At 45.1% G+C, this 142445-nt stretch overlaps 7 protein-coding genes across 15 annotated transcripts; 3 read left to right on the top strand and 4 right to left on the bottom strand.

Moving 5' to 3' along the window:
- The first annotated feature begins 7135 nt into the window (after window positions 1-7135).
- cpeb2 (cytoplasmic polyadenylation element binding protein 2) lies at window positions 7136-25198 on the top strand. Its single transcript, XM_061684327.1, is given in 11 exon segments — window positions 7136-7837; window positions 9156-9272; window positions 9274-9405; window positions 13588-13678; window positions 15852-15902; window positions 16472-16495; window positions 17528-17692; window positions 21466-21674; window positions 22166-22280; window positions 22358-22539; window positions 22752-25198. Coding segments are annotated over 11 exon segments (1695 nt in total). The 5' UTR covers window positions 7136-7456; the 3' UTR covers window positions 22980-25198.
- A 4363-nt stretch (window positions 25199-29561) lies between these two features.
- On the top strand, window positions 29562-35942 carry LOC133406239 (complement C1q tumor necrosis factor-related protein 7). Of its 3 annotated transcripts, none has more exons than XM_061683700.1 (3): window positions 29562-29662; window positions 31886-32110; window positions 34825-35942. In XM_061683700.1, the coding sequence occupies exons 1-3, from the start codon at window positions 29656-29658 to the stop codon at window positions 35451-35453; spliced, it is 861 nt and encodes a 286-aa protein (XP_061539684.1). In that variant the 5' UTR covers window positions 29562-29655; the 3' UTR covers window positions 35454-35942. The 3 variants fall into 3 exon arrangements, with proteins under 3 accessions (XP_061539684.1, XP_061539686.1, XP_061539685.1); XM_061683702.1 differs by having other exon boundaries at window positions 29649-29729; XM_061683701.1 differs by lacking the exon at window positions 29562-29662 and adding an exon at window positions 31469-31584.
- A 1932-nt stretch (window positions 35943-37874) lies between these two features.
- On the top strand, window positions 37875-64650 carry cc2d2a (coiled-coil and C2 domain containing 2A). 7 transcript variants are annotated; one of them, XM_061684800.1, is made up of 40 exons: window positions 37875-38086; window positions 38249-38333; window positions 39649-39702; window positions 39783-39890; window positions 40209-40329; window positions 40992-41068; window positions 41145-41237; window positions 41305-41388; window positions 42281-42454; window positions 42725-42884; window positions 43623-43759; window positions 43856-43987; window positions 44861-45070; window positions 45272-45378; window positions 45460-45600; window positions 46584-46740; window positions 47234-47493; window positions 48325-48502; window positions 49620-49773; window positions 50466-50613; window positions 51755-51878; window positions 51960-52163; window positions 53408-53500; window positions 54053-54144; window positions 55490-55504; window positions 56781-56948; window positions 58101-58158; window positions 58237-58346; window positions 58736-58832; window positions 58911-59009; window positions 60280-60456; window positions 60895-60909; window positions 60985-61179; window positions 61343-61432; window positions 62556-62669; window positions 62818-62952; window positions 63746-63868; window positions 63931-63989; window positions 64038-64251; window positions 64362-64650. In XM_061684800.1, the coding sequence occupies exons 1-40, from the start codon at window positions 38043-38045 to the stop codon at window positions 64557-64559; spliced, it is 5004 nt and encodes a 1667-aa protein (XP_061540784.1). In that variant the 5' UTR covers window positions 37875-38042; the 3' UTR covers window positions 64560-64650. The 7 variants fall into 7 exon arrangements, with proteins under 7 accessions (XP_061540784.1, XP_061540786.1, XP_061540787.1 ...); XM_061684802.1 differs by having other exon boundaries at window positions 64056-64251; XM_061684803.1 differs by having other exon boundaries at window positions 39810-39890.
- Window positions 64651-65167: 517 nt separating this feature from the next.
- On the bottom strand, window positions 65168-76481 carry fbxl5 (F-box and leucine-rich repeat protein 5). The gene is made up of 11 exons (XM_061684807.1): window positions 76324-76481; window positions 74977-75192; window positions 73876-73971; window positions 73608-73803; window positions 72873-73058; window positions 72478-72603; window positions 72110-72264; window positions 69712-69794; window positions 68189-68734; window positions 66709-66857; window positions 65168-65664 (listed from the first exon to the last, which is right to left on the bottom strand). Exons 1-11 carry the CDS (start codon window positions 76474-76476, stop codon window positions 65588-65590), a joined length of 1983 nt encoding a protein of 660 aa, XP_061540791.1. The 5' UTR covers window positions 76477-76481; the 3' UTR covers window positions 65168-65587.
- A 3018-nt stretch (window positions 76482-79499) lies between these two features.
- LOC133406471 (divergent protein kinase domain 1A-like) lies at window positions 79500-84632 on the bottom strand. The gene is made up of 5 exons (XM_061684121.1): window positions 84534-84632; window positions 81573-81707; window positions 81385-81492; window positions 81014-81193; window positions 79500-80303 (listed from the first exon to the last, which is right to left on the bottom strand). The coding sequence occupies exons 1-5, from the start codon at window positions 84630-84632 to the stop codon at window positions 79500-79502; spliced, it is 1326 nt and encodes a 441-aa protein (XP_061540105.1).
- Window positions 84633-89061: 4429 nt separating this feature from the next.
- On the bottom strand, window positions 89062-103004 carry dsg2.1 (desmoglein 2, tandem duplicate 1). The gene is made up of 14 exons (XM_061683011.1): window positions 102430-103004; window positions 98553-98675; window positions 98236-98394; window positions 97468-97609; window positions 97230-97390; window positions 96542-96676; window positions 96126-96311; window positions 95170-95588; window positions 93304-93446; window positions 92900-93121; window positions 92577-92819; window positions 92078-92208; window positions 91756-92007; window positions 89062-91510 (listed from the first exon to the last, which is right to left on the bottom strand). Exons 1-14 carry the CDS (start codon window positions 102460-102462, stop codon window positions 90365-90367), a joined length of 3495 nt encoding a protein of 1164 aa, XP_061538995.1. The 5' UTR covers window positions 102463-103004; the 3' UTR covers window positions 89062-90364.
- Window positions 103005-103085: 81 nt separating this feature from the next.
- Window positions 103086-117263, bottom strand: LOC133405926 (desmoglein-2.1-like). Its single transcript, XM_061683012.1, is given in 16 exon segments — window positions 103086-107167; window positions 107169-107501; window positions 108705-108944; window positions 109029-109159; window positions 109805-110050; window positions 110131-110352; window positions 111167-111309; window positions 111568-111836; window positions 111924-112109; window positions 112934-113068; window positions 113177-113337; window positions 114368-114509; window positions 114990-115145; window positions 115363-115488; window positions 116352-116429; window positions 116752-117263. Coding segments are annotated over 15 exon segments (3105 nt in total). The 5' UTR covers window positions 116394-116429; window positions 116752-117263; the 3' UTR covers window positions 103086-106594.
- Between the last annotated feature and the right edge of the window lie 25182 nt (window positions 117264-142445).

Here is a 142445-nt window from a genome sequence, read left to right on the forward strand (position 1 = left end):
AAATGTGTACGTTTCACAAGAACGTGTAGCTTTGCCACAATGCTTGTTTTGTTCGATTTTGCTTGAGCAGAACACGGGTGTAATTCTCAATTCATGTGGCGCAAGAGAGCTTTTTACTGACATTTCACAGAAAATGAAATTGGAATACAACTGTAATATCATGACATAACTATCAATCATCATTTTTACTTGAATAAAATTGCAATATCGCAAGTACAAATCGGCTACTACAAGCAATATATCAGTTAATTTTATGGGCACAAGCAATTGAGCACCCCAAATTCCGCCCGGCAACAAGTGCCGAAGGATCTTAGCAATTCTGTTTTATTGTTGTTGTTTTTTATGATTGTTGATGTATTTTTTTTTTTTTTTTGTCCTCCTTAGTCTGCGCCACTTCCCACTTTGTCCACCTTGTCGATCATTCCCCAGGAAGACAAAAAGCAACACGGGTGAGTCAATATTTGTGCTGCGATAAGAGTGAATAGATGCTTTGAATGGCGGCCAGCGTGGATTTATGGGATGCCGCCGTTTCCTGCTTTCGGTGCACACTCCACTGTATGCACACGCATTCCTCTAATCGCATTTTGACGCTTCGGATTAGAAATATGTCATTAACGAGCTATGTATGCAATCAACGAGACCCGCCCAAGAGAATCACAATTTGTGCAATAGTGACATCTAGCGTCTGTCGTGGGAATGACAGTGTTTTGGCAACAAAAAAGTCATTTTCACAGTTCACATTTCGAAGTGAAACTAACTTCAGAGGCTGAATTTTCCGAAAATCCAAGAACTCCTGGAAATGGCCATTTAAAACACATGGGCTGACTCCCTGTGTCTTTTCAGATAGAGCGTCTTGAAACTTTTTTTTGTTTTTGTTTTTTGTGGGCCTACTCAAGATAGACCTGTCAACCAAATTGAATGGTCCTAAGTGACACTGAAGCGAGGGGTTGAATTTTCAAGACAATTCCAAGAACTCCCGGATAAGGCCCAAATGACTCTAAAATGGCCGCCTCAAACTGAAACAAAAGACTTCCTGTGTGTTTTCGGGCATGGCTTCTTGAGACTTTTTGGGGTTCGACTCACGATAGACACGTCCGCCAAATGTCACTACGCCAAGTGGAACTAACTTCGGGGGCTGAGTTTTGCAAAACTTGAAAGGACAACAATTTCAACAATTGAGTATGGAAAAGCCCTGAAAGTGAATGACTTCCAGAGGGGCCTCGACCCCCCCCCCCCCCCCCCCCCCCCCACCCCCCCCCCCCCCCCTCCCCACCCTCACAAAGTGGCCCCCAGGAGAACAAAAGCCTTTCCTGGCCGTTTGTGTTTGTGCCGTCCGTGTGGTCGGCGTGCGCTGACAGGCGGACAGACGGGCTGTTTGTGGAAGGCCAGGTGGGCAAACAGCACAACACGGGAGTGGAAACGAGGCGGCGGCGGGGACGTCGCCGTCCTCCGGCGCCGATTACCGTCAGCCCCCCCCCCCCCCCCCCCCCCCCCCCCCCCCGGTCGTTCTTCGTCTTCAACACGAGCGCGTCCTTCACATCACTTCATGTCTAAGTTTTGGTCGACTTTTGTTCTTTATTTTACTTTTGTCCAAGTTCATTGTCACTTTTTGTCAGTTGTTTTTGCCCATTTTCTTGCAATATTAAACGTCAACTTTCAATTTAATTATTTTATTTTCTGGTCACTTTTATTTGTTCTTGTCTGATTTTCTGCCTGTGTCAAAAAAAACTCTTGACATATTGTCATTTTTGCCTGCTTTTTTTTTTTTTTTTTTTTTTTTTAAATGTCAGTCTTGAGTTTTGTTTTTATTTTTTTGTCAGACTTGTTTTTGTCATTTTTTGGGTCCGATTATTTTTTTTCCAAGTTGAATCATATCATCGTCGGTTTTTTGGCAGCTTTTATCCGTCTTTTTTCTTCTCTACGTCTTGCAAGTGAAGGTACCACTGTAACCGTACAGAACAATTTGCGACGATGTGATTCGCTTTTCGATCCTTTCGTGCTATTCGCGTATTATCCGTTGAAAATAGCCTGTTTCTGTTAGCTGGTTACGCTAGCGCGAGGCCGTAGTGAGCCCCACATGGCCCGGGGGCCGCAGGTTTCCCACCCTGGCGCTCGGAAAACATCAGAGCATCTTTTGGCTGCCGACGAGACAAAAAAGCCCGAAAGGCTCAATTGAAAGCAGACGTGGAGTGGACACGAGCGAGCTTTTCCTGACATTATCCAATAAGAGGGCAGCGAAACGGGACGTTAGCCTCAAAGGGAAGGCGGGGGTCGGGGGTCGGGGGGGGTGGGCACATGTAAACAAAAGGCCAAAGTTTACATTGACAATGGCGCGAGCCTTCTGGAGTCCTTTTAGTGAAACGTTGGCGTGGAATGTGCACAGTAAACACAGACGACGCGAGGAAGAGGAAGATGAAGAAGAGGAGGAGACGCTCTCGTGCCTCCTCGCGGGAGATTGCAGACGAGGGGAAAAGTTCCACCTCACTCCCGACCTTCACACCACGCTGACGTCGGGACGTTCCCGGCTTTCCGTCTGTTTGGTTAGCGATGTTTGATCGTCGCGTATCAGCGTTTCATCGTGAGCGATAACACACGTTATTATTTGCGACTGACGTGTGCGTACTTTACCGCGTAATGACATCACGATATCGATATTTGATGGTGCATCGGTACTTTAGTGTAAGGACGATACGTCACGATGTCAATATTTGATGCTAATGTGTTAGTACTTTAGGGTGAGAGATAAAGACACTTCAGAATATCGATATTTCATGCACGTGCATCAGTACTTTTGAGTGTCACTGATAAATAGTCAAATCACAATATCGATATTTCATGCCGATGTATTGATACTGTGCCATAAGAGAAATAATGACGTGATACCGATTGTGATATCAATATTTGCAGCTGCTTCGGTGATACTTTGACAGAATATTGCTGATTTAATGTTTAGGGTTTCTTCCATTTCTTAATCAGCCTTAAGTCAACCAGCCAGTAAGTAGGTAAACACTGCCCCCCACCTGGCCGAATGTGCAACTACACCAGAAAAAACCCAAATATCTATATATTCGCACCTTCACTACTCACAACCCTCCGCTGGGTGGCAGCAATGTGACGATTTTACAGTGATCGTGATTTCTTGAATGAAGAAACTGGAGGGATGCTGCACTATATCGTGGAAACAGAAAATATCCACATACACCTCACTGATCAACTTTTGATTATGATTATTATTACTATTATTTGAATATATTTGGCAAGCAATATCATCAAGTCATTTGACAGAGTTAAGTCGGGTGCACTGTTTACCAAACTAATATTGGTGCCAGATGCTTTTGAGGATAAAAATCAGTATGTGTAACCCACTTTAGACGTTAAAAATCAGCATGTGTGTACACCACTTTAGGGGTCAAAAATCAGTTTTATGTACCCCACTTTAAATGTGACAAATTAGTACATTTATCCCGCTTTAGATGTTACAAATGAGTATTCCTTGTACCCACTTTAGATGTCAAACGTTAGTACAGGTGTACCCCGCTTTCGGAGTTCAAAATTTGTATTTGTGTACCTTGCGTTAGATGTTAAAAAATAGTATCCGTGTCGCCACTTTGAGGGTTAGAAATGGGTAAGTGTATCCCCGTCTTTCGGGGTTAAAAATCGGTAGCCGTGTTGGCCACTCGAGATGTTGAAAATTATTACTTGTACCTCGTTTTAGCAGTTAGAGAATATTCAATGAGGCATGTTGACGGCCAAGAGGTAGAAGCACGTACAAGTGCACCTGCTGGCGCCACAATCGGCATCTGGAGACCAAGCTAGGGGAGATTTCCTCTGTTGTTACTACACATGGGAAACCCCTTTTCGGTATTTATTCCATTACTAGTGCCACTTTTGGTTCACTAGTACGACCTTAAGATGACTATCAAGGGTGTTGAATAACTATTCAAGTCAACATTTGATTCAACAGCCTCGCCCCCCTTTGCACGCCAATGCTAGTTGGACAACATTGAAACACTAGTAGAATGTCACAAGGTGTTACTAGTGAGGCTAAACTGTGCACTAGTTAATAACTGTTTGCTCCTATAGCACTACTACTGACATAATACAATTCTCTAGGTAACATCTAGTCCGACTAGTCGTCTGCAAATGTCAACAAGTGCACATTTCTGCCTGTACTTGTGCTAAGTTGAGTGAAGGGCTACTAGTTTCAAATGCTAAAATATCAAATTTGCTCCAAATCATAGGTGTGTACCATCTCCTCATCGTCATTTCATAGCTTGTCTCCACGAATGGTTTGGTTTGGTCACGTGCACAAAAGTGACCTTTGAACAACAAAAAGTTTGATGCCGCTCGCTGGAGAGTGGCTGTTTTTTTTTTGTCTTGTTTTTTTTAGAATAGCAACTTTTTTCAAAACGGGTCAGGTGGTTTTTGGGATGCTATTTAAATGCAAGAGTACACAACGCGCACTTCCATCCCTGACCTCTAAAAATCCCGCAAGGTGCGTTAAGCCCAGTGTAGACGAGTACCGGGACTGCGATGGGCGTTTTTCACGGGACATTGTAATTTGCATATGTGAGGCCACGTGATTGATGTCGTCTTCTACGTGGGGAGCCTCACCCCACCAAATCACTCGTGTCGAGCGGTCCAAAACTGGTTCCTGTGTTCCCAGACGGGATTACAGGTACAAGGACCGCGCCCGATGCTGGAGTCCTCACGCCAAACGGGATGAAGTGATCAATGGCGCCGCACAATGAGCCCAGCAGAGTCATCAAGCACGCCTAAAGAAATGCAGATGACCTGTTGCCGTGGCGACCCAACCAGAGACAACAAGCTTCACAAACGCGGCGACACGTGGTACGCTTCAGCGAGGCCAGGTGCTCGCCGGTGGCGAACAGCTTCGGGTGATAAGAAGCGTTGACGTTTTCTTTACTTGCAACACGTCACGCGGCACTAAATTAGGGCCGGTGCGGGTCCGTGGGACATTTGCCGCCGGGGCCGCCCCCAAACGAGTTGGACTTCGCAGCTCTCATTTGCTCCGCGATCTTGCTTGCAGCTCAAATCGACTTTCCCCGTTGAAGTGAATGGAAGTGCCGTTAATCCGTTCCAGCCTCCCAAAAAAAAAAAAAAAAAAAAACCCACAATATTTTTGTAACGTGATTTCTTTTTTTTTTTTCCAAGAAAAATAGCACTGTACAGTGTAGTACTGCAACATGAAGCGCGCAAGCTTCGAAGAATTCGCACAACAATGTTGCCATTTTGTTATCAAAACCCATATTGTAGATGGTGGGCAGTAAAAATATCATTTTTACTTTTGTACTTATGTACATTTCAGAATCTGCAATTGAACTTAAGTACAGATTGTGAGTACTTTTGCAACCTCACCGTGTAATATCACCGCTGCACCTGTTAGGAGAATATGGGAATTTTGTCCATCGTTTTTGGAAGCGCTGCGTCATATTCGGTGCGTGGCGGGGGCAGCTGGAAATGTCTCCACTCCGCCCACCCCCCCCCCCCCCCCCCCCATCCACACACACAGGATGACCCCCACCCAACCCTCAGCAGCTGGCAGCCTGCCCCATTTAACCCTCCTCCAGAACCGGCCAATCATTGGTGCACCAAACGGCCCCGCCCTCTCTCACTGGTGGAACTGTCCCATCTGCAACCCTCTGGTGCGAATTTTTAGGGAAGGATAGCTGGAGGGTGGGGGGCGGGGGATTCCTCTTAGGCCCCAAAACAGCTTGAGGTGCAGCGCGAAGAGCAGACATGTTACAGCGGACAGTCCGAACCCGTCCCTGACGTACGAGATCCGTCTGTTTATCTCGAGACGTGCGGTTATTCGTGCGGAGAGAGAAAAACAGTGGGCAGAGGACGTACCCGTGGGGTGTCCCGGTGCCGCTATATGCCATATGTCCAAATTCCATCTACGGAAAGGGTCCAGTCGAGCGCATGTCGTGAATTGTTGCACAGAGACCGTCGTGAGAGCGCCTGGTGGCGCAGTAGCCACGTCGACGAACGCGTAATGTGAAAATCGCAACCTGGTAAACGCTGGAAGTGTCCTCCGACAACATCGCGACATTCCGCAAACCGCCACAGAACGCACAAACGGCAACACACTCATTCGCATCTGCAGCAATTACAGTTAAGGACGAACTCTTTTCAATTGTAGGCATGCTAACTTTCCAAAATAGGGCTTCAAGCCCAGTGTGTTAGGGTCTTAAAGGAGGTTTGAGGTTTCGAATTTGGGTTTCAATTTAAGAATGGGATTTGAAAGTAGGGTTTTTTGGTTTTAGGTTTTAAGTTAGGGCTTCTCGCCTGGTTGAGGTATTCAAAATAGGGTTTCAAGACAGGGTTATGGTTTCAAGCCTGGCTTTGGAGGTTGTACTTAAGATTTCAACTGTGGTTTTAGGTCTGGGTTATGTTTCTAAACAAGGGTTAAAAATAAGGTTTCGAGGCCAGTGTTCGGTGTTAAAACTCCGGTTTCGAGACAAGCTTAAGGTGTCAAAGTGGGGTTTCCGACTCGAGTCTGGGTTTCAAGTCTGGGTTAGGGTTTTAGACACTTAAGGTTTCAGTGATGGGGTTGCAAGTGTGAGTTTGTGTTGACCTGTGGAGAAGCTAAGAGGGCTGGTAAGACCTCCCTCCCTCCCTACCTCCTTTCCTTTCCTTTCCTTTCCTTTCCTTTCCTTTCCTTTCCTTCCTTCCTTCCGTCCTTCCGTCCTTCCGTACCCGATGTATATTACTTTTATACGGCATTATTTTTAAGGTTAGAGCTGGCAAAAAGGGTGTGGGCCCCACACTGCACTTGCACCAGCGGGGGGGAAATGACGTCAACTCTGCGGCGCTCTTTGCGGGCAGGTCGGCGTGATGCGAGCGTGACGTCGGTTCCGTCTGAGACCTTTAATCCCTTTGCCGCAGCAGCCGAGAAGCGAGGAGGGGGGCGGCCAGCGACGAGCGAACGGCGAGCAAGACCCCCCCCCCCCCCAAACCCCCGGCAACCCTCTCTCCCGTTCAAAAAAAGAAAAAGAAAAAAAAGCGCACTCGGTGTCTGCAAGCTCGCCATATCGACCCAAAGCAAAGCGGGAGCCCGTGCCGGTTCCCCCGCCCTCCTCCCACTCTCCGCCAGACTGCCCCCCCCCCCCGCCCCTCCGCCCCTCCGCACATTGTCATCATTTAAAAGCCAAACGAGGCGGCTCGCTGCTGCAAAACATGCGGGATGAGCCTGCGGGGGTGACACGCACTCCGACGCCGCCGTCCACCGAAGAGGAGCCCGCAGCCCGCAGCAGCTCCGGCCTCCGACCGAGCGCCGCTGCCCGGTGCAGCGGCGAGGCTTCCGTTCGACTCGGGCCGCCCGTGACCTTCAGCTCGGCCGGGAAAGAGTCGGCGGCCTCTTCCTCGCCCTTCGAGCCGGCAGAGGAGGACGCCGCTGCCGCCGACTTCCGTGAATCCGCTCCGCGCCGTCCCAATGGATCCCCCCGTGGCCCACCGCGTCAACAGCGGCAATGACAACATGTTGTCCGGGGGTCTGGGCGCCGCCTTCCCGGAGATGCCGAGCACCGGCGTCGGCGGCAGCGGCGGCTCGTCCTCGCCGTCCCTCCCGGGCTTCGGCACGCCTTGGTCGGTGCAGACGTGCAGCTCGTCGCCCCCTCCCGGCCCCCCGGCTGCACCTGCGCCCTGCAACCCCGCCGCGGACTTCTACGCGGGGATGCCGGCCTCCTCCTGCGTCAGCCCGGCCTTCTTCCAAGGCTTCGGCGGGGCCTTCTCGCCGCAGATCCGCAGGTCGCCCATCAGCCCGCAGATGCTCCACCTGCAGCAGCAGCAGAGGAGCAACTGCAACCAACAGCAGGTAGGCGCCATCGCAGCACAGTGCACCCCCGCGTATTCGCGCTTCTCCATCCGCGGATTCACCTTGTCGTGTCGTGTTTTTTGGGTATTTTTTTATTTTTATTTTTATTTTTTTTTTTTGCTGGGGGATACTTATTTTGTCGCTGGAGCCACTCATGGGCAGTATTTATCGGCAATAGTAATTACGCTTTTTTTTTTTTAACTCAAATCTTCTGAAAATAATTGTTTTTAATGAGTGTCAATTCTTCGCAGATTTTCAATTTTGAATTGTTAATTGTTTTGCTGCCTCCCAGATTTGTAAGCAATTTTTAAATGTTTCTTTTAATCGAGGCAAGGCCTAATTTAGAGTCACGCGCCTCCAGAGTTGTACCACGTTGTGCATTGAGGGATGCAGCATAATTAACAGTTAGAAGAAGAGGCAGAGAAGGTCCCCAACACCGCTGAAACCAAACAGCAGCATCCTGTTCATGGATCCTTCAGGCCTTTCCGTATGTCCAGTTATGACAGACCCGTCCACCCAATTTTGTGTTGGTGTTGAGGTTTCCCAACTTTCCAGGGGACACAAATGCGGACGTTTTGTGAGGTTGTGGCCAAATGCCTGCATATGAGATTGTGTACCTATTGTCTCGTCGTTCATTAACGATATGTGCAAGAACAATCGAACGCAGGGGCAAAATGCGATGCATACATTTATAATGTCATATAATATAATGGCCCTCCCATTGAAACCAGATCGATGACGTGGCCTTGCGTTAAGAGTGAACACGCAATTTCGCATTTGCTGTTTGCGATCATATTAGTAAATCCGGTTCCGATTGTTTTACAGGTGGAGGGAGAGTTTGAGCAGTAAATCGTCGTAACGATTATAAGACAAATTGTGTCCCGACTCGGAGGAGATAAATGATGCTATTATGATTCTCATTATAATTCACCGTCGTATCACTCTATAACAAATTGTACTTACAGTATATAACAGCATAATTACAATATATTTCTGACGTACGTGCAACAGTTTAATCTTCTGGGGTTTTCTTTTTTCTTCTTCTTGCTTAGATTACAGTGGATATTTATTTATTTTTTAAATTCCTACTCAATGCTACTCTGTGAATTTCTTTTTCATGTCTGTTATGAATACAAGTGTATAGAAAGTTGCTGCTGTGGCGTCATTTCACTCAGAGGATGACGAAAGTATCGATCAACAATCTGCGCAAAGGAACGTGATCCAAAGCAGACCGCATCATCGACATCCCATATCCGTCCGCGCAGCTATCCGATTGCGTCCGTTGACCCCTCCGCGTCTTCCCGCCCTTCGCCCGCAGCACGCGATGAAGCCGTCACCCTGGGGCGCTCACCACGGCAACGGCTGGAGCTCGGGAGGCGCGTCCTGGGGCCGGGAGCACCGCAAGGGGGCGGGCGCCTCGTCGCCCCTCAAGAAGGCCTTTCCAGGGCGGCGTCATCGGACCGCCCAAGTTCCCGCGCTCGGCCGCCGCCTCGCCGGGGCCCAAGTCGTGGGCGGAGGACAACGTGTTCCGCGCCGACGGCAACAGCAACGCCGTGGCGTCCCCGCAGGTACGATTTGACCTTTCTCGGGGAAAAGAAGACGAACGGCGACGACGCGAGCAAACATTTGCTGCGCTCCTGTGACAAAATGCCTTCCGCAAGTCACGATGATGAAGATTTGGTTCCGAGTCTATTTCCAGCGCAACCGCTCCGTTTAGCCTTTCCACGCGCACGTTTCGCTGGGCTGACTTCGATTTTTGGGGAAAGGAAAATCTGCCAGCGCAAACCCAAACACGTCTTTGTCAGTGCTAGCACACTCGGCGAAACGTCGATAGACCATGAAATACAATTGGAATTACAGATGCGACAATTTATCAACAACTAATCGACAACGATATTAATAACCGATTCATTGTTTCCCTGAAAATAGGCCAAATCGACAGTGAATATTCTCGGATTTGTGATTTTCTTATTGTCTGATCGCAGACAATAAGAAAATACAATACATGAATAGAATAATCAGAAAAGACAATTTGCAAATAACTTCTTTTGCTTTGGAAAACAATTGTGAACATTCTGCCCTGTTTTACAGACCGAACAGCGACTTATTGTCCTGTTGTCGAATCAAGGGATGCTAATTAAAAAATGTTTTGTATCCGATTCATCAACAGAGTCATCGATTTATTCCAATAATCGTTAGTCGCAGCCCTAATAATAATGCCTGTCGATCAGGATAATTCCGGGTGGCAGAAAAGGGAGTGACTCCTGCTGAGCGGAACTGAAAACGATGACGTACGCTCGATCTTTTGGGGTTTCCGGAGAATCCCCAAAGGTCTTTTGGACCCAAAACATCCAAAAGAATCCATCGGAAACTGCGGGTGAGGAGAATAAATTGAGTGGATGTCGTGAATAGTTTTACGGAGAAGACTGCGTAGCGCAGTGGTGGTTAAACTTTGGCCCGGGGGCTATTTGTGGCCCGAAGTACATTTTGGGGCCGCTGGCCACTCCAGAATTCTTGACTTTTTTGCTTTTACGACATCCTCATTGTTTTGTTTTTTTCCATACTGTCTAAAATGACAATTTATAATGGCTTAGCATATATTTACCTTCGTTTTTAGCGTGTTAAAGTAATTGAAAGGTGAAGAACTTCCATTTTTCCATTTTCAAGATTGGAAACCGCTGGCCCAGTGGAGGAAGTAACCACCTCTCCTCGGGTTCGTGGAAGACATTTTCTCAAACGTTTGCTTGGGTTGTCTCGTAAATGACGTAACATCATCTTTTGTCTTTTCGTCAAGTACGTGTGACGCCACGCCGAAAAGGTTTATTGCAGCTTGAACGTGTAAATGGCCATAAAAGGGCGTGAGTGGTTAGCATTTCACTTAGTCGGTGTGCTCGGGATGATGAGTTTCGGGGGGGGGGGGGGGGGGGGGCGTAAGGTGTCAAAATGCTCTCTCTTTTTTTTTTTCTCTCTCTCACACGAGCAGAGTTAACAACATTGGCAATGAGCACCGGTACAATTTGATGCGAGCCAATACGAGAGCGGCGTGTTTAATGTCTTTCCCGGAAAATCAAATGATGTCATTTCGTGCCGCCGGCTCACACGGGGAGTGACGCGATTGGACGTGGCGCCTGTGTCGTCGTGCGTTCGTGATCATATCTCGCTGGTGATGGCCAACGTTGGATTGCTGTGTTTTTCTCCCAGCGAGAACAAAAGACAGCGAGATGCCGGACGTCTTTTCGAACCTCCATTTTGTATGCTGGATGTTTACAGTACATTCCAACTCAGAGAGCCATATTTTTAGGAATGCATTTTTGTAATAATGTTGAATTCATAATTGTTATGATTGATGTCAAGTCGAGCTGAAAAGGATTCCATTAAAAAAAATGTATACGGTAAATAAAAAAAAAAAATCTCTGATTTTGCGCGCGGGGCAAAGTCGTGTCTGATATTGAAAAAAATCTGGGGGCATTTTGGTGCCGCGTAACTCCATTGAAGTGAATTGAGGAACTTCTTTTATTCAGGCCATCGCCTTGTCTAATAGAAAAAGGTGCTTTGCTGCCATCTTGTGGCAATTACTCAAATGTTTTCACTTTTACAGCAGGGCACAGTTCATATCGTTGTATAAAATAATAATAATAATAATATAATATACGAAAAACGAATATAATAAATGCGTTTTGCATTGGGAGTCCTCAAATTTTCCCTTCATTGTCCGTATTTTTCCAGTGGCCGTACTTTCTTCCTGAATTGTGAAAAGTGAGGAAAGCGTTACTGGTGGACGATAATAATAATAATAATAATAATAACAATAATAGTAATGCGTTCATTGAATTGATTTCCACAACGATTCAGAGGGTTTGTTGCCCGCTGTTCTCATATTTACGAATGAAATACGTTCGACGGCGTACGTTCAACCGGCGTAAGTTTAGACCAGCTTTGTGCCACCAAATTGTGTCCGCGCCAGGCGCAAGTCAAAGGGCACACCCTCGTTGCGCCGGAACGCCCGAGCTGCCAAGTTGACAAACACGTCAGCGAGCCTTGCGCTTGCACGAATTAGGAAACGGCAGTTTTTTGCGAAATGCTCAGTGTGCAAAAATTGAGCTCTGAGAGTTTTGCAAATTTTCTGATTAAAAAACGCGTTAGAAAACAAAAGTTAACGTTTTTTTTTGGGGGGGGGGGAGGGCTGGAACGACTTGGTGAGATTTCCCGTCATGTCATTTGGGAAAGTTGATTTGAGATACCAGCACGGTCAGGCAACGGCTCCGCGTCGTAAATCAAGGTACGACTGCATTTGAAATGATACAGCATATCTATTGTCCTGTGCGGAATGCCGTTGAAGACGAACCTACGGTCAAGCACGCACGGCTGCAAGATCCAACGATTAGTGGTACGGGTGTTCCAGGAACCGGCAGGCTTCGTTTCCATAAACACTGTCACATCGGGAATTGTTCACATTCCAAGACGTTCGCCTTCCTTCCTATCTGCGTAGTGTTTGGCGCTCGCTGACGCGCACTGCCGGGACGGCTCGCCGCCTTGCGCTAAGCTGTTATGAGATCGCATTTAGGCCGAAAGGACGCTCGGGCAAAGAAAAAAAAAATAAAACGTCAGAGGATAATACGCAGGCCCCGCTGTGTTCACTTTCCATTGGATGGCGCCAATAAAAGAGTTCCATTGTTTTCAACCCAAGTGAGCAAAGATGTCAGAAAAAAAGTCAAAGGTTTTCAGCTTGTCCTTCAATGCAGTCAGATTCTGCAGAAAATGTCAAAGCGAGGTTAGCGTCAAATTGGACGCTACTCCTAATGTCTGGCACCGTGTATTTGCAAAAGTCGTTTTTATTTACTCAACTGCAGATGGGGGGGGACGTCGCGGGACGTCGCGGACGTCGCGGGATGCCTTCACTTGTGCCAACTCGTTTTTGCAATTCTATTTAGCAATTCTTGCAGTAGGGATGGGAATTGCTAAGAATGTCGCGATTCCGATTCCATTACCGGCAGATGAACGAGAGGAGTCGCTTCGATCGAAGTCGGCCGCGTTCACTCCCGCAGCGGCGCAGACGTCGGTTTTTTAAAAGCGCCGTCTCGCGCCTGTCTGCCAAAATACCGACGCCTGGTCTAACCCGCCAACGTGCGGATTTACAACGTCTACGCAAATAGAGCCCTCAGTGTTGTAGTAACACTCGTTACCAATAAGCTGCAACCGTGCACCTGTCAGCATTTGAAAAGCCAAGGGGGACTCTGGAAACGGTAAAAGAGTCCAAGTCGGGTACTCTAATAAGGATTTTCTTGGCTCGTGTTAAATTTGACCCGGAACATTCTATGTGCGCACGGACAGTACGTCAGGCTTAAGTGGATGACTAATCGGGTCGCGCCGGCTATTTGAGGGCCGATTCCGTGTCAACGTATAGCATGAGCTCATCGTGATAGCTGGCCGACAGAATGGTCGCGTCGTGAGGTTCGTTACTGTAATCCCGGTTCTGGTTTCCACTCCTGGACTCTCCTGGCTGGCTGGCCCCGTGGATCCGGGGAATCGTGCGTCCAGAGCGCTGGCGAGCATACCTCGCCGACCCCCGAACTCAATAAATACGGAAAGAATGTTAATCCGGCCGAGCCAAATACTGCGCAGGCTTTATTATGATGATTATTATTATTATTATTATTATGAGACTTATTATTACCCGGACAAATTGCGATGACAAAAACGCTTTTCTCATCTTTTCGTTTTGAAATGATATATTTTTTTTGTGCTTCTAGGACCGCTCGAGGATGTACGAGAGTCTCAACATGCATTCGCTGGAGAGCTCTCTGATTGACATCATGCGAGCCGAGCAGGATCCCATGAAAGGTGAGCACTGCCGAACGCTTTCCTTACCGCGTGTGTGTGTGTGTGTGTGTGTGTGTGTGTGCGTGCGTGCGTGCGAGTGTGTAGAATGCGAGGCCTCCTGGAGAAGTTGTGTAGTGTTTCTGCCCCGGGTTTATTCTCCCCCCCCCGCTGAGAGCTTAATTTGCGCGGGCCCCCAGCTGGGTATTTACACCACCACGCGGTTGTGATCCCGTCGCGACTAAACCCGGAAAACCCACAGGACAGCGGAGGGAACGTTGCCAGTGAACTGTACAGTGAGCCGCCACACATTCGCGCTTCGGCATTCATTAAAATCACCTTTTTGGGGGGAGCGTATGCTCTGTTATTGGCTAACGAACCTATTTCATAAGTTATACAGTTTGTGTATAGGGCTAGTGTGTTTGTTAGTATGCTCGCTAACACTATAGATGCGCCTCATGTGAAGGTGATTTGTTAGCAGTGTTGGGGAGTAACTAGTTACATGTAACGACATGATGTAATTTCATTACGAAATGTAATATTACTGGGAGAAAATGTGAAATTAAATTACAGTTGCTTTTGGAAATTTCCATGATTAGAATTTGAGTGTGTATATATATATATATATATATATATATATTGCTGAATAAGCAGTGATGAATCACCAATAAGCGTTTTGGGGGGTTGTTTCCCCACCCAAAAAGTAAGAACAAAATGAAAAAGAAAAAAAAATATTGAAAAAAAAAAACAAAACACGGTCCGGTGAGTCCGCAGGTGCTCAACCGTGAGTGTGCGGGCGTCCACTGTGACGGTATTTTCATTCGTTCCAATGGGGAAAGATGATTTGAGAGTGTTATCATTTTTTACAGCGTGAGCACGGCCCAAATTAAACTCATATCTCAAGGCACCTGCGTTTGACTTGGGGATATGGCTCATATGTCGTAAAAAAAAATAATAATAATACATTTTAAAAAATTACCGGCTTCAACAATCAAGTTTTTTTTTTTTTGGGTGTAAAAGCAAAAAAAAACTTTCCTTTTCCATGACGCATTGATGAAAGTTTAATCATGTATTTGTTTATTTCAGATGGGCTATGAATACATTTGAAAAAGGTCTTATGTTGAAAACGAAGCGTATGTACTGTAAGGCCGAATGTGAACTCGGCGGCGGGTTCCTTTCCTTCTGGCCCGGCGGTGAGGTCTCGAATTTAGTGGAAAACTGATGTGTGGCCTTCTGAGCTCAGCTGCTGTTCATTAGAGGGACAGTGTCAAATATCCAGCGCACACCTCTGACACTCCGTTGTGTGCTTTCTGGGCTTCTTCGTGCACCCCGATTTTACCTCCCGTCAACGTACATAAGCAATAAGTGACGCTGGTAAAAAAAAAAAAAAAAAAAACGAAACCTAACACTACCGCTTGATGGAAATGATTCATTTGCTCATTCGTCGAGCCTCGCAAAGTTTCATGCATGTGGTTTTTACGTGTAATCCCGCTAAGAAACTAATAGAAACGTATTAAACGGACCATCCCTGGTGGTGGTCATAAAAGCCCCCCTCTGTTGTTCTTGCTGCAGCAGCAGATGGAGAGGACACGGGCTGAGTGCGGCGTGAGGGCTAATGCGTCAGGCTAATTTTAGACGCCGTCGCCCTTTCACACGCTGCGTTTGACAGCCAGCGGCGGGCAGGCCAAGGAGAAGAAGGCGAAGGAGGCTCGGGGGGGGCCGTTGCTATTTTTTGCCGCTCCCGAACATACGAGAGACCGTACATTGACATGGCGCGGGGGGGCAATTTTCAAAATAACGGGTCGTCCCTTGTAAAGCAAAGCGTTTCCCGTCCGGCATTCTCTCGTTGAGAATGTTTTTCCAGCAGCTGTTTGGAACTGTTGAAGCTAAGCTGTCGAGCAGGCCACCCGTGGGGGCCACAGCTTGGCCGGCAATGTTAGACGACTAATTAGTAAAATAAGAGATAATACAACAGCCTTAGCCATAACTTGTTCTTACAAATATAATAATGCTTATGGATAGTAGCTAGTGAAGAAATGAAGCGCTGTGACAAAACGATAGCGTACGCTTATTGACCAGAACAAACGCTGGGGTTAGCTGTGCTAATTTTCAATTGGTCACGAATCGCTGGGTAGCATATGCAGCTAACTTGCGATGTTCCTGCTCAAGGTGACGGAATTTGTGTCTCTTTGGCCAGGCCGTTTTGGATGCCTGAACCCGGCCGCAGACGGGCTCCTCATGCTCAACGGTAATTATGTCTTCACGTCATTGCGGTGTTCACATCCAGCGACACTTACGCGATAATCAAGCAGCGCAAACGGTGCTTTGCAATCTCAATCTGCGCCTCTAAAGGGTTACGAGTGCAGCTAGCTGTCCAGGGTGTTGATTCTCAAATGTGTGGGATGTGGGCTCCCTCTAGTGGTACGCAAAGAATGACTGAATTGGATTAAGCGCTCTTCTTTTTTTTTTCTTTTTTTTTTTTAAATCCAGTACATTACATTTGTTAAGTACTGTTCAATTTTAAGTTCATTTACATTTACAGTCATTAAGAACTGTTTGTATGGTCCAAGTTCCATTTCATTTATGGGCAATACGTTTTCAGTGTATTATTATTGAAGTAGGTGTGTGTGTGTGTGTGTGTGTGTGTCCCTGTACAGTATTTAACCACCGTGCTAATGTTATAATGTCTTACAATAATATTACATTTATTTATTTGGAAAAAGACAACCAATGGTCTCGGGTGTGAAAACGTCGTATGTGCGGTTGATGACTTTTTAGCTCCAAAGACCTGAAACACTTTTCTATATTTGCATGCAGCCAGGAGCTATGGGAGACGTCGAGGTAAACCTTCAACTAATTTATCACCTCTGCCTATTCTGTGGCTTTTTTTTAACCTGCTGTGCTTTTGTTTCTTGCCCAATCTGGATTCAGAGACTCAGCAGCCTGCAATTAACGACTGATTAACGTTCAGTGACGTCACAGAAAATGAATACAGTGTTCCAAGTCGTTAGGCAGGCGCTATTTTTGTTCGTTCTCCGAAACAGTCAATGCAATTTACATAATGCATTTTTTTGATTGATAGATATCCATCCGTCCATTTCCTGAGCCGCTTCTCCTCACTAGGGTCGCGCGGGAGTGCTGGAGTCTATCCCAGCTATCTTTGGGCAGGAGTACACCCAGTACACCCTGAACCGGTTGCCAGCCAATCGCAGGGCACATACAAACAAACAACCATTGGCACCGAAGGGCAATTTAGAGTCGTCAATTAACCTACCATGCATGTTTTTGGGATGTGGGTGGAAACCGGAGTGCCCGGAGAAAAGCCACGCAGGCACGGGGAGAACATGCAAACTCCACACAGGCGGGGCCGGGGATTGAACCCCGGACCTCGGAACTGTGAGGCAGACGCTCTAACCAGTCGGCCGCAGATGGATGGATGGATGGATGGATGGATGGATGGATGGATGAAAAAAGGGGAGATTGGCGCCCCAAATTGGACACTTTTTGGTACTCTTTTGGACAATTGCTCATTTGATTGAATGCTTCAAATCAAAAACAGCTGTGTCAAATGGAAACATTGTAAAATGTAAAATAAAAAAAAAGTCAAAATCATGATTTGGATCGTTTTGCCATCGATGCGCGGTTAAAAAAAATGTCATCTGTGCTGTTGTGTTGTTTTCGTGTTGCTGTTGTGGTCAGTAAAGACGGGCATGCTTGATGTTGTTGGATTGAGCGGGGAGGACGGCTTTGCTCTTTCCAGCTTTCCGTTTCAAATCAGTCGTGGATAATCCTCGCGGGTGCCGAACTAACACGCGACTGCGTTTGACCTTGACGCTTGGTTGGGCCTCACCTGCTCTCAATCTCCTCTTGCAGGGCGCTCTTCTCTTTTCCCCATCGATGACAATCTCTTGGATGACGGCCACGGCAACCCGGGGGTCCCGGGCTCGGCCGGCTGCTTCGCGCATCAGAACGGCGAGCGCGCGGAGCGCTTCTCGCGCAAGGTGTTTGTGGGCGGGCTGCCACCTGACATCGATGAAGGTGAGGATGACGAGCTTTAAACGTGCTTTCAAAGTGTGGTATGCAGGATCCCGCCAGTGGTAGAGTAAATAATCACTACCTACAGTTCAGTTGTATTTAACTTTCAAATTCAATACATTTGCATTTAAACATTAAGAACGGTGTGTTTTAAATATTTATGTAGGTACATTTCTAGTTGACGTTCATGTGCGATTTTTATTGAATCCGTTTTTTGTTCCCGCGAACCCTAGGGTTGAACCTAACCCTAACCACAGTGTGAACTCAATCCTGACCATAGGGTTAACCTGAGCCAGAGATTACATGAGAACTAACAGACTTAGATTCAGTTTCCTAGACTAGGTCAGTGAATAATCAGCCGAGGAACAAACAAGTCAATCTGAGGTATAGTCTGGAAGCTAGGTACATGTACTTACTGTATGTATCTAGCGACTATTAACCAATGGCAAAACTTCTGGTGTTGATAGTTACTGAGCAGGATCATAACAAAAATATGATTAGTGTGTGTGTTGCTTGGTAGACGTGCGTCGGCTGGGGTATTGGTTTGTGTGTTGTTTGGTTAGTGGGTTTGTGTGTGTGTTTCATGAGCGGAACAAAGGACAGGACCCAAAATGGACGACTCCAATTCAAATGGACAGTTTCCATGAACGTTCCTCAGGCCCGTAGCCCTCCCAGTCCATCAGATATTAAAACCCCCTCCCCTGCCGACGAGACGACAACAGCCGTCTCACCGTAAAGACAGGGCCCCCGTCCACGAAACGGGGGCGAGGACGGGGCCTGGAAGGTGGGACCAGAGGGGACTCCCGAGCAGGCTGACGTGAAATGCAGGGTGGACCCGCATCGACCTTGGGAGCCTAAGCTTCATGGTGACAGGGTTGATGACCTTTGTGATGGGGAAGGGCCCAACGAACCTGGGAGCGAGCTTCCGGGACTCCACTCAGAGTGGAATATGTTTGGAGGAGAGCCAAACTCGCTGACCCACTTTGTAGTTCGGGGCCGGTGTCCTCCAATGGTCAGCTGCGGTCTTGTAGGACTGTCCTTGGCGTAGCAGCACTCGGCGCGCTCGCGCCCAGGTCCTCCTGCAGCGTCTCACCAAGGTCAATGCAGATGGAACCGTGGACCCTGGGGCTATGGCAGGAAACAGAGATGGTTGTTAACCATGCACAATGTGAAAAGGCGATAGACCAGTGGATGCACATGGGAGAGAATTGTGAGAGAACTCGACCCAAACCAGCTTCTGAGTCCAGGATTGTGTCTCCTGTGAAGCGAGACATCGGAGCCCAGTCTCCAGGTCCTGGTTCAGCCTCTCAGTTTGTCCGTGGGTTTCAGGATGAAACCCAGATGACAGACTGACGGTAGCATCTATTCAACTGCAAAACTCTTTCCAAAATCGTGAAACGAATTGGGGGCCCCTATCAGATACCACATTCTTGGGAAAACCATGAAACTTGAATACCTGGTTTATCATCAACTCTGCAGTTTCTTTAGCTGAGGGGAGTTTCGGCAGTGCAGTGAACTGTGCCATCTTAGAGAACCTGTCAAGCACTGTGAGAATGCCGGTATTTCCTTTAGACGCCAGTAATCCTGTCACAAAGCCTACGGAAAGGTCTGACCAAGGACGTTGTGGTATTGGCAGGGGTCGCAACTCCCCAGAAGGACGTTGACGAGAGGGCTTGTTAGCAGCGCACACCTGGCAAGCATTGACGTAAGTGATAACATCCCTTCTCACAAAAGCGCTGTTCGACCACAGATTGCGTTTTGGCAATGCCTGGGTGACATGCAGTCCGGTTAGTGTGAGGCCAGTGGATGACTCTTCCCCTTAAGACCTTAAGACCACATAAAGCCTGTTTTCAGGGCAATCTTCAGGACTGAGAGTGTTATTCCGAGCCTCTTTTACCACAGCTTCAATGGCCCACACAAAAAATGGGGCAAAATGGTTTTAGGGTCGGACAAAGAATTCTCTTCGCAGAAAACACGTGATAAAGAATCTGGCTTACCATTTTTAGAACCAGGTCGGTAGGATAACACGGAATTAAATCTTGTGAAGAATAGAGCCCATCTAGCCTGACTCGCATTTCATCTTTTAGCAGACTTAAGATACTCGAGGTTCTTGTGATCTGTCCATACTAAAAATGGAGTCTGAGCCCCTTCTAGCCAGTGCCTCCCTCCACTCCACCAAAGCCACCTTGACAGCCAGCAGTTCACGGTCACCTATATCATAATGTCTCTCGGCTGGAGTCCGTTTTTTAGAGAGATAAGCACAAGCATGTAACTTGCCGTCCTTGAGACATTTCTGGGAGAGCACTCCTTCTATTCCGGCATCAGACGCATCAACTTCTACCACAAACTGCTGTTTGGGATCTGGCAAAGTGAGGACGGGACCGGAGGTAGTGCTCGATTTTTACTTTCTGTAAAGCTGACTGACAAAGCGGGTCCCGGGGTCTGTGTGGCGAGGTAAGATCATGCAAAGGCGAGGCTATTGAACGGAAATTTCTAATGAACTTTCTGTGGAAATCAGCGAACCCCTCAGAACCTTTATACGTCTTTGCGTGACGTGGGAGTGAGCCGATTGGTCACGGCATCAACTTTGCAAGGGTCCATTTTGATTTCACCCGGAGCCAGCACGAAACCCAGAAAAGAAACGGACGCCTTGTGGAACTCGCATTTCTCAGCCTTGACTTAAAGTTCATTCTGGAGTAACCGCTGCAATACAGAGCGGACATGAATAATGTGAGTCTCCTCATCCGGGGAAAATATCCAAATATCGTCCAAATAGACAAAAACATACACATTCGACAGGTCACGCAAGACATCATTGACAAAGTTTTGGAAAACAGCTGGAGCGTTAGTGAGTCCAAAAGGCATTACCAAATACTCAGAATGTCCCGTGGGTGCGTTGAATGCTGTTTTCCATTCATCCCCGTTCCTTATCCTGACTAGATGATACGCATTTCTTCAGTCCAGTTTGGGGAAAACCTTGGCTCTCAAAGGCGGTGGAGATGAGAGGAAGAGGATACCCTGTTTTTCACAGTTATTTCGTTGAGACCCCGGCAATCGATACAGGGTCGCAGGGTCTTGTCCTTTTTGTCCCCAACGAAAAATCCTGCTCCCGCAGGGGATGAAGACGAGCGAATGACCCCGGCTGCCAGTGATTCTTCCACATACTCCTGAACATTACATGGAGGCTTGAACCAGTTCTGGGCGCAATTGCTGCCCCACGACATAACATCACCAGAGGAGCAGTCAATGTTGGGGTTATGTAATTTCAACCAATCATAATTCATAGCGTCAAAAACATGAAAACTAATGCGTTCCGAGTGAGAATCAGGAAATGTTCATGTGAGTGTTTGGGTGCGGTGAGTGATCTTGCCCATAAAACCGCCGTCTGCAGCATGCGCGTCGCGGCGGTGTCTTACTTGGGTCGGTGACGTGGAAACGAGGAATGCTGGAACGTGACAACAAGGTCCGACGAACTGGCGACCACAAAGAATGAGACACGAGGTTAAATGCACGGGGGAAGACAACAACCAGAACACACACACCCATGACAGTATGTTGGTTGGTTAGTTAGTTTGTTGGGTGGTTATTGGGTGGCTGCGTTGGATTTTGTTTTGGTTTGTGTGTCATTAGTGAGTGTACATCAGCCTGAGTGAACCAAGTAGTAGAATGCCAACATCGACGTACAAACAAGTCCCGTACTTCTGTGAGGGCTTCGGTGTTTACGGTTTGGGCAATACTGACAAAAACACGACCCTTTGTTTGCACTCCTCCTCCAGATGAAATAACCTCCAGCTTCCGCCGCTTCGGTCACCTGGTGGTGGACTGGCCGCACAAAGCCGAGAGCAAGTCCTACTTTCCACCCAAAGGATACGCCTTCCTGCTGTTCCAGGACGAGACGTCCGTGCAGGCCCTGATTGAAGCCTGCATGGAGGAGGACGGGAAGCTCTACCTGTGCGTCTCCAGCCCCACCATCAAGGACAAACCCGTGAGTCCGACAGAATCCACCATTAGTACACCATTAGTCTTCAAGGGCACAGTTCTGGAAATGTTCTCGTAATTTCCACGGCAAGTTATGGTGGGGAATTTGGAAATATTCAAAATTGGAAACTTGAAAACAGGGGTCATTGAACGGAAATGTATCACATTCAAGTGTAAATAGAAATATGTTGTTACGTCATAAGAAGATATCCATGCAGAATAGAATGACGAATCTGTACGTCGGTGGCAGTAAATGGTTGGACTCTAGTTGACGACCAGCAGTGAGTAAATTAAGAGCCGACTTTCAATTTAGTACATTCCTCGTTCGTTCCTGTTTATTCTGATAAATTTCGATGGGAAGTTTCCATCGTCCCCGCGACCCTAACCAGGATTAGCGGTGTTGAAGGTCAATGAATGAAAGTTTCCATCATTGAGAATTCCCGGACTTTTGCAACCCTAACTATATCAGAGTGATGGAAAGTAGAGTTACCTCTGCAGGTGCAAATCCGCCCGTGGAATCTGAGCGACAGCGACTTTGTGATGGACGGATCTCAGCCCCTGGACCCCCGCAAGACCATCTTTGTGGGAGGCGTCCCTCGTCCCCTGAGAGCGAGTAATGGCCGCTATTTGGTCTTTTCTCCGTCAGGATCTTCGGGATCAATAACTCTGATCGTCTCGCTTCCCGTCTAGTCGAGCTGGCCACGATCATGGACCGCCTCTACGGCGGCGTCTGCTACGCCGGGATCGACACCGACCCGGAGCTCAAGTACCCCAAGGGGGCGGGGCGGGTGGCCTTCTCCAATCAGCAGAGCTACATCGCCGCCATCAGCGCCCGATTTGTGCAGCTGCAGCACGGCGACATCGACAAGCGGGTACGAGGAGTTCACCCTCCCCACGGACGTCTTAGCGTTTATTCGTTTGCGTGCTGTCGGCATTGTGGCGTTCGCAAAATGCTTATTGGCAGTTTATCCCCTTTTATTCAGTCATTTTGGGGGTTTAAGAAAATACTTTCTGTGCGAAAGAGTCTGGTGCCACATTCTTGTTCCACGTCTGATTCGGTGCCCGCGTCGTGCCGCTTCCGCAGGTGGAGGTGAAGCCGTACGTGCTGGACGACCAGCTGTGCGACGAGTGCCAGGGCGCCCGCTGCGGCGGCAAGTTTGCGCCCTTCTTCTGCGCCAACGTCACCTGCCTGCAGTACTATTGCGAGTTCTGCTGGGCCAACATCCACTCGCGCGCCGGCCGCGAGTTCCACAAGCCCCTGGTGAAGGAGGGCGCCGACCGCCCGCGCCAGATCCACTTCCGCTGGAACTAGAAGCTGTCAGTATAACTCACCCACGCTCATAACGCCAAACCAGGGCTGTCCAACCCACGGCCCGGGTGGCATTTGTGGCTCACCGTCCGTTTTTAATCAGCCTGCATCATTTACTTGAATTCGCACCCGACCGGACAGAAAAGCCGTTAATAAAGAAAGATTTTAATAGGCGTAAATGAATCCGCACGCAAACCTTCCTTCTCGGCTGATCGGTTGCTTTTGCACCGAAGCATTACCGCGATCCAGTTTGACTCTTAACGTCCAGATGTATTTCATTTAAGACAATTCCGGACAATTTCAATCTTGAGGCGACATAATGAGCGGCACGGCTCCGAGGCGGAGTTTCACGACACTTCTCGGACGTTTTTCAACACTTTAAATTGGCTGATAATGCATAAAAATAGCAGGCGATGTTGGGACACGTCAATAGTATGTTTGTGAAAAACAATACATTTTGACCATATTTGGATATAAAAGTTTTCCGGCCGGCGGCGGCGATCTATTCAACAATTTATAATTCTTTGGCATATTTTGACCTGCACTGATGGATTGGTTTGAACGTGTTCAAAGTTGAAGGACGTCAAAGTCTCCCTTGCATCCTTCACATTTTCTGTATGCGGCCGTTGGCAGAAGAAGTTTGCACACCCCCTGCACCACACGCATCGCCGATCACTCAAGAAAGCGGCCGGATTTTGTAGCAGCCACGAGCATCGTTTCTTCTCCATCTCACATCTCAGGCTCTTGTTTTTTGTTTTTTTTTGTGGTACTTTCATCTTTTCTTCGAGGAAAACAAGAAATGGTGTTCTATAAAAAAACATTTGGGGGGGAAATTATTGTTTTTGCGTGTTAGACGAAAAGAAGAAGATATGGGAATGTTTGCGCTCGGGCCCGCTGAGGACACGAACCAAAGGTAGCGAACCGTCGCGGGGTGCAGAACTGCCGACGCGCGCTTTTAGGACGCAAGACTACTGACCGTTAACCTCCTTTCGCAAACGAGATCCTGCAAATCTGCAGAATCGGAGTCGTCACGTGAGAATTTATCCGCATTTGCCTTTCGCACAGAGTTGAGATGGGCACGAAATTTCCGGCTCCGCTTGGCCCACCTCCGGTTTCCGCGTCAGTGCCGTTTTTACAAAACAGTGACCAAAAAAAAAAAAAAAAAAAAAAAGGCGAAACAAGTGATTGATGATTTTCCACGGAACGATACCTCAGAATCGGATCACTGCTCACTGTATTCAACATTTATACGCAACAAGCTATCTTAGGAATCCTCGCTGCTATTAAGAAAGTAACATATATACGAGTCATTGTGTAGGACAAATACTTGATGCTTTTTAACCCTCCTGTCATATATATTATAAATCCGATTTTAAAAAAATGTTTGAAGTAGTTTCTGCGAGTTAATAATGAGATAAATAGCTCTGGGGGGGGGGGAATAAGGCCTAAAAAGAATGGTCGTTTTAGGGGTGACCATTTTTTTCTTTTCTGCAAATAAATGCGCCAAACGGCAATATTTGTATTTGGAATTTGGGAGTTATGTTGCCAGTAGTTCGTCGAATCAAACAAAAATGTTGATTTGACACAAATTTTCACAGTGGAACCTCAATTTCCGTGATTAATCCATTCCGGAAAGTCCGACTAAAACTGAATCGTATGAAAGCCAAAGCAATGTTTCCCGTAGGAAATAATGGAAATCAATTAACCTGTTCCAGACACCCAAAAATATATATTTTTTTATAGAGAACTATAGCTTTACGTACAAAATCAGTGTGAAATAAATAGAAACAACTAATGAAGTGGATAAATGAACATTATTTCTGAAATTTTAATTGTTTTTCACCTTCTGTATGAAATCGCCGACACTGAAATTTCGGTTGTATTGCGTAAAAAGGAAGGGTTCGACAGAAGCCGTATTCCAAAGTGCAAGCTTTTATTAACAACTCCAGTCAATAACAAGCCTCCCGGTGTGCTCGACAACACTCGGACAAGTTGGGGCAGCATCGGCGTAACATCCTGTCAAAAGTCAGGCCTTCAAATTAAAAGCACAAACAGTTTCACCACACTTTCTTTGGCCTATTTAGTAGTCAATTTTATGCTTGGCTATGTAATGCGACCGTTAAAAAGGTCGCCGTGCAAAAACTAGGGCAAACTGAGGTTCCACTGCACTACTTATAAATAGCAAAATAAGAGCAAGTGATCATTATTGCGAGGCTTTACTAGTTTTTTTTTTTTTTTTTCCAGAGCTGTGAATAACATTTACTGGACTCTTTTTTTTTTTTTTTTTTAGTTTGCGACACTTTTGGATAAGTCAAGGAACCCTTATTGCTGTTCCTGCACATAACAAATGTAACAAGAGGGTTAAAAAAAAAAAAGAATAAATAACATTTTTAATGCAGTGATGCATTTATGCATGCTTTAGTGTTTATGTGTCCGTTTACGCTGAAAACGCAGTTTGTGTGATGTTCAGTGGTTGTGTGATTTGAGTTGTTTTTTATTCGTCGTTCGTGCGTGGGTGTTTGCGTGTGTGCGTGCGTGTGTGTGTGTGGAGCAGGCGGGATTTACCGTTTCCAAGGTGACGCAGATACAAACGATTCGATTGGACGATCTTTGGGGACAATCTCCCTCTGACGGTACTCTACAAATCCGTATTTGCTGTTGTCATGGTTACACTGTTGCTTGTGTCGACTACTTCCCCTCGCTGGATTTTCCCCGATTACTTTCTTTCTTTTTTTTTAATACAGCTGTATGTATCTTATTCTGCACTAATTTTCGATCTATTTCTTATTGTTCCTACGTGATTCAAGTGCAGATTCTCTTCAAAAGCCTCCTGTTATTTATTTTCCTGCAGATCAATGATTGTGATTTTTTTATTTTTTCATGTGAAGTGTGTGAAGTCTTAAGTTATCCGTGTGCGTGTGAGTAGAGAAGGAATTGAATCATTTCTAATATATTCCTAATGTCATCCCTGAAGTTTGAATACCTGTAACAGTTTCAATGTGTTCTTTTTTTGCTTTTTGAAATATTTGTTGTGTCTGTTTTTGTAAACAAAATGAAAAGAAAAAATCACATTTCACTATTTTTGTAGACGAAAAATTTGATTTTGATTGTATTTTTCTATTTAAATATGATTATTATAAAATGTACTCCCCTCCTGTTACAGTGGCGATGTCCCCGGGTCAAACTGACCCGGGGATGTTTCATGATCTAAACGTTTCAGAAACAGAAAGGGGGGGGGGGGAAAAAAAAAAAATCCCAATTAACATCATTTGTTTTTGTTTTTTTGTTTACATTAAAATGGGTCAATCAATTTGACCCACAAGACAGGACATGCTTGAGAAAACGTACTTGTGAGACTTGCCCGAAATATTGATTGAAACTACAGGTACAAGTATTTTTTGGGTTTGTTTTTTGCGATTATGTTACCGCCAAACTAAACATAAAACAAAGAAAATGACAAATTGTGTATTTAAAACAACCACACAACTTTGCCTTCCGCTAGTCTTAGGCTTACACACAATGCAAAATGCCATAGACGGGCTGACAAATAGCATCCATGGGGCAGTGTTATAATGTTTGAAGTCATGGCTCTTTGAAAACAACACATGTAGATCACAATACTCATATACTCTTCGGCATATATTCTTTATCCTCTGCGAAAAAACAACTCATATTACTTTAGTTCACCGAGGCACTGTAGTTTTGAAAGCCGCCTTCGGTTGTCTTTATTATACTGCCCCTGGTGGCCAGGTTGCACACACCAGAATGGGTCATGAATTAATCCTGATGCACAAACTGTTTCATTCTGTACGTTCTATTTAATTATGTCAATAGTATGTTTTAGAATGTAAATATTCTCGAGCGCTATTTTCCTTATTACAAAAAGTTTTGGGAGGAGGCTGGAACAGACTCATTGCATTTCTATTCATTTCAATCGGGAAACATGAGATTGAAACCATTTTTGTATTGGATTTTTTTTTTTTTTTTTTTTTTTTTTTTTTACACTTCTGTTTAGGTCAATCTTTAAAGTTAGCCGCATTTAGTTTGAAAGAAAAACAAGTAAATTCTTTCCATTGAAGCATGATCAGTGAGCGCAATTGCACTAAATAATGCTTGAAATTGTTACTGAACAATGTTAACTGGGATTTTTTTTTTTTTTTTTTTTTTTTTAGATTCTGGCAGTAATTAACCATGCCCAGGGTCAAATTGACCCGGCAACAGGGGGGGGGTTTCAATTATGTCCAAACTTTTAGTTCCAACACAAATGGATACCGCACACACACACACACACACATCCACATAGTTTTTGATATGATTCTTATTTTCATACACACGTGTGACAGAAGGCAACATGAAGGTTTTGTTCTCTTCTCCTTTGACACTTGAGATTCTCCCGCTGTGAAACTTGAATGATTATTTGATCGAATAACACATTTTGAAAGGCTGACTAACCTCGATTCTGTGTTGTGACGTGCAATACTGTTTCTATTGTTTGTACAAAAAAGTCAGGATTACCGTGTAAAACCTTTTTAAGATGCAGATTTTATTTTTTTCATTGCATATTTTGCAGATTTTTTGATCCACAGTGTCATTTTTTTACTGTCTAATGAGAAAAAAACGAAAAAGGAATAAGACCCCGTTTTTTTCATTGCAACTATTTTTCAATTCAGATCTTTGTACTGATGTAAATGTAAATGTTATTTTGGATAGTGTTTTTGCTAACAAAAGGAGAGACATTTTTTTCATGCATATTTTCACCTCGTTTGGACTTCCATTTTTGATGTCACCCAACAGTAGCAGAATTCTTGGGACTTTTTTTTATATCAACGGAACGACGTGTCATTTTAAGATGCTTTAATTCAGTGAAATATTTCAAATGTTATTGTTGACTTATTTCTCAAATCAGAGCACAGGCTCACAAAAGTGGACTATTACGAGGTATTTGGATGGTAATTATTACTGAATGGTCATTTGATATGAAAAACGACGCTTATTTTTATTTTTTTATTATGGGTTTGTTTTGTATTTCACTGGTGTGTTGATTTACGATTTGTTGTTTTGTTTTACTTGACTTGCTAATTAAAGACCCATTCTGTTGAGACACACTATGGCTTCTTTTCTTTCGGAACCCGCAAAAATGAAAAATGCGTCCGCTTGTTCTTATCGCCGCGAAGGGCGATGCCGGCAAGCCCGACCACCGGCGGCGGAAATCGCTCAGCGTTTTCTCAAGTCCTTCCAGAAGTGAACCTCGGGTTAAAGCTGTTGTAATAGTCCGTGATCAGGGCTTCGACGTTACGTTGGTCCAATGCCGCCTCCCCGAGGTTGTGGGCAACGGAGGCATACGCGTGGGCTAAGTCCAGCCACAGTGCAGCCAGGTTTCCTTGCCCTTCGCGAGCCTCTCGCGTACCTCTGTGTTTCAGGCGCCCTGGCACTCCTGGCATCCCTCCCTTCCGCACAGAGGGGTCAATGTACCGGTTCCTCAGGACGAAGTCGGACAGCCGTTGGGGAAGAATACTGAAAAATATCAGTGGCTTTACTTTTAAGATGAAAACTTCTGCCTTGGTTTTGACGAATACGGCCCTTCATGCCACTGTTGTTTGTTTTTCTGTAAAAGGTTTGAGAACCTCTAGCTGTCTGTTTGATAGTTTTGGTCCACCAGTGTGTGCGGCAACTGGAGGGAACATCATCTGTGCTTTTGTTCTGTTGTTTGTTCTGTCATCTGTTGTTCTTTTTCGCCTTGCGATTGGTTGGCGACCGGTCCAGGTCGGCTGGGACGGACACGGGCCCGGAGAGGACAAGCGCTTCAGAAAAGGGCTCGACGGAAGCCAACTCGGCTAACAAACTCGAGTGTGTGCATTGTTTCACGTTGAGCTCACCTGAGAACCGCGGTCTTAAACCTGCGCCCCGGGGGCCAATTGAGGCCCACCAGATGATATTGTGCGGCCCCCTACTTGACGTCAAAGTTTAGTGTTGGTGCAACGGTGTTTTTTTTGTTTTTGTTTGTTTGTTTTGTTTTGTTTTTCACTTATAAGCTCATGACAGTTTTCGTCAGTGTTTATGGAGCAGTTAGCCAAAGTGGATTAGCAATGTTGTCACTCACCCAGGCCCACTTTCTCATTAGCTGCCGTGAAGAGAAAAAGATCGGTGGAGAGCGCAGCCAACTTCAGGAAAAGTAAGGTTTTTTGTTGTTGTTGTTGAGAACAAGCGCACCTCCACGCGATGCGCAGAGCAAGTTGCGGCGCTCAAGAAATAACAGTATCAGACGTCATCGTTCCTCGTGTAGACATGCTGAGGCGTATGCAAAATACCAGGGAGGTCAGAGAGAGAGGAACGTGACACCAATCTTGTTAATAACAAAGATTGAGAAGATTCGATTCATTGCCCTTTTTTGGACGACCTGAACCCCCTTTTTGGGGAATACACACTCAGCCGGATAAGTTGAGCTGGAGAGCCCTGCTTCCGAACCTCAGCGAGGCACAGAGAAGGGAGTGGATCCCGGCCGAGGGGCGGGCGGGAGGGATGGGATGGAGGCTGGATTCCGTGGAGGGAGTCCATCCAGCTGCTCTCGCCGAGGACGCCGTCAGCGGAAGCGACGCTCGCAGATGTCTGACGGACGCCGAAAGACCAGGATCATGTTAGCGGAATAAGATCGGACGCTCCGCACACGAACGGCTTCCGCATGGGGGGTAAGACCGATTCGCCACTCCTGTCTGGACACGGTGGAGCCGATCATCTACTGGCAATCGTGTGCATGTGCGGGACTTTTTTTGTTTGTTTGTTTGTTTGTTTGTTAGCAGTAATCATGCATGCAAATCTACTTCCATGAGTTCGGATGGTGTTTTTTCCCAATCCGAGCCGTCGTTCGGGCAATGTTTTGCTTTGATTTGCAAGTGAAACAAAACAAAATGGACATAATTGGGTGGAAGCGAACTGAATTCGACTCACTTGGCAACAAGCAGCAGTTTGGCAGATTGTAAACAATTCTTCAAAAAAGTAGCGTTGAGCTGTTTAGTCACACTCCCAGTTGAAGTTTACAGTCAAATTTAACACAAAACAATGAGAATGACACCACTTTTTAAAACAACCACATAACCTTGCCTTAAAGTCTGCTAGCTTAATGCTAACACATAATGGGAAAGCCCATAGGGGGGCTAATGAAGACAGAAAATGCAATAATACTCACAGGTATATATTCTATATTCTTGATCCTATGTGAAGAAAAAGTTAAATTACTGCTGCTCACGGAGGAGTAACTTGGGATTGGCTCCACGTACATTTGCGTGTGTATTGTGCTGCCTCCAGGTGGCCGAGGCGCACACAACACAAGGAGCAGCAAAATGTCCGTTGAAGTGAACCAAGAAATGTGGCATTCTACTTAATCATGCCAATTCTGTGTGTTTCTATACAGTACAATATTGAAGAGTCCTATAATTCTTTTTAAAAAGACATGACCATGGCCAGTGAAGCTGGATGAATTTGATGACCCAAAATATGCATATGTATTTTTTAAATGTACTGCAAAGTTTCTGGACACCGAGGCTGCTCTGGGTCTACGAAAATGGATTTGAGGTTTCCCGGCGCGTGTTTGGTCAAGGAAAATGCGAATAACGCGCTGAATGTTGAAACTTATCTTGAAATGTATGCAACTGTGCTAAGCGTGTTCAAGAGGGAGCTTCAAATATTCCTGAGAACCTTCTGTGTTTCCGTCGCATTGGCACACGTTCCCATAGAAACATGAACCGTTTGGTTTTTTGGAAGGGTCCCAAGGGGATCTGGCTTTCGTGGACGCGCGAGCCACGTGACGAGCAAGAACACATTTGTAGCGCAAAGCCGAGTAAATGTGAAGCATTGAGAACTCCAATTCCACGGAGCCGTCGATGTGCGTGTTTCCGGAGGGACGGCCGCCGACAAATGCTGACATCATCGCGGCTTTGGAGGCGAATGCTCAGGCGGGGTTCGGGTCTGCAAAACCGCACTGACGCCACCGCGAGGGCTCCGGGTCAGGATCCAGTTGTCCGTCCAATGCTCAACCCGTCCGGCGTGCTTTACACTTGGCGCGTTGGATTTACGCCTGCGTGCCTGGCACACATGTTCCCTCCTCCGCCCCTTTGTTGCTGTTGATCCGCTTTCTCACCCGAACGGGCGAAGACCAGGAACATTTTGATCCACGCAGCCTCCGTGCTCTCTCGCTTGCCAGACGGACGGGATCGCAGCCCAACTGTGTTGCAACTCGCACACGATGGGGATGGTTTCCCCGTGAGCAACATTCCCGTTTGGCTTTCGTTCTGTCTGCGCAAGTGCAACCGCATGCCGAGGTTCCCCTGGACAGACAGAGAGAGAGGGAAAACAAGACCAAAAAAAAGAAAAAAACGGCCAAGCGTGATGTCATCTCTCGGGAATGTTTTGGCTCGCAGACAAGACCTTTCGTTTTGAGGTCTCTCTCCCACGCACAAACACACAAAAGCGTGGGGGCGCTTGCAAAGAAGAGAGAGTGAAAATGAGTCGAGCCATAATCTTCTCATTGTGAGAGTCGCGTCTGGCCTCTCCCGAGAGAAACGGGAGAGAGAGAACCCATTCATAAGTCATACTGGATAGAACAGATAAACGGGTAGGTGGGTGGTTAAGCGGGTAGCTACAGTAGCTTGGGTCGGTGAGTAGACAGACGGGAAGATTATTCGATCCCTAAAACGGGTGGCGTCGCACAGCTCTGCCGCCGGAAGCCGGTGCAAAACTAAAGTTCAGAACGTCGGAATGTCCGGTGCAGAGTCAACCGTGCCGTACCGAAGGATGGATGGTTTGCACAAGATGGGCTTGCTGATACAGAGCTTAGTAAACGTTGTGTAGGATGGACAGATGAGTTTAGTCGCTGGTGTAAATTATTTTTGTGTTTTTGTTGTCTGACTGCGCAGATGTGAAGATGTGGGCCTTGATGGGAGCCGTGTGCCTGTGCCACTGCGTCGTCGGACAGCTGCCGAAAGGAGCGCCGCGTCTTCTCTGCAGCGTCCCCGGGGCGCCGGGACCGCCCGGCGAGCCCGGCCCGGCCGGGAGCCCCGGATCGGACGGGAACGCGGGCGCCCCCGGAAGGGATGGCAGAGATGGCAGGTCGGGCGAGGAGGGGCACAAGGGCGACCCAGGTACAATGCGACAGAGCCTATGGTTTCGATTTTAAGCAACTATTGTTGTTAGAAAAGATGGCGCGGCGCCATCCTAAATAATTACTTTTTCATTCATCATGCTTGTTTATGCCTTCGTACTGTTTTTTGTTTTTTTGCGTTTTTTCCTTTTATTGAGGATGTGAGCGCAGCTGTGTTCCACGAAGCATATATTTCACCTCAACACGCAAACGCACGCAGCGAGTCGGGATTTTCTAAAGTTGCTCGGTCGCTGCGTAGTCATCGTGCGAAAAGAGGCGGCTGGACAACAGATCGCTCGGCTCGGCCGTCGAGAGCTGAGCCCTTCCAAATGTCAACGTGGCCACGTTCCGAGGTGACTTCGCGCGTGTCATTGCGTTGGGGAAATGTGTTTCTGTTGTCTTCCTTGAATAGCCAACCGGTGCTGACAGAACACACGTTATGGTAACTTGACTTTTTCATTGCCGGAAGAGTATACAAATTGTTTGGTTTTTCATGGCGACGTAATCCCGCCTCCACACCGAGCTACAAGTTTCAAGGAGCGAGAAAGAACGAAAGAAAGAAAACACACTTTTTTTTTCCCAGTCTTTCCATGTTTGGCACTGAGCATCCTGTATCATTTCCCTGATGGCTGCAGGGAAGAGTCTGTTATTTGGTCTCTTGGCTCTTTATCTGCAGAACTTGGTGTAGGTGTCCTGCATATTAAGACAGGAGGTCAGATTCTGGTGGTCCCCCTTGGTGACATTCCCCGGGTGGTCGTGCTCCCGGTCGGGATTCTCTGCGCCGTGTGGGTTTAGAGGTTCCTGAGCACCCCGAGGGGGAGCTTGAAATCCCTCAGTATCTGAGATGATCAAATCCAGCAATTTTATAATTTCTCGGCCAGAGTGCCGATGTGGAGTGTTCGTGAAAAGTTCAGGGAGACGTTAATGCCGAGGTACCTGAAGCTTTCCGCCCTCCGCACCTGGGCCTCATCTATGCTGGATGGAAGAAAGCTCTGCTGCTTTTTTTCTTGGAGAAGTCCACGATGAGTGAGCTCCTTTGTTTTTGAGATGTTCCACTCAAGGTCGTTCACCCTACGGCGGTTTGCCAGATGGATCATTTCCTCATTGTTTCAGATCAGACCTCCCACAGCTGTGTTGTTGGCAAACCCGACTACGACGTTGGGGTCTGCAGCCTCGCAGTCCCGGGCATAGAAGGACTACAGCAGAGGCATGAGGATACAGCCCTGGGGGGGAGGAAGGAGGAATTGTGGCCGCCCACACGCGCCAATCAGGAAATGAAGGCTCTACCCGCACAGGTGGACAACAAGCCATTCGGGGGCCAGCTTTGAGGGGATAATGGTGTTAAGCGCTGATCTGTAGTCAATGGACAGCAGTTAAGCCGAAGATAGGCCGCCTTCTTGGAGTGGAGTTGTTTGGCTTCGGCTTCGTCTGTGGATCTGGTGGTGCGGTATGCAAACGGTAGTCAGTCTAGGGCATAGGTGTCACAGTCAAAAGACCCGGGGGCGAGACGCGGCCCGCCACATCATTTTAAGTGGCCCGCCAAAGCAAATCATGCTCGTCAAACTTCCGTGATTTTTGCTCAAATCTGTGCCCAAATTCCAAATTGTCCTAATCATAAACAACAATGTTGCCATATTGCCTTTTTTCTGTTACCGAACCCTTCTTCTACAGTAACTTCAACAATACTCGAACAAACTATTATCCTTGTCTTCTGATTTCAAAACTAGTGATCCCTCAATTTGTCGCGTAATGGTCAGAGTAGGATTTGGTGGTGAAACATTTCACTCTTCTAACGGCCCTCTGAGGGAAATCATAACTACAATGCGGCCCGAGACAAAAATGTGTCTGACACTCCTGGTCTCGGCTAAGGGAAGAGGCAACAACATACAGGAAGACTGCGCACGTTACATTCCTCGGTAGGTGCTGCTGTTTTGGTTCGCGAACGGGGTTCAAATGTGCTCATTCATTTTGAGGGAAGTGTTTATTTCCAGCATCTTAAGCGGATGAAACTTCTGTAAGAAACCAGACTTTGCCTCAGTAGGTGCCGATTGCAAACGGGCTCAACAGCTGACTCGGTTTTATTTGTCTTGTTTCGTTACAAAATCGTCCCGTTTGCGCGCAGACTTTTTTGTTATTCCGACTGAACTCATTACGATTGAAGATCTCTGCTCAACTGTTTACACGTGACGTGATCTATTCCCATCTGCCGTTTACATGTGCGACTACATATAATCCGAACTACGTAGCACAGTATTTTTTTTTCGTTTTGTTTATGAAAGCAATTGATTGCAATCCCGTTCCGGTTGGAAGCCGCCAGGTTTTCGAGCGTGTAAACGATGATGCCACCGCGCATCATCGTGCACCAAGATGGAGCATGCGCAGACACAGCGCAGCTTGACCCCATTCCGATTCGTCACGCTTTACATGAAAACGGAAATGTATTTCGGACTGGTTTGGCGAAAGGAATGTTCCTCTCCTGTGTATCTGAATGAAATTCCATTCGCATTGGTCCTGCTTATTCCGATTGAGGTGCTTATGTGGAGCATTTTCATTCGGTTTGGGCTTCTTACCTAGTTGGAACCAGGCTAATGTGTTCCATCGCCAACTAGTGGCCTGGCATGTATATTACAATCATATAACGTCAAGCTGTTTTTACTGCACCATTGTGAAAGTGCCGCCAGTACTGAATGCTAACGTTGGACTGTTGCGTTTCAGGTTTAAAGGGCAGGGTGGGGCCCACGGGTAAGATCGGCGAGCGAGGCGAGCGGGGGCCAACGGGTAAACGAGGCCCCGTGGGGGAGAACGGACACGAAGGCCCGCCGGGCCCGCTCGGCCGCGACGGACAGAAAGGACAAAAGGGCCAACGCGGCGTTCGCGGGACGGCGGGGAAATGCAAATGCGGGAGCCTCACACCCAAGTCGGCCTTCTCCGTGGGCATCACCAACAGCTACCCGACGGAGAACACCCCCATTAAGTTCAACAAGGTCCTCCTCAATGAGGGCGGCCATTACAACCCTCAGACAGGCAAGTTCATCTGCGCGTATCCCGGCATTTATTACTTCTCCTACGACATCACGCTGGCCAACAAACACTTGGCCATCGCTCTGATGCACAACGGACAGCATCGCATCAAAACCTTCGACGCCAACACGGGCAACCACGACGTGGCCTCCGGGTCCACGGTGATGTTCCTCAAGCCCGAAGACGCCGTGTGGCTGGAAATCTTTTACCACGACCAGAACGGTTTATTTGCCGACCCGGGTTGGGCGGACAGCTTGTTCTCAGGCTTCTTGGTCTACGCCGACACCGACTACTTTGACACACTGGCAGACGACTACGCGTAAGGAAAACCGAGAATCAAGCTGAGCTAACGAGCTAATTACCGTGGCTTTGATGGTTTTATCGTGTCTGACAAACAGTTTTTCACTATTACCGTATTTCCTCAGTGGCCGCCCCTCCGTGTATTTCACAAATAAACATCACCCTCAAATTAGCTCACCCATTTGAGCTCCTTTGCCAGCCAAAACAGCAGCGCCTACTGAGGCTCATAAAATGTGTGGAGTCCTGCCGCATGTTGCAAATGGGTTTCCTGGTGAATTTCTCCATAATTGTAGTTATTTATTTATTTTAATTTGAATTCATTATTTTTCACTTGGCATCAATTGACGCCTTCCCCGCCTGCAGTTGAGAAAATCGAAACCCGCAGGCACGATTTGCTCAATTAAAGGATGATGCGAAGGTACGACATCAAATGACCCCCGAGGGAATATTTGGTTTATTATTTGTGAAATGGCCCACTAATAAGTTCAATAAACATTGCTGGGAGGAAAGTAGGAGTTGACGTTTTGATTTTCGTTTGCATATTTTTGATCGGGTTGTGTTGCAGAAAAGAAAGAAAAGAAAAACAGGTAGCAATTTATTTTGTGTAAAACAAAATCATTCAGCAAACATTCAGTTACGTTTTCTAAAGGTAAAATGTAATGATGTAAAAAACAAACAAAAAAAACATTTGAAGATCATGTTAATTTAAGTGGACGTACAGATACTAGTTTGGGGGAAAAGAAAAGACTCAAGTACAAGTAAATTTCTTTACTTTAGTAAAAGGGGAAGAAAATACAGACTCTGAAATGTACTTAAGCACAAAACGAAAACATTATTTTACTTGAAAATGTTAAATAAATCAATGATAGAGACTACAGAGGTTAGATCACAGGTGTCAAACTCAAGGCCCGGGGGCCTGATCCGGCCCACCACATCAGTTTATGTGGCCCGCAAAAGCAACTCAATGCAGGTCAACTTCCACGATTCCTTCTCAAATCTGTACCAAAATTTCAAATTGTCACATGTAATAAATAACAACGATGAGATATGGCAAGCATGATGTTATTACTGAGCCCCTTTTCAGTAATTTGAACAACAGTTGAACCAACTATTATCCTTGAGTTCTGATTTTAAAATGAGTTATCCATCAATGTTTTTGTGTATACCGGTAAAATGATGAGGCGATTCAACATGTATATGATTTCACAGTCATAAAGGGAAACCATCACTGCAATGTGGCCCGTGACAAAAATGAGGTGCACATTCATAACACTGGTCAACGGCAAATTTATTTTCTACGATTATTATTTTTTTAGCTGATTTAGGACAATTTTGAATCCAAATATCACATTGGGTTTGCTCAATCAGTTCAACATGTTGAACTATGGCCACATGTTTGTTTTTCTAAGTTTTTGTTTACATGTACATGTATTTTCACTTTAAATCAGGGGTTCTCAACCTGGGGGCGCACCCCCTGACGGATGTGTGTACAATTATACACTACCAATCAATAAATAATTCTATATAAAAAAAAACTAACATGAAAAAGAGAAGCGCATGTCATTTTCAGATTCAGTGATGCAAAATTGTCCTAAATTTGGTGAAAAAAAACATTGACAATTTACAATTTTTTTTTAATCCATTGTAATCATCAAATTAAAAGTGACACACATTATTACATCTGTTTCCCAAACATATTGGCGTGTATTTGGGAAACAGGAACCTATCCAACATATGTTGGCCATGTACATTGTTTTGGTGCCTTTATAGTTTTCAAATATTGGTGTGTCGCGCGCGCGTGTGTGTGTGTGTGTGTGTGTGTGTGTGTGTGTGTGTGTGTGTGTGTGGGTAATGGTGCGCTTCAGTCGTATTAGTTTATGGGCGGATCTGACACATCCAATATGGCTGACGCATTGACGTATCGGAGCCAACGCTCGGATCACCAAACAAAACAAACAAAAAAAGAAAGACGCACTACAGGATGTTAGAACGCCGTAGTGCATATAAATGCATATACATTAATGAAACTGTACAAATAAAAACACAAAAACAATATTACATCAACAATGTACAGTCCTACATCAATACATTTAATTCGATTGGCAATTATTTCAGTGTGTGGTGAATTTTTCATCTACATCGATACAGGTTGAGCGTAATTTAATAATTACTTAGCCGTCCAGAAAGTTGCTTAAATGCCAATTTCACCAAAACATAAATCTTCTTTGTTTTTGTCACATTCGTGGCTTCTCCCTTTCCATAGGAAAGTAAAATGTGGCGCAGTTGGCGTCGTGTCGTTACTAAGCAGCGGCGGGGGAAAAAAAAAAAAAAAAAAAAAAAAAAGTATTGACACAAGAACCAATAGCAGCGCGTCATTCGGTGACCGCTAGCTCAAACCAGCCAATGTAAGAGCTCCTAGTGCGCAACGTCACATTGTTGTCGAGGAGGATTAGCGAGGCCACTTAAATGTTTGCAGTCTGTGTTGGCTCGAGGATTCCTCGAGTTAAATGATGCATATCCGAATATATAGCACGGGAAACACACGCGTTTCAAACGAGTCAAGTACGCCGACGCATGCGGCTTAGAACCGAGCAAACATTTGCGATGTATTGATGACATTTGAACGTCCCGTCGCCATGGCTTCCCCGAGGACGAGGTAATGGAGAAGAGCTAGCGTCTGTTAGCTTTAGCCGACAACGCCAATTAAGTGCAGCGTTCGCCGCGGAAGGCAACCATTAGCCGCGCGGCTAAGCTAGCGGGTTTTCTTCCCTTTCCCAACCTCCTTTTTGTTGTTTTTGTTGCTGTTGTTGTTTTCCAGCGCCATACGAGAAAAGCTGCAAAGGCAGCGGCGATCCTTGCAAGAAACTCTGGTCAAACTCAAACATGAGGGCGACGACGAGCAGGTAAAGTCGTTGGAAACAAGTCCAGCAGTGTGGCACTGGGAGATCTTTTATGCAAATAAGGGGTGTTGTGATGAACAGCATGGTGCGCAAGTGGATAGCACATAGCACGTCTGCCTCACGGGGAGGAGAGGGTTGAGGGTTCAAATCTCCACAACAGCCTTCCACAGTGTGGAATTTGGTTGCGCTTCGATGCAGATTTGTATCCGTTTTTGTCCATTTACTTTCGCCTGACATTAATTTCTTTTCTTTTTTTGGTCACTTATTTTTGGCAGCGTTTTGTCTGTTTCATTGTCAGATTTTATTTATTTATTTATTTTTAAAATGATTTGTTTTTGTTAGCGCTTTATCCATTTCGGTCATGTTTTTGTCTGTGTTTCATCATGTCAGGTTTCTGCCATTTTCGTGCGTTATTTTTGTGAATGTTTAGTCTTGTTTTCTTCTTTTTTCCCCCATATTTGTCAGACTTTTATCCTTTTCTGTCATGTTTCCATCTTTTGTCAGATTTTTATCATATTGTCTGATTTTTGGCATTTTTTTGTTTGTTTGTTTTGTTTTGTTTTTGTAAGCATTTAATTTTGTGTCGGTTATTTTTATCCTAGTTGTGTCATTTTAAGATTGCCAATGTTCTTGTCGGATTTTCCTCTGACACTCGTTCACTAACATGGAGCCTAAAGAGTTTATTTTACCACTATGTTTTTGTCAAATTTTCTTGTCTTTTTTAAATACATTTTTATACTTTAAAAAAAAAAATTATCCCCTTTTTTTGGGATTGTATTTTTTGTCCGATTTGTCTGTTTTTAGCCCGTTTTTTACGTCAAATATATTTGTCAGGTTTCTTAGTTTTTTGCCGTATGATTGTCAGCTTTTATTGTATGTTCTTGCCATTTTTTTTTTTTTTTTTTTGTCAGCTTTAAATTTTTTATTTTTTTTTGTCAGACCTTTATCTCTTTCATCCAAGTTTTTTTTTCACATTTTTGTCCAAGTTTTGTCAGGCTTATGCTTATTATTATTATAATTATTATTTTGTATTTTTGCCGTATATTAGCATTTTGTCTATTTTCCTGCCAGACTTGTGAGCTTGATTGGTTCAAATTTTTTTTCACAGGTTTTTGCCAAACGTTGATCTGTTCCTGTCATTTTAGCGGCGAGGGTTCACTGTAACTTATAATAAATCATGGCAAAAAACGACCAGAGTAGTTTTACTTTGCTTTGCTTGTATTTTTCGTGACTATCTAGCGCTTGGGTAGCAAGCCCTTAAACGCTCGGGCGCGCTCGACTGAATGGTGCCAAACGTGACTCAACGTGTTCTTTCCAGGCACTGGTCCCGTCCTCCAGACTGAGCGAGGAGTCGCTGCAGACTGCGATGAGGGTGGGCGTACCATTACTGTATTTTAACAACAGCGTCTTCTTTTTTGGCAATAATAACTGTTTTGTTTCGTGTGCTAAAAGCCAGCGCGTAACGTGTTGCCGTCGCAGGAACCGCAAAGCAGCGAGGAAGACCCCGGAGAAACCCTGAAGCGAACCTTAAGGGCACAGAGACGGATGAGAAGGAAAAAGGTGGGGCTTGTTCTCTTTATTTATTTCTTTTTCTTGACCTTTGGTCTGGTTGGTTTGCCCACTTCAACTTGTGGGCCTACATAGTTCCCTAAAATGTCCACTAAAAATCCCTTTTTAGTGATTAGGGAGTAAGGAATGAGTGAACGATTGCGAACGCATTCCTTATTCCCTACTCACTACAATTATCCATGTGACAAGGGTTTTCACCATGAGAAAATCATGCCTCCAAAAACCAAAAAAGCTCCTTCAAATTAGAGTACAACAGCATAACCTAGTTCTCAACAGAGGACTTACTTCCTAATGGTTGTTTTACAATAGCTGCTGGAGCAGACGACTGCCCAGGAGTTCCCCGGTGATGACGTGGAGGAAATCTCCAGCGCTCGGCGCCTGAGTGAAGATGAAGCATCTGCAAAAAGGACCACAGACCCTCCAAGAACAAGTGAGTCCCCCTGTCTCCGGCGCCACAAATTCCTTCAGATGAATTCAGAGAGCTGGGAATAAAAAAAAAAAGAAAAGCTGTGGTGACGGTCTTGAATCTATGAAACTGTCCGTGCCATAATTCATACAGGAACGTTTCTCCCACCATAAATGGGGCACCGCTGTATACAGTGGCGTCTTGAGAAATGAGTTCAAATTCTTCCGGGACGAGGCTCGCAACTTAAAACACTCATATCATCTTTCCCCGTGGAAAGCAATAAAAGTACTTCATTCAAACATTGAGCCATAACATAATGAAGTAGAATGTAAAGAATGACTAAGTTTGTGCATCATTACACTTAATTGGGCAGCGCTTTCTGGTGTGCCTGCCTTGGCCACCAGGGGGCAGTATAATGCAGTCTGACAGACACAAACGCTACTCTCACTGACTCAGTAAAGTGCAATAATATTGGTCATTTAATGCAGAGGATAAAGACTACATGCCTGTCGACGTGTGTCGCTGCACTGTTTGTAATGTTTAAGGCTTTATAACAGCACGGCGACCGATGCTAATCGTTAGCCAATCGGTGGCGCTTTCCTTTCGTAATTTGGGTCACCGGTATCACTTGAGCGGCGCGTCCTGATTTCGCAATGTTCTTTATCGTGGCGGCCTGCCATCCGAAGCCTCGAAGAGTCGCACCTCGCAGCAGTTCGACCGCTTCGTGACGCGACGTTTGGAGGAGAAGCTGAGAGCGGCCAGGGTGAGCGCGGAAGCCATTTTGATCGTGTTCGGGGGAACCGGGAGGGGCTTCATTCTCGCGTTGTGGTGCGTTCCAGTCGCAAGGCGAGAGTCTCCAGCGACAGGAGACGTCGCTAGCTGCCGCCAGTCGGCTGCGGACCCTGCGGGACAGACCGAGGGTCGTCAGAGAGGTGAGCGATGATGTTCCGTGGCGGAAAAAGCCCCTGCGGCTGAACTTCTGCTGCTGCCGCCTTACAGGCGGATTCGGACGGCGATTCCGGCGCTCTGCTCGTCCCTCAGGCCGCCGGCGCCAGGGTGAAGTTCCAGGAGGCCGACAGACGAGTAAGACTCTTGACTGAGTCCTTTTGTGTATGGAGCGGAAATAACGGCGAATGACATCTTTAGATTGCCCGGAGGTGTCAAAATCTATCAAAGTAAAATCAGTTCCAATAATTCTCATGCAAGACAATGCACCAGTCTACCCACGAAAAAAACATAACGGTGTGTTTCTTAATTGGACATCTGGAAATAAATGATTATTTTGCCATCAAAAGCCCTTAGACGGTTTTGTTTTGGTTGTTTTTATAGTTTGAGGTGTCACAAAAGCACAAAACATTCGCGTCAGAGTCACTCTTCCGCTTGACATTTTTATTGTCACAAAAAGCTTGTTTTCTCCGCTTTTTGGTCAGAAACTGGTGTTTTCGGTGAAACCAGCCCAGGTTCTGCTGATTATTAAAGAACGGGAAACGCTACAAACAACTTTTTTTCCTGACGAAAGAGTCGACTCTTTCTTTTGGTAGGTTCGGTGCTTCTATTTGTACAGGACACGATATGCTGTGAGTCTAGCAAGATGATCTAAATATGGAGATCTCTGCTTTGAAAATGGCTCGCAGTCAGCGAGAGTTAACAGGAAGACGTATGCGGTCGGGCAGCAGTGTAGCCCCCAAAAAGCTGCTATGGGTTTAAAGGGGGAGAAAAACATGGCGTTTCTACCATCTTCCCCCTGACCTCAACCCTATTGAGAACTGACCAAACTGCCCCCTTGTATTGTACAAGCTAATAATTATTGACAATTAAAGAATTATTCACCGTAAATCACAAAGACTTTTTAGGACAAGGAAAAAAAAAAAAAAGCAGCATATCGCTAATCATTTGGAACACAACGTACACCGTGTGCGGGATGCGCAGCGGGTGCCTGCGAGCATTCCTTTGTATTCACGGGGTTGTTGAACAGGTGGAAAAGGAGCGTCCAACCACCGAGGAGGCTTACAACTTCTTCACGCTCAACTTTGAGCCAGAGGCGGAGGAGAGGACGAGTCCAAAGCAGAGGAAGTCGGGCGGCGGCCAAGAGGAGGCCCAAGAGCAGGAGGAGGCGGAGGAACACGGCCAGGATCAAAACCAAGACCGCGTAAGACACCGCACTTTGAGAACTTGCCGTTGAAACGGATTTGAGCCTTCTTCTATACCGCTGTTGTTTAAATGTGCCAAGTGGCAGTCAAAAACAATACCCCCTCCCCCCTCCCCCGGGTAATATCTGACAGCGAAACGTTTTTGTCATGCATTTCAGTTTGGGTCAGCGGTAATCACTTGCGTTCTGCCACCCGGAAGTGCCCCGGCGCCGGTTGTTGACGAAAAGCTCTCTGATACCAAAAGCTGTTTGTTGTCTTCCCGCCTTTAGAACGAGGAAGAGCCTCTCATGCAGGACGAGGAAGGCAACGTCTTCGTCATCCAGCAAACGTCCAAGGACTTCCTGGAAGTGAGGAGCGCCGAGTACGTCGGGCTGCGGGAGCTCGCTCTGCGCCACCGCGCGCTCATCTACACGCCGAGCTCCCAGACGGGTGCGTAAAGTTGCTTTGTTTGTTTGTTACAGTCTTCTCCTGTTATGTGGCGCTTTGTCGTTCACGCCGTTTACGAGTTCATGGTTTTCACCAGAGCTACGAACCAATGAGCGGCAATTCAGATTCACTCCCGAGTCCGCTTTGGAAAACAAATCCCGACTCATAATTTTCACTTTCCGATGAAAACGTATCAATGTACGTATTTTATTCTGACAAGAGCTCCAATGCTGGGAAGTGGCATAAGTTCCTTGGTTTATAGCCGCCGCCATTTTGACTTATTGCGCATGCGCGTATGCGCAGTTGTAGCGCTCACGTGGCCACAGAGCCGTACTCTCCCCCGAGACGCCGATCTCCGCGGAAACGAGGCGTCCGATGGCCGTGACTGATGTTCACGGCAGATGAATTGGATAAAGTTGTGCAAGGTTCATTCAACACGTCGTGGCAGATGATTGACGAGAGCTAGCCACCTCCCGCTAACTAGCAGCTAAGCTAACTAGCTGGCTTAGCAGAAGCAGAGTTTGCCAGCCAGCCAGCATGGAGTTACACATTTTACCGCACCGAGACCGTCCACGATGCGACAAGGGATCCTGGTTAACGTAAGACATTTTCAACGAAAAGGAAGTTTTTGGCAACAGTTTTTACTGCTGCTGCTGGGCTTTTGTGGAACGTAACCCCCGCGACAAACGAGGGTTTGCTGTATTGTGAACGAAATCACTGTTTCGCATCCCCGCATTATAGTGCCGACCTCAGCGAAACTGCCCGAGAACGTGACTCCTCGCTATCTGGAAGAGGAGGGTCTTTACGTGGGCGAGCGGCCAGCCGTGACGCCCACCAACGAGAACATTCTGGAGAACCGCATCTTGAAAATGGAGGAGGTGTGACGTTGTCGACGCGGGGTACCACCGTCTTCCTCCGGGGTGTCTTTTTTTTTTTTTTTTTTTGTCTTTTAACTTTTCTGTTATTGCGCTAAGGGAGCCAAGTGGTTCGGCGATGACGGCAGAATCATCGCTTTGCCAGACCCCGTCAAAGAATCCTCCACCAGGCCGCCGCTCTTCCATATGGAGGACGACCTGGACCCCGCCCTGCAAACTGTGTACAGGAAGGTCAGCGGTCACCATACATTTTGCTAAATAGGGTTGCAAACTTTGGGAATTCATCCGAATTTATTGGAATGCTGTCACGCGCTCGCATGTGGGCAATGAGAGCTATCGGTTTTGCGTGGATGTTTGCTTATGACAAAACGAAATGTTTATATTCATGCTGTCGTGTGATACTTCTCCATTAAATTATCCTCGATTCTCACTGAATTCCCATAATTCCCTTGGAATTTTTCAATTTGGGCTATTTCCAGAATTCCCCATCTCAAATTCAACATAAAGATTTACTGGAAATGTTCCACTCCTTGGCAAGCTTAACGCTAGGTGGTGTAGTTTTTTGGTGTATTTGGATTACAGTCAAATTTAGTTTGCAATAGTATGGTATTAATCATTGGTCCTTTTGATCAGGTCTGACGCTTTAGTCATTTTTGAATAAAATGATTTTGTACGGGAAAAAAAAAAACCCCAGATTTTTATAGGGTTTTTTTTTTTTTTTTTTTTTTTAAATGTATTGCACTACATCATGTTACGTTTCAAAGATGTCACATCTGAGTATATTTGATAACTTAAGTGTTCAATATACTACAACAGACCCATTGTAGCGCAGGTGGCAAAAGTACTTTCTGGCCTGTATCGTTTTTAAACGTAAGCAATAGAAAGTAAACGTAGAGCGTAAAAGTAAAAAGACATTGGAAAAATAAATAGTCGAGTTATGTAGAAGATAACGACTGAAAAATTGGACTTAGTGCAGTTCCATAGGATTGGCACTTCTGCATTGTGGTACTGTTTGAGTTTGGCAATGAAGGTCTGTTCAGCAATTGTTAGCTTTTCATGAAAAGGTAATAGAAATTTGGCATCGCCGTTGACCGTCTTCCTCAGCCGCTCAAGTCCGAGCACACGCGTCAGTACATCGCCGGCGCGGCCGACTCCGAAGGAGACTACCAGCTGGACGTGGACGTGTCCGGGCTCATCTTCTCCCATCACCCGCTCTTCAGTCGCGAGCACGTGCTGGCGTCCCGTCTGGCCCAGCTGTACGACCGCTACCTCAGCCGCCAGCGCAACAACCTGGCCGAGCACCTGACGGACAAGGTCCGCCTTTTTACACATGCTGACCTCGGGCAAAATGATACATGCTAGCGGATGACTACCTATGATCGTGATTACCATAAATGTCTTGTTTTTGCTTGACCATTGCAATTGCTCCTGTAATTGTTCGACTCGACGTCGTTGCTATTCATCATTATTAATATTCTGGAAAAAAGAAGAAAATTCCGCACGTGTGTGCTGCAGTTGAACGGGTTGAGGAACGCCATGAGGAACGTGCTGGACATCCACAGCGAGCAGAGCCTCTCCCAGGCCATGCAGCAGAGGATCGTGGAGTACAGCGCGGAGATCAAGTGAGTCGTCTCGGCTTCCCATCGTGTGGCGACGCCGCCGTTCTTGCTCAATTTCCCCACCGCGTCCGGACGCGGCCACAGGAACACGCGACAACTGCGGGACGGCGAGCAGGAGAAGGACAGGATGCTGCTCAAGAACCTGATCAAAGTGTGGAAGGAGCTCAAGACCCTCAGAGAGTTCCAGAAGTTCACCAACACGCCTTACAAGCTCTACCTAAGACGGTTGGTTTTTTTTTTCCCCCCTCCACTCGCTTATGCCTTAACTGGTCAAAACATTAGGTACACCTGCACAATCTTACACAACTACAGACGAATGCAACCACAATAATAAAGTTGTGGACCTTTTTTGATACCACTTAACTTTGATGTTGGGTTTCATGAGACTGTAAAGGTGTACCTAATGAAGTGTCTGGTGAGGTTATAACACACGCGGGTTGATTAATGAATTGATTGCTTTAAATTTTAAAATATGTAGGATATCATCTCTTCTGCTGGCCTTACTTCATTTTGTTGTAATATACTTAGGACATTACTTTTTGAATTTGAAAACCATACCAGAGGATTGATTCTTATGTTGCGAGTCAAATTAACACACAAAACTATACCTTTTTCAGATTTTGCTAGTTTTAGGTATATGTATGACTGTGTTTTTCATCGTCAACAATATAATAATAATAAGTAGCAAAGTCAAAACTCTAATACACGATCATTTACAAAATGTACACATATATATATATATATATACTCAATGTTTTCGACTTGACATTTTTTTACAATGGGTATGTTTGACCCAGGCAGCAACATAACCGGAGGGTTAAGAATGTAAAAGAAAATGTTTTATTTCTTTAAATCCTCATTTAAAAATAATTTTTAAATTAGTAGTTTGGGGTTTCTCATTTATTATATATTGATGTATTTTTAAAATGTTTTGAGAATAGGATACAAAATTGTTAAATTATTAAAATATTGACCCTGAATGTAAGAGGGTCTAAGTTAACCATTTTCTTTATTTGCTGATATACATTAATTCCTATAATATTTCATAAATTCGTATATACACACGCACACACACACACACACACACCTGTCACAGCAATTCAACACACAGATGTGGTCTTTAATGTCTAATTCCCACACCGGGACGGATAAGAAGTTTGTCTTGATAGTTTTGTGCAAATGTGTAACTGTTGCGGCGTGGTCCCCAGGGAAACCGTGGACCGCACGTCGGACGAGCGCGAGTACGAGAAGGACATTTTGTCCGAGTTGTGGGAGCTGGAGGCCGAGGGCGAGGTGGACTACCAGAGGAAGCTGGCCGACTACAAGACCCAGCTGGACGAGTGGAAGGCCTGGTGGAGGAAACAGGTGGCCACACACGTTCACGTTACTCTCTTCGAAAAACCAGCGTCGGGAAGTTAAGGTCGGCAGCGCTTTCTCTGCTGACCTGAACGAGATCCCGGCCTCCGTGGCCTAGTGCTTGCTCACGCGGGGTTCAGTTGGTCTCTTCGGTCAAGTGAAGAAGTAGAGGAGGGGGGAGCAGTAAAACAGGCCAAAATCCAAATGTCAGCGGGTGAAGCGGGGCGAGGGAATGCGGTGCATTTTCGCAGAATTTGAATCGAGGCATTTGCAGATTACCGTGACCTGGTTAACTGGGAACCTAAACGGATATCTGATTTATTTTGCTCTTTTAAATTTTTGTCATGCTGATCGATAAATACGGATTGTGAACTGCTCCAGATGTTGTACATGGCGCGGTTGCGTGCTGTTATGCTATGTTTTCATATCGTGTTGAAGGGTTTTGCAATTGTGATGCACGGCCCGCCTCTGATTAAAACACGTCTTACATTCCTTTCTACAGAAATCCAAGAAGAAGAAGAAGCGAAAGAAGAAGAAAATGCAGGATGAAACAGAAGAAGAAGACCAGGAGGCGAGTGAATCTGAGGGGCCCGCCGAAGAAGGGCCCCCCAAGCCAGAGCCCCCGGAGAAGCTGGACTTTGACGCCGTCGAGCAGCAGGTCCGCGAGAAAGCGTCCAGGATCCGCCGCAGGCCGGGCGAGGCCATCCTGGTCCCGGAGCTGACTGCTTCCGGAAACATCTCGGAGGCGGAGCTCTGTCCCAGGTACGAAGATCGCGATTGTTGTGGTTGTGGGCAAAGAGCTGCTGATTCATTTTTGACTGGGGCAGATTGAGATAAATAGTTTTTTTTAACTGTTCTTCTTTAGACTAGGATATTAGACAAGAATCGTACTGATTTTGAACAAAGGCTGGTATGGTTGCGGTTAAATGAAGTTGGAGATTGATGGTTTATTTTTTTCACCAGCTGCTTTTTTTCAACTGTTCTTCAGACATTGCGATATTTGGTAGCGTGACTTTGTTTATGCACCGGTTGTTTTTCTTTGTTCTTTGCGGGAAAGCGCACTTTTCGCTGTATTTGTGGTCAGGCCAATGTAATAGTAGTGCTTTGGCGCCATCTGGTGGCATCTTGGTGTCAAGGAAATATGTTGACGTGAGTTGAGGAGTTTCCTTTAGACATAAGTAGTGCTTTGCTGCCAGCTTGTGACATCTATAGGCAATTACAAACCTTTCGGGCCGCGTCACTTACTCGCAAATTTTCACTATTTACGGGCAGGCACAGCACGGTTGACGACTGGTTAGCACATGTGCCTCACAGTTCTGAGGTTGCGGGTTCAAACCCGGCCTCGTCTGTGTGGCGTTTGCATGTTCTGCCTGTGCCTGCGTGGGTTTTCTCCGGGTACTCCTACATCCCAAAAAATGCATGCACTCTTTGAATGAGAAACCAAGAACCTTGATATTTTACAGGTATCTGATCCAAATTGGTTGACATAGGTAATGTTTTTTTCTTTTGACTTGATAACTGTGGGGAGTCCCCTCAAGTGTGTAGTTGTAAAGCGTGTAGCCTTCCCCATCTTGTGTTTGTTTCCTCTCCCAGGGCCGAAGTGGCTCGGCGGGAGGACGTTGCCAGACGTTCGGTATTTGTCAACATTCTGTACAACGACAAAGAAGTGTCGCAGACCAACAGGCGCATGCTCACTTCTGACTTCAGAGTGCACTTTGGAGAGATTTTCAACCTGAAGATTGTCAACTGTCCCCGAAGCATTACGTTACAGGTATCATATTTGCTTCATCTGCTTTTCACCATAGCGTCACACGTACTTCCAGGTGGCAAAAGACGGAGCTTTCTCCGATGACTCCACTAGTAAACAAACCATTCTATGTCATTTGACAGAGGCAGAATGAAAAAAACAGGTTAAATGTCTCGAATGATGATTTTACCCAAAGTATTCTGAATGTGTGAAGTGTCAGTCGAAAAGATGTTACGTGAGGTGAATAATTGCTTCCAAGGGAGACAGAACGCTGGCAGTTATTTACATTTCAACAGGTACTGTAGTTTCGCCTGTATAATGTGCATTTTTTTCCCCAACAAATCTTCAAGTCAGTAGTGTGCATTATACATAGGTATAGTAAAGCCGCCAGTAAAATCACGGCGGCTTGCTATGAGAAGATTTCCTAGCGTGCCGAGCGCCAATGCATAATTGTTAAAATGCTGTTTTAAGTCATCCCCTAATACCATAAATAGTTGTAATCATGTGGATGTTAATAGAGCTTATGCATTTTTATCCGCCATTTGCAGCTTTTGTTGTGGTGTTAGCTTTTTTTATTATTATTATTATTATTTAAATTATTATTATTATCTTGCACCAGGAGTGAACGTGTTATCCGGGCACATGACCTCGAGCTTTCACTACATCATGCAAGCCGGCTGACGTGCCAGTGTGGGAGGTGGAAAATACCTCCACAAAGCTGGAGTGTTAAAATAAACCACAAGGGTGCGCCACAGTAATACATACATTACAGTACAACAAACAAACCTTAGTATTAATAATAATACTCATGAGATTTAGTTGGGGGGAAAAAAATTAGGATGGGATCGCCACTAGCATTTATTCATTTATTTCATATAAATATATCAAGGGATTGAAATTCATGGGTGTGCATTATACATCGAAAGAAGGGTTTTTCTGAAATTGTATTTATTTATTTCTATTTTTGTGTCAATTATGCCTTTTGGGCAGCACAACCCCAAACATAAGTTTTGGTCTCCGTTTTCAATTAAAGTCAACGATTGTGCCACCCGGAAGTACCCTGGCGCCCATTGTTTCCAAACATGACGAAAAGGTCTCCTGAGCTTGTTCGCGTCCATGTTTCTGTGTGCGCGCTGCGCAGGTTTTCGAGGAAGTGGGCTCGTCGTGCTCGCTCCTGGCGCAGGTCTACGTGCCCGTGCCGGATTCGTCGGTGTTGGCGGCCAACGCCTCCATCGAGGAGTTTGAGTTCAGCAGCAACCAGAGGGTGATGTTTGACCATGAGGGCGTGGGCAGCGGTCAGTGTCTCGCTTGAGTATTCGCTTCATAATCAAACCGCACACAACATTGACACCGTCACTCGATAGTTGTATTTTAGTGTGGTGGATGCCATCACAATTGTGGTCTCGGGCCACATTGTAGTTATGGTTTCTCACGGAGGGCCATTATGACTGTGAACCCATATCAATGTATAATCGCCTCGTATTATTACATAGACACAACAAATTCATGGTTAAACGACTGAATCAGAAGCCAGTAAAAATGGTATGTTCTTCTGTTATTCAGTTTATTTCAAGAATCATTGCTCACCATTATTGATATTGGTCACTTGCGATATCTAAACGTTATTAAAAGTAAAGACAGTTTGTAATTTTGGTATTTTAGCAAGAACTATTAAGTCAACGCTTATGATTTGCTTGCGCGGACCACATAAAATGATGTGGCAGGCCGTGTCTGGCCCCCGGCCTTGAGTTTCACATTATGCAGTAGATGATCAGTCATATAAAAAAAAAAGGCTATATAATATACATACACTGTATAGCCTGTAAGTGCACTTTATCCGATTTTGCAGTAAAATGTAACAGCCGTTCTTGGTCCAAAGTGCCAAAAATATTTTTGTCATAATCCTGCTAACAAAGCAAGAGCGCGGAAAACAGAACTTTGGCTTCTTCACCGCAAATGATACACTGTAATATGATCAATCACGCAGATGTCCCCCTCTCCTTCGCGGCCGAAGGCAGCGACAACGTGATCCTCCTGACCTCCGGGAAGGTTTCGTGCTGCGTTTGCTGGGGCGTCGGCGAGGACGACGTGCCGCTCGCGCCTCCCGTGTCTCAGCGTCCCGCCGCCCTTCACGGGTAGGAGAGTCTTTGTCACACAATTTTGCTTTCTTGGTTTGCTCCAGTGCTGACTCAGTACAAATACGTGTGTTGGTACACAGTTAAGTCCACAAGTATTTGGACAGTCACTATGCTTTTATGCGCCACCACAATGGATTAGAAATGAAAGATGAAGACCGGCCAAGTCGGTGGTCTGAACGCAACCCAATAGAGTATGCATTGCACTTTCCGAAGGCAGTGCCGCAAATAAGCAGCGAGCGAAGGATTGGAAAGCAATTCATAAACTCACAAATCTGGTGATTTTTATTAAGAAACAAAATGAGCAGATTTTCTTAACTTTTTATTTGAATGTTTTAGATATCAGAAATAAACTCACAAACCTATTTAATTAAAAAAATGAAGCACTTCTTTTAGATTTTACAAATTAAATCATCTCGCAAACTATGGCTTTATTAAAAAATAAAATAAACTCTAAATTGGTTTAGATTTGATCAACACAAAGTCACAATGGTGTGATTTTTGTTTTTTGTTTTTTTGTTTTGTTGTTTTTTGTTTTTTTTTTAATTCAACTTTTTAAAAATTTTATCTTAAAAAATAAATAGACAAAATCTGTTATTTTTATTAAAAATATTTTAGGTTTTTATAAACCGATAAAATAAACACACACACACATGTATATCCATCCATCCATCCATCCATTCTCTCCACCACTTCTCGCCACTCTGGTCACAGGCGTGTTGGCGCCTATCCCAGCTGACTTCGGGCGAGTGGCGGGGTACACCCTGAACTGGTCGCCAGCCAATTTTTATTATAAATATAAAATACATTTATTTTATAAAAATAAATAGCTCACAAAAATCTGATACATTTAATTAAACAGAATTGATAACCAAATAAATACGCCAAACTCACAAAACCTTGTCATTTTATTGAAACAACTTTTTTTTTTTCATTGACAAATTAAATAATTCCCCAAAACTCTGTTGATTTCATAAAAACAAAACTTTTTTTTTTAGATGTTATATGGAAAATAATTAAACTAACCAAATCTTACAATTTTACCCCAAGAAATTCAACCTTACATTTTGCATGTTACTGCATTGTATACAAAAGAAGGCGTTTGATTGATTTGAGTATTGAATGCCTTTTTGCGTTTCAGCCATTTGGACGCCATCTCCCACATCGGGCCGTCTGGCGATATGAAGAAAATCGGCGAGTGGGTCACGCAGTCTCGACTGGACCCCAACGATCCCAAAAACTCCTCCATCATGCAGCTGCTCAAAGTAGGCACCTAAAAAAAAAAAAAAGCGTCCGTCGTCCCGCACGTGTGCAGCGCGACATTAGTTTGTGTGTGTGTGCGTCAGGTGGCCAGCAGCGGCCAGGTGACGGCCCCCGATTACTTCCGCCTGGAGCAGCTGCAGGAGGAGTTCAACTTCGCCAGCGACGACGAGCTGGCGCGGTCCAGGCGCTTCCGCCTGCTGGCGCTCCGGAACCAGGAGGTGCCCGAGTTTCGCAACTACAAGTGCGTGCCCTCCCGCGAGAGGGAGGTCACCGATAAAGTGTTTCAGGTAAGTCGCGACCAACGAACGAGGCGGGAAAGGGGCTGTCACGGCCTTGCGAAATAGCACTTTGTCACAGTTGTGACACGGCCTACCACACGTGTCGCACTGCCTCTGCTACAGCTACGTACTGTAAGTCGAGGAGACAGACCATGTCAAGTTGCATCAAACAATTGTGGAAAAGTTCAACTGTAAAAGTATTTTTTTTTTCCCCCACCCTAGTTTTCAGATAAACCATTTATTTATTTGTTTTCAAATTCCTTTGAAAAAGTACGTTAATTTTGTATTATTTAAAAAAATATATATTATTTTCTAAGAGTTTATAAATTAACAGAAAATGAACACACCTTTTTCAGATTAAAAAAAACTAATCTTTTTTTCGATTTTATAAAAAAATAAATATACAATTTAACATAAAATAAACTAGCTTTTTCAGATTTTAGTAAGACATAATTACTATTGAGTTAGATTACAAAATACATACAAATGAATATCACAAAATGTGGTGATTTTATTAAAATTGGGTGAATCCAAATGTGGTGATTTTATTAAAATTGGGTAAATTAAATAAATAAGCTTACAAAATCTGTTGATTTCAGTTTAAAATGAGCTTCATTTTTTTTAAGATTGTATAAAAAAAATAAAGATAAAGCGTACTTACATCTGGCAATTTTTTTTCCAAAATAAAAGATTTAACAATGCGCGGAAATGAGGTGATTTTATTAAAAAGTAATAAATCCAATTTTAAAAATGCTATCAGTAAAATGAAATGAACTCACAAAATCTGATCATTGTAGTATAATAAAATAAGTTTCTTCAAAATGTTTAAACAATTTCTCAAAAATAAAATGAGTTTATTAAGAGCTAAGTACATTTTTTAAATGTTATAAGTAAAATGAACTCAATCTGGTCATTTCAGTAAAAAATCGATTTAACAATTATTTTAAATATCTAAATGAAAATTGACTCACAATGTCCTGATATTCACAAAATATGGTGTTTTTAATTAAAAAACAACATTTCCACAATTTATTTTGCCATCTGGGACAAGTGAACGTTCGAGACACAAGTGTTTTATGGCTCTGATATCATCTAAGAAGTCTGAAAATCTCCAGGTCCCCTTTTGTCTTGGCCTCTAGATTATATGCCGTCGTCCCTTTACCTTTCACACAAACGGCGACACTGAAAAAAACCTGTGGAACAAGTCCTGCTTTTTTTTTTTTCTTCTTCTTCTCTCCCCCCCCCCTCTTTAGGACTACGAGAAGAGACTGAAGGAAGGCGAGATCATCGACACTAAAGAATATCTGGATTCCCACAGGGCCTTAGTGGCCAAGTACCTCCAGAAGGTGATTGAGCAAAACAATCCGTCTAACATTGAAATATTGAGTTTTACTTTGCGATATCGCCGTTCATGATTTGCACTCCGCTATGTCAAGCTTTTACGGTACTGACAATGAGTTGGCGTCCAGCGGCAATGTGTCTGAAGTTAACCAAGCGACGGCTCGCGACTGGAAAAACCCGTGAATCGAGGTAGCGTTTTAATTACTTCCTGTGATGCCCTCGCATGCGGGAAAGGAGAGCCACAGTCGCCGATGAACTTTTCAGCCGTTTATTGAATATCGGGAGCCCAGTTAAACACACTGAGCACACTCATGCAAGTGCTGTTGTCGGCCACAGCTCACGGCGAGGCGCTCGCATGCGCACTTGCCGACGTCACACACCAGGCCCCGCCTCTTAAAGGCACATGCATGTGCACAGACACTCCGATATGTACAGTATTTAAAGTTTATTTATGTACTGTGGACATGCGGTGTCTCCGTATGGTGGATTTTCTCCCTGTGCCGGCGGGTCTGGAAGATTTGCCGTGGTTGACTTCGGTGCCCGTTTTGTTCTCGCAGATCCGTGAGGCGGTCATCCACAGGTTCCTCCTGGCCAGCCATCACTTCCTGCTGTCCGACTTGGTCATCGAGGAGGAGATGCCGTGTTTTGGGTAACCCGCTCCAAAAGCGCTAATCCCGCTCACCCCCGTTCGCATCATCTCGGCTCGCCTCGCGTGTAGACCTTTTCAGAATGTTTGTGAATAGGTACCAGAGTACGTCCGGTGGCTGGGAAAAGGGATGAGCTACTGCTGACTTGAACTGAAAATGATGATTCAAAACTTGTGTTTGGAGGTTGGGCTGCCAGATATACCTCAAAAGGTCGAGCGTCCACCCCCCCCCCCCGCACCCATTTCCTTCCCTGCAAAAAATCCAAATTCATCGAGCGGACCCTGTGGGCGAGTAGAATAAATCGAGTGGCTGGCGTAAATAGTTGTACATAGAAAATCGCAAGACAGCCTGTTGGCGTAGTGTACATTTCTAAAGGGACGGACTTGCAACCGATCCTCCATCAACGGGTTGGTGGAAGACATTTTCTCATAGCTGCAACCCCTGAAAGAATGAAGAGACCACTGCAAAATGATCAGTTTCTCTGATTGGACCATTTATAGCATGCATTCCAGCATTAAAAGAGGTTTCAGAAAAGTCAGTTAACTCATTCACTGCCGTGGACGTTTATATTCGTCAACTGGAATCCAACCGTATGTATTCGTCAAGTGCTTTTTTTCAACGAGGGGTCTTGCCCAGCTAGTGTGTGAAATTGGGGCTTGTAAGAGATCCTTGTAGATGCATCGCTTTGCTTTTGAGGAGAACATAAAGAATCTCGAGTGACGACCTGTTTTTGACTGACACTTCACACGTTCAAATTACGGGGGTAGAGAAAAGCAGGCTACAGCCAAATCACCATTCAAGCCATTTCACTCTGCCTTGGTCAGATGACATAGAAGTTTTGTTTTCCTAGTGGTGCCATTCGAGATTTGGCCACCCGGGGAAGTATGTGTGACATCAAGGTGAAAAGGTCCTCTTCGAGTGTGTGTTTTTAATGCATGCTGCATGTCTTTGTAGAGAACGCACTAATTTCATTTTCTGTGTTGTATTTCCTCTGCATGTTTGTTCTTGTTTGATAACAAAACCACCAACAACAACAAACAAACGCAAATGAAAAGGGGAGCACATTTACAAAGAGTGCCAGATCGCCACCTTCGAGATTTCAGTGAATTTTTAGAGATGAGGAGTCCGAAGCCGATAGAAATGAGTGGCAGGGCAGAGTTGCTGATGTAAGTACCGATGACGTGCGTCTACATCTTAACGCTTTCTCCTCTGGGACCAGTCGAGGCGCCGTTTAAGAGCGGTTTTTCATCACAAAGTTGGGTTGTCAGGATTCCTTTTTTTAACTGGAGTGTATTTGTGTCATGTTTTCTGTGGTATTTATCTGTTTGTTTTCTTCTGCAATAACAGTGGTGCCGGTCCAGGGTACGTTCAGTTCTTGTTTTGTTTTTTGGTTTTTCCCCCCCCCTTTCTCAGCTAGCTTGAATCCACAACCCAACCCAGTTGAAACTGTAGACTTTGTGTAGCACTCAGTCCCGCCGCAAATTTGATGAGTACGATCAAAACTGTTTACGTCGGTTTTGTTTTTCCTCAAATTTAGCTCTAAAATGTGTAAATATTTGGGGGTTTTTTTCTGACTTTTCGACCAGATGCGATTCTCAAGACAAATTTCCTCTCGCTTTTAGTTCTGATAGCGAAGCAATAACGTACGCTGATTTTATTTCTTTCGAGTTATAACAAATGAAAGCCGACGACTCCCCCCACTTAAAAGTTAAATGCCTGAGTGGTGAAACGACCAAGTCGGTGCGTGATTCTACACTCTACGATTTCCGTGAGTGAGGGTCAGAATCCTTCTGATCCAAGCGATCCTTACGCTTTCGTGTCAAAGCGAGAACCTCATTGATGAGGGGATTATTTTCAAGTCCGACTGTCATTGTTGGTCCGAATTCCTGGCGGGACTGAGCAGTGTTAGCAGATAAAATCCCATTTGCTTTTGTTTACGTGATAAGATAATTTGACCGTGACTGTAGTTCTGGGGTGTCCAAACGTTTTCCTCGAAGGGCTGCAGATAGAAAAATGGAAAGACGCGACGGCCATCTTAACCTTCGTCAACTTTGCAAAACACGCTAAAACCAGTCCAGCAAACGATTATATAGAAGATTGTTTTATATCGATTCATTTTGTTCACACATTACAGCGGTCTGTATTGAGGAGCCATAATGTGATATGTTGACATATCAGACATTGACACGTTTTTGCTTCTAAAGCCGAATTGCAGACGATGTTGCCGAGCAGACCGGGGGGGTTATTGCCTTGAGTTGTTAATAAAAGCTTGCATTGTGGAATCGGCCTTGCCGTCTGTTGAACACATTTTACTGCACACTACAAAACTAACGAAGTGCTTTGGATGGACGTGTGTCTATTCTGGCCGATGAATGGCCATGCCACACTTTGAATGTGCGAAAACTGTGACAAAAAAATTGGATGAAAACCGAGGTGCCGCCGTATTATTATTCGCCGGAGCATTATGAAGAGAAATTTGGTTCCTACGTTAGTTGTAAATCGTTTCTTTGCGTCTTTAAAAAAAAAAAAAAAAAAAAAAAATAGACGAAAGGCCAGACTTTGGACACCCCTGATGTAGAGTGACGTGAGTCCACAAATTCCGAGTTTGCTGACTCAATGTGTCGCGGGGAACAATCAGGATTCTGGGCCTGAACCTCTTCCACCTGGCTGAGCCCAAGCGTCCTCTGAAGCCTCAGAGGAAGGAGAGGAAGAAGGTGACGGCTCAGAACCTTTCCGACGGCGACATCAAACTGCTGGTCAACATCCTGCGGGCGTACGACATCCCGGTGCGCCGTTCGCAGAGCAGGTGAGCGCCCCTCCGCCGGACCCTTGAGATACGAGTGACCCCGCTTTCGACTTTTCTAAAATATTAGCCGCCGTTCCAACAATTTCTTTGTTGTTTTTGGGCGATTTGAGATACCAGCACTGTATGGTAGCGGTGTACTCAACTCACTTCGCTGCGGTTTGACAGAGAGCCAACAATTGTTACACAAAAGAGGCTTCGAACTTCCAGTTCAAACTAAACGTAAAACTCAGACAATTGCACGTTACGCATTTAAAACAATCACTTAACGTTGCCTTAAAGGGGTGTTGGCAATTTTCAGCTAGCTTAACGCTAACACATAATGGGAAACGTCATTGACGGGCTAACAAACCGCGTCTATGTGGCAGCGTGAAAACTCTTCTTCGTCGGTCTGCATGACTGCATTATACTGCCGCCCAGTGACCAAGTTGCGCGCACACGAGGAGGAGCTGCAATGAATTCATCATGATACACAAACTGTTAAACTCTACCTTCTATTTAATTATGTCATTACTTCTGTTTTGGTGCCTTGCGACCACGCTTGTGTTGCTCAAAGCACCTTTCCCCATTGAAATGAATGGAAATGCCATTAATCCGTTCCAGCCGCACAAAAAGTGTTTTTAAATAATACAAATATCAGAGCACCACATCTATGGCCACATTTTCGTCACTTTGAGCACCCTCTCCATCTTTTCACAAACCGAGGTCCGCGGCTCAGACATCTTTTTAACGCCCTTGGCTAGCGTTCTCGCCTCTCTAGCCTTTCAGTCGAATACATATCGTACAAATACTACTCTCGTACTGCTTCGCTAAGTTGACAACTCGCTTATGTTTTTCCATGATTTCAAACTTGAATTCAATGGACTGCATCCGCCTTTTGTCAGCACTCACTTTCTCAGAGCCAATGGCCAAAAAAAAAAAAAAAACAAAAAAAAAAAGGAAAATGCGAGCACTTTCACTGCGGGAACTGATGGTGGTTGAATGTGTGACAAATTTTTGCTCGCAACATGACGCAAAAAAAAAAAAAAAAAAAGAACATGAACTGGTTGACTGCTCGTAACTTGTGAAACTCATAAGTTGAGGTTGTAATAAGTCGAAGTACCACTTCAATGTCAGTTGTTGTAATGATCATGTAACTTGATCTTTATACCTCAGCGTAGCCGGACAGTCGTCGCAGGGCGCCATCCGGGCCAGCGATTGGCTCGTCGGCCAGGTAGGACGGACGGCCGGCCGAGGAGCGCGGCGGCACGTCACGGTCTGCGACCGACGTGTTTGCGTTGTTGTGACGCAGGTCCAGGTGAGGCCCTTCGTGGAGGTCTCCTTCCAGCGCGCCGTCTTTCAAACCACCACCGCCGACGGGCCCAACCCCTGCTGGAATGAGGAGCTGCAGCTGCCTTTTCGGTAAACCCGCCTCTTGTCGGCTGACTTCCAACAGATCGTAGTTTCGGTTTCCCTCGCAGGGCCGTTACGACTGCGAACCCATATAAATGTACGATCGCCTCAAGACGCCAGTAAAATGTATCATTGCATTTATTTTAACAGGAGCATTGGTAGCAAAAATGCTTGCAATACCTCTTTAGTTTTTGGAAGTGAAGACAATTTGCCATTTTGGTATTCTAGCAAGAACCGATGCTCACGATTTGCTTTCGCGGGCCACCTAAAATGGCGTGGCGGGCAGGATCTGGGCCCCGGGCCTTGCGTTTGACACTTGGAGGATCGCTGGTGGAGAATATGTTTTGGCGCCAATCGTAACACGAGCTCTGTGTTGTCTTGTTCTTTGCCCCCCTCAGCGCACCAAACGGGGACTACAGCATCGCGAGCTTGCAGTCGGTCAAAGACGACGTCTTCATCAACATGTTCGACGAGGTGGTTCACGAAATCGGAGCGGTGAGTTGCGCGCTGCTTGGGTTTCTCAAAATCCCGCCGCCGGCTCGGCCCCGACGTGAGAGCTCGTCGTGTACGCAGAACGACCAAGACAAAGGCAACTCGCTGCACACTCGGGTGGAGAAGCACTGGCTGGGCTCCGTCAAGATTCCCTTCAGCACCATCTACTCGCAGTCCAGGGTCAGACGCTTTACCTTGACTCCACACAAAGATGGGATTTTCTTGAGTAAACGTTAGCGCTTTAGGAAAACACACTAGGCTTGTACTAACGGGAGCAAACAAGTCACAACAGTGGCCACACTGACTTAACCCGTTATGACCACACTGCAAAAATCTTGGCAAATATTGGAGAATGCCGAAATATTCTGGGAGGAAAAAACATAAGTAGTGCATACATATGCGATAGATACTGATGTGTTACGGCAAAAATCTAAATATTTTAAATAAAAAGCAGGAAAATAATTTTGGGGGGGAGAAAATGAAGCTAAAATAATAATAAAATAACTTGCGTTACAAAGATATATTAGTTTACGTACAGAAAAATATAAAAGGAAGAACAAGGCCAAAACTTGAAACCTATTCTTCCAAATATACATAATACGCAAACTTCTGACAAACATATTTGACAAATACTCATATTAGACAAACGTATTATGATGTTACATATACAGTCCCAGTACACCAGTAGCTTCCCTCTTTTTCAGGACATCCCATATTGTTGTGTTGCCTATGCCTAATGCTTGTGGATCCATTTTCCCTCCTCTCTCCGCTTCAAAATGGTTTCCTTTTCTCCCATCGACAGCTCTCCATGTTTGCTTCACAGCAAATGCAGTTTTCACAGGTGAAACCCAAAGCCAAAAAAAGCCGGCACGATCTATTGTTCAAGCAATCAATCTAAATATATTTACAGCAACATGACGTTACAAAATATAGGATGAAAAATACAAAAATGTTAGTGACAACAAATTTATTCTGACAAAGAAAATATTTAATTCATAACATGCAAATATCTGAAAGAAAAAGACAAAAATACACATTTCATAAAAGAATCTAAAGATGTTAGACGACAAATTATACGATAATTCGAAATAAATGAAAAATACAAATATATTAAGGAAAAATAATTTGAAATGTTTCAAATATTTGCATATTTTCCTTCTAATATTTTTGTCAGTAAACATCGACATTTAAAAAAAAAAAATGCTGACAAAACGTGAATATCAGATGAAAAATGGGAACGTCCGGCACAAATATTTGAGGGAAAAGATTCAAATGTAAAAAAAAAATAAAATAAAATAGACCCATTTGAAAAAAAAGAAATGACTTATTTAGGACGTTGAAAAAAGATAAGATGAAAAATATCCCAACTATTACAGGAGTAATAATAGAGGAAGAGAAAAAATGGGGCTAAAGAAATCCCTGTGTGTGTGTTGCGCGTGCGCGCGCTTAGATCGACGGCACGTTCAAGGTGAAGACGCCGGCCGTGCTGCTGGGCTACAGCAAGGAGCGCAGCCACGGCAACGCCGGCGCCTACGACGCCATGCGCAGCCTCTGCCGGGGAGCCTTCATCACGCTCTTCATCACCATCGAGCCTCAGCTGCTGCCCGGCGAGTCCATCAGGGAGAAGGTCCGCTCCTCGCCGGCGCCGCGGCGAGTGGTTTGCGCGCCCCGCGTGGCCCTCGGCTCCTCCGACGCGCTCGCAAACAAGACACTAAAGTCTGTTCGAGTTGCCATTTTCAGAGAGTTGAATCGTAGAATACGTACCAAAGGAGTCTAGAACGAAACCCATTTTACCCAAACTGTAACGAGCGAAGAAATAAAAAAAGGAAACGAGGTGAACACAAATGGTCGGCTTAAGAGTCTGCGAGGTTCATTTGAGTCCAGAAATACAAAAAGACGCTCGGCCGCGAGTGTCTTTTTCCAAAACGCAAATCCAAATGTACTTTGAACCTTTTTTTTTTTTTTTTTATAACCACGTGTTTGCGTGTTTCTGTTTCGATGCGCCGATCATCCCCACGCTGCCATTCATTTCTCCCCTGTGCTTCTGCTCCTCGGCGCGTTCCAGATCAAGGAACTCAAGGTAAGCGTCCGCTAGCGTCGCACGTGGGCCGCGCGTTCCTCGCGGCCGACGTTTGGATTTGTTCGCCCGCCTCAGTTCGACAGCCAAGAGGACGAGCGTCTGCTGCGGGCGGCCGAGCGCTTCGAGCGCGTGGCGGCCGCCGAGTTCCCGGGCCGGCCGTGCGCCACCACCGTGGTGGACCTCAACGGGAAGACGGTCTTCATCACGCGCTACGTACGCCCGCTCAACCCGCCGCAGGAAGTGCTGGCCGACGAGCCCCAGGAGACCGCGGTGAGTACGCGGAGCGCGTCGACCGATGGACGCGTCGTGAAAATTCGCCTTAACGCCTTTTGTTTGCGTTAACGTACGTCACGACACGTGTTTGGCTTGCGACGTGTGCATTTTGTGTGCCGCGCGTGCAAGTCGCGTTACGGCGTGTTCCCCGTTCACGCAGGCTCAGGTGGCGCGCTTCGTGTCGCTCATTCCGTCTCTGCCGGACCGAGTCTCCTTCGCTGGCATCTGCGACCTGTGGAGCACCTGCGACGTGAGGATTTTCATTTGAACCTTTCTTTAGCCAGGAAAACCTCCTTGGGATTCAAAATCTCCTTTTACAAGCGTGTACTATATATGTATACCGTATTTCCACTATTTATTGTTGTACTTGACATGGCATCATAGTAGGATCAATCTTTTGTTTGGATTTCCGACTGAATTACAATTCAAGCTTTTTCAAGGACATTTTGAAATGGAAAAAGAGAGAAAAGCAACATTTAGAATGAGAGGAAGAGAAAAGGTCCGAAATACAAATAGAAAAAACAAAGAGAAGAGAAAAATAATGAAAGAGAAAAAGTCAAAGGCAAAGAAAGAAAATGACAAAAGGAGAGGGGGTGGAAAGCGCGTGAGAGAAAGAAGAAAGTAAAAATAAATGGAAAGAGAAATTGAGAGAGGAAGGAGTAAAAGAAAGAGAAGGATATCCAGGAAAGAAAAAGAAAAAAGCTTTATAGCAAAAACTATCATGCCATCGTACATTTCAGAATCATCTTTATTTTGCCAAGTACGTCCAAAAAAACACACAAGGAATTTGGCTCCGGTAGTTGGACGACAACAGACAATTGTCAATTGACAGAGAACACTTTGAGACATAAAGACATTGACAAAAAAAAAAAAACGGTCACTGAGCAATAAAGGGTTGCTAGTTAGATGGTAATGCCGTTAAAATGTCATTTTGTTATTTTTTGACAATTGTGCAAAAAGATGCTAGAGTCCTCGAGCAACGAGAGCAGTTTGAATGACTAATATAGCAATGACCAAAGGGGCGCCGAGACTTCAAGCGAGTAGCCCGATGATCTGGGACAATGTCGATTGTGCAAATGTTGCAGATGCTCCTCAGTCAGTGTGCAAGTGGGGCAGATGCTACTCTGGCATGAGTGGCCGGTATCGGTCAACAACAGATATGCAAATAGTGCAGCGTGGCGACACTACGACAAGTGAGTGCACGAGTGATGTATCGTTGGACCCACAGAAATGTGACAACAAACTCAAGACATTTGTGGCATTCAGAAAAAAGGAAATGAGGCACAACAAGATTTTTAGAGATTTAAGAGATGAGAAAAAACGTCGGTGTTACCATTTTTAAAATTTTGATTTTTTTTGGGGGGGGGGGCCAGCAATTCTTGACGCTGCTGGCGGGCGACGAAGAGGAGCACGCCGTGTTGTTGTGCAACTACTTCCTGTTCTTGGGCAAGAAGGCCTGGCTCGTCATCGGCACTGCCGTTCCCGAGGTTTGATGCAAAAGTCATGAAGTGGAATTGGATGGTTTTTGAACAAAACGAGGAATGCTTTTAGCAAACGGCAGCTTTTTTGAAAAACATTTTTTTTTTTTTTTTTTTTTCCATCCTTCATTCTAAGACCGTTTTGTGTTGTTGTCAGGGATCGAGCGCGTACGTGCTGACGCTGGAGAACGGCCGCTACCTGATCTGGAACCCCAGCGACGGGCAATTCTACGGACAGTACGACACCTTCTGCCCCCTGCAGGCCGTCGGCTGCATCGTCAACGCCGACAATGTCAGTAAATAGAACCTCATACAACGCACACTGTATAGTTTCACAAAAACAAACAAAAGCAAATACATGTGTATACATACACATACATTTTTGTTTATTTTTACTAATATTTCCTTTAAAAAAAGTAAATGGTCCAAGTATTTAGAAATCCCAAAACATTTCTAATGGGTGTTTGTTTTTCTTTTATAATCGCTTATTTGTTGTTTGTTCTCTTATTTCGAAGTTACCCCCTCAAATTGCTCAAGACAATACAAAATAAATAAACCAAATCATCCAAAATGTATACGTAATTGGTTGAATTGCTTGCCTTTCATCTTAGTCATTGATATTTGTTGTTTTTTAATTAGTAAATTTGCAAAAGGATAATCTGTCCTGGTAAGAAATACAAAATCTTGTTTGTTGCTATTTTTGGTTGACTTCTTTCCATGTTTCATTTTTAAATTCCCACCAAAAATGCTCCAAATATTTAAAAAGATAAGTTATAAATACTTTCTAATGGTTGAGGTGGTTTTTTTTTTTTAAACAATCTTTTGTTTGTTGCTATTTGTATTTTTTTCATTCATACTGTTGCTTGTTGTTTTTTATTTTTGGAAATTTCCTCGTATTATCTCATAAAATTAAAATACAAAAAAAAAAATTCTTCTTTCGTTTCATTTTAAAATGGCCACCAAAAAGTGCTCCAGATATTAAAAAACCCCAAATAATTTGTAATGTTTGAGTTGTTTTACTCTTGGTTGTTGCCATTTAGTGTTTTGGATGTGAGCGCGTTTGTTTGCTGATGGATTTGCGTCAGGTGTGGTTGAACATTCAAGAGCAGGCGTCCCCCATGAGGATCAGCTTCGACGTGAGCCGAGCCAACTGCTGGCGGCCGTTCTTCACGCGCTCCTTCCCGCACCCCGGACTCTCCAGCGTGCAGGTCCGTCCGTCGTCATCTTCTCTCAAATATGATTTTAGTAATATGCGGACGTGTGCGTGCAGCCCGAGGAGCTTGTGTACCGGCGCTCGGACAAAGCGACCGCAGCGGAGCTACAAGACAGGTGAGATTTGAAAATCTCACCTGTCAAATCTCAAAGCGGTGTTTGAAGTCGTTGTGTGTGTGTGAGGCTGGAGAAGTTGCTGCGTGACAAGCTGATGGAGTGGCGCCCCCAGCGGCCCACGCGCTGGAACCGCTACTGCAGCGGCGCCCTCAAGCACATCCTGCCCACGCTGGAGCAGGGCGCCGGCGTGGCGGGCGGCGCCGGCCGCGACCTGGGCGAAGGCCACCGGCACGAGCTGCAGAACCTGCTGGGCGACAACCGGGTGAGCGACCGCCGCGACAAAACGACGAGTGAAGTCGTTGCCGTTCAAGTCCAGCTGGAGTCTCAAGTCTTGTGACATCAAATTCGTGACTCTTGCTTCGGGGCCGTCAGATTTGGGGGTTCCCGTTGCACATGGCGTTCTCGGAGATGGCGCCCGTGGTGGAGGCGGTGCACAGCACGGGGGTGCACACCATCCACGCGGCCAACGTGGAGTTCGCCCTGGCCGTCTACGTGCACCCGTACCCCAACAACGTGCTGTCCGTCTGGGTGTACCTCGCCTCGCTCGTGCGAGCCTCACGTGACGATTAGAAGGAAGGAAGGAAAAAATAAAGAACACATGTTCGTGCATTGAGGCACGAAATGTTTTTCAGCTGCAATAAAAACTCAATTCATTACTAAATTGTCTCGTTTAATTCATCCCTCTCTCTATATATATAATATAGATATTTATATAATATAAATATATATTAAATGTATTTATATAATATATATAAATATATATAATTATTATATATATATATATAAATATATATAATATATATATAAAACAAAACACTACTTTTTTATATATATAAAAAAGTAGCGTTTTGAAACCCTAACCGTTTTTAAACCATAATTTCAAACCCAACCCCTTTTTTGAAACCCTAATTTGAAACCCTATTTTTTCCTAGTTTTTATTTTTGGGCAGCTGGGCGTGTCGTTCCAGGAACGTGCGTGGAATTCCTTTGGCCTGAGCACCAAAACAGCCAATAGGTGAGAGTCCCCCACAAGATAATTTTTTTTTTTTTTTTTAACTTCTCTCAAATGTTGTTTTATTATTATTTTGTCATCAAATGAAAACTCTCTTTCTTGCCTAACAACTTTATTGTCGTAACATTACGTTTTTCCCGTCAAACACCATTCACATAAAATTCACCTTTCCTGAAAATAGTGATTTTAATCGTACGTCTTTTCCCATGACAATACAACTAAAAATTGCAAGCATTTCCATAACATTTCAACTTTGTTTTCCTCGTACAATTCCTGTTTGCGTGAAGTACAACCCTCCTTTTGTTCCTTGTCGGGTAACTTTTTCTTCTCCTAAAATGGCAACTCTATTCCCCGCTGTTCCTTATTGATGTTTGACAGTGTTTCTTTCTAAGCTGCTTCTAAACTCTTTAGTCATTGGTTTGTAATTTCACACTGGAGAGTGTTGGATGGGGGTGTTTTGGAAGAGTGGCTCTTGAAACGTTGCTCCTTGGAGTGTACACAGAAGAAATGTTACAGTTTCACTCAGAAACGTTGCGGAAGTGACACCCGGTGGGATAAAGTGCAATTATAGCGAGGGGTGGGTGGGTTCACTCTCCGGAGCGACAGCACGCCCTGAATCCGCACTGCAGGTTCTGGCATCCGCTCGCCGTGTCTGCGTTTGGACCTAACCGCATACAAAAAAAAAAATAATAATAATAAAATGAAAAAATATCAGTTACTGAACGATATTCTTCGTGAAAAAGCCAACTAAAAATCAAAAAGAGTGATTAGGGAGTATTCAACCAAAACAACTTTTCTTATGAGTGTCACATACTGGGAGATGCCATAGACAGGCTAACAACACTAGCAACAATGTTGCGGTACTTAGGGCTAGAATGTGAGAGGTGACGTCATCTTACCGTTATGCTGTACAAATAATATATGACCACTTTCTTTGTTTTTTTACACAGATGCCTAACAATACACAAAAATTACAACTTGCATTCTTTCTTGGATATTTAGGTCTCATAATTCATAGTTCTCATTTATTACTCATTTAAGTTACTAATTCTAAATATTTTCATGACTACTTGAATACAATTACAATGTATTCTCATAAAATGCAAACTATTGGCATAAAAAAATAAATCTAGTACATTTATGACTATTCTCATCAAATTATATCTGATAATTACTATTTCCTTGTAAAAACCCACATTTTTCCTCGTCAACTTTATTTTATTTTATGTATACACTTAATTTTTACTGACCTTGTAATATTTTATGTTTTTTCCATGAAAAATGCTTAAGTCAGAAATACAACTTTTTTTGAGGGGGTACTATAATTTTTTTTGCATTGACTTTTGAAAATGATATTTTCTCATATTTTGACTATTGAAAATGACGTTCCCGATTGCAACTTTACACAAGTAATTCCGACTTTTTGGATTATATTAATAATAGAATTCTTGCAATATGACTTTCTTGAAACTAAAATTATTATAAAATTCTAATACCCTTTTACTTTTATTACAGCTTTTATTTTGTTATCGTAATATGAACTGATGTGGGAAAAAAACTTTTTGAATGTAAATGTACGACCAGATTTTTGTCTCGTATTTTGATTTTCTTGAAAAATGACCTCTCTCGTGGTATCGAGCTTTTTTCCCCCCCTCCCAGTCAGGCTAGCGGCCAACCGCGCGGCCGTAAGACGGACGGCGTCGGCTACCGTTGATGTTGTCGCAGTAGTAGAAGTGTTCGTCGTTGAGGGCGGGGCACGCCGACACCAGCTGGTGAAGGCCCGCCTCCGTGACCGAGAGGCAGCCCGACAGGTTCAGATGCTCCAGGGCCGGAAGGCCTCCCAGCTCCGACATGGCCCTGAAAAAAACGAAAACAAAAATGCCGTTAACAAACACGAAACACCGTCACCTGGTCAAAGCTACATTTTTATTTTTCATAGCTCTTCTGTCCAAAAGCGTCTGCACAACTAATAAATGTTGTACGATTGAGGCAAGTCTTCAGGCGTGTGGTCAGATTCGGGAAACTTTCATATTTTAATTATTAGCTAATACGTGACTTGCGGTAAAACATGAACATTATAAAATAGAATGTAATGAATTCAACAGCCTTTGCAACATTTTTTTTCACCGTCACCTTTTCTGAAATTCTCTTTTATTTAGCTTTTTTGGTTTGTTTTTAGGATTTCAACGGAGATCATCCACTTCTCCGCTCTTGCTTTCTCAGGACACATGGTTAGGAAATAAAATAAAACATTTGGGAAAAAAACAGCACAGCCCTTTTTTTCATTTCACTCTTCATAAGAAACACCTAGTCACATGGAAAGGTTTTAAAACGTTGTTACGAAGCTACTAAATCTAATTTCCCCTCACAGGATGAATAAACGTCCGCTAAAGATGAGAAAATCTATAAAAACACACTCGGGAAAACCCTCGCCGAGTCATTCAGCAAACGCGTGCAAGATGACCAAAACAAGTCAACGTTGGCAAGACAAAAAAGACAACTACATTTCTTGAAAATTTGTGGGCCAGTGTGTGCTGTGGTCATAAACTTATCAATTTGGTTTCGAATATTTCATTCGGGTTACATTTTGATCTCATCTTCATTTTTGGACATTTGGTTAGTTTTGTTTTTTTTTTTTTTTTTTTTTTTTTTAATAAACAAAAGCTTAACTAAAATACTATTGCGCAAGCCTGATTTGGCGTATTTTCCTGTATAAACCTGGACATAACTTGAAGTGAATAACTAACTGTTAAATATCGCCGTCCAATATTGTTGTGCAATGTTTTGCAGAAAATGTATGAGGCACTTTAAAACAATAGAGAAGAGCTGTTGTTTTGAAATTATCAATAAATGTTGTGGGACGCAAGTAAATATTTACACTTTTTTTATAATTGTGAAATTATAGTTATCGTAAAATTAAAAACAAAAATAGAGACATTTGCAGTTGCCCATATTGCCCAACCGTACTCACCAGGCCAGACTCGTAAAACGGGAAACACACACTGCAAGTCAGAAATTATAGAGTGGAAGGTGAAGATGGTGATCCCAAGTGGACAACAATAAAAGCTGCACCTACCATGCACGCTATGTTTATGAATGCATCATTTTGTTTTTTTTAATCCGATGACTCGGTCGATGGGATGAGTATAGAAATGGTTTGTCGAAATACAGGCGAGCTGCGGCCTTACCTGAGTCCCACGTCCGTGACCTGGTAGCATCCAGACAGGCTGAGGAAGTTAAGCGCGCGTCTTGCGCCCGATCGGTTAGTCCTGTTGTCGGGGCGTTTAGTGTCCGTCGGCGAGTAGCGACCGTTAGTCCTGAGGCGCCCGTCGCCGTTGTCGCCCGCGCAGCAGGCGGCCTGAGCGCAAAACCTGTCCGCGGACATGGCGTAGTGCAAAATTGAGGCGTCGGGGGCGGTCCCGCGGCCCCGCCTGCAGCAGCACAGGCTCCCCACCAGCTGAGTCTCTACGAAACGCTCCTCCTCCACTTCCTCGCACCCTCGCCGCGTCCACTCGGCGGAGTCCTCGATGTCGGCCGGCAACTGCGCGGATCCCCGCCGGCCGGCCTCCCCTCGATGCAAGATGACGGCCCGGCGCCCGCGGCGGCGGGACTTCCACGAGGGGCTGAGGTCCCCCAACCCCAGAGAGAGTCTTTTCAGGGCGTGGTCCGTGAGCTTGTCGCAACCGGACAAGTCCAGATGGTTCAGAGAAGAGCAAGCGCCCACGAAGAACCAGCTGAGGACCACAAGAGGAACAATCTTTAAGCCTCATACCAATTTCCAGAATATCTCAATACAGCGGCAGATGGGGACTGCGAATACGCGGAAATCCGTGGATGGACGCCCATGATGATTGCATTGAATTTTTTATTATTATTTTTTTAAACCCCAAAAGCAAGAATAAACCGCCAGAGTGTTTTGTTTTGTTTTTCACCCCAAAAAAAGAAAATACAAAAAGAAAAAAATATTTTTTTTAAATATCTGTGAGTGCCAAACCACAAGAATGCAGGGGGTCAACTGTAATAATCCTTCATATCAAAATTATGAACAATACATCTTGTCAAAATGTATGTATAGCCTTTCTGACATGAATAAATGGATGATTATTCCAATTAATCGGTAAGTTAGAATTTTTTTCTGCTAAATATTGAAATCGGCCTAAAAAACATTTTATCGTTCAGGCCCTAGATACGAAGTGTTCAAGAAATGAGTTTTTCAAGACGCAGGCCCATTTTCTGTCTTGAGATACAAGCTCAAATCTGAGATTCAAGTGCGCTTCAGACCTCACCGCAATTTTTTTTTTTTTTTTTTTTAGAAGAGATTTAATTTCCATTGCTTTCGATGGAGAACAGTTATGAGTGTGGTTGCAGAAACTCATCAAGGCACCACCATATTTGTCATTCTCAGCAGAGCTCCTGCGACATTAATGCTGATTTCTTCAGCCCGTCAATGGCATTTCACATTCTGTGTTAGCATTAAGCTAAAAGACTTTGCTAAAAGTTACGCAGTTTGGTTAAAAACACAATGTGTAACGCTTTCTATCACTTGTAGTTTTCCAGCAAGTTGCTGCATTCACAATCATTTACTCATTACATACTCCGGAATCACAAAATACGGATTTTCTTGTGAAATTTTTACTCGCAAATCAAGAAACCGGCCGAACGACAGGTCATAGGTTGACCATGTGGAAAGTGTCGTCAAGGTTGAGTTTACCTGTCAAAAGTATAGTCAGTGACATCCGTCTGCGTCAGGTCCAGATGCGCCACGTTGGGACAGAGACTGAGGATCTGACGCACCTGATGAACAAAACTTCACTTAAGGTAGTTTGTCCGTTCATCACATCAACACAGTGTACGTGCACACACACAATTTGGGTATTTCATTTACTACATTTGATTTCTCTTCTACAACCCCAACTCCAATGAAGTTGGGACATTGTGTTAAACATCAATAAAAACAGAATACAATGATTTGCAAATCCTGTTCAACCTATATTTAATTGAATACACTACAAAGACGAGATATTTCATGTTCATACAGATCAACTTGATTGTTTTTAGCAAATAATCATGAACTTGGAATTTGATGGCTGAAACACGTTCCCAAAAAGCTGGGACAGGTGGCAAAAAAGACAGAGAAAGTTGAGGAATGCTCATCAGACACGTGTTTGGAACATCCCACAGGTGAACAGGCTCATTGGGAACAGGTGGGTGCCGTGATTGCTTCCCGGAATTGCTCAGTCATTCACAAGCGAAGATGGGGCGAGGTTCACCTCCAACAGTTTAAGGACAATGTTCCTCAACGTACAATTGCAAGGAATTTAGGGATTTCATCATCAAAAGGTTCAGAGAATCTGGAGAAATCACTGCATGTAAGCGGCAAGGCCGAAAACCGACATTGAATGCCCGTGACCTTCGATCCCTCAGGTGGCACGGGATCAAAAACCGACATCAATGTGTAAAGGATATCACCACGTGGGCTCTGGAACACTTCAGAAAACCAATGTCAGTAAATACAGTTTGGCGCTACATCTGTAAGTGAAACTTGAAACTCTACTATGCAAAGCAAAGGCCATTTATCAACAACACCCAGAAACGCTGCCGGCTTATCTGGGCCCGAGCTCATCTAAGATGGACTCATGCCAAGTGGAAAGTGTTCTGTGGTCCGACGTGTCCGCATTCAAAATGTGTTTTGGGAAATTGTGGACGTCGTGTCCTCCGGGCCAAAGAGGAAAAGAACCATCCGGACTGTTATGGACGCAAAGTTCAAAAGGCTGTGTTAGTGCCAATGGCATGGGTAAGGCACCGAACCTGTATGTACCTGAAAGGTACATACAGGTTTTGGAGAAACATATGCTGCCATCCAAGCAACGTCTTTTTCACGGACGCCCCTGCTTATTTCAGCAAGACAATGCCAAACCACATTCTGCACGTGTTACAACGGCGTGGCTTCGTAGTAAAAGAGTGCGGGTACTAGACTGGCCTGCCTGCAGTCCAGACCTGTCTCCCATTGAAAACGTGTGGCGCATTATGAAGCGTAAAATACGACAACGGAGACGCCGGACTGTTGAACAGCTGAAGCTGTACATTGAGCAAGAATGGGAAAGAATTCCACCTACAAAGCTTCAACAGTTAGCGTCCTCAGTTCCCAAACGTTTATTGAATGTTGTTCAAAGAAAAGGTGCTGTAACACAGTGGCAAACATGACCCTGTCCCAGTATTTTTGGAACCTGTTGCAGCCATCAAATTCTAAGTTCATGATTATTTGCTAAAAACAATCAAGCTGATCAGTTTGAACATTAAATATATTGTCTTTGTAGTGTATTCAATGAAATATAGGTTGAACATGATTTGAAAATCATTGTATTCTGTTTTTATTTATGTTTAACACAACGTCCCAACTTCATTGGAATTGGGGTTGTACTATTCAGGTATTATTTGTCTCATATTTGTCTTTTTCTCCGATTTTCCAAACACAAACCTTTGCTTTTTTTAACCAATTTGTTTTTATTTCAAATACTGAATTAGCATATATTTTCATCAAAATGTTTTTGTCAGAAGTTTGTATTTTTCATCAAATTTTTGCTAAAATGTTTGTTTATCTTTCATCAAAGTTTTGCCACAAATTAGTATTTTGCATCATAGTTTTTTCACTTTTTCCTAAAATCCTCATTTATTCACCGACAAAATATTTTGGTATTTTTGACCAAATAATTCTCGTTTCCTCCTCTAATCCGTCATTTGTAATTTTAGAAATATTTGCATATTTTTCATCTGATATTTGTGTATTCTTTTCAAATAGTGTATTTTTAAAGTGTTTAATATTTGCTTTTTCATATTTGCTCTTTTTTTAAAATTTTTCTAAATATTTACTTTTAATATTCACATAATGTTTTTCTTAAATATTTGCAAAATATGTGCATTTAAAAAATGTTTTTTTCCCTAATATGTGCATTTTTTTGGTCAAACATTTGCGTAATTTTTCAAACCTTTTTTATGTGTATTTTCTCTAATATTTGTGAATATTTTAGCATTTTTTTCCCAAATCCTTGTATATTCATTATTTTTTCCAAACGTGTGTATATTTTCAATATTGCCGTGCGTCGGCGCACCATTTTACTGGACACAGTGGAGCCGTAGGCCAGCACCAATGACTTGACGGCCGGGCCCACGACAGGGAGAAGGTTCTGGATGATTCCGTTCAGGAGCCTCTTCTCGCGCCGGGCCGTGCTGATGGCGAGCGAGTCGCCCGTATTGCCGCACTCGTCTGAGACGCAAACAGCCCCGCATTTGACGGGATCAAGATCAGAATGTAAATGTGCTGTTCATATACAGCGCTATCTTGACTTACTAGTGCCCCAACGTAGGAGTTTTTCCAATTACGAGCAGTCGCTCAGTAGATTGTTTTTGCTTTAAAAGGCATGTCGTAGGGCAAGGTAATCACTGTATAGAGTCAAGAAAGAAGATAATAGAAGGTCACCAGATTCATCAATGTCGGCATCCTCGTCCCACTCCTGGTACGCTCGCACTTCGTTCTCGCGACTCTTCAGCCAGCCGTCATCCGGCTCCTGGTCCAAATCTCCAGGTGGCCCGTTGTAGTAGTCACCTAAACAAACACACGCACCAACAGCACACCCCTAGTGTTGATGTGACAAAACGTGACCATTTCATTGTTTTACAATACTAAAATACAGGACACATAAATGTTTGCTAACGTTTTTTTAAGAAAAGTAATAAAATACTTTTTTTTTTTTTTTTTTTTTTAATGCCAGGCCAAGAGACAGTAGTGAGAAGGTTGCGGACGATTCCATTCAGTATTTTTGTTTGTTTGTTTCCCCCCCCGCCCCCCACCTTGTGTGTGGACGGCGTGGTTACCTCTGGCCCAGCGTACAGGGTAGAGGTGCCTCCACAGAGAACCGGTCTTAGCCAGCTCAGACCAGGAGTCGCAAACCTGGCTGCAGCGGCAAAGATCTGGAGGGTCCAAGTAGCGAAAGATCCTCATGACAACTTCCGCCGGAAGTTGGGAGATGTGCACGGAACAAGTTCTATCGCGCTCCGCTTCTGTGCGAAGACAAGGGGGTCACCCAAAATATTACCATAGATCCCCTAAAGTTGTGCATGTTTAAAAAAAAAAAAAAAAAAAAAAAAAAAAAAAAAAAAAAAAAAAAGGAATGGAAATCCTGTAAAAGCTCCACAGAATATAGATATATGACTACTGTAAATGCACCGTAAATTCTCCAAGTCGCACAGTTTAAAAAAAGACTATCATACATCGCCTAAAATGATTGAAATATGCCACAAATGTTGTGCCGGTTGAATTAAGGCTAGTGTAAGTCTCGCAAAAGTGGCGGCAGTTAAAACAAGCCTACCGTATATCCTCCCCAAACATTCAGTGTATAATAAATCCTGCTAAAGATGTGCTGGTTAAAAATCACACCATCAAACATCATCCACAATTTGCTAGGTTAAAATAATACTACCGTAAAACCCTACGGTAAAATAAAAACAATAATTGTATATCGTTATTAACAAGTGGTTAAAAAATGTTTAACTATTGTCCCGTTAAAATAAGACAATTTCCTGCACATATGCAGACATTAGTGGGCTGACCGTAGTCTGTTTTCTCGTGGTCTGCATATTTGAAGGCCTTTTGCAGCTCCTCGGCACGACTCCACAGGCTGAATCCTTTCAGGACGTCGGCGGCGCAGTCCCACGGCTGCTGACTGCAGTGCTGCGCCATCACCTGCTTCTTGATGGCCTTCAGCTCCTCGTAGGTGAAGTGCTGCATGAGCATGGGCTGAAACACCTGCAACGCGCACTCTCGCTCAACTCCATTGCCCACGTGAATTTTACAACTTTTGAATAAAGGCTCTTCTACCTCTTCCTCCTCCTTCATGTGGGGCAGGAAGTCCTGAGTGAAAGCCTCCAGTCTCTCCTTCAGCTGCTGGGCGTAGTTGAGCTGCTCGTATTCACTCTTTTTATAAAAAAAAAAAAAAACACCCAAGCATCATTTATTAACATACAAAGATATTGGTTGATCTAAAGCACTGTAGCTGGATATGATGAAAAATTGGACAAAAATTCTTCTTTCCATTAACACAGCTGAAATGGTTTTATTAAAAAAAAAAAAAAAAGGCAAGCGATGTGGACGCAAATGTTCCACACAGAGTCCAGCGAATTAGAACGTTTTTGTGTTTTAGAAGTTTAATAAGTGCGTAGAAGGGGTAAAACCTTTTTTTTTTTTTTTTTTTTAAATATGGTCTTCCTATAATCAGATTTTCACTTTTAGTGGGAGGTTCGGCAACATAACATGGGTTCACTGACGCTATTACCAAGTACCCTCGTGACTTGAAACTTCTCTTTGCTTTCACTTTCTAAATCATTTGCAAAGTGACTAATATTAGTCCAGGCTGTGTACTGTGAGTCAGCGCTTTGCCATTTAGAATTACAATCAGGGTGCGCTTATGCACGCGCATTCAAAGTCAGCGCACGATCGAGTGGCACTGGACTTTTTAATACTTTTAACGTGACGACATCCTTATCCCAACTCATACTTGGACTTTATTCTTGCAAAAGTACAACTTTCTTCCTCTCAAAATATTACAGCTTTTTTTCTTGCTGTTTTTTTTTTTACACAGAAAATTATTAACAATTTGGTCATTGTATTTTGTCTTTCGATCTGATAATAATTCTAACTTTTTTCACAGTAATTAAATTGTGAAGGTACCAGAAAAAAGATTTATAGACATGTTTTACAATGACGACGATATTAAATTAGTGAGTGAACATGATTTTGGGGTGGCCTTGTGTTGATGCAATTCTGCAACATGGCCACGTAAGGCAGATTGCCATCTTTGACAATGCGGTGTTTCGTAACTCAAGCAAGATGGCTCTTTCTTTTTTATTTTTTTCTTCTGACTAAATGCCCAATGGGCTTTTTCCAAGAAAATGTAATTTTAAAGAAGAACGGCGGCCCGACCTTGACGTTGTGCAGGCCCTTCTCCAGCAGCAGCAGCATGTCGGAGAGTTTGTTGTCAGAGTGCATGTTGTAGACGGTGCAGCAGCGTTGCTCCAGCAGGCCGATGATGTACTCGTTCTCGATCTGCTCGTGCATCTTGAACTCCTTGAAGGTGGCCAGCAGTGACTGGAGGAAGGAGCGGAAGTCGCTGATGTTGGAGAAGTTGGTCTCCGACAGCTGCCAAGAAAAAAAAATATTATATAACGGATTATTTGGGAAAATATTTGTTTTATTTAAAAACCTGTGCCAGTAAATACAAATAGCTTCTTTTTTATTTTGTGGGGAAAAGTACAGAATTGAAACATCAAAAAAATATATAGTATATAAATTTCCATCCGTTTGTTTTATACTCAAAGGGTTTTACACACACACTATATATAAACAACCCATAAATGATGATTCAGTAAAACGCAGCTTAGTTGGCAAAATATATATATATATATATTTTACAATTCTGTGGCACTTATTTTTTTTAATCATAAACTTGCATGTTTGTTTTATACTCATAAATGGTTTTACACACACACACACAAAAAAAAAAAAAAAAAAATATATATATATATATATATATATATATATATATATATATATATATATATATAACATTCCTACTTAATTTTCATGAATAGTAAGTCTCTTGTAATTTTGATTGACTCAATACAATAGAATATTTCCTGGAATTTTAGAACTTTGATTCTCATAAATAGACTGGCACCATTCCATCTTCTTGGTCATAAAAAGAAGCAAAAATTGCAACAGCGTTTTGCTGTAAAAATGACCACTGGCACTTTTACAAAGCAGCACTAATCATTTTCTCAATAAAGTTGGACTTTATTTTCTTCGCACGTCTCAATAAAAACAGAACTGGTAACATACTTTAATTGAAATAACTGTTGCCATGATAATGAAAACAAGTGGTTATTGTTGGATTTGGTGGGGGGGAATACATACAGAATTACAAAGTGTAACGGTCTTCTTTTCGACGTCAAATTACGCAACAACAACACACCTTTACTAACGCTAGCTAGCGTAACACGCTCACGTTGCGTAGCATTAACGGCAATACAAATACAATATTTTTGTTCTTAATAAGCATTCATTTTGTCTGACCACCCGCAAAATGGGACTAAAATGAGCAGCTGTGTTGTCCTCTCAAAAGCCTGTTGCATAACCACGTAACCAGCCCCGCGAGCTAACATGCTAATGCTAGCGAGTGTCGTCGTTTGGGGCTAACGTCGCCGCGATGTGCGTTTTAAAATAAGACATTTGGACCGCAAACGTGAAACAAAAACACTCCCGCACGCTCACCTTCTCAGAATACAGACCCACCAGCTGCTTCATTCGCCAGTGCGGGCCCGTGAAAACGTCCACCTCGTCCGGAAAAGGAGCCATGTTGACCAGACACAGATGACGACTGTCTGACGGGAAGATGTGCATTAGCTTTAGCATTATCATTAGCATTGGGCAGTTGCGTCGTCGTCTTCACCATAGACAACAAAAATACATGTTGGTCCGTGGCGGGAATACGTCAGCACGTCCGCCATATTTAATGTGTCAGAAGCTAAGCAAGTCCGGTTGAACTGAATAAAGCGAAAACCTTCGTTCGTTCTCTCTTACACACACACGCACGCACACTAATATATTTGGGACACATGTAGGCACCAAGAACAACGTCAATCTTCGATTAGGAGCTTTTATTTTATCATCAAGTGATGTCCGCTTTGGTCGCCAGGGGGCATTATTTAGTTTGTTATGACTTTTGCAACCTCTGTTTTAGTAAATCCGAATTATTTGTTGAATACATCGAGGAATATTTCATCAATTTACTACCTAAATTCTAATATTTGTTCCATACATTTGTATTAATTTATTGCCAACATTTGTACCGTTTCTCTTGGCTGCACCGCTTCCAGTCCATGTACTGTATGTTGTATTTTGTTTTTATCCAATCAAATTTCAACCTCCATGTGGCTGACGTGTAACTCTTAACTAGTTTCTGACTGTTTCTTTAACCCAGTTATGTCAAACTCAATCCGTCCCGCGATATCATTATATATCAAATGTGTATTAGTGCTTGCCTGCCAGCATTTTGCGCATGTGCCACTAATACTACAAATCCCAGAATGCTTTGCTAGTACGTTGGCGCGTCACTCGTGATCTACTCCAGGGTGTTCCACGAACAAGTGTGTGTGTTAGCTGTGTTCAGTGTGACGGGTAAAATTGCAGAGAGCAAATTTCGTTCATGACAATAAAGCTGATTCTTCTTCTTTCGAGAGAGGTGGGAGGCAGATTACCTGTTCACGACAGATTTTAGATTTCAGATCTACAAATTGTATCTATTTAAATGAGAATCAAATACCACTGATGTTATTTGTTGCACATTTCATTTCTCACGTGTTTATACATTTTCAAGTTTGCTTATTCCAGATTCAGTTAAGTTTGTTTTCGTATGTTAAGATTTAACATAACATATGTGGAGAGACACAGTCAATTTTCAATAAATATTGAGTTTGGTACGTGACTTTGCCCCAATTATTAATTTTGGCCCACTGTGAATTTGAGTTTGCCAGGCCTGCTTTAACCACACCCCTTTTAATTTGCGTGCCTACGGCAACGCTAAGCTAGGAGGGTCAAAGTCGTCAGCGCATTCTATGTGTGTGGACGGCAAGGAAAATAAAAGACCACGATCTTTGGGTTTGTATTCCAAACAGCAGTTCCAAGTGTATGCGCTATGTCCCACGTCGATTGCGCAAACCTGGCCGATCGTCAATGGCGGTGGGCGACCGCCCATACGGCCCATACCAGAAACCACCCCTGACGGCATCTACCGCAATTTGGATGTGTGAAAAGATTGTGTCATTGGAAAGACAGTTAACAATGTCATTTGAGCTGACTCTGCTATTGTAACCTGATTTTCACGCATTTAATTATCTCAAGGTGTGGCGCTGAAAGGGCTGTGTAGACACAAAAACCTTTATTGAGCCAAGTCTGTGACTATGTTCCGTTAGAAAAATCTCACTCAACAAAAATGTCACAAAACTTTGACACATATATACTCTGTATATATACTGTACCTTTTACACACACCTGTAATACAGCTGGCTCTGATAGACAGTTTTCTGACACTCGGAAGCAATTTTTGTGGACCCAATTTTTTCAACACCCTATTCCGTGGCGGTACCTCTCATTAAGACCTTGGTGGGCAAAAAGCTTTTTGATGCGTGCAATACAGTTATAAATGTATAAATAGTTTCATTTTACTGATTAGTTTCATGCTTAAATGACAATTAAACACTGTAAATCATAAGCAAGATGTGTGAAATGTATCATAAAAGCTGCGTGTGAAATAAACTACTGACATAAATGTGTCCTATTCCTTCCCCCTTTGGGTTACAACTTCAGGACAAACCTTAAATCCACGGTAACCTTGACTGTATTTCGGATTCTCTCGTGCTTTTATCCCATGTTCATGCAACATGAGTCAGACTACTTACTCTTTCTTTTATTCATTCACATAAAATGTTGGATCCCATTGAGAAATTCCCCAACAGTCCTTGGTTAAAAATGAGACAACAGTAAATCCCCCAAAAAGCTGCGTCGATGAAATAAAACTAATCCCCCAAAAGTTGTCCTGTTAAAGAAACACTGCCTAAAATCCCCCTCAAATTGCCCTGGTTACACTGAGACTACCTTAAATCCTGCAAAAAGTGGCACTGGTTAAAAATGAGAATACCAAAAATACCCCAAAAGTTGTGAAGTTCAAAATAAGACTACTGTAAATCTCCAAAAAGTTGCTTTGGTGAAATTAAGACTACCCCGAATCCCTCAAAGTGAGGCTCGTTAAAATGAGAAGGCCGTAAATCCTCCGAAAGTTGTGCTAGTTAAATTAATAATAATAATGACAGCAAATACAGTAAATGCCCACAATGTGTCATTCAAATACGACTGCCTTAACTTCCCCAAAAGCTGCGTAGGCTAAGGTGAGGCTATTGTAAAGCCCACAAAAGTTGCGTCTATTGAACCGAAACTACCTTAAGTCCCCCAAAAGTTGCGCATCAAAAAAACGCATCTGGATCCATTTCCTAAGATTCTTCGATTGGGAGTCTTTGTGGGGTGAGATCTCCTTCTATCGCAGTTTTTGAGGTTGTTGAGGACCAGCGAGTGCTCAATCTCGACTTCAAAGTTGAACTTGTTGGCATCAAACTACTGAAAAGTTAAAATGAGATTATTGTAAATCCCTCCAAAATGGTGCTGGTTAAAATAGGATTCATGTAAATAAATGCCCAAAATCTTATTTTGTCAAAATGAAACTACGGTAGCTACCCCAAAAGCTGCGAAGGTTAAGGCAAGTCTACCAAAATTACCTCAAAAGCTGCGTAGGTCAAGTTAAAACTACCTTAACTACCCCAAAAGCTGCGAAGGTCAATGTAAGACTCTCGTATCCACACCGGAGTCCACCTGCTGAGGACCCAAAGATCTTTTGGTTAGGAGTCTTTGTTGTGTGAGATCTTCTTCCACAACAAGGTCTTGAGATTGTTGAGGACCAGCGAGTGTTGGATCTCGGCCCGCTCTGCCGATCCCCGCAGCGCCATGCAGGCGTACAGCTGCTCTTCCAGCTCCTCGCGGATGTCCGAAGGCGCCCCCGACAGGACGTAGTCCTCCAGAGCCCGGCAGGCCTTGGCCAGGTTGGGCTCGGCCACCTCTGGGGTGCAGCGGCGCTTGGTGAGATCGCAGGAAGTGAAGCAGTCCACGCCGTAGACGCAGTCGGTGTCCTTTTCGCAACTCTGCTCCCTGATGGCCTCCCGAAAGGTTGCCTCGGGGACGATGTGCCCGGCGTCCGCCACCTTCAAATCGTGGCGCCCGGTGTACCCGAAGCGGGCGGCGCTCAGATCGCACATGAGGAAGCTGCCAAAGGCTCCGTGGAACAGATCTTCTACCAGCTCCAGGAGCCCGATGGAGATCTTGGCTCGGTGGGGCCAGGTGGGGGTGAACCAGTGGTCGGCGGTACGGCGCACCCAGGCTGGCACCCGTGCCGGAGCCCTAAGGCCATAGAGCGGGGCGTTGGGTACCTTCTCCGTCACGTAGAGGTCCCCGCAGAAGCCGAGAATCTTGGGCATGTGCCCGTGTTCCTGCAGGGCCAACGCCAGCAGGAAGTCGTCGAGCTGCAGCAGCGCCCACGCAGACCGAGCCTCCGCCAGAGAAATGTGACCGTCCTTGTTGGCATCGGCCGCCGCCAGTGCACGGAGTGTCAGCTCGCCAAGGTTGGCCTGCTCCTCGCCCACTTTGGTCTGTGAGGAACACACCCACCACTTCGTCAGAAACCTACGCCCGACAAAATCCTGACCCATTTAAGGGCTGACTTCAACTTCCGGTTCTGCATTGATACCTTTCACCAAGACCCTGGGCAGCGTGAAAGGGGTTTTCCGGTACTAGCTCCAAAGACTTGCTCGACTTTTTCCCAGGGTCTGCAGGGCTCCACGCTTTTTTTTTTAACCTGGGCATAATGGCCCCTCCGTTTAAATTTGAAGCGCAAAAGCAGAACATTTGATGGCGCACACGTTTTCTCTTCACAGCCACTCATCCTGAAAACAGAATTTCCTGCCTTTTTTTTTTTTGCCATGACTGTTTTTTCCCAAAATGATTTGTACTCATGATCAGGATTTATCTCCGCTGGCACACAAGATTTATTGGGGAGAACGTGAGCACTGATAGTCAGTCCTCTTTGCCGTTGTAGATCCGACTTGACCCGCCAAATTTGGATTTCTGAGGTAGTATCAGACGCCCCTTCTGGTCTGCCTAGCCAAAGTTGATTTTGATGAAGAAAGAAAAACTGAAGAAAATCTCCTGGGTTCCTGGACGTCCTCAAAGCAAGTTTTCTGGTCAAGAACTGAACCCCCACCACTCCCCGGTGATGAACTATTTGGTCAATGGTTTCTGCCGTCCAAAGCCACACTGGGCCTCCGAAAGTTGGGGGTTGTTTAAATCTGCCGTTGCCTACCTTGAGGTGGTCGAGGATCATCTCCCGGAACTTTTCCATGGAGGTCCCCTTGGAGGGGGTGTCGAAGAGGGCGGCGGCCTCCTTCCTGCCCCCCATCTGGCTCCCCACGTCGTAAGCGGGGACCTCGTCCATCTGACACCTGACCACGCCCTCCAGGTCGCCCCACATGCCCGAGTACACCTGGAAAACACAAACAGAACAGAAAGAAAATGAAAGTTCAATAACTGCTGATTCCAGACAAACTTACAAAGTTCTATTTCCCATTCTTGTTTTTCAAAGTCCTTGACTTTGTATGAATATTTGATTCCAGATGCAAATAACCCGAATATGCTTTGTGTGTCTGACAGCAAGAAGAAGAAGAGTAAGCGAACCTGCTTGGCGGCGTGCGTGCTGAGACACTTGTTGAGCTCCAAAGTGTTTTCGTCGCACAAGCTGCCGCAGGCCGAGCCGTCCACCAGGCCCCGTCTGTATTTGGCGCACTGAAAACAACGGCAACAAAGACGCTGGCTAAAGAGGCCCGCGTGAACAAATCTCGCCAATGTCTTTTTGTTTGCTTCACCGTGTCCGCGGTGCACCGGCGTCCCCGGCACAGCTCGGAGCGGGACGAGTACTCCGCGTAGACCACCCAGCTGCCCGCCAGCACCGCCAGCCAGCACAGCAGCAAACACTTCAGGTGCGCCGACGTCAAGCGCGCCTGCGCGCACACACACACACACACACACACACACACACACCTTCCTCAAGGCTTAAAACCCTACTTTGATGCTCAAAACAGTTTCAAAACTCCCATTTGATTCCCTCACGCTGATTCGAAAACCCAATTTGAAAACCCTGACACTTACTTGAAACTCTAACTCTGGCTTGACACTCCCCTCTTGTTTGAAACTTTAATCAAGGGTTAAAACTCTACTATGAAACTCCAAACAAGGCTTGAAACTCTCATTTAAAGCTTTGGCCCTGACTTGAACCTCTCATTTAAAACCCTAATTTGAAACCCATCTCAAACCCTGTCTTAAAACCTTACTTACAAACCCTAGCTCTGGCTTGAAACCCCAATTTGAAACCTTAGCCCTTGTTGGAAACCTTAACCCTGACTTGAAACCCACATTTGAAACCCTAACCCAGATTTGACAGCCTAATTTGAACCTCCAACTCTGTCTTTAAACCCTAAGTTGAAACCCTATCTCTGGCTTGAAACCCCAATTTAAAACCCTATCCCGCGCACCGTACGCGCTATATTAACCTGGCGCACGTTGGCTGTTTTTTCCTCGCGTGGCCACGGAAGACCGCGATCGATGCTTGTGGCCTTCAGTGCGCATTCAGCTGCCTTCGTGCGACCGCCACAAATCGCATATTGATTATTATATAGCCGGTGCTTGTATAAATGGAGTGCATTTGTTCGACGGCATTTGAGGGTTTTTACGGTGTATTTGTCGGATACAATGAGTCGGCCTCTGTCGGCGTGAACGCTGTCCCTAATGAAGTGTCCATTTGAAATGTTGGAGGTGATGAAGACGAGCAGCGCGTTTGAACGTTCATGCATTATGGATGACGATAAAGCGCAGCGCTTAATGGGCTCCCAATGGAAACACGGAGGAGGAAGGGTGGCGGGGTTATTTGGGGGTGGGGCTTCAGGAAGTGATGTCATTTATGGGAAAAATAGTAGTGCAAATATTCCAGTTAAATAATCTTTTTAAGAATAGATCTTCTGTTATTTGCTTTAAAGATAATAATGCTCTGGCCCACGCAATAAAATTATTACTTTGGCGCCATCTTGTGGGATCTTGCCACCAAGGACCGATGTTGAAGTGAGTTAAGGAGTTTCATTTGGCCAAAACTACTGCTTTCCTGCTGTCTAGTGGCATCCTGGTGTCCAAAACTGAATTGAGGAGTTTCATTTTGACAAAAACAGTACTTTGCCGCCATCTTGTGGCATCTTAGAGCAAAGGAATTATGTTGACATGAGTTGAGGGGCTTCATATAGACAAAGGTAGAGGTTTGACAGCATCTTGTTGCCAAGGAACGATGTCGAAGTCAGTTAAGGAGTTTCATTTGGACAAATGTAGTGCTTAGCCGCCATCCTGTAGCATCTTGGCGGAGAGGAGCTATGTTAAAGTGGGTTGAGGAGTTCCCTTTAGAAAAAAAGTAGTGATTTGCTGCCTTCTTGTGGAATCCTGGTGTCAAATAAATATGTTAAAGTGATTTTGATGCGTTTCATCTGGACAAAAGCATTGCTTTGCAATCGTCTCGTGACATTTCAAAGCAACGGAATTATGTTGACGTGAGTTGAGGGGCTTCAATTCGACAAAGGTAGTGGTTTGACACCATCTTGTTGCCGAGGAACTACGTTGAAGTGAGTCGAGGAACTTCATTTAGAAAAGAGGAGCGCAGTGCCGCTATATTGCAGCATGTTGGTGCCGAGGAACGATGTTGGCGTGAGTTGCGGCGTTTCATGTGAGCAAAAGTAGTGCTTTGCTGCTATTTTGTGGCATCTTGGTACCGAGGAACTGTTCTGATGTGAGTTGAGGAGTTTCATCGAGACAAAAGTGGTGTTTGCTGCCATCTTGTGGCATATTGGTGGCAAAAAACTATGTCGAAGTGGGCATCATTACTTGCAGATTTTCACTTAATGGATTTTGATATGCACGAAAATCCACGTGAGTGTACGTTGAGTCTGTGCGGCAATAACTTACCGAGGCGATGTAAGTCTACATACTGGAAATCTAAATTAGTCAGTGGGCGTCGATGTACTTTGAGTCTAGTGTATGACCATGTGAGTTAGGTGGTCCTCAGACGGTTCACATCCTGGAATCGGATCTCTCTTGTCAAGGTTTGGGTGTTTTCCGGCAGAGTTTCACTTCCCCAAGTAAGACCACCAGGGACCTCTTCACCTCCAGTCACCTTCATCGCGCGCGCTGCAAATCTACGGTGCTGCATTCAGGCACACACTAAAAACAACTTTTTGAAGTCAGTGAGCACCTCACCGCATGACGAGCGGAGTGGTCCACGTGAGTCGATGTAAAACCATCAATGTGGATTTGTCCGTTTATGCAAGTCTACTGGAGTCTATGTGACTTGGTGAGTCGATGTGACTTAGTCTGTGTAAGCCCATGTGAGTGTTTGTGCGTCCATGTAAGTTTATGTGACTTAGTCTATCTGAGTCTATGCAAGTCTATGTGGCTTACTGAGTCAATGTGAATCAACATGAATCTGTGCACTGTACGTCTACCAACGTCTATATATGAGTCCATGTGAGTCTGTACGCTGTAGGTCTGTGGACTGGAAGTACACGTGAACCCACCTTTTGCAGAGTCACTGAACGCCTCACCGCATGACAAGCTGGATGGATCCATGCTTCATCGTGAAAGTGGTTGCCATAGCAACGGAGACGAGAAGCCCCTCAGAGACTTACGCGTCTGCGCGATCACACGCATACACACACACAAATATACACACACACGCCACGCGCGCACACACACACACACACACACACACACACACACACACACACTTGACTAACCTGTGTGTAAAGAGGCTTCCGGAAGAAGAAGAAGAAGAAGAAGACCAAGAATCTCCACGGCAGCTGAGCTCTCGCCATGGCCGAGCGGCAAACTGGCATCGAGCTGGTATCGAGCTGGCGGCAAGTCTACCGGACCACACGTCACGCACCCCACGGAGGAGGAGGTGGTGCGTTCAAGTAAGGCTCGAATCTGTCGTGATTCACCACCATCACCCACCCACTGCGCGCGCACACACACACACACACACACACACACACACACACACTCCCTTCCCCGACATGACATCAAATGAATTCTTCAAAACAGACATTTTATTGAATTTCATGTTTAAAAGTATCCTACAAATACAGTCTAAGGATTAAAATCTAATCCTTGTTGTTGTTGAACAAGCAGCAGTTTGTCAGATAGCGAATAATTCTTCCAAAAAGAGTCTTCGAGCTGTTTGTTGCCACTTTCAGTTGAAGTTTGCGGTCAAATAAACATAAAACAACGGGAGGCCAGTCTGTGTTAACTCCCAGTAAACTGATGAAGCCTGCTCAGATGCGAGGCGAAACGTCTTCTCAGACAACCAGAACAATCCAGTTGCCATGGATTCGATGCCCTGAGAAGGAATTACACATTGTTTATCTAAAACAACCGTGTACCTTTGCCTTAAATTAAATTCGGCAGGAGAGCTTAATGCTAACAAACAATGTAAATTGCCATTGATCGGCTAACGAATAGCATCGGTGTTATAACCCTTTAAAAAATAAATAAATAAATAAATAAAATATTTGAACACAAAAGATTGAACAACACTTTTACTGGAGATAGATAATCTAACAATGCTCACAGGCATGCTGTATATTCTTTATCCTCTGCAAGGAATGACGAATATTACTGCAGCTTACTGAGACGTTGTGAACACGTGACCATCATGTACGTATATCCGTATGTCTGTATTATACTGCCCCCAGGTGGCCTAATCACACACACCAGAAGGAGCAGCACAACGTGGCGACCCCTAACGGGTTAAGCCGAAAGGAAAAGAACAACAACAACGTAGTATTATTTTACAGATATTACACTTAGCTTGCAGCGGACAGGTGTGACCATGCGGACAATCACATAGCTTTATCCAAAGAGAATGTAAGATGGAGTCAAAACGTCAAATATCATTGTGGGCCATACCCCTGAGGTTGCCCACCCACCCTGTCCTGGATTCTATCCAAATATCTCTCTCTCTTTTTTTTTTTAAATATATGACAAATACATTTGCAAGGAATTCGATCGAGATTTGGTAAAAAAAAAAACAAACAAAAAAAACAAAGCGATACCACATAAACTATTCCAAGGTACCCAAGCTGCTGTGTGGGTGAGCAAAAACCCAAAGTGGACGCACAATCACGCTGACTTCCTGCCATTATGTCATCAGGATGCTGATTAGCTCCAGATTAGCTTCAGAGTGGGAGGATGACCACGTACAAGACTGAAAGAACTACCTGAGGGACTCTTTATTAGGTACACCATCTACTAACAAACATTGCAAACCAAATAGGCAGTGACCTGCATTCTGTGCATCATGCAGTGAAACACAACGTTGTGTGCACCCAAGCAGTGATACACAACGTAGTGTGTAGCATGCAGTGATACACAACGTAGTGTGTAGCATGCAGTGATACACAACGTTGTTTGCAGCATGCAAACAAACAACATTGTGCACAGAGTGCAGTAACACATTGTACGTGGCATGCGCGAAAAAAAGATTGTGTGCAGCATGCGCTGAAACACAACACTGTGTGCAGCATGCATAAAAGAATCACTGTGTGCAGCATGCAGAGAAACACAAAGCTGTGTGCAGCATGCATGAAAAAAATCCCTGTGTACAGGTAACACTGAAACATAGCATTGTGTGCAGCAAGAGATGAAACATAACATTGCGCAGCATGCAGTGATGCACAGCATTGAGTACACTAAGCAGATATACACGACATCGTGTGCAGCATGCAGTTATAGATTGTGTACGCAAAGCAGCGATACACTCTACTGTGTGCAGGCTGCAGTGAAACATAACATAATTTAAATTGATCATCATGCTAGTTTATAATAGTTTCTTCTGGTGGCTAAATAAGACGCTCCAAATATTAGAAGCAGCTGCCAACGTGTTGCAGTACACCAACACAAACTGCAGTAGCACAAATCCTGATGACTCATCAGTCAGACACTATTGTGCCCGTGCCCATTGGTGTAAGTATAGCGCCCTCTTTGGTATGAACCCTGCATTGCACGGAGACGTGAAAAGTGGTTTAAATCGGTTGGTGGTTCAAAGCAGAAGACATGCTTCTAATGCTACACTTTCTGCACCGACGTCACTTTTTGCTGCTTGTTGGCAAGGGAACCTTCTGACAGCAGCTTTTAACCGGACTCTGGTCTCTCCTAAACCACCAGAATTCTGGTTGTTATCGTTTGAGACAACCTACCAAAATGGCTTCAACACCTACAAAACATTTTTGGGGGTAGTAAGTTCTTTGTGATTTTATTGGACATGAGGAAAAGTGGTATAGAAAACGGATGGATGGTTGTTAGAGGGACTATGTGTCCGGCTTGGGAACGCCCCCCCTCACCCCCCCCACTGGGTTCACCTCTGAGCCCTGAGCCATTTTAAATGAAATGTAAAAAAAAAAAAAAAATAAAATAAAATAAAAATAAAGCAACAGGTATCTGACCTGAGGCTAATACATTAGCGAGAGGCTTATAAAAGCGTTATTACAAGGGGTCATAAAGCACTACACTCATCAACATTATCTGCGAGGTTATCGACATTTCTATGACATCACCCTTGTGCCTCACTCTCCAGGCATGACCGATCTACCCACGCATAATCCAAGTCTTCTCGAAATAAATAGACAAAAGATCAGGTAATCAATACTTTGATGCCGTTTTCAAGGCAAAATATGTATCGCTATCGATATAAAGGACCTAAATCGGGATATAACACCTTTGTCTATATTGCTCAGCACTATTCAGAAACATCTTTTGCATTGTAATGATAATGACATCATAAATCATTTGTATTATTTCATTCCCTCACCCAATGAGAATTGATAAGCGAATCGCCAAGGAATCGGCTCGATGGACAGTATCACGAATGGGTGCACTTTGTATTTGAAAAAGAACCCAAATGGTGTCAAACTGTACTGTAAAATACATATTTGCAGCTTTAAAACCAGCCTCACATCGAGATAACTTCTTCATACTGAAATGCATTGGTTGTTATTAATGTTACTGTTATCAGCTTTTGAAAATGGTCCTAAAATTGGCCACATGTTTTTCAAAGTTGCTTGAAGTTGAAATGTTGACGAAGTTTGAAGTCAAGTTTTTGACGACCTTGGACTGCTTGGGATTCTTCTTAGTCTTTGTGTTCTTCTTCAACTCGACTTTACCACTTGGAACGAGAACCGCTTCCTCGTCCTCCTTTTTTTTCAAACTCCTCTTTTACCTTCAAAGGCAGTAGTTCAGCTTCAAAATCATTGTCAAATTTGTATTTGATTTTCTTATCATAATTTCTGGATAGTGCCCTTGTACAGGATCTCGTGTGGTGGTGTACCTAATGAAGTGTCCGGTGCGCCATCAAAATGGACCACCCCGACTTAACATGCATTTTTTATTTTGTCTTTTTGGACATTTTATTTAGTATTGCTTTTTCATTTGTTTCATTGTTTTTATCTATATACTATATATGTATTCATTTATTTTACTCATATTTTATTTCATTTTATATTGTTTAAATTTATTTTATTCTATGTCATTTCATGTATTTATGATCATGTTTTAATATATCTGTAAAGTGTAAAAAAAACAACAACAGTTTTTACAACCTCAGGGGTGACTTCATTTTAAACTCAACTAATTCTTGTTAGCATATTAGCATGTTAGCATGTGAGGCAAGTTGCTGCTGCTGCATTTAATAATTTTCTACATGTTCCTGTTTTCGTAATGTATATATATTTATATATATATATATATATATATATATTTTTTTTTTTTTTAAATACAAGGAGATAATGCATTGAACAGGAAAACTTATTCTGGCAACAGTTTGATCATTTTTTTTCTTAATAAATAGAAAATAGACCACTAGCCGCTTGCTGACATCTTCGAATTCTATTCAAGACTTTAAACATTTCTCACAGTGGAAATGAAACAGAAACCACAACGTGTATATATATATATATAGTTATTTCAAACATTTGTATTTCATCTTTTGAGTTTTTATTCAATTTTTTCAACATTACTATTCGGTTTTATTTCTTTAATTTTTATTTTTTTTCCATATTTCAGTTTTTTTTTTTTAAACTTGGTTCTTTTATTTCATCTTTAAAAATCTTTGAATTTTTCAAATGTATTTTATTTTCCATGTATGAACACGCCCCCAAAAAACAAAACAAGTGCCGTGTGAAAGCGGTAAACTGCAATTGCGCTCATCACAGACGAGTCAAACGAGTTGCCCGTGTTTAACGAGCCCCAAGAACCAGCAACACGTTGGAATCGCGCCGCCTCGTCTTTTTATTTAGCCATAGAAAACATCTTCAAATCATTCAAAACGAAGAACTGCTGTTACCAAAATAAAATAAAAAATCAATCAAAACCGTCTCCTGACCTATGAAAAACATACAATGATCCTACCCTGGTGCCTACCCCAATACACATCCGCAAGTATCCTTACATCCATGTATACTGTACATCCATTGCCAAGTTTGCTCACCGGTCAGCAGAATATTTACAGTCTTCAGATTCTAGACAGACCAAACCCTGAATACAAAATACCCCACGTGGACTTTGTATTTGTGCTTGGCGATGTCTCCTCTGCATAAGCCTCTTAGAAGAACCCAAGTGCTGCCTCCACCGGGGAAAATATTTTTTCTTTGTGGGGGTGGTGTTCTTTTTTTCGAGTTTAGTTGTCATGGTTGTTTCTATGTGCCCTGCGATTGGCTGGCAACAAGTTCAGGGTGTACCCCGCCTCTCGCCCGAAGAAAGCCGGGGTAGGCTGCAGCACGCCCGCGACCCTTGTGAGGACAAGCGGTACGGAAAATGGATGGATGGTAACAAAATCCGTACTGGGGCGAGCAGTGGCTCACATGCATGATTCAGGGCCGCCCCCTCAAAACAGGCTAAGTTCAGCAGGACAAAAAATAGGGTGGTAAGTGACCTGTAATGCTTGATTTTGGGGGTATTTTGGCAAAGGCACGTCGCAGTTGTGTTATTAAGACAGATGGGAACTGTTACATTTGGAAAGAAAATGCGTAATATGTCTCCTTTAAGTCTCCCCAGCAAAGCAGCAGACTTCCTGTCGATGTAACGGTCAGGTGTTGCAACACTTTTGTCCAGAAAGTCCACAAAAATAAAGTTGGCAAAACCAAAAGCATAGACAGTTGATTAGGTTGGTTATGAGTGCTAGCGAAGAGTCTTATTTGTTGGTTCCTCACAGATACATGAAGGCAAAGTCAACATATCCATCAAGGAGATACTTGAGCACTTAGCTGACTTTGGGGGGAACCCCAGAAGAACATACTGGAAAAAGGAGCTCTGTGGTGTCCATTTCTGGTCAAACCAACTGTGGGATCTCCATGGAGGGTCCGCTAGGGTCTCCACATTCTACTGAGGCTGCTCAAGAACCAGCGTAACGTGTATGTCAGATAGGAGTCACATAGCATGAACGTGCAGCTACATGTAACTTCGCTCCGAAGCAAGGCCGCTGCAGAACATCCACCACCCATAAAACCGAAACGGTAACAAAATACTCGAGGAAGTGCCTTGACGGAAGTTGCTTTCAAGAGTCATTTGCCCCGTGTCAGAGTTCAGTGAGCTTCTCTTCTTGTACCACCACCTTGCGGTATGTCGGGACTCTGCTCACACCGGTGCTGGAGGACGTCATTGCTGTGCTCTGAACTGCAGGGATGTTGCTCATCTGGGGCAAGCCGAGGTCTGGGAGTCGGATGCCGCCTTGTTTGATGGAAGTTTGGCTCGTCCTCAGCACTTTCCCCGCAGGGACGTTGCTCTCTATTATGGTCTGGGACCTTGAGAGGGTCCCAGCGTTGATCAGGTTGTCAGTACCACTCTGGGGGACTTGGACTTGTCCGCTGGCTACTGAGGATTTTCCCTGAAGTGTCACACTTGGTAACATTCCTGCTTGCGTGCCAGTCACCAGCATCAGGCCAGGACCCTGGGCTTGTTTCCTGGAAACCACCTTTCCTTGGACTAGCGTGCCTTGTGTAGATGACCCCCGGTTACCAGTAACCAACACCAGGCCAGGGCCCTGGGCTTGTCCTCCGGATAGCATCGTCTGTCCTTGGACTATCATGCCTTGTGTAGGTGATCCTTGAGTACCTGAAACCAGCACCACACCAGGGGCCTGGCCTTGTCTGCTGGACACCACCGTTTGTCCTTGCACTAGCATGCCTTGCGGAGCCGTCATCATCATGCCCTGGAGGTTTGTAGCTGGGGCCTCAGCCAGGAGCATGGTGTTCTGGACTTGTGGCTGGACCACGTACTGCATGGGCTGCAACATAGGGGCGGCGGCAGTGTAGTATACTGGCTGCTGCTGCTGGAGCAGGAACATTTGGCTTGGGTTTTCCACCCCTTCGATCACTGTGGTCCTCCCTTGTTTCCGCGTAGTCGTATTTTCCTTTACCACCTGAGTCACAGTCTGGTCAACTTTGGGGACAACTGGTGGCAGCTTGGGCATGGGCAGTTCAGGCCTCGGTTCAATCACGACCTTTATGGGCGGCGGGGGGACGTCTGACTGGATCTTCTTGCCACCGCACACCTCCGCCAGGGTCTTGAACTTGGGGCCGAGGTTGTCGAGGAACTGCAGGTCGTTGTCATTTTCCAGGAGGCTGCAGCAGCCCACTGAGCCGGCCAAGGAGCCTTGGCCCTCATTGTCGTACACCAAGAGCGCGTCCTTCACTGCCAGGTCCTCTCCTCCGCTGCTCATCTTCTGTTGAGAGACAAGGTGTGTTTAGATCCCTATGTATCACAAACATTGAGAGCAATGGTGGGAAGTAACAAATACAATACTTTGTTCATATTTCCTATTTCAGTGAGTATTGTTTTACTTAAGGAGTTAAATCAGTGCTTCAACTTCTATGAGAGTCTTTACCCTCCAAGCTACATAAGTATCTGTACTTTGACTAAAGTACAGTGTGAGTACTTTTGCCAACTCTGACCAGGATAAGTCCCCACCTGAGCGTAGTACTGTGCGAGGATATGTTGTGGCAGACCCATGTTGTCGTAAGCCGCTCCTGACTCTCTTTGGAACTGCGAGTAAAACCTTCGATTATTCCTCATTCCTATCGTGGTATCTCTTTTGATACCCGAAAAGTCCTCCTGAAAGCCGGTCATGTTCATCGTATCCATGGAGGTGAAAACCCCAGCGCCATTTTTCGAGACGTCCACAGTGTCCACTTGCGTCGGTATGGTCATGAGCGGCACCACCTGCGACAGTTCAAACCTTGTCAGAGCATTTCTTCCACAAGTAAAGATCAAAACATGTTCCGGTACGCACCGCGTTCTCTCCTTGGCCCTCGGTGCGATAATTAATGAGGTGCGATTTGGTGTCAAAAGGCAGCTCGGTAAAGCTTCCTGGTAGGCCTGCAGCTGCACCGCATTGGCAGAAGAGCAACAGGAGAAGGAAGACTGGGGGAACAAGAACGGATTTTGTTTATCCAGAGTTCACCAAACTAACTGGTTGGTATGGAAAGACATTTGAGCTACTAGTGCACTGAACGGTCCATTTACTAGTATGTTCTTTGTCCTCAATATCAAGATAATTCAGTGCACTAGTAGAACGACTGTCTTTTTCTCCATGACTGCCTTCCACTACTGTATTTCTCCACACTAGTACAACGACTCGGGCTTTACTGGTAGAATGATTGCATGTTACTGGTGAAGTGGAAGGCACCGTTCCTCTTGTCGTTTCTTTTCACAAAAAGCTCGTTTTGTCTACGTTTTTTGGTCAGAAACCAGTTTTGGTTGAACTAACCAAACCAGGACGGTTCACTTACGTAGTAGCAGCAGCAGACCCAGTAGCAGCAGTCCGATGCCCGCGGGTCCTAACGCGGAGCTCTTGTTGGGCTGACCTCTTCCGCCTCGGATTCCGCAACTCACTCCGTCCTCGCAAGTGCACACCTGGACCGTCAACTTCTGCGGCTCCGGGCACGCCTCCCCCTGCTCGTCCTTCACCAATAATTCCACCTCGTGGAGACCAGGCCATAAGGAGTGCTGAGCTCTCAGGATGGCTGCAGTATCTGCCCACACACATTCATCCATGAGGTTTGGCCTGAAGATTAAAGTCCTCTGAGATCCCAAGCAGACTTTGTCTCCTCACCATTGAGATGCTCCACCTGCCATTTTCCCTTCGTCCCCTCTGGGATGATTTCAAAGGTGAACGGAGCACCATTGGGGAAGTCATCTTCGTCGACAGCGTTGACGATGACGGCGTCGTCGGGAATGCACAGAGTCTGGAGGGCGCTGGTCAGGGTGGGACAGTGGTCGTTGAAGTCTTCCACCTGGATGGCCACGGTCCCGGTGGCGGTGCTCGATGGTGCATCTGTTTGTGGGAAATAGACCAGTAAGAGTCAGTGTCTTTTTAAGCTAAGGATGCTATGCTAACACCAGATAAAGACACATACCTGTAGAAGCATGAATAAAAATAGGTTTATCATCCTGTTTACAAGACGAGTTTCCCTTTCGAACTACACTGACCCTCAGGAGCGGCTTGTGGTTGTGTACCTTCAGAAATGCAGAGTACTTTCGCGTAGTAGGTCCCATTCACCAACAAAGTGGACTCTCGGTCGGGCATCTTGTTCAGTCTGATATCGGCGGTCTTCGGGTCGATGGTGAGCCAGTTGTCAGGATCCAAACCTTTAGCGTACCTGCAACGCAGTGCGCACACTCAGACTGATTCCGGTCTGTGCGAAAACCTCAGTGACAATGTGTAGGCCAGTCTTTCCCAACCTTTACCGAGCCAAGGCACATACTGTATTTTGTAAAGTCTTCCCCTACTACGTTCATCATCGTACCCCCGCAAAGCTGCAGATTTTTATGGCGTCATTAGAGTTTACAGGCATGTCTGAATTTAGAGTTGTGTGGCTTCAGTGTAAGTACACACCTTGTTGGGTTGGGCAGCACTCAGGTCTTCAGTGTAATTACGAACAAGAAGATGAAGCAGACAAGTTCCCCGACTAAGCTCCAGTAATAGTGGTTGTGATGGAAAAATTTCATACTGCATGCATGAATTGGAGACTCTAAATTGCCCGTAGGTGTGAATGTGAGTGCGAATGGTTGTTTGTTTGTATGTGCCCTGCGATTGGCTGGCAACCAGTTCGGGGTGTACCCCGCCCGCCTCCTGCCCGATGACAGCTGGGATAGGCTCCGGCACGCCCGCGACCCTAGTGAGGAGAAGCGGCTCAGAAAATGGATGGATGGACGAATGGATGTCAGTCTGTCGGTCGGCCAGTATGGTAGCATTCACTTGTGAACTCAGAGAGAGAGAGGTCATTTTGACCTCGGTTTTGTAAATTTGTATACAATGAGGTTCCTTTTCAGGGAATAGCCGCTCATTGTTGTTTTGATTGTATACGCAGTTCCAAGAATGGTAGCAGTTTCCTAGAAAAAAGTTTGGTGTGTGTATAAAAATTCTCTGTGTTCAGTTAAGATCAGATCGCTACCTATAACTGTCTGTCTGTGCTTGTGCTGTGTTTATGCACGACATCGGTCTGTCGGGCTGTCCGCCTGGCTATCCGATCTAATTTGATCTATAATGTAACCTAACTGTATCCGTCTTATTCTAATCAAATCGAATCAAATTTGATCAACCCAAAGGCCCTATCTCACTAGCCTGGAGAGTAGTTGCCGACCTAATGGGGACTCGAGTCGTCGCTGGTTGCCGAGACGTCTTCGCGACATCTCCTGGTGTCGAGCCGCGTTGCCAGAGAGTCGCGGTAATTTCAAACGTTAAATTGTTTTCTGAGAACTTTTGGAGACTTTCTCTCTCCTGTCTCCAGCATCTCTCTGAAACTTCGTGGAGATTAATTCTGTCCGCAACTGGGAAGACATCTTTGTGAAGTCTCTGTGACATCTCCGAGACAAATTGGATACCAAGGAGACTGAGAAGACATTGGAGAGACGCCTCCGCTACTTTGCGGCGACGTGTCGCGGAGACGTCGCGGCGACTTCCGGGCCAATTGGTCTCCACAAGACATCGCCCGACGTCTCCGCAGCGTTGCAGCGACGTCTGGGCAAATTGGTGTCAGTGAGAGGTTGCCCTGGCGAGAGTTCAAGCAATATTTTGGTTTCCTGAGTCGCGCCGAGGTCTCCACCGCTGAGATAGGTCCCTTAATCTCATCAAAACCAATTTGATCTATCCATCAATCCATTTTCTCAACAGCTCATCCTGTTCAGGGTCACGGCGATCCGGAAACTATGCCAACAGGTGAAGTACATTCACAGTCACACTTTCACTCAACCCACGATGCCTGCACCAAAGTCAGGCGAGTGTACAAACTATACCGTCAGTGACTTCTCTTTAGACGATACTATAAATCATATTTTTGAAGCAATTAAATGAGGCGATGAGCCACAGGTGTAGAGGCTCACCTGACGTTCTCGGCCGGTTTCCCGGTGTCGCCGTCCAGCGCGGCGTACCGAGTGATGATGTTGTTCTTGTCGAAGGTGGAGCTGCCTCCCTCCGACATAGTGATCACTTTGACTTTGGGGTCAAAATACGGACCCTCACGCTGGTTCTTGACGTTGATTTTGATGGGATAGGTTTTGTAAGTGGTGCCTTTCCAACTGACTCCTCCAGAAGTACTCGTCATGCCGCTGCTGAAACCTTCGAACCAACTCGTGCTGCTTCCTCCTCCACCTCCTCCTCCTCCACCTCCAGCTCCACCTCCTCCTCCTCCGCCACCAAAACCTATGTTTGCTGTGGATGCAGCGGATGGGTCAAAAGGTGGAGCTATGTTCAGCACGGCGATTCCCAGGTCCAGGTTCTTCACATCCTCATAATCCACAGCCTGTAAAAGGGTAAATGTGCTTTCATCTACTGGTTCTTCAAATAATCGTGATACGGTTCAGGTTACAAATGAGCGTTAAAGCCAGGGTTAGGGTTTCTGTCCTTCAAATCGAGGTTTGGGGTTTCGATTTAGGGCTTTAGGCCAGGGTTGGGGTTAAAATTAGGATTCCAACCAGGTTTTGGCTTTCAAATCAGAGCTTCAGGCCTGGGTTAGAGTTTCACATTCAAGCAAGGGTTGAGTTTTCAAGTCAAAGTTCCAAATTTGGGATTCAAGCCTGAGTGTAGGGTTTCAAAATAGGGTTTCAAACCGGAGTAGGGTTTCGAGTCTGAATCAGGGTTTCCTCGGCTATGGATAGTGACAATTACAATCAAGTACAGTTCCAGCTAATCATCATCAGGGGGCGTTCATGCTTCAGGTTTGACTGGCTGTGGACGCCTTACGCTGCTGAAAGACACAACCAGGACTTGTGTATCTGTCTGGAATGTTCCAAGCTTGTTCAGCACTTACTCGCTCAAAACCTTACTCGACACTACGTACCTTATTGAGCATGAGGACGCCCTCGTTGGTCTTTGAGTCGGTGATCATGCTGAAGTACTCCGCCTCGTTGCCCTTGACGATCTTAAAGACACTTTGCCAGTTTTCCGTGTCCTTCAGGTCCAAGTCTTCAGCTTTGATCCGCAAGACCTCCACGCCCTGCGTGTTCTCCACAATGCTGCCCGCGTACTGCAGGGTGACGATAATAACGATAGGGCATGATTCAATTATGGGATGTGGTTAAATGACACAAGGCATGTTTTAATTGCACGGGTCATGATTAAATGTAACACGGCGCATTATTTCCTGCCACGGGTTGTGACTAAGTGACACAGGGCATTCTTTAATAAGACGGGACTTGGTCATTTCTAACGCGACGTGATCAAATCAAGTCAGTGTTCTATGGTGTCCATACGTACCGTGCTGTGTTCCAGGGTGGGGAGGTTGTCGTTGACATCGTGTAGTTTCACGACCGCGGTGGCGGTGGCGCTGTTCCCGCCCGGCGCGCCGTTGAGGTCCTGACCTTTTACCGTAAGCGTGTACTGCTCTGATTTCTGAAAGGTCAAATGGCATCGTTGGAAAAACCTAATTTGCCCGAACCCGTACCTTGCGGGATTGATTCGAATTCGGGGGTAGACAGCATTAGTGTTTTAATTTAAAGGTTAGGGTTTTTACAAGGGTCAGGGTTTCAAAGTGGGGTTTCAAGCCAGTAATGGGGTTTCAAGCCTGGTTTAGAGTTTCAAATGAGGGTAAGGTTTCCAAATCGATTAAGGTTTAAAGTCACGGTTAGGGTTTGGAATAAGGCGAAGTGTATCAAATTAGGATTCAAGCCAGGGTAGGGGTTTACAATTAGTGTTTCAAGCCAGGGTAAGCTTTTCAAGCCTGGATGAGGGTTTCAAAAGAGGGTAGGGTTTCAAGACTATGTTAACATTTCAAGTTTAGATTTAGAATTTGAACAAGGGTTAGACTTTGGGTTAGGGTTAGGCGTTAAACGGTTGGTGTTTCAATTAGCGTTTCAAGTCAGGGTTAAGTTTCCGAGTCCGGTTGAGCATTTCAAACAAGGGTTAGGGTTTGAAAGTAGGGTTTCAAGCCATCTCGGCGCTGTACCTCTCTGTCCAAGTTGATCCTTTTGACGTAGACGGTGCCGTCGCTCTCCACGTAGAACATGTCGTCCCCCGGTTCTTGAGCGACCAGGCTGTACGCGATCTGCGAGTTGGGATTTCCGGGCTCGTCGGCGTCCGTCGCCGCGATCTTCATGACAGACGTCCCTGCGGTAGCGATCGACAGGTCAGAACAGGACGCCCCCCCCCACACACACACACCCGCCGGCGACCCGTCCGCTGACCTACGGCGCTGCGCTCGTACACCGAGCCGGCCGGGATCACGTCAAAGATGGGAGAGTTGTCGTTCTCGTCCACCACCCGGAAGCGGATGTCGATGTTTTTCTCCGCCTGCCGGCCGTCCACGAAGGTCGCCACGCCCGACAGCTGAAAGCACGGAAACGACTTAGCCGACATCGGTACTGCGATGTGAACGGGGGTTTTGGACTTTTTTATATATGTCGACAATTGTATTTTTGTGTGTCTATAATATAATTTCCAAAAAGGTTTAAAAAGATTGTTTTTTAAATTTGCCAGAATAAAAAAAGGGGTTGGGGGGGGGGGGGCAAATGCAGGAGGGAGGGAAAAAAACAAATAATTGTGGAGCTCAGGAAATTATGGGAAAGAAAAATAAAAGTAAGGAGAAAAAAAAGGTTAGGGTTAGGAATGGGGAAAGCGGTGGGGGTTAGGGTTAGGAAGAGAGGGAGGTGGGTTAAATTTAGGGTAATTTTGGGGGAAGATGGGGGAAAAACGGGGGAAGGGCGCAAAAAGTAAAGGGTTAATAGTAGGGATGGGGGTTGGGGGGAATTTGGGTTCAAATTAGGGTTTTCAAATCTGGATGACGGTTTCAAATTAGGGTGAGGTTTAGGGTTTCAAGCTTGGTGTGGATAGGGTCGTTGGCATTTGACGGCTCCGACTCCAGCCCTTAAAACGAGGCCACTGATTGGCCCTTCAAAGCGAGGACACTGATTGGCCTTTCAAATGAGGATCCTGATTGGCCCTTGTTAACTCACATTGTACACGCTGATCTCCTCCCTGTCGAGCATTTTGGTCAGCTTAATGTATCCCATTTTGGAGTCCACCACAAACAGGTGGAAGGGGTACTGGTTGGCACCCACGCCCTCCAGGGAGTACGCCAGGTTACCCTTGCCATCATCGAAGTCCGAGTGGATCTGAAATGCACAGTTCAGAAACAGACTCATATATATATATATATATATATATATATATATATTTAGACTTTTCCATCTTCGTGCAATTTGACCACACGGGGGAGCCAAAGCAAATGCCTCCCGAGGCCTGGCACTGTACCGTACCCGACCGTACTCACTTTGGCCACATATTCTTCATTGGCGTAGTTCGTGTTTTCCTTGAGAGGTTTCGGCGGCGGGACCCAGTGCCTTTTTTGTCTGGACAGCACATCATCACCGTGCGCCGTGGCAGCGGTCTGGAGCTGAATAGAATCATTCACATGAAGACATTTTTGAACTGTCGTATTTATGAAAGTGCGTGTCGTCGCTTCGTATCGTGCTGCTGTTTTTGCTGACTTTTGTTCACGTTCGCAAGTGCAGCAACTGCTTGCATGTATAGTATTTGCATACGCATGCATGTAGAGTCCATTTGCATGGCAGACGCGTGTATAGTAATATAGTGTCTTGCTGTATTTTGTTTTCCACTCCCAACTGGTTGCATGTACAGTGTACTCGCCTAATATCATTCTGTTGACGAGTCTCGCACTCTTTTTTTGTGCTCACGCAAAGCATTTATGCACGCATGTATAGTCACGTCGCATAGTGCTGCTTATTATTGTCGCTGCCTTTTTCACGTTCGACAGCTGCATTTCTACATGTTTTTTTAGGATCCGGTATTGGCGGATACGTGTACTTCATCCCCAAAAAAAAACGCTGAGCATTCTTGCGGCCTTGTGTCCCCTGTGCCTTACAAGGCGCTTGAGGTTTTTTTGCGTAGAACGCTTTGCTCTCCTTCCCACTGTCGTTGCGAGCCCGAGGCGCTGACTAAAGCTGACTGACGTTCGCAGGTGCTCGTCGGCGGCTGAATGCGGACAAACCTGTCGGGCGTCCAACGGAAAGTTGAGGCCGTGGTGAACAAAAAAAGTCAAGCTGTCTGCACACGCACGGCGCGCCCAACCCTGCTCCCGTCAAGCCTTCATTTTTATTATTGTTGTACTGCATTCAAATGATATTCATGTCGCACAGTAAAATAAAAAATAAAAAAACGCCGTGTTGTTAATGTTGATCACGTTGCATCATGATTTTACACCCCGACTTCCTAATAGCCTAAAACTCTTCCACCCGAACATACGAACCTGAACATGCTAACACTCAAACTTCTTAACCTCCTAAAACCTTTACACCTTAACACCCTAACCCTAAGATCCAGCACCCTAACACCTAAACAGCCTAACCCAACACCCTAACATTCGAAATTCCAAACCCAACATTAACATCCGAGTCCTACCATCCTAACCCAAACCCAAACTTTCTATCACCCTGAACCTAAACCCTTACTCCTAACATCCCAACTTTCTAACCCTAACACCCTACCATACTGATGTCCTGACACCCTAACATCCTAGACTAGCATCCTAACCATAATGTCTTCAAACCCTGACATCCGAGTCCTACCATACTAAGCATATCTTAAAACCTTAACATCCTAAGGCCCTTTCATCCTAACCCCAACGCCCGAAAACCTGAAGACCCTAACCCTACCATTTTCCCATCCTAACAGCTTATCCCGAACATCTACACAGCCAATCCTTAGCACCCTAATCCTTGCCTTAACCCTGAGACCCAAACACCCAGAATCTAACACCCTAACATCGATACTACCACTAAGATCCCAACACCCTAGCCCACAGTGATTATGTCACTTCTTCTGCATCCGGTCAAGAGACAAGACGAACCCAGAGAGGAGCGTCCGCCGCACCCCGGCGACCAGTCTGCCTGTCTGCCAGCTCACTGGCCAAGCGCCACGCCCGCAGGCTGAACTCATGCGCGCCACTGAGCAACGGTGACGCGAATGCACACAAGCGGGCGTGGCCGCGTACGCTTTCGCTGCCAAAATCAAGTCAGCACGCGCAGCCCGTGAAGAATGTACAGAAACTTTCCCAGAGGGATCACACGTCTTCACCCGTGTGGCGACACAAGAGACAGGTTAGCATTAGCCAGCAGGATCAAAGTCAAAATTGTAGCCCTAACACGACATCTAAACAACTCCGAGAGGATCTAACCTAACCCTGAAGTATCTCGAGAGTCTTTTAAGTGTACCACTAAACTGTTCTGGGAAACCCGAATCCGATGTTATCTAAATGCGAACCCAAAACTATCCCAAATCATAACCCTAACCTAACGCTAACTCAAAACCTGGCTCTTGACCCCAACACCAACCTTAACCTCACCCTAAACTAATTGTAGAGCCCGAACCCTAACCCTAGCCACACCCTAACCTTCCTTATCCCAAGCCTACCCCGATCTTAACTCGAACGCTACTTTAATGGTGCGTTCACGGCAGATGTGAATTGAACTTTTCACGTAACATGATTTCATTATACAGCGAGGTCAACGCAAAAACACCCATAGGCGCAAATTTGTTCCGGGTGACACGAAAGATTTGCTTCTCCGCCGATTCGCCAGCGTTGGAAAATTTCAACTTGAGCCATCATTTTGTGTTTGCATAACGCTGCGTCTCGACGGCCAACCGGCGTCGAGAAACTACTGCATCACACACAAAGTCCTGTCGTTTTTGAGCAGAACAACGGAGGATCAAAATGTTTGACGCCGTTTGTGGGCACCCAGAACCTTTTGATAACTGCTGCTACCAATACTGGGACGCTACGCAATGGCGAGGGAGGAAGTGAACGTGATATTGCGAACACAAGCGCGATCGATGCGTTTGGCAGTTTGACGTTTGTAGGACTTCCGCAACAAGTATGGAGCACCGACAGAAGTTAAACCATTGTCCACGCTTGCTCGCAAAATGGCCGAAAGAAACGGCGTCGGTATCGACCGGGAGATATTATATTTCAAGGGGAAAGCAAGTTTAAACCTTACAGCATTTCTGCAACCAAGTTTGAGATAGCTGAAATACGGTCAGCTACCATTCGATTAGCATCCGATTTGGATATGTTACCATCGGTTACGATACTGCCAAGCATGAGCGCTCGATATAACTTTTCACCATGATGTGCTTATCTTCATGACCTACAAAATATGTTTTGTCAGGTCAGAGTCTGAAGGACCGGAGCCAAACGGCTATTTTTATGTTTTAGAAACCTTGGAAAAGGAACATAATGTTTCGAGCAGGATGGAGAATGCGGATTCGGATGAGCCATTTAACGCGTGTCATTTGGAAAATATATTGTGGAATTCTGCATTTTAGAAAGATGCTTTTACGTGTTGATGAAACGGTTCATGTATCGTGACCAGCACTTTACAAACATCTCGTATCATTTAGTACGTACATTATTTATTTATGTATTTTACATTTTCCTCAACATTTTACCCACATTTATTTTACACCATTTTACATTTTGACCAACATTTTACACCAGCTGACATCATCTTGAAGCCACATTTGACACCACTTACTGCATTTTGATGACCATTACACATTTACAACATTTAGACCGCCATTTGCATTTGACTTACTTGACTCCATTTCACACAATCTTTTACACATTTTACGCCATTTAAAACAATTGAACGCCACCGAACAGATGTTGCCCAACGTTTTACTCTATTCACTACATTTTCACAGTCCTACCATCTTCTATTTGACATCACTTACTGCATTTCCACAAACGCCTTACGCCATCTGCTACTTTTTACACATTTTACACATTTTTCCTACATTTTAACCAACACTGTGCCTGTATTTTACGCCATTTCTACGCCATCTTACACCATCTACTCCTTTTTACCAAATGTGACCAGCATTTGAAAAACAAAGTGATGTTTGCTGTTTCAACCGACACCTGCATTGCCATGGCAACCACCTACAGCATGTGTTAGGAATCAACACCTTCAAGTGTCAAATGAACACATTCACACGCTCAAGTAGCCTTACGCATTTCCAATTTGCTTAGGAGGTCGGAATTTCGCGTTCCAAAATTCCAGACGTGTTTTCTGCGATGGCGAACGACTATAAAAAAATAAATGTCTAAACGCGTCAAAGTTTGTACTCACAGCCAAGAGCAGCGACACAAACGTTCCAATCATGGCTGTTGTCCATGAAACGAAGGCCTTGCCGCTTCCTGATAATGTGAAGTGACCCGGCGAGGGTGGAGGCTTATTTATGAAGGGGAGGAGTACTTTCTTCTCGCCACACACACGGCAGGCAGTGACAGGTTAGCGTGTGCCAATGAGCAAGCCGACAGCAATATTTTGCCTCACGGCGGAGCGCGAACACGTCGGTCCTGTCGAGGCCTCGCTGTTCGTTGATGAACTGCGTAACATGCAAAAGTGATCCTCTATCGCATTGTGGTGAGATAGATGCGAGGCACCCAAAAAAATCTCCTTTGGTTAACAACGAAGTGCAGTTCTAAGTCACAATTGACCACATTTATGGGCTATTGAGGCAAAGTCGGTTTAAAAAAATTAAATAAAATCATTGTTCTCGTCAAAGGAAAAACTATTTGCATTTTTGTGCGACACCACAAAACGCACCAAACGAAAACAACTGAATCGAGCATTTTTACATTACATTTATGTCTACCCACCTTTCATTTGTCATTTTTACATTACAATTCATATCTGCGCATCTCATGGACCAAATTTACATCATATTACATGTATGCATCTCCAATTTAGCATATTGAAATCATATTTAATGCCTGTACACCTTTAATGTATCACATGTTTAATGTAACTCCGCTTATTTACATCATACTGTGTTGAATGGAAACACCCAATGTATCATATTCACATCCTATTTAATATCCACACACCCTTAATGTAGAATATTGACATATTTATCGCTACCTCTAGTTGGTCACATTTACATCACGTATCGCTGATGCAGCATAGTTACATCATATTTTAATGCATACAACTCTAATGAACCACATTCAATGTCTGTTACATCTTTAACATATGATATTACATTCATCAATATAGAATATTTTCATCATACTGTATACCGGTACACCGCTAATGTGTCATATTCACATACCTCTTTAACGTCTACACACTTTGAATGTCGAATATTTACATTCTTTTGAATTGACATGAAGCTTTAATTGACCCCATTCACATATCGTAATGTCGCATATCGATGTCATATTTTAATGCGTACGCCTTTCGTCCACATCGTATGAAGGAATATATTACATATTAGGATAGGACCTCATATTTCATGGAAGCGCATACGCTGCCAGTCGAAAGTGCGGACACACTTTCTCTCGCCGTTGAATGAGAAACTTTGGACGTTTACATCATATTTCATGTCACGCCTCTCATGTAGCAAGTTGACATCATCTTTCTATACATCTCTGATGTACTATTACTATTTAAGTGTATTATTTCATATTCTTAACATATTTATGATATGTGCCTCGAGTTTACCTGGACGTCATTTTGAATGTGCTACATGCAAAATACACTTCCAATGCATCATCGACGACGCATCCCGTGGAATCTCTTCTCGTGTTTTTTGACTCCACATGACGCCGGAAGCGTCAACGTCACACGAAGAATCGCCCGACGTTTCGAAGAGAATTGCCGTCTCGCCCAAACCTGCTGACGGGAGCGCCACGCCCAGAGAGCGTGAGTAAGCAAGTAAGAACGTAGCGTCGGTGAGTTCGTGGCGGGAGCTCATTCCGGCAGAACGACGCGGCTGTCACTCAACACTCGGCTTCCGCTGGCGTTGGAAACGGACAGCCGCCTCAGCGGTCGGGCCGGTTTGGTTGTCAGATCGTGTGTCACCGGCTCAGTTTCACGAAAGCCTCGTGATCGCTACCCCAAGTGAGTCGGTTTGTGGTCAAAGTTGGAAAAATGTACGAAGAACATGGCCGTCAGTTGCCTTTATTTGAGGCGTTGGGTCACAAGATGGCAAAAATGGCTTTCGCTATTTCAAAAGATTTTTAAAGTGATCATTTTTCTCGGACTTTGCTAGACACAGACCAATATGTTTGGTTTTTTTCAGGGCCGATACCGATTGTTAGTAGGCAAGGAGGCCGATGACCGATATTGGCAACCAATGTTCGTTTGCAGCAAATGAGAAAATGTTGGCGTCAAAATTTGGAAAAATACAAACGCCATCACTTTGTTTAAATGCCTTTAAGCGCACGTTTGCTCACCAGCTTTTCAGATTTGCAGCGTCCATCCGTTGTCTTCGGCTTATTATCCGAGGTCGGGTCGCGGGGGCGGCGGCTTAAGCAGGGGAAGCCCAGACTTCGTCCAGCGCTTCCCGGGGGATCCCCAGGCGTTCCTGAGGCGTTCCCGGGCCAGCCGAGAGACATAGTCTCTCCAGCGTGTCCTCCCGGTGGCCGGAACACCTCACCGGGGAGGCGTCCTAATCAGGTTCCCGAGCCACCTCATCTGGCTCCTCTCGATGCGGAGGAGCAGCGGCTCAACTCTGAGCCCCTCTCGGATGACCGAGCTTCTCGCCCGTTGTGTCTCAGGGAGAGCCCGGAATTCTGCCGCTCGTATGCGCGATCTTGTTCTTCCGGTCACGACCCACGGCCCGTGACCACAGCTGAGGGTGGGAACGGAGATCGAGAGCTCAGCTCCTTCTTCACCACAACAGACCGATACGGAGTCCGCATCACTGCAGACGCTGCACGGATCCCGCCTGTAGGTCTCCCGCTCCGGTCCTCCCTCACTCGTGAGCAAGACCCCGAAATACTTGAACTCCTCCACTTGGGGCAGGATCTCTTCCCCCGACCCGGAGAGTGCACTCTACCCTGCAGGAGCAGGTCTTGGTGTTGACGTGACTTGAGAGCATAAACAAGGACTTAAGTCTATGAGTCACGTTCAATTGACTCACATGATGATGACTTCGGACTTAAGTCTTACAATGGCGACCGCGCCCATAAGAAGTCGTCCATCAAAACAACTCGTTTCACTCGCCATTGTTGCCAAGGTTTTTACAAATATTAACCTACCCAGCTGACTTTGGGCAAAAGGCAGACTGGTCGCCAGGCACATACAGACACGGACAACCATTCGCACCGTCACTGAGTGGGAACTGAACCCACGCTGCCCGCACCGAAGTCAGGCCAGTGTACCGCTTCGGCATCAGTGACTCTCAAATGTTTATCCATAACACTTCATCTGACCTTGTCAAAGTGACACTTTCAATATTTTGGAATTCCGAGGATCGACGAGGCGTGGCCTTGATACCTGCTGGATTTTTCCTCCTCCACAGGTGTGTCTCGGTGCGAGTACTTAACAAAGCGACATGTCCGTCATCGAAATGCCGAATACTACGTGATTATATAACTCTGGTATGACGAGCTACGGAATGCTAGTGGTGACGCGAAAGAGAAAAAGGGCGATAACTGCGACATAAGAACACAAGTTTGGCTGCTCACGACGATATGAACAATACACATGAATGAAATCAATTACATGTGCACTCATTCATGTTACCAAATGAGAATAATGAAGCGTTGCAGTGGCACCGAGAACAAGTGGCGATGAGTCTGGGTGTGCGCGTGTGTGTGTGTTGGGGGGTTGAAAACCGGTTCTGCAAGGGTGAAGCTCCCACATGCACGAGCACACAAAATCTCAGCGCCGACACACCCAAAGTGCACTTGCTGTGCGCTTTTCTTTTATTTGGCATTCTTTTTAGCTTTTCACCATTTTGAACGACTTTAAAGGCTCCCGTCCGGCAAATATTTTCATTTTTTTTTATCATCTTTGATGTCCTTTGATCAATTTTGCAAGATAATTCGAAATGTCCACAAAGTCCCTCTTCAAGCTGTTCTCATCGATCTTTTTCACCTGCCACTTTCTCATTTAATATGCAACACGTAAATAAGCTTTGCGCTTATCGGATCACTCATTTTCTCCACATAAATATGGAAAACAGCTTCGCTCTGATTGGCCCTTGGCCAATGGCGTTATCACGGCGGCCGGGCCAAGCATTCATAGCGACCTTACGTTCATTTCACGCGATGTGGGGGTGGGGTACATTCCTTGTTTTCGCTTGGAGGTGCATACAAAAAGATCTTTTCACATACCAAAAATAAGAGAGAGGGGATTTCTGAGGGTGTTCTTTAAATCCAGTCAAATTCTTTGCGCTGGGAACGGTCAGCGTGATTGACTCTGTCACCCTTCGACTCTGAATCCAGTTGGGAGAAGTATCCATGTTGCGTCTCTGCTGGGAACGCCGCATGGCCAAAATCCGTTATTTGCGTGTCTGCTGCACCGCCACCTTGCGGTATGTTGGGATTCTGGAAGAAGACACCTGAGGTCCAAGGTTGAAGGACTTTACAGATCCAGAGTTGTTCCTCTTCTGGGACACACTTTCATTTCCGCTGGATGAGCCTTCCACCAGGACGACTCGTTGAGCTCCAGAAATCCATCCGGCTTCTCCACCTCCTTGCACCGGGGCGGTTTGGCTCCCTCTGAAAACTTTAACGGACCCAACAGGGAGCTTGCGTTCCACCACTACCATGCTCTGGAGTCCAGGTTGTTTTCCGGCGTGGATCTTGGTCTGGACCATGGGATTCTCCACCAGCACCACGCCGGCTTCCTTGGTGTGTCTGCTGGACACTAGCATGCCTTGCGCAGGTGCTGCCAGAACCACACCCTGGAGGTTGGTAGCTGGTGCCTCAGCCAACAGCATGGTGTTCTGGACTTGTGGCTGGACTACGTAATGCATGGGGGCGGCAGCAGTGTAGTAGAGAGGCTGCTCCTGCTGAAGCAAGAACATCTGGCCTTGGTTTTCCATCCCTCCCATCACTGCTGTCATCCCTTGGTTCCGCAGTCGTCGTGTTTTCCTCCACCACCTGAGTTATGGTCGGGTCTACCCTGGGGACAACTGATGGCAGCTTTGGGAGTTCCGGACTCTGTTCAATCACAACCTTTGTGGGCAGCGGCGAGACGTCTTGTTGGATCTTCTGGCCACAGCACACCTCCGCCAGAGTCTTGAACTTGGGGCCGAGGTGGTCGAGGAACTGCAGGTCGGTGTCGTTCTCCAGGAGGCTACAGCAGCCCACCGAGCCGGCCGAGGAGCCTTGGCCCTCAAAGTTGTACTTCAACTGAGCGTCCTTCTCCGCCAAACTGCCTGCGCGACTTCTGCTGTACACCCTCTGTTGAAACATGACAAAAAAATGTGAAAACAACTGCTCCAGTCATAATTCACACTGCGGTTGATCCGATGTCGGTAAAAATTCCACTCAGCATAGAAGGCTTCAATGTCCCTTCCGAACCGAACAACTCCTTCTAAACCTCTTAGAAACCAAGCTTTTACTTCAGAAATGAGGGCCATACACATTGGACTACAGCTAGGTCATCTCCATGAAGCCATATCATAAACCTATACGTAATCACATACTCGTCCTTCATAACGTACATCCTCAGACATGTCTGCCCCCGTGATTCCTCATCAACTCGCTGTAGCTTCGAATGTGATTGAAAGTGTGCATAAAACGCCATAACTTTCAACTGTATTACCAATGGTTAGTTGTGTGGAAGAGTTCAAGAGAGGTGACGTCATGAAAGCCATCGATGAGATTGGTGCTCGCGATCGGGTTCGCATATCCTACAAGGATTGGTCGCAATCAAGTGGGTCGACAGGATCTTGAGGATAGCGGCAACGAAGAAGATAAGTGACTGTGCAATCAATGTGACTTTTCTCTCCATTTGAAGGATTAGCTCAAGAGACTAGTTCTGGTACACTCACTTGTTACTAATTTTGATTCAGAAAGCATAATACTTAGCATTTTAGCGTAATATTATACTTATGCGAAAATTTTAAACTTGTCTGTTTCAGAAAAACATTTTTTTGGAGTTGTCGGTTTTTGCTATGAAATCAGATCAAAGACCTCCTTGAAAGACGTTTTCAACAAAACGTTGGCGGCACGGTGGCCGACTGGTCACACACAGTTCTGAGGACCCGGGTTCGATCCCCAGCCCCGCCTGTGAGGAGTTTGCATGTTCTCCCCGTGCCTGCGTGGCTTTTCTCCGGGCACTCCGGTTTCCTCCCACATCCCAAAAACAGGCATTCATTGGAGACTCTAAATTGCCCGTAGGCGTGACTGTGAGTGCAAATGGTTGATTGTTTCTATGTGCCCTGCGATTGGCTGGCAACCGGTTCAGGGTGTACCCCGCCTCGTGCCCGATGACAGCTGGGATAGGCTCCGGCACGCCCGCGACCCGCGTGAGGAGAAGCGGCTCAGAAAATGGATGGATGTTCACTTTTGCGTTTGAACTCTTCGAATGTCGGTCGATGCTCCCGATAGTCTTTAGTCCAGCAGAGAAAGTCCACCACTGGTCGAATATCCATTACTCACCTGCTGGTAGTATTGGGCCAGCAGGTGTTCCGGTAGAGCGATGCTGTCGTACGCTGCCGTGGCCTGGCCTCCCACCGCTGTACCCCCGAACCTGGAGTAGAAGGCGTTCGCGTTGCCCTGCCTCCTCGCCCACGACTGCGCCATGTTTCCCTCGAAGGCGTCCACAAAGACCGACTGGTTCATGCGATCGGTCATGTCTTCGGCCTCCATCTTTGTCAGCATGAGGTTTAACGGAACCTCCTGCCACAGACCCGCCAGATGGACGGACAGAAGTCAAAAACCAAACAAGTGCCCTCAAGAGTCAGTGGAATGATCGGGACTGACCGCGTTCTCCCCCTGGCCTTCGGTGCAGTAGATGACCAAGTGTGACTTGGTTTCAAATGGTATGTCCGCCGCACCCACTGGCAGCCCCACAGCGCCACCACACTGGCAGAAGAGCAGCAGCAGGGGAACAACTGGAACAACAACACGTTTGTTTGAAAATATCTTCTATCAATTTAATATGAAGATTAGATTAGAGATTTTTTTCTGATTGCTACCACATTTGAACGACACATGAGAAAGATAGATGACCCATTTGTAGTTCTCGAAAAACTGAGTCCCCAAAGCCAGTTTCACTTAGCAACATCACATTTGGTAGGCTCATTTATCATGAGTAGACCCACAAAAAAGTCTCATGAAGTCATGCCTGAGAAGACAAACGATATCTCCCGATTCAGTTTGAAAGGAGCCATTATCGGCTCCTTTTGGATAATCCCATGAGTCCTTCAAAGATGAACTCCTCCAAGAGATTTGCTCGGGTTGTTACCAAATATGAGCCCTGTACACTAAACAGATGGCAGATACTATAGTGTAAACATTGAGTTATCGTCATTGAGTGTAGCAAAGTTTGATGACTCGCCATAAAACACGCAATTCTGAGCCAACGCCAAACATCTTGAATGTCGAACGTCAAACGTGTATGTGTGGGTGCATGTGCGTGATGGAGGTGCTGTCATCAAGAGATTCGTGGGCTCCCCCTACTGGAATAAATATAGACATACTCCACTCCTGACATACTCATTTCCAGCCAACTTTTACACCGGTATGATCCCACTTACGCAGCAGCAGCAGCAGCAGGCCCAGTAACAGCAATCCGATGCCTGCGGGTCCTAACGCGGAGCTCTTGTTGGGCTGACCTCTTCCGCCTCGGCTTCCGCAACGCACTCCGTCCTCGCAGGCGCACACCTGGACCGTCACCTTCTGCGGCTCCGGGGACGCCTCCCCCTGCTCGTCCCTCACCAATAATTCCACCTCGTGGAGACCAGGCCATAAGGAGTGCTGAGCCCTCAAGATGGCTGCAGTATCTGCCCACACACGTTCATCCATGAGGTTTGGCCTGAAGATTAAAGTCCTCTGAGATCCAAAGCAGACTTTGTCTCCTCACCATTGAGATGCTCCACCTGCCATTTTCCCTTCGTGCCCTCCGGGATGATTTCGAAGGTGAAAGGAGCACCGTTAGGGTAGTCGTCTTCATCGACAGCGGTGACGATGACGGCGTCGTCGGGAATGCACAGAGTCTGGAGGGCGCTGGTCAGGGTGGGACAGTGGTCGTTGAAGTCTTCCACCTGGATGGCCACGGTCCCGGTGGCGGTGCTTGAGAGGATGTCTGTTTGTGGGAATCAGGAGTGGCCAAAAGTACTTACACTGTGTACTTTTAAGTAGAGGTTCTGTACAGATACGTGTGGTAAAAAGACTCTGGTATCGGTAAGAATACCGATTCAGATCAAGCAAATCTCTCAAATAAGGCCTTGGATGGATCGCTGCACCTCCGATTGTGTTGCAGTCATCGTTAATGCTCCCATGTTACTACTGTCCTTGTTTTTTCCCGCCTTGTAAAACGCCAAGAGCTCAACCGCAGCGGACTTGACTTGTCTCTGTTTACGTCTTTTTCACGTTGTGTTGTCATCCGCGAAGATGAAAAAACGTAACGACCCTATTTTGACAAAGTAAGAAGTTGAAAGTACAATGTCAGCGGTCAAAGGTAATAGTCATCAGAAAAATTAATACACAAGTAAAGCATTCTCTATTCAGGCTCGAGTAGTCTGAAATGCTCTACTCGTGGAAAATAAAGCAGCTACCTCTGTAGAAATGTTCGCATTTCGCCGTAGGACGTATTTCTACACTCGTATTTGGTTAAACCGCAGTAGGTCTGCGACTAGTCTCTTGCCCTGCATCAACTCCTGACACCTGGATTTTGGCCTGTTTTAATGCTGCTCCCCCCCTTTGACACTCTTTTGTGATTAAGTGCCACATAAATAAACTTGACTCAAGTACAGACACCTAAAATAGCTACTTAAGTAGAGTAACCTAAGTATTAGTACTTTGTTACTTCCTACTACCGGTGGGACTACACCAACAAGATTCAGAATCTTTTTCCGCAAAAGTGGAATTGACACGGGCCTGTGATTGTCTTTGCGTACCTTCGGAAATACAGAGTATCTTAGCGTAGTAGGTCCCGTTCACCAAGAAAGTGGACTCTCTGTCGGGCATCTTGCTCAGTGTGATGTCACCGGTTTTCGGCTCGATGGTGAGCCAGTTGTCGGGGTCGGAACCTTTAACATACCTACAACACACCCCGTACAATCAGCGTGATTCATACCTGTGCAGAACCCAGTGGCGTTCCATGCATTTTGTACGCTGATCTCAAGTGGGAACCTACCTGACTTAATCCTCCTCTTACTATCACCACGATCACATCACAATTATAGAAACCATCAATACTATACAACGATGTAATAGAACAGCAGAAATTAAGAGTACACATTGTCGGGAATAAATTAATACGATTTCATGGAACCAATACGAGCCCGCAGACACTCACTTGACTTTCTCAGCTGGTTTCCCAGTGTCGCCATCTAGTGCCGGGTAGCGAGTGATGACATCATTAATGCTAATGGTGCTGCCTCCCTCCGACATAGTGACCACTTTGACTTTAGGGTCAAAATATGGACCCTCACGTTGGTTTTGTACGTTGATTTTGACGAGATAAATGTTATAGATCGTGCTTTCTTCAAGTCCTTCATAAGGTGGAGCCTTGTTCCTCACGGTCAATCCTAGAACAAGATCCTTCACGTCCTCGTAATCCACGGCCTGTGAAACAGTACACATTTCTCTAAACTGCTACTATAGAAGCTTACAGGGATCGGTTGTGTGGCACTGTTGACGTTTCGAGAACACCTTATCAAGCATGAGGACACCCTCGTTGGTCTTTGGGTCTGTTTTGATGCTGAAATACTTGGCCTCGTTGCCTTTGACGATATCAAACACACTTTGCCAGTTTTCCGTATCCTCCAGGTCCAAGTCTTGAGGTTTGATCCTCATCACCTCCACGCCCTGCGTGTTCTCCATAAAGCTGCCCTCGTACTAGAAGGAAAACACAGCAGTAGTCAGTTTATCACATGACCAATGACATGGTCACTGACATGACGTTGAGATGACCAGTGACATGACTTCTGACTTCTGCGTCTCCATCAACGACACCCGCCCTTCTTCCCACAGTAACCACATCACAACAACAGCTTTCTTTCACCTCAAACCTATTGCCAGAATTCCGCACGCCATTTGCCCCGTCCTCCAGAAACCACCTTGACTCCCCACTCCCCAAGGCTTCCAGTTAAGTGCTTCTTCTCCTTACCTATAAAGCCCTCCATAATCAGACCCCTACACTAGCTCCCTGATGTCCTCCACCACCACACACCCTCCCGCAGCTCAGTTTGAGGAGCAAACGCCAACCTCCTCTGTCCACCTCACCAGACCAAGCATCGAACCCGGGGGGCAGAAGCCTTCGCCATCTCTGCCCCTCCCTTCTGGAACTCACTCGCCAAACGCCTATGTGACTGTTCAGATCCCGCCACCTTCAATTCACCAATTCAATTTCAAACAGATTGGTAAATGCCATTCTTGTTTTTAGATTCTTTGATTTTGGGGCATTATCATCTATCGTGTCTTTGAGCACCCTGTAAAGCAGTCTATAAAATAAACGTATTACGATGATAATGCCCATTGGCGTGACCAATGACCAGACGAGTGAGAGTTTATCACATGGCCAGTGGCATGACCAATGACTCGATCATGAACATTACCACTGATATGATCAAGCGAAATGACCAACGATATGACCGGTGACCGTGGCAGGCTCGACTGAAAGACCCAATCGCAAAGCACAGTCACGTGAATATGGCAAGTACCTGGTCTTTTTCCAACGTCGGAAGGTTGTCGTTGACGTCCAGCACATTAATGGTCAACGTACTGGTCCCCGTGAGTCCGTCAGGGTCGCCATTGAGATCCTGAGCTTGCACCGTTACAAAGTATTGGTCTGTTTTCTGACAGCACAAAACAACAACTTTCAGCACCGTTTTTTTTTTTTGTTTTTTGTTTGTTTTTGGATTGAAGACGTTTCACACAGTCATTTCTTCGGGAGGAGCCGGTACCTCTCTATCCAGAGTGGACTTGTCCACGTAGACGTTTCCGTCTTTGTTAATGCGAAACATGTTGTGAGGGGGTTCCTGCTTCACGATGGTGTAGAGCAGCTGAGAGTTGGGATCGCCAGGTTCATCGGCATCAGTCGCGGTGACTCTTGTGACGGGCGTTCCTGGAAAGCACAGCTACGGGTGACATCGAACTCAAGTATGTCATAGGTTTTTCCTCTGCCAAGGAGCCGTGATAGTTTGCCAAGCAGGCCAAAGGATCCAGCTCATGGAACTGTACGTTTTGAAATGCAACAGTGCCACCTGGAGGACTGAAGTAGGACAGCAAGACTCGGCAAATCACCTGGCATGTTTAGGATTGTTTGGTGTCCATCTTTTCAACCTAATCCTAACCCTAACCCTGATACTGACCCTAACCCTCAACCCTACCCTTTTCCACATCCCTAACTCCTCTATCTCACCTAATCGGAACTTCTAACCCCTTTCAATATCCTTATTCATAACCCTATCCTCTAACTGCTATCTCTGGACCCCATCCTTAAACCTTATTCTTATCTACTGTATAGCTCTAGCCCCTGCTCTCTATACCGAATCCCTAACCCTGACTAGCACTAAGCCACCACAAGAATAAAGCTGTTTTGATGCGAATGTGTATAAGGGTGGGCATCCGTATTATCCATCATATCTGTTTTTGCTGTTCCGCCACAGTTTACGTTGAATTGCGCAATGGTCAGAACCAGGGTGGTTCTGCTACTTGTCTCCAAATCCCTAGATGACGAGTCACTGATGGTGTCCTGATGGCGTACTGGCGCATCTACATGATTTTGCCGCGAACAGCCGTCGAGTCTGAATGGTCTGTCTCGATATTCCTCCATCCTTTTTCCAAGCTGCTTATCCTCACACGGGTTTGTCAGCGCCTAACCCAGCTGACTTTGGCCGAGAGCCGGGTTACACTGCCAATACCTACTGCCAATCGCAGGGTACCGTAGGATAGGCCCCGCTTCTCCGTGACCCTGATCGGGATAAGCGATATCGAAAATTCACACGAGACTACCTCACTCATACAAATACAAATCGAGCAGGAGTTTATGGTCTCTTGTACTTGTAAGGTGAACTAGTCAAGTCTACAAGAGACAAAATTCTACTTTCATGGACGTGTAGGACTTAAATCTTGTTGCTCATCTGTTGTCTCACCCGCAGGGCTCCGTTCGTACACGTCCACGGGATCCGTGGAGTCAAACTCCGGCTCGTTGTCATTCTCGTCCAGCACCTTTATGCGTAGGTCGATCCTTTTCTCGGCCTCGGCGCCGTCGTTGAACCTGGCGATGGCCAACAGCTGAAACGACGAGGACGTGAATTGAGTTATGCCGCAGCATCACCATGTGACGATATGAGGTATTACATTATTATTACGTTTTTTTTCAGGAAACCCTTTTGCACCCCAACAGAGTTGGCATACCCCATTAAAAAAAAAAAAAAAAAAAAAATCAAAGCACAATTAGCATATAGCTACGTTGAATTTTTTTGTCTTCAATTTTTTTTTTTTTTTTTTTTTTTTTTTTTTTTTTAAATGGAGGTGATGTTCATATTCAGTTTTTTTTATTTTGTAAAAAAAAAAAAAAAAAAAAATCCCCAAAAAGAATGTCCATTTGAAATTATTATCCCGAATATGCACCACGCAGTTTGGGGAAGTACTAGTGATTACAAGACAATTCATTAGGTACACCGGCTCACTATTACCACGGGACTCAGTACAAAGAGCTGAAACTTTCAAAACGTTTGCCTTTCCAAAGCTTTTGAATTGAGATTCACTCACGTTGTAGGTGTCGATGGCCTCCCTGTCGAGCACTTGAGTGACGCGAATGAGTCCCGTTTTGGGGTCCACCACAAAGACGTTGAAGGGGTACTGGGTGGCACCGACGCCCTCCAGGGAGTAGCTGATGTCCCTGTCAACTTGGAAATCCGATCGAATCTGTGGTAGACGCAACACAACACGACTGAATATTGGGCACATTGAACCCACTTCGTGGCCACAAATGAGCATTTGGAGTGCATGTCATGTTTATTTTGCGGCTGCGATTGCAGTCGTCCCCTCCCATCCTCATGTCACGTCGAGTCAACACTCGCTTTCGAAATGTCGCGCAGTCGAGCTCCCTCTATTGGGCAACAGTGATACTGTCTGAACTCACCTTGGCTATGGACTCCTTTTGTGTGTGATCGACATTTTCCTTGAGTGGCCACGCTGGGACGATCCAGTCTCTTCTTTTGCGGACCGGCGGCTCGTTCCCGGAGCGGACCGTCCCCATAAATGCACTCTGGGCAACAAACACGTCCATATTTACATTGAAATGACATTTTGCCAAGATCAAGTTTGAGTCAAGAGTTTGGTGTTTTAGGACGATTCGCCGAAATTTGCTGCCCTTTTCTGGCCACACGCTATGTCAAAAACATCAAATTCTTTTGATTTATCGTGGTCCATCTGTCCAATACGTGCGGTACAAATTTGGTAGAAAATCTATAGGACGAAATCATTTTTTAACAAATGCCCCAAATTCCTCTAAAATGTCTGCTTGAAACTAAAATCGCAGATTTCCCGTGTCTTCATGCGCAGGGCTTCTAGAGACTTGTTTTTGGTCGCTCTCGATGAAAATGTCCAAATGGCCGTAAAATGTAAAAATAGACCATTTTTAAAAATATAGACAATTCCCGCGTCTTTTCTGGTGTGGCCTTGCTGAGACTTTTTGTGGGTCTTCTCATGACAGATATGTCTACCAGATTTCACGTTGCTAAATAAAACTGGCTTCCGGGGCTGAAAATTAAAATAAAAACCTAGGATAAATTCATCTTTGAAGGACCCTTGGAAATGTCCAAAATGCTATATCATATCATGTATTGTAGTGTCAACATTACATCAGGTAAAAAAAAAAGGGAAAAAGTCCGCTTCCTGTGTGTGAAAAGTTGAGTTTAAGTAGGTTTAATCATTTCTACCCGTCTACTTTCCCAGCGTACACCTGTTCATGTCCTTTCCACACATTAACGATCAATTAGTTCATCAATTATTTCCTTTGTCAGCCGACTGGCCTGCTTTTTTGTTTCCGCGAGCGTGTGTCTCACGTCCATGACAAACACAACTACAGAAAACAAACAATTCAATTATCAATCATTCAAAATCACTCACCGTGAGCATCAAGACGCTCGCGGGAAAAGCCACTCGGACCATAATGACGCCTTGCAGGAGGTCCTCCTGAAGTCTGAGCTGAGGGCAAGGACAAGGACGCTTTTTGTACAGCGGAATGGGGGGGGCATGTGCGTGCAAGCGCTTATGAACTTGAATGACAGATCAGGACCGCCTGTTCATAAACAACCCAAGCACCCCCGTGAAAAAAATTATAATAATAATCATCAAAATCATCATTAATTAGCACTTGTATTATTGTCTGAAATATCAATTCAACATGAATGGATAAAGAGCATGAATACATTGTATCCCCCCCACACACACACACACATTATAGAAGTGTATCCTGTATATAGAAATGCATATTTGAGTTTTTGTTTTTGTTTTCTTTTCAACATACTTTTGAGCAGTTGACGCGTCTTGTGGCCACCTGCCAACAACGCCAACAAAATTGTGAAGAAGAAGAAGAAGAAGAAGGTGAAGCCTAGCGTGGGATGATCAGTGAAGCGTGAGCTACGGAAAGTCTCTTGCGTGACATCACAGGAAGAGACTTGAACCTGACCCAACCCGCCCTGGCCTTCCTGGAAAGGCAAACAGGTCACATCCGATCTTTCTAACGCTCCTTCGCACCGCCTTCCCGGCGTTGTAATGGTCGAGTAGCGGCTCCAGTCTGCCTCACTTGCTCCATTTCTTCCAAAAAGTCCCATTTTGTATTTTCTAGTTGACTCAGTTATGTGGCCTCTCCACAAGGTTGTGAGTCCATTTTCATGTTCCGCAGAGCTTTGTGACTTAACTTGTCCGCCCCACTTTCGTTCCATTTGTTGAAAATACGAGTACGGTTTTCGCAGTAGACTAGCAATAAACGGGCAATACGCATGCCGACGAAGCGGACGCACCGATGGAAGCGGAATCCGTCAAACGGGTCGTACGACAAATGTTTGCCGTATGAGGCGCGGGGCGGGTGCGCCGGTGTTTTTCCATCTTGAAAGCGGGAGTGTCACTGCTGCGTGAGTCAGAAAACTGCTCGACATATTTCTGTCACTGCAGACTTGCTGTTCGACCACGGGCAGCTAACAGTCCTCCCGGCAAATTTGAATCATTGCAAAATATATAGATATTAAAAAAATGATATAACGTGAGGCGCCAAAAACCCTTCACATAACTACGTTAGAGCTGCGAAAATATGTCCGTTGATACACACAACGTTGTGGAGAGTCCGTGCATCGGAACCTATTTGGGGGAAAATGAAGAAAAATCGCAAAAAACAACGTAGGCAAGTCAGAACTAATTAGTCGAGTAGCTCCATCGAACCCGAACAGGGATGCGCACAACATTGTGGAGCGACCACGTGTCAGAATCTACTTTGAAAAAGGTTCTACTTTGGAGAAATCCGACGAAACATCAAGAAATAAAACTAAATACTATAAGAGGCATAGCAAGGCGTAACATAAACCTTGATGCCCACAACATTGTGGAACGCCCGTGTGTCCGAATCTACTGGGAAAAAGTCACTACGATATTTTGGAAAAACCTATGTACACGTAAAACATTAAGAAGCGATGGAGACTGGTGGGAACCAACAAGTGGCATAGCTACCAATAACAAATGTTGATGCACACAACATTGTGGAGTGATCACAAGTAAGTGTCACTGGGGCGGGGGAAAGGACTGTTTTAGAAGGAAATGATGCAAAATGGAAAGAACAAAGGCAGACGGGGCAGAAATAATTACTGGTGTAACTCTCAAGAACACAAATATGGATGTCCGCGACATTGTGGAACGACCACACGTGTGCGCAGAAATGAGTCCCCTCCAAAGGTTTTGGAATGGCAAGGTCAATTCCTTTGTTTTCCTTGTATACTGAAGACATTTGGGTTCCAGAGCGAAAGATGGATATGAGACAAAAGTTCAGAATTGCAGCTTTCATTTCACGGCATTTACATCGACCGGAGATGCGTTCAACAACTCAGGACAGAGCGCCTTTTGTTTGAAGCCACCCACTTTTCAACTGAGCGAAAGCATTGGAACGGACATTGTTAAATGAACTTAAAGTGAACAACACTGAGGGCGGCACGGTGATTGGCGATTGGTTAGCACGTGTGCCTCGCAGTTCTGAGGACCCGGGTTCAAATCCGGCCTCGCTTGTGTGGCGTTTGCATGTTCTCCCCGTGCCTGCGTGGGTTTTCTCCGGGTTGCCCTGCGATTGGCTGGCGACCAGTTTAGGGTGTACCCTGCTTCTCGGGGGTGCTGGAGCCTATCCCAGCCTGTCGTTGGGGGAGAAGCAGGGTACACCCTGAACTGGTCGCCAGCCAATCGCAGGGCTGGAATTCTGAACTTTTCTCTCATATTCATCTTTTGATCTGAAACCCAAATGTCTTCAGGATACGACAAACACAAAGGCCTTGCCCTTTGACCTTGCCCTTCCCATCCTTTTGGAGGGGACTGTAAATAGTGGCGTAGCTCCCTGGAACATAACCGGCAATGCGCACAACATCGTGGAGCAAGCACATATCAGATTGCAGTGGTAAATTCCAATCTGCATAATTGTCTTAATTGTCTTAACAAGTGGCCTGTTGAACACTGCACAAATCTCCGTCAACCCCGGGAGACCGCAAAGGGCCTCAAAGCCCTCAAAACCGGTTGTACTGGTCGGAAAGGCGCGCACACACGCGTGCACACACGCATTCAATCTGGATTCATCAATCAATCAATCAAAAAGTCATCAGTCCAGCACTTCTTGGGTGCATTGTGAGGTTTCTAAAGAAAAGTCCATCATGCGTTAAAGTCCAATGCAAACATTCGAGATTCAATCCGCGCCCACACAAATATTTCAAATGGAATGCTGACATGTTGGCACATACAATCAGCACTCTTTGTGTTGAAATATTAATTATTCAATATGGGTCACAGGTGTACGCTTTCTATATGCGGTGGGAAAGTGCAACGGGACGTTGCCGTGGGAGAACACTTTGATTGACGGTGGGGGGTTAGGAACAGATGCTCGTTGTTAGTGCTCTACTAATATGCTCTACCACTAATATGCTCTATCAATATGCTCTACCAATCAGAGCACAGAAGGCGTTTAGATCCCGAGACAGCCCGTCTGACCCGCCTCCTCGCACACTTATGCCAAGCGCAGAGCTGGACTCGCGCGAATCACGAAAATAGAGCCCAAAGAGGCTAAGTTAGCCCACACGCAATTTGGTCACTATAGAGACGGTGGAAGAAGACTTGCTAGCGTAGCAACATGCTAACAGGCTACGTTAGCCTACACGCAATTTGGTCACTATAGAGACGGTGGAAGAAGACTTGCTAGCGTAACAACATGCTAAACGGCTAAGTTAGTCTACACGCAATTTGGTCACTATAGAGACGGTGGAAGAAGACTTGCTAGCGTAGCAACATGCTAACCGGCTACGTTAGCCTACACGCAATTTGGTCACTATAGAGACGGTGGAAGAAGACTTGCTAGCGTAGCAACATGCTAACAGGCTACGTTAGCCTACACGCAATTTGGTCACTATAGAGACGGTGGAAGAAGACTTGCTAGCGTAACAGCATGTTAACCAGCTAAGTTAGTGTACACGCAATTTGGTCACTATAGAGACGGTAGGAGAAGACATGCTAGCGTAACAACATGCTATCCAGCAAAGTTAGTGTACACGAAATTTGGTCACTAGAGAGACGGTAGGAGAAGACATGCTAGCGTAACCACATGCTAACCAGCAAAGTTAGTGTACACTCCATTTGGTCACTATAGAGAAGGTGATTGACGGGTTGCTAGCGGCACAGCAGGCTAACCAGCTAAATAAGTACACAAGGTGAGTGTTGCGTTGACATTACTCTGGTATAGAGACAGAGACTGAAGACTGTATACTAACGAGGGCTGTTGAAATTTACGTGTGCTTAACGCTAAAATTCCCTTTAACTTTAATGTGTGTTAAGCGTGAATTGTGACGGGGAACAGAATCCGGCCAAGCAAATCGTTTTTCCGGGACATCGCCATTTTGCAAGGCTCCCGGCTGCGGCAAATTTCAGAAGCGCTCGGCGCAGATCCGATCTTCTTCTTCGGTTTTGCGAGATCACTTTTGATCACGTGAGATTTGGCGCTCGGCAGCAAAATAGGATCTTTATGTGTGTGGTGTTCTGCGTTGAGATTATGGAAGCACACCACACACAATGCGACCAAAATTGTTTCATGCCTGTTTTTTTTCAGGGTTTTGCATTGTGTGTTAGCATTAAACTGGCAATTTAAGTATCTGTTATATTGTAAATGCATTCATGTGTTTAATTATTTTTGCGAGTTAACTATGGAAATCGTGCAATTAATCGCGATTCAAAAAATAATAATTGATTGACAGCTCTAAAACTAATTTACCCTTGTTAGCATGCTGAGCCGCTAGCAACTCTTCTTCCTCCATCTGTCAGACCCGTCAGAACTTCTAAAACGTACTGTATGAAATGTCCTCTCTGGATTGTTTGGAGGTCAGTGGTCTCGTTATCTTCTGGTTACAAATAGCTTTTGAAAAGTGCGCTCTCGTGTGTAGTCCAGTGTGCACTTGGTTTGACACAATTCTCGTGTTACTTACTGAGGCGGGTGAAGAATGGCTACCAGGAGCACAGAGTCCAATTTCATTCAGGTGAGAGGAGGACGAAAAAGCGTGTGTGTTAACAGGCCACCCTGACCGGAAACATGCAACAATGGCGATTCACAATTCTCTTAAATCACACACACACAGACACACACGAGTAGAAGAAAACAAACAAACACGTAAACACACACACACACACACAAACACTACGTTGGTACACGTGAATACAGACGCGCATAAACTCAGACACACACACAAACGTGCAAGCACACACAAAACACACGCATGAAACTAACGACAAAGACACATGCCAAAACACTCACATAAGCATAAATGTGTACACACAAATGCAGACAGACACACACTCACACAAACACAGACATGCAAGCACACATAAAACACACAAACACACCCATACATGAATCTAACAACCCCCCCCCCCCACACACACACACACACACATCAAAGACACACACATCAAAACACTCACATAAACACAAGACACATACATTTGTGCACACAGATACAGACATACACACGAACTCAGACACACACAAAGTGAGACTATTTGCTATCTACACTGTTGAGTATGAGCTGTACTTGATATGCAGTTCCCCAAGAGGCCAGTAGGTGTCGCTACTTAACGTCAGCCAGACGCATGCTCTGCGCTCATGAGGGGACGAGGGAGGACGTAACAGCCAAATATCGCAGCGTCAGTACGGCGTCTTGTTACGTCACAAGACACCCGGGACAGGGAGGCGTGGCCTCGACTGTTGGAGATTGTGAGCGGCGGCCGGAGGTCTCGCTCCCACTCAAAAAAGTCAACCCGCTGGTCGCTTCCGAGTTGAATCTCCCAAACAAACAGTGGCGAGCGCGTCCTAACTAATCCTCGTCGCGCGACCTGATCAAGCTCGCTCGCTCGCTCGCATGAGAAGCGAATCGTCTTCTAAGACAAACAGAAGAGTCCCGTTGCCATCGATTCAGTGACCTGCGGATGAAATGAGCTGCATCGAGGTGAATATTCACAGGGAAAGCCACCAGTGCGCATGCGTGTGCACGTGCAATGGATTACCGCCATTTTTTCTTTTGAATGATTATTTGCAGTCTTTTTATTTGAATTGTGCAAGGTGGCGATTATCGCGAGGAACAAACAATTCATTGGGGAATGTTTGCATCAAACGTTTTGTTGTCATCATCAAATAAAATGCTGCTCGCGGAATGTGGTGGGACGGCACTCGATTTTTTGGGGTGACTTTCAAATAAAAATGTAAATGTGAATAAAAAACGATTTCAATATTTTTGTCAGATGTAAAAAAACGTTCATCGTCAATGAACTTGAATCTTAGAAGATCATACACATTTTGTTTTTCTAATTTCAAATTGTAAATAAATGTGAACGTTGCAAGATATCAATCACCCTCCATAAAAAAAAAAACAGGTTTAAAAAATTGCAATAGTAAATAAACTGGAATGTTAGAGGATATGACACATTTGACATGTATTCCTGTTGATTTGAGTCTTATTCTTTTTCTTTCTTTTGTCATTTTTCTTGTTCGTGTTCCAGTTCTTGCCTTCTTGTTTTTCTCCGTGTTGTAGTTCTTCATGTTCTTGTTCCTGTTCTTACTTTTCTTGATCCTGTTTTTTCTTCTTCTTCTTCGTCCTTGTTGTTCTTTTTCTATTTGTTCTTGGTCTGCTTCTTGTGTTAGCATCGTCTTGTTGTTCTTGATGTAGTTCTTCTTAGCGTTCGTATCTTTATTCTTGTTCATGTTTCTTCTTTTTTAGTTTTTGTTGTTCTTTGCCTTCTTTGGGTTTTTCTTCCTGTTTTTTTTTTTTTTTTTTGTAGTTCTTTGAACTCGCTTCTCTTCCTAATCTTGTTCTGGTGCGTCTTCCTCTTTGTCTCTTTGTTGTTCTTCATTTTCTTCCCGGTCTTGTTGTTTTCCCTGCTTGTTATTCTTGTTTTCATATTTGTTTTTGTTGTTCTTGTTGTTGTTGTTGTTCCACGTCTTGTTCCTCCTCTGCTGCAGCGTCGGCCGTAAACAATCTTCAGCGGATTAGACAACCTTGAAACTCCTCGCAGCGCTTTTGCGCCTCAAGATTGTCTTCCATGTTCCACCTTAACATGACGTTGTAAAAGTGACCCGTTGGCCTTTCCAACTATAAATAAATAATATTGGTTATTATATATACTGGGGAGGGAGTTAATATTGGTTAACTCCCTCCCCAGGCGCTTGAAGCTAAAGCTAATTAGCCCAGTAATAGCGCCAACACTTTTGCGAGGCCTTTGCCCAAGCCTCCGCCTCCGCCGCCGGCCGCTGACTTTGCCGGCGTCTGAACGCCACTTTTCCACTAACACTTCAGTAGCGGGCTAATTAATTCCGTGGTTGGGACGCTGCAGGAGCAGGAACGGCGTTTAACACATCGCGTAAGACCCCCCCCCCCCCCCCCCCCCCCCCAAAAAAAATAAAAAATCAAATAAATCAAACAAAGTAAAAGTACTCACAGGTTAAAAACACGTTTGTTCCTGTTCCTGCGTTGTCGCTGTTGCGCAACAGGCAGGTTCGGTGTGTGTACACGTGACGCTTGTTAATCAAGGTGGCGCGCAGGAACAGTTTACGCGGCAGCTAATTAAAGAGGTAAAAATAAATGCGCCGATAGATGGGATGGCAGGGACACTCTCAGGGGACGTGTGTGCGTGTGCGCGGTGTCAGTTCCACGTAAGGATGAAGCGGAACTAAAGCTGCCGCGTGCTCGGATGGAGCTAATTGCGCTTCCTTCAAACGCGTTCGTCCTCATTTGACTCGAAGCCGTTTCACGGGATTAACGGATGGGAGGCGCGCGGCCCACCCGAACCGGCGGGAATCGGCGCCTCCGATCGAGCGATCCCGCCGCGCCTCGTCAGACGCGAAGAATTGAGACCGTGACGTCACCGCTATTGGAGGCTGGCGATTTACCCCCCCCAAAAAATGACGATTCTCATTCATTCACATCGAGATATCGTTCATACTCGATGACGCCCATGCTGCTGCATCATGAACGACCGCGTTGTTTACACCGTAAGACAATAAGTGAATAAGTGCGCCTCGGCCGTGAATCAATAACACGCGCGTGCCTTGTCATGTGACTTGACAGCCCAAAATGATGTCATCAAATATTCATGAGCGCCGCTGCAAGTCAGGAGAGGCTGACTCGCAACTTTATTGGTTTACTTATTGATTTATTACATTCCACCAGTCCCTCTTTCTTTCCGATGACGACGACTTGTCACTTTAAACCCTCACATTCCGTTTGTGTTTGTCCTTTTTCTTTAAAAAAAAGAATACAAAAATAAAATTAAAAAAAAAGCTTTAGCTGCAGCGCGAAGTCAACTTCAAACAAACAAACGCTTAGTCACGATCTGATGTGTTTTAATCCAAATCCCAAACGAAAACCGGGTCTCTAGCGCACGCCTTCGAGCATTGACGAGCATCGCCGCAAAATACGACACGGAATCTATTTTTGCCCGACAACCATGTCCCCCCCCCCCCAATACAACGGCTTGGAAAAAGTCAGCCCCCGGAGCTAGTTTCACCTAGCAACAGGAAGTTTGGTGGACAGGCTTATCGTGAGCAGACCTACAAAAAAGTCTCAAGAAGTCATGACCGAAAAGACACAGGAAATCTGCTACTTTGGTTCAAAGCAGATATTTTAGGCTTGGTCATTACTCGAAATGTGATAGAATCTCCATCATGAGCGGACCCACAAAACGTCTCAAGAAGCCATGCCCAAAAAGACATAGGAAGTTTGCCATTTTGGTTTGAAGCAGCCATTTTAGGGTTATATACGAATCTCTATTTTGGAGTCCGTTGGTTCTTGCCAAACATGATATATATGCATACTACAGCCCGAGAATATGTCAGACGCACGTTGTTGTTGTTCTGTGGATTGTTTTAATATTCACTGTCAACTATTATGTATGTCTGAGTTTGCGTCAGTGAGGCTTCTGGGAAATAATTTGTTGCCTACCAGAAAACTGGGAATAAAAAAAAACGGAAGCTCACTCGGTCGGACCTGAAAGAATTCCCGTCGACTGAAAGAAAAAAAAAAATGGCTGAAAATCATGATAAACCAGTACAGTATTTTATTTTGAACTGAAACGACAAAGCTAACCGAGCCTCAATCATTTTTTATTTGTTTTGCTTGCCAAATAACTTCATGCATCGCTAAAACGACATAATCGACATACAAAGCCAGGTTTTTTGTTCAACAACTCAACGGGGGGGAAGAAATAAAAATTTAAGAGAGCAAGTAAACATTACACACACAAAAAAAAGTGTGCACAGCCTCTTCGAATTGGGGATGCGGCTGGGTTCACAATTAACCAATCACGTTCAAAGGGACGTACGTCAGTAAACACCTGCCAGCGGTTCAAGAGCCTCTGAAACCCCAAATAAAGTTCAGCTGTTCTCCAGGGTCTCATTTTTTCATACCACAAATCCTGGCATTTGAACCGGGGTGTGCAGACTTTTGATATCCCCTGCAGCACGTTGGCACATTTACGGGCTGACGGGCACGTGAGTTTTAAGATGGACAGATGGGCCAGGTCATTTGTAGATAAGGTAAAACTATATCTATTTTTTAATATTTCAAATGTGTATATGTCAAATCATTTTTAAATAAAGAAAACGGATCATGTCACCATTCATTATAATTAATAAATTGACCAATTGAATACAATATTACTATAATAGTGCAAATATTTTTAGATTTACCACACATCAATGAACAGCATTTTGTCATGACAAAATGTATCAAAAATAATAGTAATGTGAGAAATAAAAATAATAAAATGATTCTCCTAAAATCAAAATCATTATCCACGCTCCATTATCCTGTGAACTGTTGGCGCGGTCAACTCCGCCTCTTGAAAGTGTTGCCCGAAGTGCCAGTGTTACATTGAGTCTGGCCGACTTTTGAAACTCACGCTCACAGCGCTTACAGCGTGTTGTATTGATATGCTCGTGCATTTATATCCAGAATATTCACGATTGATTGTCGCATGTCATCGAACGTAATGTCACAATATCAATGAATGAGTAAACACCAATGTCTTTTTTGTCCTCCAGTTCTTGGCGATCTGCAAAGGTTGAATTGAAGCAACTGGGCGGTTTTCTCCAAATGTTCAAAAATGAATTAGGCAACGATGCTATTAGGCTAACGATACCCTCATGTATTAAAAAAATAAAATAAAATCCGAGGCACGAGCGCTGTAAATGTAAAACAAAAGAAGTGCACATCGCACACATTTAATCACAAACGGAGTTGCAACACATCAAGACAGATCACATAACGTATTCTTTATCCTCTGCGAAGGATTGCATTGCTCACTTTCTGTGAGAAGTTACCATAGAGCGCTCAAATCTCACATTTCCGCTCGCGAGTCAAAGCACACCAAAAAAAAACATGTTCTCGTCGTATAAATAGTCATGCGTTTTCTGTAAAAACCACGTACAGTATTAACGAACGTCCACTAGCTTAATGCTAACATGTAAGGTGAAATATCATAGACTAGTTAACTGAAATTAGCATAGATGTTAACAGTCATTATAAACCTTGAATCAACTTCTGGAATGCACACAGAGCAGCAACACATACGAATGATCAAGGCGAATGAAACGCAGATGTTTCGTGCCGTGAGACATTCGAGGGGGCAGAGAGGCAACAGTCGATGTACAAAATACTTTGATTGAAAATCTTATGAGACAGCCGAGAGGAGCCGCCGCCCTTCCCGGAGACCTTCAATGCATCTTCGTCCCCTCTTGGTGCTGCCTGGCATGTTGTGGCACCGCGTGGTACTACAGCGAAAGAATCGCCGAGACCAGCGCAAAGCGTGAGGACGAAAGCGTTCGCCGCGCACGTCGTTCGTGTCTCTGATGTTCCGGCGCCGTGCGTGCCGTCACGGGGCGGCATCCTTCGGCCGATCCGCAGCATCTCGCGCTCGCCGCGTCTCAATTATTTCGCCGCCATAACGCAATCAGCGCGAGCGCGTAATGGCCGCCGGCGCCGTCATTTTCATAATGAATTGGCGCATTAGACGGCGGGCGGCGGTCCCCGGCGGCCCGTCAGCTGCTGATGAAAGATTTCATTAAGGCCTCTTGTTTACGACGCAATCCGTCAGCAGCGGAAGAGGAAAGCCAACCAAACACTTGACTGTCTTGTTTGTTTTTTTGTTTTTTTGTTTCTTTGTTTGAATTCGAAGCCACGGCTTCCTGGGAAAGAGAAACACGAGCGCACGGGAATCGAAAGTCAAGACACGAAGACGGCGCGTGCGCGAGGGCCCGCCTTCGCTTTGTTGTCACCGAAGGTCGCAGATCGTAATCGCCGGCGACGGTGAACAATTCGTCTTTGTTGAAGTTTGCTGTCGAAACGAAATGCGAAGCAAAGACATTGGCACCTTGCGTGTGTAAAGCAACCGTTAGCTTTGCCTTAGGAAAGCTAACAAATGCCAATAGGCAGCACAAAATGCCATAGACTGTGCTAACAAACAGCATTAATGTCACACATCACAGATAATCTAACCATACTCTCAGGCATATATTCTTTATCCTCTACAAAGAATAACTAATATGACTGCTGGTGACGTCTCCTCCGTCTCCATGTCTATCCGCATGTCTGTATTATACCGCCCCCAGGTGGCCATGACGCGCACACCAGAAGGCGCGGCACAATGGCAATGGGCGTTGAACCATGAAATCGTGATGCACAAATTGTTTGTTTTATTCTTAACATTCTATTTAATTATATTAATACAATACTACAGGTTGCTCTTTTCGTTTAATTTTACAATTTTTGTGTGTGTGTGTGAATCTGGAACACATTAATGTCATTTTCTGTTCATTTCAATGGGGAAAGCTGATTTGAGACGCCAGTGTTCTCGAGGCACCACCATATCAAAATCTGAATCTGATCCTCCACCGCTGTGAGGCCAATAATGCGAGGGTAGGGTTTCAAGCCTGGGTTAGCCTGTCAAATTAGGGTATCAAGCCTGGGTTAGCGGTGCAGATAAATCATTGTATTATTCATCTCCTCCCCCCTCGAGTGATAAGTGCGAGCGTTTGCATAATTCAGCATAAATCAGGATTTGAGATTAGTGTCGTGTCAACGCGCTTTCGTGGATTTTTAACGCGGAACCTCGCCACCGCGGGACTCGGCCACCAGGGGGGAGTGCTCTGCCGATAAACATTTCCAGTTTGAATATATAAGCGGCAATTCATAATTCAGTGTTATGTTTGAATGTTCAGAACATGCGAAGGAACGTGATTTCAAAAAAATCCCGATTGACTGGCAGGCAGGGACGAGCTAATGTTGTTCACGCTAACCGGCGAATTGACCTCGTGCGGTGTTACGACACGCGTGACTTCAGCGGTAAAATAGGACCGTTTCAGGGTAGGTCGATTCGGGTTTGAAGTCTGGATTTGCACTTCATAACAGGGTTTCAAATCATGGCTTTAAAACTGGGTTATCGTTACCGCGACAATTTTTGTTGTTATTATTGATGTTGTGTTTGTAGTTTGTGTTTGATTTTTGGGGCATCCCGGTTTGAGCCTCACGGCGTCTCCCTGACGCTCTCGTCACGGTGGTGGAAAAGATTTTCCGAGTTTTTCTTTTGTATTTTTTTATCAGGATGTGAAGTGACGGCGGGAGGGTGCGAGGGTGCGAGGGGGAACGGGACGTCCCCGAGTGTTTGAATCAAAGATGCCCCGTGATGCGCTGACAGGAGAACGTGCTCTCAATTATTCATTAAAGCGCCGTCTTCAAACATGCGGCGTCCTCCGCTCCCCGAAAAAAAAATGTCAAAAAATAAATGCCTGGTCACATGACGCCGTTCCAAGACACGAACAGGAGACCAAAAAAAGCAAAGGCGGCGGAGGTTTTTTTTCTTTTTTTCTTTTTCATGATGGCAAATCACATCCGACACACCATCGACACGGAAAAATTGAATTCAAATTAGGACTCGGGTTAGGGTTTCTAGCCAGAATTAAGGTTTCAAGGCCGGTGAGAAGAATCCATTTCAGTTTTAAACTCGGTTTACATTTTAAAGTAGGAGTTCACAGCCGGGTTAAGGTTTCTAAGGTTTCAGGTCAGAGTAATGTTTGGAATTTTTCGAACAAGGTTAGGGCTTCAAGACCGCTTTATTGTCTCAGGTTAGGCTTTAAAATAAAGCTTTCCAATTAGGGTTTGAAGGCTGAGTTTGGGTTTCAAACAAGGGTTGGGGTTGAAGAGTAGGGTGTCTAATGTCGGACGGTGGTTGAAAATAAGGTTTCAAGACGGGATTTGGGTTAGGTTAGGGTTTCAAGCCAATGTTACTGTTTCAAACTAGAGTTAGGGTCTTTAGCCATGGGTCTGGTTTTGAATTAGGGGTTCACGTCTGGATTATGTTTCCCTAACTCTCTCAAAACTAGGTTTAGGGTTTTCAAAAGTGGGTTCGGGTTTCGGGTTGTATCGCGTGTAGTGCATACAATAAATGTGCGTAAACGTGTGTAGTGTGCGTGCAAGCGCTACAGCGCCACCCTCTGTAACTTGCGGGTCCGTGCCCCGCTCGGCCGCGACAGCGTTGGCGTTCTTGCTCGAGCCGTTTGGCGACCTTCCGAAAAGCAAGGAAAGCAATTTTTTTTTCTCTCTCCATTTTGGGAACGCTGGGAATCATGCGCGGCGCATTGAGTTGCCGTGCGCCGCATCAAAATACATTCGGCGTCGTCATGTTGCGCTTCACCGATTCCGTCAGCTCCACGAGCATAATTGTCGTCTTCACGAATGCCGTCTTCATCATCCTGATCGTCATCGCCATCATCACCCTCACGCTCTTCATCTTCATGAATATCATCGTCTTCGTCGACGTCGCAGCACAGCCCCCTCCTCCTCGTCTCGATTGTGTTTGCTGTGCGTATTAGTACACGCAGACGAAACCGTGTATGCGTATGTAGAACGGGGGCAAGGATTTTGGCCCTCCGTCAACATTTGACTCATTTGACGGCGGGGGGCTGTGTCGCCATGGCGACCGTACACTATGCACTCTCATTAGCGCATCGCGCCAGCGCTCCCATTCGTCACACTTCACGTGCGGGCAGTTAGCCGCGATTATCACCGCCATCGTCGTCGTCGTCGTCGTCGTCATTCTCCTCGCAGAACTCGTGGCGGGCGTATAAGTCAAGTCTGCGCCGGCGGAACAAACTTTTAATGAGCTTCAAGTCGATCCTGATTCGCAGCTAGGTAGCGCACACGCACACGCACGCACACACACACCCACGCACACGCACGCTAATAACACGCAACTTGTCTAGACAGTAATGACGATGATAAGTACAAAAAAATTAAAATAAAATGGTGCGTCGCATCATTGTGGTAGTGAGGAGGCATTTAAAACTCTTCATAAGTGAGTTTTGTGGCGCCCCCTATGGGTTGGCAATGGCATCAGAATACAATCAAATATAATAAAGGCTAGGCTTTGGAGTTACGGTTTCAAATCTGGGTATCAGACTTGAGTTAGGGTCTCTAACTAGGGTTTCGGGCCTTGTTTATCGTCCCGCGCCCGACGCATTGGTCACATGTTTCAAATCAGGGTTGTAAGTGTACCCGCTGCCCAATCCCGACAATATTCGTGTTGTGTACTTTGAGTTTTACATCACACACACACACGCGAGGAGTTCCTTAACTCCTATTACTGTCCATTGAATGCGAACACTGGTTTCCACGGTGACAGAGCTTCTTCACACCTCGAATAAAACTTCCAGGTAGCGTGTTCCTGAAAAGCTGCTTCAGACTTTCTCCTTTGAGCCCCCGCGGCCTAAATTTAGCCCTGAGAAAGTTTCTCTCTAATTACTTCTCAGTCTGAGTGCATCGCCATGGCAACACGCATGCAAATTCCCAGTTTGGAAACAGTTGTCAGTCAGCGGGAAAAGTGGCGTTAGCACGAAAGCGTGTGGCGAGAACTTTGTTTTATAGGCTTGCCGCCATAATGCGACATGCGGGGTGTTAAAAAACAACAGCAACAAAAAACGTTGGTGATAAGAAGACGCCATTTTAGCTCATTAATTCTTACCAGCACTCCATTTGTAACATTTCAAAGGATTCCATGCTGGATTCCAACTGGCAAGTAGTCAACCGAGAAACTAACGGAACAAACTGCCTCCTACTACTACTAACTACTCCCCAAAACACCAATACAACCAGGCAACCTAACTAACCAGCTAGCATGCCAACTATCAGTTTTCGAATAGCTTTCGATTCAGATTAGGGGATGTCGTCAATCGTTGCCAACTGTGAAACAAATAAACTTGACTTGACTGAACAAACCTGCTAGCCTGCCAACTAACCAACCAACAAACTTAGTTACCAGGCCAACCAACTAACCAACTATCCAGTTAATCAATCAACTAACTTACCAGTAAATTACCTAAATAACCAGTCAACCAACCAACCAACCAACAAAATCAACTCAACAACCTAACTAACTAGCCTGCCAACTCATAAACCAAAATGAATAAACAAACAACCACAAAAACAGCCAGCTAACTTGCCAACGAAGCAACATACAACCAAGCCGCCACCCAAACAACTTGTGAATTTTCAACTAACTACCTTGCTAATCAACTCAAAAAGAGACAAATAACAAACCCGCCAACCCACCAAACATCCTACTAACTAACTAGGCAACAAAGTCAAGCAATCAAACAACTAACTAACCAACGTCGACCCAAATGAAGGCCTCTAGGTGCCGGTCCACGGTGTCACTGTCATATTTGTAGGACAAAAATGTTTCGGTTTACTTCTGCGGCTGATAAACAAATGGCCAGACATACAAATGCGATGTTCCTTTTTCACTTGATGTCGTACAAAAGTGGGAGTTGTGCTAAAAGGTGCAAAAACCGATGTCACTTGTGTGCTTAAAGAGTCGACACGGAACGAGCGGCCCTTAGCGGCGGCACGTCTCGCTATCTAGCGAGCTGCCGCCGCTGCCCGGCTTTCGGCGTCCCTGCGGGATCCGCCGCGCATCAATTACCGCCCGCGGCCCGGCTCTCCCTCTGATCCCCGCCGTCCCGCGTCCGCCGCAGGGATTTGGGAAAACGTATAAGGGGGCTCACTTGAAGGTGCCACCGAACGAACCGTTTCACCCGATACACAACTAATTGCACACCCGCCGAAACAGCCACTGAACAAACTCGGCAAAAGCCGACCCACCCATCCAACAACCCAATTACCAACTGCCCAAACAACCAACAACCCAATGACCCAACTACCCAACAGACCAACAACAATGCAACCAACTAACCATTTAAACTACACAACTAACTACTCATCAACCGCTAACCGTCTACCTAAATTACCAACTACCCAAAGAACAACCGACTCACTAACCAACTATCCAACTTCCCAACTTACAAAACCCACCAACTACTCAACAAACAAACCAGCAACCAATCTACCCCTCAACCGAATCGACCAACTATATAAATTGCCAACTAACCAAAGAACTACACAACTAACTCAGGCAGTTGTTTGGTTGGATAGTTGGATAGTTGCAACTACCCACCCACCCACCCACCCAACCAGTCAACCAACAACCAACTTTCTTGGCTGATTAGTTGATCGGTTCAGTATTTGGATTGGATTGGTTTGCAAGTACCCAACAAACCAGCCAACAACTGCTGTAACTACACAACCAACTAACCATTTAATCAATCACGCAACTAACTAAAAACTCACCCACCCACCAAAACGCTCAACAACTGCTGTAACTACACAACCAACTAACCATTTAATCAATCACGCAACTAACTAAAAACTCACCCACCCACCAAAACGCTAGCCAACTACGCAAACAACTATGCAACCAACTTCCAAACCAACAAACTATTCAGCCAACCAAGTGCTATCCTTAAGCTTCCCTCAATTCAAATTTGAATGTGCCTTTGTGTATAAAAAGCTTGAAATATGCAAATGAGGGTTAGGGTTCAGGTGGCTTTACATGTGGAAAGGCGGCCCGAGGGAACCACGGCACGCTTTTAAGTCAACACGCGCTTACCCAGCATCCTTCGCTGCACCTCGTTCGGCCACGGCCGCCGATCCTCGCAGGGGAGCTATTAGGCGGGCTGCAGATTGAGGGAGAAAGCGCACGCTTCTCTAATTACGCACCGTATTTTTCCACCTCCGTCGCCCGCCGATCAACACTGCGGCTGCACGGGCTCAGGAAGTGAGGGCCGACGCTCAGGAGCTCAAAAGTGCTTGCGAGTCAGATCAAGTCTTCAGAACCTAGATCCATTTTAGCGCTCGTTAACCTCACTAATAACTGCGTGAATAACGTTATGGCGGCCATCAAACGAGACGACCAGCTGACAACCAGCTAACCAACCAACAATCCAACCGGCCAACCGACGAGCCAATCGTAACCACATGACAAGCGACGAGACAATCAACAAGCTGAGCAGCCAACCGACCAACCTGTGACCAGTTGACCGACCGACACAAGTAACCCAACTCACTAAACGACTAACAAACTACAAAAATTCATAACTACACAACCAAACTGTCAACCTACTACATAACCAAACCAACAAACCCACAGTGAATCAACCAACAAGCCAACCAGCCAATCAAACAATTTGTCAGCTAATCAACTACCAAGCGGCTAAATAGCCAAGCTCACCAAACAACTACATGTATTTTCCCAAATAACTAACCCGACCAGAAAGTCAACCAAACAATTTACCAACTGCCTAACTAGCTACCCAACCAATTAACAAAGCAGCTAGCCACACAAGTGACTAACTACCCAACAAACCAAATGAACCAACGATGCCACTCACTACCCAACCACCCAATCGACAAACCACTAACCAACTAACTAATCAACCCAGCTCAGCAAACAGTTTCACACATAAATGACTGAATTCCAGCTCAGATCACCAAACCAGTAACCAACTAGCCAAATGACTAACTACCCAACCAACCAATGATTCAACCGACAAGCCAACCAACGTAGCAACCTACAACTACAAAACTAACTTACTCGCCAACAAACCCATTCAAAAATAGAAATAGCCACCCACTCAAGCGATCACTGCCCAAGCAAACAACAACCTAGTTGACAATCTACCCAACCAATTGACATACCAACCAACTACCCACTAATGACCCAACCCAATAACAATTTTAGCCAACTAACCACCCACCCAACAAATCTGCTAACCGGTGAACCTAGCTCACCAAATAGCTAACCAACTATTCAACTGACCAACTACCCAACCAACTACAGTTAATTCAGCAGTCAACCAACCCAAAAACTATCCATCCATCCATTTTCAACACCGCTTATCCTGGGTAGGGTCGCGGGGCGCCGGGGCCTATCCCAGCGGACTTCGGGCGAAAGGCGGACTACACCCTGAACTGGTCGCCAGTCAGTCGCAGGGCACATATAGACACGGACAACCATTCGCACTCACGTTCACACCGTCGCTGAGTGGGAACTGAACCCACGCTGCCCGCGCCAAAGTCAGGCGAGTGGACCACTACACCATCAGTGACCACCCCCCTCCAGTCCCCCCCACCCAAAAAAAAACAACAACTATGCAAATGAATAATGAACATGGTCTGAGTTGCTCCTAATCCGTCAGTTTGGTGACAGTTGGACAGAAAAAGTTTGGACGGGCGAGTCAGCGGACGCATCGCGAGTGTAATTGGGAAAGTCTATTTCCAGCTTCAGTGAAGCTGAGAAGCACTCGGCTGGAACCAAAGTTCCTGGAGGTCCTGACGGATGGAGAAATATCAAAAAGGACGGATCCTCGTTCTGCCGGCTGACCACAAAAGGCGAGGAGCCGGAAAAAAACGCGAAGGCCACAGTCAGTTAGTTAGTCAGGCTGTAAGTCAGCAAGCTGGTTTGTTAGTGAGGCAGGTAGTTGCTCGGTCAGTCAGTTAGTTAATTGGCTCGTCATTTCATTTGTCATTTAGTTTCACTTTGTTAGTCTGACAGACTGCCTGACTAATTGACTGACATACTGTCTGAGTGACTAATCAACAAGTCAGTTCGTCTGACGGGTAGTCTGTCAGTCACGCAGCTCGTCAGTCAGTTTGTCAGACAGTCATTTAGTTTGTTAGTCATTCAGGCAATCCGATAGACAGTCCGACAGTTAGGTTGTCACTCAACCAGTTCGTCAGTCTGTCAGCCGGTCGGTACCGGAAGATTCCAGTAGCGGTCCGACGGGCGCATCGTGGGGTTGACGACGGAGAAAGCAGGGTGGTAAACTGGTCAAGATGATGCGGAGAAACGTGGAGTTAACAGCTGAGTAGCCGCTAACGACTAGCAACCTCGTGCCCAACTAAATATAAAACAGTCCTTTGCGATATAAAGTATGCACAATATTTTTGAAATGTAGCGCTGACCCCAAAATGTCATAAAATGACTAAGAGGGAAGTAGTAATTGCTATTTTAGGGCTTGCGAAGCGACTTGGACCTTCTGCTGCATTTTCCAAAAGTCAGTCTAAAATACGATAAGTCAATAAGATCCCCGTTCTACAAAAAGCCAGAAGGGACAAAAAGATCAAGGTGACCGAAATGGGATCGCTGCGCGGAGGCTTTGACATTACCGGAAGCGGGCGTGACGCCGCTCGGGCGACGAATTCGCCGAGAAAACTTTCCACGAGACAACAGTCGAATTGCGTCTGATAGCCTCTTTCGCAAAGAGAGCCCGCAAAAAATCGGGGAACATGCTGCTTGCGTTTGAAGTGAGTGGAAAGCCAGCGCGCGAACTCAGCTGGCGTGTTTCTCGACAGCAGAAGGATGTTTGAGCCGCCGTCGGCCTGTCGGCTCGCTGCTGCTCAGCCACACAAATATTGAAGGAGGCAAAGCACACGCGCGCGCACACAAACAAAACACGCGCCGGTTTGCCGCTTTGAGGTGTCACGTTGATTTCACGACGACGCTTGATTTTTTCCTCCCTCTGCTAGTAAGCAGTCGTACATCGACTTCGCTGCCGAGCGACGCTTTGTTCTCGGTACAGTAGCGGACCGAACAAATGCGACGTGAGAAAATCCCACTTTTTAAATTGAAAAAAGAAATCGGACACATTTTTCGTCGAAATACAACCTTTCAACTCGTGAATTTTTTTTTTCTTTAATTCACTTTTTCCTTGGAGTGTTTACATCTCTAACAAAAATGACTTTATTCTTTTAAAGTTACAAAATACTTCTTGACAAAAATTCTCCCAAAGTTTTTTTTTATTAAGTTTATTTCTTTATTCTCGTAAGTTTATACAAAGTTGTTTTCTCTAAAAAATATTCAATTTCACTTTTATTCACAAAATTAATGTTAAATATTCATTTATCCAATTCATTCGTCCCTTGTATTTATTTGTTGTTGATTTCTGTATGTAAAGCTATACTTATTCTGTATTAAATGTATTTCTAGAACAGATTAATTGGATTTACATGATTTCCTATGGGAAATATTGCTTTGGATTTCGTACAATTTGGTTTCGGTTAGACTTTTTGCAACGGTTCAATCGCAAAAACTGAAGTTCCACTTTATATCGCATTTTAACCGAGCATCTATCAATTCACATTTTTTTTTCGATAGAAAACATAAACAACTGAACCAAACGGAATATATTTATTAGTCATTTTATTTCAGGGGTACAATTGCATGATCTGTTCATCTAAGCATGTAGACGATTTTGGTAGAGGCTTGTAAAAAAAACAAACAAAAAAAAAAACAACATACTTTTTGTCCAAAATGACTAAAATATAAAACATTTCTAGAGCACTTTTTCAAAAACAAAAGTAGCTGAAAGAAAGTTCTGCACATAAATATCAATTGAGCAGAAAACATGTTAACTTGCTTGAACAAATCTTGCCAAGTCAAATGTTTTTGTTTTATCGGCAGATAATTTTGCATTAATTAAGTAATATACTCCTCATTTTATCTCTCTTTTTTTTCTCGTTTTTTTGAAGTCCAGTTTTTGCGACGGTTAAATATTGTTGATTATTCCCCCCCCAAGAAACGCCTCCCCCGTCTGCAGTTGAGTAAGTAAACCACTATTTGTAGCTTTTAATTGGACCTAATGAATTCAGATGATGTACTGTATGAATATAAATTCTTCGCGGCAGGTTCCTGTTTATTCAGTGCTGCGGCTTTTCCCTAGAACTCATATTTTATATATTTCGAATCCAAATGTGACTTTTCTGTTCCTAGAATGTTTTTTTTTTTCTTTTTCTTTCTGCAATGAGTCATTTCTGCTCCTCATTAGCGTATGAAAGCGGAAGCTGTCGAGCGGCATCAAAAAAGCACAAAGCAGCTTTTCGCGACGACTTCACGTGTGTCACTCAAAGTGTTCGACAACCAAACTGACATCTCCTTCTAATGTTTTTCTTACCGCAATTATGTATTTGTGCAGAAAATTAAAAAAAATGCACATTCAACACATTGACTTAACTTTAGCATGATTGTGACAGACCAATGACAATTAGAGCCAGACTGAACAGAAGACCTACAAAAATAAGAAGAAAGAAAATCTAAAATATATTGCGAGAATAAAGTTGTATTCTTTTTTTTTCAAGAAACAAATACTCGTGCTATTACCAAGAAAAATAAAAAATTCAAGAAGAAAGGGATTCATCTTATTGGGAATAAAGTATTTGCTTTACACAAAAGGAGTAATTTCACAGGAATGAAGTATTTATTGCATTTTTTTAAAGTACAGTCGTAGTACAGTTTCATGTTTCCTTGTTAAATTGCAAGTTGACTCTGAAATAAAAAATAATACGTTAGTCTCATCATATTATGCTCATTTTATTTCCGAAAAAAATGTTTTTACTCAAAAACATCAATGTATTCTTGAGAAATTTAAAATTGCTTTCGACGTTGTCATCTGGAAAAAAGTTCACTTTTTATCCAAAATCTATTACAAAAATCAGACTTCACTCGCATTTTTTCTCGAAAAGAAAAAAATCCCAATAGGTCTAAACAGGACATGACTTTATTCTCATATCATATTTTTTACTTTCCGTTGTGGTCCTAATAATCGTCGGTGATAAGTGCTGTGTAAGTAAGTAAACAATTAACATCTTACAACAATAGAGCAATCTTCAGGTGTTTTGAAGCGCAACGAGGAGGCTAAGCTAGGCTATGCTAAGCTAAATAAGCTCAGCTAAGCTCAGTGCGTTTTCTTGTAGGTGTTCGTAAAGAAGGAGCTCAAGCTCGAGCTTTTTTTGCGTGTCTGTGTGAGGTTCGACGATGAACAGCTGGAGCGCAGATCTCTGCTGTCAGTCACACACACGCGCGCGCACACCCACACACACACACACTGCACAAGGTTCATTATTAAATACGCACACGCACGCGCACGCGGGTGGCCTCCATGTAAACAACTGCGGCTTCGCTGTCACGCACACGAGCAGCTTTCGTTCATTCCATCTGCGATTCAGGCAGTCAATCAGTTAGTTAATCAATGATTTATTGGGTTAATTCGTCGGACGGTGAGTCATTTCATCAATTAGTTTGTCAGTCAATCAACGGGTCAGTCAGCTACGCGAAAATGACATCATCACAGGTTTGCATTGGAACGCGCGACATTTTGGTGCAGCTCCAGACAAATGAAGAGGTCCAAGAGTTTCGTCGTAGTCTCTGCTCGTTGTCGCACTCTGCTTCAATGCGCTTTAGCACCACCTACAGGCCTGGAGTGTAACATCGTCATGTTTTTAATCAAACGAATCGACATCGCCAGTCGGCCTTTCGTCTCGCCGCCGCCGCCGTCCTTTGCGTCACTTCGGCGTTAACAAATTCATCCTGCTCGTCTCGTGTGTGTCGCCGACGCGTTGATGACTTCGGAACTCGAGTGGATTCTTCCTGTCGGCGGCCGCAGAGAAAGCGTGCGTGAAAATAGGATCCCGCTGCCCCCCCAGCGGCGCCGCTGACACGCACCCAGTTCGTACCGGCCTGGTTTATTACCACAAAGTTGGTACCTGCCCATTTATTACCCGCTCATTTCAGACTTGCCCGGTTCACACCCGACTACTTCATACCCGCCCGCTCGATACTAACCGCCGGGTTCGTACCCGCCGAGTTGCGACGCGTCCAGTTCATACCCGATCGGTTCATAGCCGGCGAGTTGCTACCCGCCCAGGTCATACCAACCCAGTTCGTACCTGACCGGTTCATACCCGCCGCTGGTCATCCTATTTTTCGCCCGCTCGCCATTCCTGCGATGAACGCCGACGGGGAAGAAGGAAGGACTCGGCAAGATGAAGGACTCCGTCGGGAAGCGCTGAGCGTCTTTGAATTAGAAGACGTGTCGGCGTGTGCGCGTCGCTTCAATCTGCTGCCGCACGCCCACTCGCTCGCTCTCTTCTGCCACCCAAACGCTTCCGATCGTAATTTGCGCGTCTGCAAATTGTCACTTGCCAATTTTTCGGGAGAACATAATAACCAAAACTGTTGACCGATAGAAGGCGCCTGCCTATCTTGCGCTTTTCTGTCGGGATGCGAGCTGCCATCCACAATATCTCCTCTGGCAGAAAAAACCCCAAAACACTCGTCCTTCGGAGAGATTTGTTTTTATGTGCAAATGTGATCTCCTGCAGGAAAGCTTTTTTTTTTTTTTCTTTTCCCTTTGAACACGCAGAGTCGTTAATTTCGCAGGCCGCCTGGCAAAATCGTCACGGTGACTCACGGCTCAAGCGCCACAAAGCGCTACGTCGTCATCCTCCGGACTTCGCTGTCGACGCCGCCACCGCTGCCGCCGACTTCCCGGCCGCCCGCCGAGTTAGATGGTCAGCTAGTCTTTTTTTTTTTAGTTAATCGGTCAGTTATTTAATCATTCTGTCAGAATGTTAGTGAGTGAGCTAGTTAATCAGTCAGTCAATTGGTCAGTCAATCGGCTTTGTCCTTTAGTCAGCCTTTTAGTTGAGTCATTCAGTTGTTTAGTTATTTCCTGAGTCGGTTAATCTGTCAGTCGGTCAACTAGTTAGTCCTTTAGTCAGTCAATCAGTTATTTGCTCGGTCGGTCAGTCAGTTAACCGAGCACTTAGCTCGTTTGTCAGTTAGTCAGTTTGTTAATGAGCCAGTCGGTTCATCTGTCAGTTTGATGATGCGTTCAAGACGGCTGGGAAAGACTAAAACACTGAAGCAGGAGGCCCGACCGGATCTGTCCCTGGTGCTGAAGGTGTACCTAATCAATTGTCCAGTGAGTGGCTTCCTCATCTTGGAATTCTTCTTCTTTTTAATATACATGATGTCTTCTATTTTACAGATCAGTTTGGTGCTGAATGATGAAAGAAGAACGTGTCCCACTTTGACGTCCCACATAGTCGCTGGGCTCTGAGTCGAGAAGCGCCCGTGATGCATTATTTAGGTGTTACGCTGGCCGACTTGACTGCAACACGCCGCGTCGGCGTTGGCGCGCGCCGGCCGTCGTCACGTTCGTCGATCGGCTCGATTGTTTCAGAGTTCCGACTGAGGTCCGGAATGAAATAACACGTCGGTTTTTGTTCATGCTTTTTGTCCCGATTGGGGACTTTGTCGTGGACTCTGTTCTGAACTTGTTTCCCGACTGCTTCCTGATTGTTTTTGACTTAGTTCTTAACCTTTTTCTCGACCGCTTCTCGACTTGAGTTTTTGACTAGTCGTTGACATGGTTCGTGTTTTGATTTTCGACTTGGTTCTTGACTAGTTTGACTTTGTTCTTAACTTGTTTCTTGTCTTGACTTGGTTCTTTCCATGCTTACTAACCTGGTTGTTGAGTTAGTTCTTGACTTGGTTCTTGGCCAGGTTTTTAACTTGTTTCTTGAGTCATCCTTCTTGGCATAGTTTATGACTTTGCTCTTAACTGTGTTGTTGACTGGTTCTTAACGTGGTCGTGTACTTGGTTCTAGATCTGCTTCTTGACTGCGACCTTGCTATTTTTCTCGACTGGCTGTGGACCTGATTAGCGACTTGCTTCTCGACTTGGTTCTTGACTGGTTCTTGACTTGGTCCTTAATTTGGTTCTGTTTGGATCTCAACTTGGTTCTTAACTAGTTCTTGACTTGTTCCTTAATTTGCTTCTTGATTTGGTTTTCGACTTGTTCCTTGACTGGTTCTTGACTTGGTCCCTTAATTTGGCACTTGCTTTGGTTTTCGACTTGGTTCTTCACTGGTTCTTGACTTGGTCCCTAATTTGGTTTTGATTTTGTTCTCGACTTGGTTCTTGACTGGTTCTTGACTCGGTCCCTTAATTTGGCTCTCGAGTCGGTTCTCGACAGGGCTGTCGACTGGTTCTTGCCGTGGATCTTGACCTGGTTTTTGACTGTACTCTTGCCACGCTTCTTGACTTGGTTCTTGGTTTGTTCTTAACAATTTTACATTTTGCAGAGAATATTACATTTGTGAACAATTGTATGTTTGTAAATAATCGTGTCTGCAAGCACGCACGTGCGGAGACAATTGTATGTTTTAAAGCATCATTTTTGTCATGAAAAGAGAAAACATCGTTACAAAACTGCTGCCTCAAGGATCCTCCTTTCCAACCCACACACACACATTAGGCTGGCATTGTGGTCCAATTGGAGTTGACGGTGGTCAACGGCGAGGAAAGTGCAGAGTCATCAATGACAGACGAGCGAGCGGCGCACAAAACCGAGCGTCAAAGGTGAAAGCCAAGGAAGGAAGGAAGGAAGGAAGGAAGGAAGCCACGCACGCTCACACACGAAAAGAAAGAATTGGCGTTTGTGTGCCGTAAGCCGACGCCTCGTCTGCCTTCACAAACGTTGTTGGCGCTACCCCATCTGATCGAAATTGCCGTCAATCCGTTCCGGTCTCACATGAACAAATATACACGTTTGTGACCGTTTTTTTTTTTTCTTTAGCTTTGGGAGTGCCGGTGGGCGGAGCTTCCATATCGCACCTGTGCGCAATTATGGCCAAGTGTTATTTACGCAGCGGACGAAAGATGTCAGCTAACCGGATGACCTCAAATTGCTCGTCTCCGCTGTCGTTTCTCGCCAGCGTCCTTGCGCTGAGTCCGCACCTTCTCGCAAGTACCGCCGTGCGTGTTTTTGTCTTTGCTTCGTCGCCCTTGTGTCGTAGGTTGGAGCCGGTTGCGTGTTTTTGTGTCACTCCCTCGTGTCGGTAGAGTCGATTTCCCTTTCTGTTCTTCTTTGTGTGTCCCCTTCCTCATGTAGGTCGTTCGGTCCTGTTTTTGTTTTCTAGAAGTATCTTCCTTCCCTTGTGGCTGCGTCCACTACTTGGTTCGTACTATCTATCTGGGATGCACGCCTTGGCCACCTGGGGGCAGTATAATCCAGCTATACAGTACATGGAGACTGTCTTCAGTCATTTTAGTGGTTCTTTGCAGAAGATAAAGAACGTATGCCAAATATTTTTGCTCTTGTTATTGTTCCGTACTGTTATGCATGTGTTCAAACTTTTGTTGTGTAAAGGTTTATAATTCAGTCTGTGGCATTTCCCATTGTGTACTAGCATTATGCTAAGACTTTGCGG

This window comes from Phycodurus eques, chromosome 8, assembly GCF_024500275.1.
Source record: "Phycodurus eques isolate BA_2022a chromosome 8, UOR_Pequ_1.1, whole genome shotgun sequence".
Taxonomy (NCBI): domain Eukaryota; kingdom Metazoa; phylum Chordata; class Actinopteri; order Syngnathiformes; family Syngnathidae; genus Phycodurus; species Phycodurus eques.

Bases quoted from the DNA above. Each gene is read 5' to 3' on its own strand.
- fbxl5 (XM_061684807.1), bottom strand. From the start codon at position 76,476: ATGCTAATGATAATGCTAAAGCTAATGCACATCTTCCCGTCAGACAGT. The intron at 72,265-72,477 runs GTGACCTTCTAT...TTTGCGTCTCAG, and splicing joins TGCCGACATTGATGAATCTG to ACGAGTGCGGCAATACGGGC. The intron at 65,665-66,708 runs GTAGCCGACGCC...GTATGCGGTTAG, and splicing joins CTACTGCGACAACATCAACG to GTCCAAACGCAGACACGGCG.
- LOC133406471 (XM_061684121.1), bottom strand. From the start codon at position 84,632: ATGCCAGTTTGCCGCTCGGCCATGGCGAGAGCTCAGCTGCCGTGGAGA. The intron at 81,708-84,533 runs GTTAGTCAAGTG...GTGTGCGCGCAG, and splicing joins GGAAGCCTCTTTACACACAG to GCGCGCTTGACGTCGGCGCA. The intron at 81,493-81,572 runs GTGAAGCAAACA...CGTTGTTTTCAG, and splicing joins GCCGGTGCACCGCGGACACG to TGCGCCAAATACAGACGGGG.
- LOC133406239 (XM_061683700.1), top strand. The intron at 32,111-34,824 runs GTACAATGCGAC...GTTGCGTTTCAG, and splicing joins GGGGCACAAGGGCGACCCAG to GTTTAAAGGGCAGGGTGGGG.
- dsg2.1 (XM_061683011.1), bottom strand. From the start codon at position 102,462: ATGATTGGAACGTTTGTGTCGCTGCTCTTGGCT. The intron at 98,676-102,429 runs GTGAGTACAAAC...GATTCTATTCAG, and splicing joins TTGTGTCGCTGCTCTTGGCT to CTCCAGACCGCTGCCACGGC. The intron at 95,589-96,125 runs GTACGTAGTGTC...ACCCTTTTACAG, and splicing joins GCGTCCTCATGCTCAATAAG to GCTGTGGATTATGAGGATGT.
- cc2d2a (XM_061684800.1), top strand. From the start codon at position 38,043: ATGACATTTGAACGTCCCGTCGCCATGGCTTCCCCGAGGACGAG. The intron at 42,885-43,622 runs GTGCGTAAAGTT...CCCGCATTATAG, and splicing joins CACGCCGAGCTCCCAGACGG to TGCCGACCTCAGCGAAACTG. The intron at 51,879-51,959 runs GTAGGCACCTAA...TGTGTGCGTCAG, and splicing joins CCATCATGCAGCTGCTCAAA to GTGGCCAGCAGCGGCCAGGT.